This window comes from Salmo salar, chromosome ssa09, assembly GCF_905237065.1.
Source record: "Salmo salar chromosome ssa09, Ssal_v3.1, whole genome shotgun sequence".
Classification (NCBI taxonomy): domain Eukaryota; kingdom Metazoa; phylum Chordata; class Actinopteri; order Salmoniformes; family Salmonidae; genus Salmo; species Salmo salar.
The window spans coordinates 81,620,199-81,733,420 of NC_059450.1; the positions used below are offsets into that span (position 1 = coordinate 81,620,199).

At 42.7% G+C, this 113,222-nt stretch overlaps 8 protein-coding genes across 15 annotated transcripts; 3 read left to right on the forward strand and 5 right to left on the reverse strand.

Moving 5' to 3' along the window:
• The first annotated feature begins 8,105 nt into the window (after positions 1-8,105).
• On the forward strand, positions 8,106-16,657 carry atoh8 (atonal bHLH transcription factor 8). The gene is made up of 3 exons (XM_045724069.1): positions 8,106-9,155; positions 10,113-10,304; positions 15,878-16,657. Exons 1-3 carry the CDS (start codon positions 8,475-8,477, stop codon positions 15,881-15,883), a joined length of 879 nt encoding a protein of 292 aa, XP_045580025.1. The 5' UTR covers positions 8,106-8,474; the 3' UTR covers positions 15,884-16,657.
• A 4,126-nt stretch (positions 16,658-20,783) lies between these two features.
• Positions 20,784-31,850, reverse strand: st3gal5 (ST3 beta-galactoside alpha-2,3-sialyltransferase 5). Of its 3 annotated transcripts, none has more exons than XM_045724070.1 (7): positions 31,530-31,848; positions 25,110-25,214; positions 24,625-24,748; positions 23,622-23,953; positions 22,833-23,019; positions 22,482-22,640; positions 20,784-22,035 (listed from the first exon to the last, which is right to left on the reverse strand). In XM_045724070.1, exons 2-7 carry the CDS (start codon positions 25,202-25,204, stop codon positions 21,778-21,780), a joined length of 1,155 nt encoding a protein of 384 aa, XP_045580026.1. In that variant the 5' UTR covers positions 25,205-25,214; positions 31,530-31,848; the 3' UTR covers positions 20,784-21,777. The 3 variants fall into 3 exon arrangements, with proteins under 3 accessions (XP_045580026.1, XP_045580027.1, XP_045580028.1); XM_045724072.1 differs by having other exon boundaries at positions 21,691-22,035; positions 22,463-22,640; positions 31,530-31,850; XM_045724071.1 differs by lacking the exon at positions 25,110-25,214.
• A 1,801-nt stretch (positions 31,851-33,651) lies between these two features.
• On the reverse strand, positions 33,652-45,220 carry polr1a (RNA polymerase I subunit A). The gene is made up of 32 exons (XM_045724073.1): positions 44,822-45,220; positions 44,373-44,577; positions 44,055-44,204; positions 43,767-43,874; positions 43,596-43,681; positions 43,401-43,501; positions 43,067-43,256; positions 42,098-42,251; positions 41,580-41,753; positions 41,317-41,439; positions 40,994-41,221; positions 40,524-40,778; positions 40,165-40,356; positions 39,924-40,073; positions 39,558-39,741; positions 39,277-39,359; positions 39,007-39,165; positions 38,537-38,635; positions 38,273-38,425; positions 38,100-38,182; positions 37,768-37,933; positions 37,387-37,605; positions 36,979-37,193; positions 36,392-36,559; positions 36,152-36,287; positions 35,822-35,979; positions 35,539-35,668; positions 34,981-35,367; positions 34,582-34,782; positions 34,349-34,466; positions 34,074-34,238; positions 33,652-33,926 (listed from the first exon to the last, which is right to left on the reverse strand). Exons 1-32 carry the CDS (start codon positions 44,896-44,898, stop codon positions 33,826-33,828), a joined length of 5,118 nt encoding a protein of 1,705 aa, XP_045580029.1. The 5' UTR covers positions 44,899-45,220; the 3' UTR covers positions 33,652-33,825.
• On the forward strand, positions 45,221-51,836 carry ptcd3 (pentatricopeptide repeat domain 3). Of its 3 annotated transcripts, none has more exons than XM_045724077.1 (24): positions 45,221-45,345; positions 45,566-45,618; positions 45,742-45,781; positions 45,874-45,919; positions 46,008-46,076; positions 46,159-46,263; positions 46,353-46,476; positions 46,612-46,715; positions 47,250-47,329; positions 47,429-47,516; positions 47,607-47,667; positions 47,893-47,975; positions 48,099-48,243; positions 48,342-48,392; positions 49,116-49,205; positions 49,323-49,351; positions 49,441-49,547; positions 49,649-49,727; positions 49,821-49,911; positions 50,752-50,837; positions 50,957-51,105; positions 51,195-51,236; positions 51,322-51,466; positions 51,549-51,836. In XM_045724077.1, exons 1-24 carry the CDS (start codon positions 45,257-45,259, stop codon positions 51,549-51,551), a joined length of 1,959 nt encoding a protein of 652 aa, XP_045580033.1. In that variant the 5' UTR covers positions 45,221-45,256; the 3' UTR covers positions 51,552-51,836. The 3 variants fall into 3 exon arrangements, with proteins under 3 accessions (XP_045580033.1, XP_045580034.1, XP_045580035.1); XM_045724078.1 differs by having other exon boundaries at positions 51,322-51,436; positions 51,552-51,836; XM_045724079.1 differs by lacking the exon at positions 51,195-51,236.
• On the reverse strand, positions 51,834-69,220 carry immt (inner membrane protein, mitochondrial (mitofilin)). 3 transcript variants are annotated; one of them, XM_045724075.1, is made up of 14 exons: positions 68,920-69,220; positions 67,959-68,032; positions 67,501-67,687; positions 67,172-67,316; positions 66,012-66,134; positions 64,396-64,503; positions 63,987-64,120; positions 61,693-61,796; positions 56,607-56,742; positions 55,694-55,823; positions 55,175-55,395; positions 54,813-54,944; positions 53,133-53,262; positions 51,834-53,058 (listed from the first exon to the last, which is right to left on the reverse strand). In XM_045724075.1, the coding sequence occupies exons 1-14, from the start codon at positions 68,959-68,961 to the stop codon at positions 52,451-52,453; spliced, it is 2,274 nt and encodes a 757-aa protein (XP_045580031.1). In that variant the 5' UTR covers positions 68,962-69,220; the 3' UTR covers positions 51,834-52,450. The 3 variants fall into 3 exon arrangements, with proteins under 3 accessions (XP_045580031.1, XP_045580030.1, XP_045580032.1); XM_045724074.1 differs by having other exon boundaries at positions 55,175-55,398; XM_045724076.1 differs by lacking the exon at positions 66,012-66,134 and having other exon boundaries at positions 55,175-55,398; positions 68,920-69,192.
• A 6,085-nt stretch (positions 69,221-75,305) lies between these two features.
• On the reverse strand, positions 75,306-80,156 carry rnf103 (ring finger protein 103). The gene is made up of 4 exons (XM_014212768.2): positions 79,384-80,156; positions 78,761-78,909; positions 78,300-78,415; positions 75,306-77,709 (listed from the first exon to the last, which is right to left on the reverse strand). Exons 1-4 carry the CDS (start codon positions 79,607-79,609, stop codon positions 76,188-76,190), a joined length of 2,013 nt encoding a protein of 670 aa, XP_014068243.2. The 5' UTR covers positions 79,610-80,156; the 3' UTR covers positions 75,306-76,187.
• A 777-nt stretch (positions 80,157-80,933) lies between these two features.
• abhd18 (abhydrolase domain containing 18) lies at positions 80,934-86,773 on the reverse strand. Its single transcript, NM_001139887.1, has 13 exons — positions 86,681-86,773; positions 84,954-85,062; positions 84,753-84,837; positions 84,442-84,542; positions 83,779-83,854; positions 83,533-83,617; positions 83,399-83,426; positions 83,148-83,286; positions 82,949-83,038; positions 82,695-82,796; positions 82,170-82,509; positions 81,895-82,057; positions 80,934-81,804 (listed from the first exon to the last, which is right to left on the reverse strand). The coding sequence occupies exons 2-13, from the start codon at positions 85,043-85,045 to the stop codon at positions 81,750-81,752; spliced, it is 1,356 nt and encodes a 451-aa protein (NP_001133359.1). The 5' UTR covers positions 85,046-85,062; positions 86,681-86,773; the 3' UTR covers positions 80,934-81,749.
• On the forward strand, positions 85,747-102,997 carry trappc11 (trafficking protein particle complex subunit 11). Of its 2 annotated transcripts, none has more exons than XM_045724081.1 (30): positions 85,747-85,973; positions 87,892-88,116; positions 88,335-88,504; positions 88,609-88,679; positions 88,877-88,991; positions 90,687-90,786; positions 90,967-91,040; positions 91,158-91,254; positions 91,362-91,495; positions 91,583-91,730; positions 92,383-92,476; positions 92,743-92,822; positions 93,502-93,580; positions 93,699-93,753; positions 95,261-95,406; positions 95,619-95,680; positions 95,783-95,915; positions 96,191-96,321; positions 96,415-96,570; positions 96,764-96,951; positions 97,298-97,446; positions 98,726-98,847; positions 99,045-99,164; positions 99,276-99,341; positions 99,621-99,777; positions 100,072-100,183; positions 100,314-100,405; positions 100,538-100,671; positions 101,189-101,356; positions 101,676-102,997. In XM_045724081.1, exons 2-30 carry the CDS (start codon positions 87,910-87,912, stop codon positions 101,718-101,720), a joined length of 3,405 nt encoding a protein of 1,134 aa, XP_045580037.1. In that variant the 5' UTR covers positions 85,747-85,973; positions 87,892-87,909; the 3' UTR covers positions 101,721-102,997. The 2 variants fall into 2 exon arrangements, with proteins under 2 accessions (XP_045580037.1, XP_045580036.1); XM_045724080.1 differs by lacking the exon at positions 85,747-85,973 and adding an exon at positions 87,103-87,366.
• The last annotated feature ends 10,225 nt before the right edge of the window (positions 102,998-113,222 follow it).

Consider the following 113,222-nt stretch of genomic DNA (forward strand, 5'->3'; position numbering starts at 1 on the left):
ACTTCTTGAAGGGCCTCCCCCAGGTGGTGAAGGTAGGAAACAACACCCCCACTTCGCTGATCCTCAACACAGGGACCCCACAAGGGTGCGTGCTCAGCCCCTTCCTGTACTCCCTATTCACCCATGACAATAGTAGGCCTGATTACCAACAATGACGAGACAGCCTACAAGGAGGAGGTGAGGGCCCTGGGAGTATGGTGTCAGGAAAATAACCTCTCACTCAATGTCGACAAAACAAAGGAGCTGATCGTGGACTTCAGGAAACAGCAGAGGGAGCATGCGCCTATCCACATAGACGGGACCGCAGTGGAGCAGGTGGTAATCTTCAAGTTACTCGGCGTACACATCACTGACGATCTGAAATGGTCCACCCACACAGACAGTGTGGTGAAGAAGGCGCAACAGCGCCTCTTCAATATCAGGAGGCTCAAGAAATGTGGCTTGGCACCTTAAACCCTGACAAACTTTTACAGATGCATAATTGAGAGCATCCTGTCGGGCTGTATCACCGCCTGGTACGCCAACTGCACGCTCTCCAGAGAGTGATGCGGTCTGCCCAACTACAGCACCCGATGTCACAGGAAGGCCAAAAAGATAATCAAGGACAACAACCACCCGAGCCACTGCCTGTTCACCCCGCTATCATCCAGAAGGCGAGGTCAGTACAGGTGCATCAAAGCTGGAACCGAGAGACTGAAAAACAGCTTCTATCTCAAAGCCATGTTAAATAGCCATCACTAGGTTGCTTCCACTCAGTTACATAACCCTGCACCTTAGAGGCTGCTGCCCTATTTACATAGACTTGAAATCACTGGCCACTTTAATAATGGAATACTAGTCACTTTGATAATGTTTACATATTTTTGCTTTACTCATCTCATATCATCCTAATATTTATATATTCCTTAATTCCATTCTTTTACTTTTAGGTTTGTGTGTATTGTGTGTATTGTTGTGAATTGTTAGATATTACTGCACTGTTGTAGCTAGAAACACAAGCATTTTGCTACACCCGCAATAACATCTGCTAAACATGTGTATGTGACCAATAAAATTTGATTTGATTTGTTTGTGTTCTTCTGCAGTAGGTGGCAGCATTGTACTAACTTCTTCCATAGTACTTAAAGTAAAGGTTCACCCATTTTGAATGTTCCATTGTTTTTGTGCATCTCTGAGCGTTGTTCTACCTATTCCCTGGGTCATTTCATGTTTTCATGTGTATCTGAGCTATTGCCGTTCAAGCAGGCAAAAATTTGGTGGGTATAACATACACTACATGACCAAAAGTATGTGGACACATGTTCATCGAACATCTCATTACAAATCATGGGCATTAATATGGAGTTTTTATTTTATTTTATTTATTTCACCTGTATTTAACCAGGTGGGCCAGTTGAGAACAAGTTCTCATTTACAACTGCGACCTGGCCAAGATAAAGCAAAGCAGTGCGACAAAAACAACAACACAGTTACACAAACAAACGTACAGTTAATAACACAATAGAAAATTATATGTACAGTGTGTGCAAATGTAGAAGAGTAGGGAGGTAGGCAATAAATAGGCCATAGAGGCGAAATAATTACAATTTAGTATTAACACTGGAGTGATAGATGTGCAGATGATGATGTGCATGTAGAGATACTGGGGTGCAAAAGAGCAAGAGGATAAATAATATGGGGATGAGGTAGTTGGGTGTGCTATTTACAGAATGGCTGTGTACAGGTACAGTGAGCTGCTCTGACAGCTGATGCTTAAAGTTAGAGAGGGAGATATAAGACTCCAACTTCAGTGATTTTTGCAATTCATTCCAGTCATTGGCAGCAGAGAACTGGAAGGAAAGGCGGCCAAAGGAAGTGTTGGCTTTGGGGATGACCAGTGAAATACACCTGCTGGAGCACGTGCTACATGTGGGTGTTGCTATGGTGACCAGTGCGCTGAGATAAGGCGGGGATTTACCTAGCAAAGACTTATAGATGACCTGGAGCCAGTGGGTTTGGCGACGAATATGTAGTGAGGGCCAGCCAACGAGAGCATACAGGTCGCAGTGGTGGGTAGTATATGGGGCTTTGGTGACAAAACAGATGGCACTGTGATAGACTACATCCAGTTTGCAGAGTAGAGTGTTGGAGGCTATTTTGTAAATGACATCGCCGAAGTCAAGGATCGGTAGGATAGTCAGTTTTACGAGGATATGTTTGGCAGCATGAGTGAAGGATGCTTTGTTGCGAAATAGGAAGCTGATTCTAGATTTCATTTTGGATTGGAGATGCTTAATGTTAGTCTGGAAGGAGAGTTTACAGTCTAACCAAACACCTAGGTATTTGTAGTTGTCCACATATTCTAAGTCAGAACCGTCCAAAGTAGTGATGCTAGTCGGGCGGCCGGGTGCGGGCAACAATCAGTTGCAGAGCATGCATTTAGTTTTACTAGCATTTAAAACCAGTTGGAGGCCACAGAAGGAGTGTTGTATGGCATTGAAGCTTGTTTAGAGGTTTGTTAACACAGTGTCCAAAGAAGAGCCAAATGTATACAGAATGGTGTCTGCGTAGATGTGGATCAGAGAATCACCAGCAGCAAGAGCGACATCATTGACATATACAGAGAAAAGAGTCAGCCCGAGAATTGAACCCTGTGGCACCCCCATAGAGACTGCCAGATGTCCGGACAACAGGCCCTCCGATTTGACACACTGAACTCTATCTGAGAAGTAGTTGGTGAACCAGGCGAGGCAGTCATTTGAGAAACCAAGGCTATTGAGTCTGCCGATAAGAATGCGGTGATTGACAGAGTCGAAAGCCTTGGCCAGGTCGATGAAGACGGCTGCACAGTACTGTCTTTTATTGATGGCGGTTATGATATCGTTTAGGACCTTGAGCATGGCTGAGGTGCACCCATGACCAGCTTGGAAACCAGATTGCATAGCAGAGAAGGTACGGTGAGATTCAAAATGGTCGGTGATCTGTTTGTTAACTTGGCTTTCGAAGATTTTAGAAAGGTAGGGCAGGATGGATATAGGTCTATAACAGTTTGGGTGTAGAGTGTCTCCCGCTTCGAAGAGGGGGATGACCGCGGCTGCTTTCCAATCTTTGGGGATCTCAGACGATACAAAAGAGAGATTGAACAGGCTAGTAATAGGGGTTGCAACAATTTTGGCAGATAATTTAAGAAAGAAAGGGTCCAGATTGTCTAGGCCAGCTGATTTGTAGGGATCCAGATTTTGAAGCTCTTTCAGAACATCAGCTGTCTGGATTTGGGTGAAGGAGAAGTGGGAGGGGCTTGGGCAAGTTGCTGCAGGGGGTGCAGCTTTCCTAACTGACTGAGTATATTGGTTCCTGACTTCCCTGAAAAGTTGCATATCGCGGGGGCTATTTGATGCTAATGCAGAACACCACAGGATGTTTTTGTGCTGGTCAAGGGCAGTCAAGTCTGGAGTGAACCAAGGGCTATATCTGTTGTTAGTTCTACATTTTTTGAATGGGGCATGCTTATTTAAGATGTCGAGGAAAGCACTTTTAAAGAGCAACCAGGCATCCTCTACTGACGGGATGAGGCCAATATCCTTCCAGGATACCCGGGCCAGGTCGATTAGAAAGGCCTGCTCGCTGAAGTGTTTTAGGGAGCGTTTGACAGTGATGAGGGGTGGTCGTTTGACCGCGGACCCATCACGCACGCAGGCAATGAGGCAGTGATCGCTGAGATCCTGGTTGAAGACAACAGAGGTGTATTTAGAGGGCAAGTTGGTCAGGATGATATCTAAGAGGGTGCCCATGGTTACATATTTAGGGTTGTACCTGGTAGGTTCCTTAATAATTTGTGTGAGATTGAGGGCATCTAGCTTAGATTGTAGGATGGCCGGGGTGTTAAGCATATCCCAGTTTAGGTCACCTAACAGTACGAACTCTGAAGATAGATGGGGGGCAATTAATTCACATATGGTGTCCAGGGCACAGCTGGGGGCTAAAGGGGGTCTATAACAAGCAGCAACTGTGAGAGACTTGTTTCTGGAAAGGTGGATTTTTAAAAGTAGAAGCTTGACTTGTTTAGGCACAGACCTGGATAGTATGACAACACTCTGCAGGCTATCTCTACAGTAGATTGCAACTCCGCCCCCTTTGGCAGTTGTATCTTGTGGGAAGATGTTATAGATAGGGATGGAAATTTCAGGATTTTTGGTGGCCTTCCTAAGCCATGATTCAGACACGGCATTGACATCAGGGTTGACGGGGTGTGCTAAAGCAGTGAATAAAACAAACTTAGGGAGGAAGCTTCTAATGTTAACATGCATGAAACCAAGGCTTTTACGGTTACAGAAGTCAACAAATGAGAGTGCCTGGGGAACGGGAGTGGTGCTGGGGGCTGTAGGGCCTGGGTTAACCTCTACATCACCAGAGAAACAGAGGAGGAGTAAGATAATGGTACGGCTAAAGGCTATAAGAACTGGTTGTCTAGTGCGTTCGGAACAGAGAGTAAAAGGAGCAGATTTCTGGGCGCGGAAGAATAGATTCAAGGCATAATGTATAGACAAGGGTATGGTAGGATGTGAGTACAGTGGAGGTAAACCTAGGCATTGAGTGACGATGAGAGCAGTTTTGTCTCTAAAGGCACCAGTTAAGCCAGGTGAGGTCACCGCATGTGTGGGTGGTGGAACAAAAGGGCTATCTAAGGCATATTGGGCAGGGCTAGGGGCTCTACAGTGAAATAAGACAATAATCATTAACCAAAACAGCAATAGACAAGGCATATTGACATTAGGGAGAGGCATGTGTAGCCGAGTGATCATAGGGTTCAATGAGTAGCACTAGATGAGTCAGGGAGCCAATTCTGTAGTCGCTGCTACGCTAGGCGAGCTGGAGACATGGAGATTCAGACAGCTAGCGGGCCGGGGCTAACAGATGGGCATCCGGCGACGTCGCAACGGAAGAGCCTATTGAGACCACCTTGGCCGGTTACATCGGCAGACCAGTCGTGATGGATTGGCGGGGCTCTGTGTCGGCAGTAAAGGGTCCAGGCCAATTGGCAAAATAGGTATTGTAGCCCAAGAATTGGCTGGTTGACCTCTTTGGCTAGCCGGGAGATGGGCCTAGCACGAGGCTAGCTCCAGGCTAACTGGTGCTTGTTCGGGACAGAGACATTAGCCAGGAGTAGCCACTCGGATAGCAGCTAGCTAGCTGCGATGATCCGGTGTAAAGGTAAAGGACGGGACAAGACAAAGACACACGTCCGACTGCTACGCCATCTTGGAAGACTCATGAGTTGGTCTCTCCTTTGCTGCTATAACAGCCTCCACTCTTCTAGGAAGGTTTTCCACTAGATGTTGGAACATTGCTGCAGGGACTTGATTCCATTCAGCCACAAGAGCATTAGTGAAGTCGTGTACTGATGTTGGGTGACTAGGCCTGGCTCGCAGTCGACGTTCCAATTCATCCCAAAGGTGTTCGATGGGGTTGAGGTCAGGGCTCTGTGCAGGCCAGTCAAGTTCTTCCACACCGATCTCGACAAACCATTTTTGTATGGACCTCGCTTTGTGCACGGGGTCATTGTCATGCTGAAACAGGAAAGGGCCTTCCCCAAACTGTTGCCACAAAGTTGGAAGCACAGAATCGTCTATAATATCATTATGCTGTAGTGCTGAGATTTCCCTTCACTGGAACTAAAGGGCCTAGCCCGAACCATGAAAAACAGCCCCAGACCATTATTCCTCCTCCACCAAACTTTACAGTTGGTACTATGCATTTGGGCAGGTAGCGTTCTCCTGGCATCTGCCAAACCCAGATTTGTCCGTCAGACTGCCAGATGGTGAAGCATGATTCATCACTCCAGAGAACGCATTTCCACTGCTCCAGAGTCCAATGGCGGTAAGCTTGGCACCACTCCAGCCTACACTTGGCATTGCGCATGGTGATCTTAGGCTTGTGTGTGGCTGTTTGGCCATGGAAACCCATTTCATGAAGCTCCCGACAAAGCTCCCGACGTTGCATCCAGAGGTAGTTTGGAACTTGGTCGTAAGTGTTGTAACCGGGGACAGGTGATTTTACGCACTACAAGCTTCAGCACTCGGTGGTCCCGTTCTGTGAGCTTGTGTGACCTACCACTTTGCGGCTGAGCCGTTGTTGCTCCTAGATATTTCCACTTCACAATAACAGCACTTACAGTTGACCGGGACAGCTCTAGCAGGGCAGAAATTTTAGGAACTGACTTGTTAGTGTTTGATTCAAATCTGGTATTAGAACAAACTATTTGGCAAAGAGTAACTCAAGTTTTCTTTGTTCTTTAATTAATGCAAACACGTGTAGGGTAAATATGTGGTTCGTATATGGTCTCGCTGTGACACCACGCAGGGCAGACAGAGAAGAGAGAGTCTCATCCTATTGTTTTTCCTTTTATACTCTGACAGAGATAGTTCCCGCTCAATGCTGGCCTGTCAGAGGGAGGAGGAGCGTGGTTTAAACTTGCTCCTCCTATCGTCGGCGTGCAGGCTGGTCCCAGCCTCGTGACGCACTTCCTATCGCCGGGTGTAGTTCTTGTCTTCAGCAGTTGACTTATCCGTAGTTTATGTACTTATCATTGTAGCATAGCTTCCCCTGTATATTATATAGGTTATGCATACAAAAAGCCAGTTCAACCCTAACATTGGAAAGAAAAGCATTGCATGGCTCTGTCCTCGATTTTATACACCTGTCAGCAACGGGTGTGGCTGAAATAGCCAAATCCACTAATTTGAAGGGGTGTCCACATACTTTTGTATATATGGTGTTACAATGGAGGCTGCTGAGGGGAGGACAGCTCATAAAAATGTCTGGAACGGAGCGAATGGAATGTCATCAAACCATGTGTGTATATTATATAGGTTATGCATACAAAAAGCCAGTTCAACCCTAACATTGGAAAGAAAAGCATTGCATGGCTCTGTCCTCGATTTTATACACCTGTCAGCAACGGGTGTGGCTGAAATAGCTAAATCCACTAATTTGAAGGGGTGTCCACATACTTTTGTATATATGGTGTTACAATGGAGGCTGCTGAGGGGAGGACAGCTCATAAAAATGTCTGGAACGGAGCGAATGGAATGTCATCAAACCATGTGTTTGATAGTTTATGATTGCGATAAAGCCGCTCTCACTACACTTGAAGTTAATAAGAATACGACTTTCAAATCGCGAAAACGTCTATCATACATGTCAGGTGTCAATACTGGCCGATGTCATAACGCGGGAGGTTGTCTTCTCTCGAATGAGCCATTGACCATATTTTTAGCGTTATTCCTACCAAGACAAATTTGTAATTTAACAGAGGGTCTAACACATTTCTCCTCCCTGTGTGCCTCATCAGTCCAGGGTGCATTGCATTACCTTTGCGAATGTCAGACTACATTCTGCGAGGAACATATATCTGCAGGTTGAACATGGTGAGATTGTAGTCCCCTAAATTGAAAGTGCAGTTTGTTTAGGCGATTTTAGAGCTAACTAGCTACTTCACATGCTGATGTTGACTTTGGTATTATTTTGTAGCTACGTTTGCTAGCTAGCTTGTCAGCCCATAGAGAGAGCATTGCATTGTGGGCTTTGTAGTCGATTTAGCTACAACAGATTTCCACAACGATTTTTTGCTACCAAACTTATTATAACGACAAAATTAAAAATGTGTTCACAAAAAATATTGTTATCACATGTTAGTGTTATGTAACACTGTAAATTATAGGAATGAGTGGTTTTGGGTGGATTTTTCCTGGACTGTCCCCCGTTGTCTGCCCTGTTACAAAAACTTTCTTTGCTATCTAGACACGTCAAAAAGTCTAGGTTACACTGTTAGTGGTTACCATGTGCACCATAGGGCACTTAGCTAAAAGTTTTGCTTGCTAAATGAAGACCAAAAATAATATGATGGGTATGCACCCCAGCTCTAGGAGGCCTATAGCCTAGGCCTAAGTTGTAAGGCATACAGATTGTGATATAATAATAATTAAAAAACGTGTTATTATACTGAATTTATGACGATAATTATTGACATGCTATTATAATTGTCCTTCTGTTGGCCTGTCCATAAAAGTCACCAAGTAGCCATGCGCGTAATCAGTGGTTTAATATGTTATTACGCACGGCGAGAGATATTTTGGGCGGTCTCTCGCTGTAGGCGGCGTGGCGACTTATCTCACCGACAAGGGCTTCTATGTAAACTGAGGCAAAACTAAAACAGATGAAACTCACGAGCACATTCACAAAAAATTTTGCCAATTTGGATGGCTCCAGAAGACGCGGAATCCACGGGAGAAACACGCGCCTGCACATGCGGTCTATTCTTTATTTGTGTTATTTAAAGTAAGCTTGTCGATGCTTGTAATCAGAGTGCTGCATTGCATAGTGATTTGTCCGGCTATATTTTATTGATTAAGTTACAATATAATATTATTATACTTTTGCGCGATATTGTTTAAGGCAGTGCCGTCGGTTTTCAATAGTGCCTTTTTTGTGTAGAAATGAGGAATCCACATCTTCTCAGCGATGGCTGGAAGACAATCAATGCAAAGGATTCAACTGGGAATAAAAAGTTTAAACGGAAAGGTCGGGACCCCAAACGTGTCACCACTGACGAAGTCAAACATTTCCAATATGATTCAATAATGGACGACGATTCTATGGGGGAACTGATGGAAGAGACATGTAGAAACATTGTCCAAAAAAGACTACAGGACCCTGGTTCAGTTCTATCTGTGGAGAAATCCAATATTTCATCTGGAAACCCGAATACTGCTCTTGACATGAGGATAAATGCTTTACCATCAACAGTTACTGGGAAGCTCCCATCACCACAGTCACGGCCTTTATCCGAGTCAACACCGACAAGCAGAGACACTTTTCTCAGCACATTCCCGCATGTTACAAGTTATGGCCATCAACAGTCATTTGGGACTGATCACACATTACAGTCCCGGATCGTCCTATGCCAGCGCTCCGAGAAGACCCTCTCCTCAGCCTCTCAGACAGCCTACATCAATAGCAGCGACCCGGTTGAATCGCCAAAGAAACGGCTAGGAGAAACGTCTGGCGTCGTCACTGAGATCAAAGCCGTTCAGCAGACACGGAGGCTACTGGCGAATGCCAGAGAGAGGACCCGGGTGCATACCATCAGTGCAGCCTTTGAGGCGCTGAGAAAGCAGGTATTAACACTGAATTCACTAAACAAACAATCCGTACAATGACGCCTCTTGTTCAAAATGTGATGTTCATGCTGAACTCAGAGTAACTTGTTGCACTTAAATGCCCATTTCAGTATGCCACTGTATGGAGATATGGAAATTATGAAAATAACTGTGAATTTCATCATAATATATCCTACTTGAGTATGAATGTAGGCTAATATATCCCACTTGAGTATAAATTGTATGGACCCTTCTATAGATAGTTTATAAAATTAATTTTACTGTCAACAATTTACAATTTGGTATTATTGACATTATGTTCAAAATATGTGCTCAGTTTGCTACATTAAAGATATGAGAAAGAACAGTCTGTAAGACATGTCAGTCCAAACAGTTGAATTGTCGCTCTGATTCTTATTCTGTTCTACATACACAATTACTTGTCTGCCCCCCCAAAAAACATGTTCCCCTTCTGTAGGCCTATGTAATAGTCTATTCATGTCATTTATATGTAATCAAAATATCAGTGCAAATCATATCCACATGACACCTCTCACAATGACAGAAAAATGTGTCAAATGCATATGAAACAGGGAACAGGCTTCTTAATGACAAAGCTCTTCACACTCCAGGTACTCCAGTAGGTCTGATACTAGTAGGAGTACTATGAAATATCAATGTCAACTACAACTAAGTCTTAGTTGACCAAAACCAACATGGAATATCTATCCTTTGAAAAAAAAATCAGGGAAGTTGTTGTGAACCATTTTTACTGGGTCATGTCATCACCAGCTGTTTTGGCACTTAGAAAGATATGGTGGAAAACTGTCACATGACACCAACTGACACCAGCAATAGTATCTAAAGAGCATGTATACCATAGTTTAACTGAAAACTTCCTCAACTTGATTCTACCATCCTCTCATATCAGTATGATGGGCCTCTTTAACCTAACCAAACTTTAACCCTATACAGGTGCCCTGCTACTCCTATGGACAGAAGTTGTCAAAGCTGGCTATATTAAGAATCGCCTGTAACTACATCCTGTCACTGGCTCAGCTGGCAGACCTGGACTACACCCCAGATCGCGGCAACATGAGCTTCAGAGAGTGCGTGGAGCAGTGCACCCGCACCCTGCAGGCCGAGGGACGCTCCAAGAAGAGAAAGGTAAATTGGATCTAGGGAAGAGGAGGAGGGAGGGGGATGCAGTATTTAGGCTACTGTCTGACGACGGTCTGGCCTGAGATTTTATCCTGTGCATGTCTTCTTTGGCTGAAGGCCTCATGTTGCAATGACTAGGTGAGGTGAGACATTGACATGGAAATAGACTCCTGCAAGTGAAAAGTATTCAAGCACACGTTTGGAGACATTGCTGAGGCATTGCAATAAGTTTGCTTTAAAGTTAAAGGCTATCAAAAGAAGAGCATGGCCTCTGAGGCATCAGTAGTTACAGAGAGGGAATGGAAAGCCAAGTCAAAGCCAGCTTCTCCTTCAAACGTGTTTATTGCAATATAGCATATCAATAACATGAAACATATTTCAGTGGATTCAACTATGCTTATAAACAAGGCCGTTGATAAAGAGCAACAGGTGACCATACAAGGCCAATTAAATAATTGGTAATGGATATTTGACTTTAAAATAAAGCTAAATGAATGGAGGTTTTCTTTCTGCTCGTTTAACATCCTTCCTCCTACACTGTCATGTCACATACTAACAAATCTATCAGACATTTCAGAAGGACTGGTAAATTGATGACATCATAGCATTGAAAACTTAGCACAATCGCATTATTGATTTATTTTAGTTGACATTTTGCAGGATGAAATCTCTTGACATGCATTCTCGTTTTCAAATGTCCAAATGAAAAAATAACTAAACAAACTAACAACACTTAGTCACAAGAATAATATGACAACTATTGTCTAATAATAATAACAATGAAATAATAATAATTAAAATAAAACAACTTACATTAACAGTATAAAAGTTGTTGTACAACTACTAATAGGCCTACAACTAATACAATCTACTGCTACACCTACTAATATAACTAATAAAACTACTGCTACAACTACTACTACAACTAATAAAACTACTGCTACAACTACTACTACAACTAATAAAACTACTAATACAACTACTACAAATACAACGAATAAAACTACTGCTACAACTACTAATAAAACTACTAATACAACTACTGCTACAACTGCTACTACAACTAAAAAAACTACTGCTACAACTACTAATACAACTAATAAAACCTACTGCTTCAACTACTAACACAACTAATAAAACTACAGCTACAACTAATAAAACTACTGCTACAACTACTAGTACAACTAATAAAACTACTGCTACAACTACTAATACAACTAATAAAACTACTAATATAACTAATAAAACTACTGCTACAACTAATAAAACTACTGCTACAACTACTAGTACAACTAATAAAACTACTGCTACAACTACTAATACAACTAATAAAACTACTAATACAACTACTGCTACAACTGCTACTACAACTAATAAAACTACTGCTACAACTACTAATACAACTAATAAAACTACTAATACAACTACTGCTACAACTGCTACTACAACTAATAAAACTACTGCTACAACTACTAATACAACTAATAAAACCTACTGCTTCAACTATTAATACAACTAATAAAACTACTAATATAACTAATAAAACTACTGCTACAACTAATAAAACTACTGCTACAACTACTAGTCCAACTAATAAAACTACTGCTACAACTACTAAAACTACAAATATAACTAATAAAACTACTGCTACAACTAATAAAACTACTGCTACAACTACTAATAAAACTACTAATACAACTAATAAAAATACTAATACAACTAATACAACTACTGCTACAACTGCTACTACAACTAATAAAACTACTGCTACAACTACTAATAAAACTACGAATACAACTAATAAAACTACGAATACAACTAATAAAACTACAAATACAACTAATAAAACTACGAATACAACTACGAATACAACTAATAAAACTACGAATAGAACTACGAATACAACTAATAAAACTACGAATAGAACTACTAAAACAAGTAATAAAACTACTATTACAACTAATACAACTACGAATAGAACTACTAAAACAAGTAATAAAACTACTATTACAACTAATAAAACTACTGCTACAACTACTAGTCCAACTAATAAAACTACTGCTACAACTACTAAAACTACAAATATAACTAATAAAACTACTGCTACAACTAATAAAACTACTGCTACAACTACTAATAAAACTACTAATACAACTAATAAAACTACTAATACAACTACTGCTACAACTGCTACTACAACTAATAAAACTACTGCTACAACTACTAATAAAACTACGAATACAACTAATAAAACTACGAATACAACTAATAAAACTACAAATACAACTAATAAAACTACGAATACAACTACGAATACAACTAATAAAACTACGAATACAACTACGAATACAACTAATAAAACTACGAATAGAACTACTAAAACAAGTAATAAAACTACTATTACAACTAATACAACTACGAATAGAACTACTAAAACAAGTAATAAAACTACTATTACAACTAATAAAACTACTGCTACAACTACTATTACAACTAATAAAACTACTGCTACAACTAATAAAACTACTAATACAACTTATAAAACTACTGCTACAACTAATAAAACTACTATTACAATGAATAAAACTACTGCTACAACTACTGCTACAACTAATAAAACTACTATTACAATGAATAAAACTACTGCTACAACTACTAATACAACTAATAAAACTAATAATACAACTTATAAAACTACTGCTACAACTACTAATACAACTAATAAAACTAAGTACCTATAATATATGCATTCATATTAACAAATATCTTCACATGGTGATGTTTCTATTAGTTAAAACACAAACAGTTTGATTTTAATGCCCTGATTTCTATAGGTCAATTATTCCAGTCAGTTGGGCATTTGTATCCGAAAGATAACCTGCTAGTCAAAACCAGCAGATCTGCCCTATCTACTAATGCGATACAGCGAAAACTTCCCTTTGACTGATCAGGAAGCTGCATATAGAAAAACATGGGGCAGTGTGACAGACAGAGGGATGGTATTTCTAACAATAACGACAACAAAAGAGGGAAGAGTACACTCTCTCCAATTAAGACAGGCATTCCTTTGCCTACTAAGATCCCATTAAATTAAATCATCATCAACTCGTGTTTGAAAGGGAACTGGGTGTTTTGCCAGTTTTTTGTCCAGAACAGAATAAAAAGTGCCCCTGATGAATAAAAGGGGTGATTGATGCCTTTGTGTTTTATGACACTGGGAGTCATGTAAACTGAGGCTGAACTTCCTCCAGCTCTCTTCTGGATCCACACGTCTCCATGGCCTCTCTATAAATCAACAAGGTTTTTAATGCATGGATGAGACCCAAGTATGGAGAACGTTCATTTACACATTAACTTCTTCACACTGATCTATCAATTACTGTCCTTCCAGTTCTTCATCTGTCCCCTGTCAGTCCTCTCTTCCAGTTGTTCATCTGTCCCCTGTCAGTCCTCTCTTCCTCCCAGTTCTTCATCTGTCCCCTGTCAGTCCTCTCCTCCTCCCAGTTCTTCATCTGTCCCCTGTCAGTCCTCTCTTCCTCCCAGTTCTTCATCTGTCCCCTGTCAGTCCTCTCCTCCAGTTGTTCATCTGTCCCCTGTCAGTCCTCTCTTCCTCCCAGTTCTTCATCTGTCCCGTCAGTCCTCTCTTCCTCCCAGTTCTTCATCTGTCCCCTGTCAGTCCTCTCTTCCTCCCAGTTGTTCATCTGTCCCCTGTCAGTCCTCTCCTCCAGTTGTTCGTCTGTCCCCTGTCAGTCCTCTCTTCCTCCCAGTTCTTCATCTGTCCCCTGTCAGTCCTCTCTTCCTCCCAGTTCTTCATCTGTCCCCTGTCAGTCCTCTCCTCCAGTTCTTCATCTGTCCCGTCAGTCCTCTCTTCCTCCCAGTTCTTCATCTGTCCCCTGTCAGTCCTCTCCTCTGTCACTTAATCTCTCTCATTTATTCTCCAGATTCTTCTGTCACCCTCTCATCCATTCCCCCCTTTTCCTCCCATCTTTCATGGTGAAACAACATTATAAATGTATCTAATTTAATCTATAATTGTGTAGTTAAATAAAGGTTAAATAAAACAATTGAATCTACATTTTAAACACACATTTAGTCATATCTGTAATTTAATGTTTTAAATGTCCTTTAGCAACTCTTCACCTACTGCCAAAACTCATAACATAACATAGTAACATCACACAATAGGTTGATCACCCTGAACTTAAAACTGTAAACAAGTTGTATTTCACTTAAACGAACTATTGTAATCTATACATTTTGTAAATTGCAAATTACATCAAAGTTGATGCAAACATTTAAACACTTTTCTTAAAGATTAAAAAAAACTTGTCTAAAATAACAATGATGAATTAGGTGTTTGTTCATAGATTACATATCCAACATAATTACATGCATACAACTTTTCCCTGCACTCCCAGTTCTCTGCTCCCTCTAGCTCTCTCTCCCTCACTGGGAGCTAATGTGTTTCCCTAGCATAAAGCACATTCAATAGCTGAGCGGTTGTTTTCCTGGCAGTCCCAGACACCAGATGTTCGTAACGCTAGTTGGGAAGTCCTGCTGGCGCCACTCAGGGCAGAGGGCAGGGTGAAGGCACGCGAGCTGGAGCCCAGAGAACTCACTCGCTACAGGAATTGGCACATTCCCCAGTGCGGTACTGGCACATTCCCCAGTTCTCCCCTGGCCATCTGTTCCAAAAAAACACTTTGAAAAAAAAATACACTGATCATCACTCTCTCAGGATACAGCACTGAGCAGCAGCTGTTACAGAGGCCGGGGAAAGAGAGAGAGGGAGAGAGAGGGAGGGTGGGGGAGAGAGGGGTGGGCTCTGTGAAAGAAAGAAATCCCTTTGTCAGAGAGAGCCAGTGAGTCTAAGGGGAAACTTTCAAGGGGATAAAAAAACTTTTTCCCAATGCATACTTATTAAAGACATTTAGAACTTGTTCCTGCGCTTGCTTAAAGCCCTGCACTCTGCTATAAATTCACTTACTGTCTACTTGTTGGAACTCTTTTTCAATAACATTTCAAATCTAGCACTTAATTAATACTTTATATTTCAATTTTTATCAACATGTTATTTAAATCACCATTTTGTGGATGTTCACATGCAAACTGGAAGACCTATTTTCAAAAGTATTTGGAAAACAAATGAATGGAAATGAAATCAGAGAGTTTTAAAAGTTAAGTCTTCAACAAACAAACTGACAGCATGAAGTCAAACAAATGTTACAATTCCCTACCATGTGTTAAAGATGGGGAATTAGGATCTGTCTCTTTTGTAGACACATTAAGGAAAATGTTTTGGTTGGTTTGCATCCAACGCTAAAGTGAGGGAGAAAGAATGTTGTTGTGTCCCACTCAGTTGTACACTGCATCTGATCTGACCAAGCAGTTCCTTTACTGGTATAGGTCATATTCTTCTACCCCTTGTATTTACATAGACAACTCTGCACCTATGAAGTCATCGGATATGCATGCTTTATTTTTACAGTCCTATTTGTACGCATCTCACCACCTCTTGATATGCACCCACAGGAGATTGTGTTTTCAATGCCTGATACATTGTTTTATGTCTTTTATAGGAGTAAAATTCTCACAGCATCGGTGGCGTGAGCCAGACTTTATAACAAGGCCCTTGAACAAAATAAACTCTTTACAGCTCTGTTATTGAGGTTATTCAAGGTCACTCCTGGAGGAGACTACAACCAGTCACTTGGACATACAGTATGATGGACCTAATTTCATAGGCCTACTTGAAACCTGTTGAGTTAGCAGAAATATCAAGAATCTCCAGTTATGGATATGTTTCTGCCTGTCGTGAGTTGGAATGAATCTCATTCGGTTGATGTTTGAACAGTTAAAAGTGTGAGACAGCATTGATGTTCTTTAAACAAACACGCCTGGTGGATGAAATCAGATTGTTCAATCATATGACAATTGGATGCAGAGACAGCAGTGATTATAACCGTTCATAACAGTGATTATAACAGTTTTATTAAACTATGAACCCGATGCCTTTTCAATGACATACAAGTTGTTGTTTTTCTTTATAGTATGATTGGTAATTTCTGCTTAATGGAAGCTAACTAGTGAAAGCGATAGTAACATATATTTGATTACAAGATAACTTGAAATGACATAGTAATGGTATTTTATTCAGCAACTGTTTTTATGTGTTGAAATATGAATGAAGTTACATGGGTTATTGTCTGCTACCTGAGCTCAGTATTTTAAAATATCCCAGATTGACACATTTAAAAGTGACTTCCCTTTTAGCTGGCCTTTTCTAATGACAAGTCTCTGACTGTTGTGTGCTAATCAAGCACTTTTTAACCAAAAATAAAGGAATTGTTGTTCATTTATTTGAATGGATATGCATGATCATTAAACACCTCTAACATATTTAAATCATTATCTCAAGTACTGCCAACCTAAATCTCACACAACAATCACACACTACACCTTTAAACAGCTTATAGCAGCTGTCAAGCTTCCCTCAAAACAAAGTTGTAATTATGACGATGATCATGAAAGAAAGTCATTTCATTTTCTATCTGAATCTACCTCGTGTATGTGTGTCTAAATCTTGATGTGTTCATGTGTTGTGTTCTCTTAATCCTAGACTACAATAAGTATTTTTGAGGCACGTCATAGAAAGTACTTGTCAAGATCACCACTGTTGGTTGCCTACAAGATAATCGATCAGTATTTTCCCGTCCATTTAATAGAATTTGGCGACGGCTCAAAAATGTGTAATGGTAATTTGTATAGTCTATTTGCATAGGATACTGGATCCAAATGTCAACAGAGAGGATTGAATGATGTTGTTCTGCATTACATTACCTTGTGCCTTTTCAACAAAGTACTTTCTTTACATTAACAAGTTACAAATATTAAAATAACTTACTTTTCTAAAAGGGAACAAAAGTCACGATGTAATTGCAAATATATTCTAATAGATGAACTTAACTATCCTGTAATAAAGGGCCCATGTGTTGTATTATCAAGAAAATAAGTACTTTACTTTCACTTCTCATACAGAGGAGAATTGTAATTAATAGTAGATATTTTATATAAATGAATAATATATCTAACAACATTAGAAACAGGAAAACCTGGTTTTCAAGGTATTTACCCGAGCACATTGTCAGTGAAAGCAATCTGTTTTCTTCTAGCGTTGCTTTGGAAGCTGGAAACCGTTCAGGCTTTTACAGTCCTTCAAATTGGGTCTGGAGCCGGAGAGGAAACACCAGTATCCTGTATATACAACTTCTGTCTGTCTGGAAAAAAGAGGCAGAGCAAATGGAAAGCAAGCTGAATCAATCTCATCTGAAAACAGTGAAAATATACAAAACCAACACATTGTTGAATGTGTAGATTTAACTTATTAATGTTCCATTTTAAAGATAGTTTAACAATGTGCTCTCTTAAAAAATACATTACACTGAATATTCCCATCGTGATGAAGAGAACATTATGTATGAAATTAAAGGGGACATGTTTACTAGTTTGGGACCCTAGGGAAAACTTGACCTGAGCGAACATCCTAAACACACATCAATTCTAATGTTAATCATTATGGACGGTAGAAGTAATCCTGTGCTGGAACAGGAGCTTGGGATGATGAAAACAAGTTTTTGAAGCCCTAATATATTTAGATATTTTTTATTTAACCTTTATTTAACTAGGCAAGTCAGTTAAGAACAAATTCTCATCTACAATGAAGGTCTTTACCGGCCAAACCCGGACGACGCTGGGCCAATTGTGCACCGCCCTATGGGACTCCCAATCATGGCCAGTTGTGATACAGCCTGGAATCAAATCAGGGTGTCTGTAGTGACGCCTCTAGCACTGAGATGCAGTGTCTTAGACCGCTGAGCCACAAACACACTACCATAGAACCAGGGTGTCTGTAGTGACGCCTCTAGCACTGAGATGCAGTGTCTTAGACCGATGCACCACTCGGGAGCCCATGTATGATACATGCAGCAGACTACAGTACTTCCTACTCCATCTAATGGAAGAATAGAATTACTGCAGGGGGAATTGAACCACTTTGGTCTACTACAAAGGCAAACGAAAAGGGTTTTGATATGTTCCATGACAAATATATATTGTTTAAGCCTATAGTTTGATAAAGACAGGGTTGATGGGAAATGTTATCTCGCAATCCCGTCTCTCTACCAAGCACTAACTGCCTGCGTGTTAATCAACATGGTACAGATTGGTTTCCCACATCCTTGGGAGTAAAACAAGGAGATGCCTTATCACAGACTCTGTTTGCTATGTTCATGAATGATTTGGCAAAATAAATTAAACAGTAAAATATTGGAGTAAGATATGATGACATTTTAAGTATCCTCTCATATGCTGATATTATTTTAATGGCAGAAACTGAACAAGATCTGCAGAAAATGTTATTATGTACAGTCAATTGGTGCAAAAGATGGCGACGCATGATCAATCAGAAAAACAAACAGATATTGCATTTTAGAAAACCGGGTACCAAGAGAAGTGTTTTTCGGGTGTGTTTTGGTGAAGAAATGCCAGGTTACTAGCAATTATAAATATTTGGGTCTTTATTTTGATGAACATATGACCTTTCTATATGGCACATCTGCCCGGGCCGACTCAGCAAGTAGAACTCTTGGGGGAGTTACAGGAAAAACAAAAACACTCAATGTTGGTTATGCTCCGTATTCCAAACTGTATCAGACATGCGTGTGTCCTGTTCTGGGCTATTCAGCAGGAGTGTGGGGTGCTAAGAGGTATCTCAAAAACAAACATGTCCATAACAGAGCAGTACTTATTTGTTTTAGGTATCCACAAGTTTGCACCTATACTGGAAATAACTGGGACATGGGCTGTGAGGTGAGATGGAAGGCGTGTATGGTGAGACTTTGGAATAGACTATTGGACATGCCAATTGCCAGAATAGCCAGCAGCGTTTTTCAATGGGATCTCTCCATAGGGGGAGCCTGGGCAACTGAAATGTCTGACATTTTCCAACAGTCTGACTGTGAACAGTTGTACGAAAACCAAATGAAGTGAGACATAGACGCTATTAAAAAACAAATGATGCAATATGAAAAGAAATAAGTGGAGGAGATTAATCATAAACCCTTTCATTAAGGGGGAATTTGTGTGTGAGAAATATAATGTACAACCTCCTGAAAAGCAAGAGATCGCTATGTAAGATCAGGGATATTGCCTCTGCGTATTGAAACAGGTAAGATCAGGGATATTGCCTCTGCGTATTGAAACAGGTAAGATCAGGGATATTGCCTCTGCATATTGAAACAGGTAAGATCAGGGATATTGCCTCTGCGTATTGAAACAGGTAAGATCAGGGATATTGCCTCTGCGTATTGAAACAGGTAAGATCAGGGATATTGCCTCTGCGTTTTGAAACAGGTAAGATCAGGGATATTGCCTCTGCGTTTTGAAACAGGTAAGATCAGGGATATTGCCTCTGCATATTGAAACAGGTAAGATCAGGGATATTGCCTCTGCGTTTTGAAACAGGTAAGATCAGGGATATTGCCTCTGCATATTGAAACAGGTAAGATCAGGGATATTGCCTCTGCGTTTTGAAACAGGTAAGATCAGGGATATTGTCTCTGCGTATGAGGAGAAAGCCCACCAGATATACCCTGGCATTATGTGGCTCAGCCATGAGGAGAAAGCCCACCAGATATACCCTGGCATTATGTGGCTCAGCCATGAGGAGAAAGCCCACCAGATATACCCTGGCATTATGTGGCTCAGCCATGAGGAGAAAGCCCACCAGATATACCCTGGCATTATGTGGCTCAGCCATGAGGAGAAACTGTCCATTGTGTATTTCCGTTTGTGGAATTTTTTGATAAAGCCTGGAATAAAAGAAAAACAGTAACCGATAATTAAATGATATAAATATTTAGCAAATGGCACATACAGGTTGTGTGTAGGCCTGCCTCCCATTTCAATCTTCTCTTTGTGCCAGACTGGGTTCAAAGGACTTTCTTTACATTTTTCTGGATTTATCATTATTTATTTGTATTATTTTCCCTGCTTTAGGGATATAATTCTGTTTTATTTAACTAGGCAAGTCAGTTAAGAACACATTATTATTTACGATGACAGCCTACCCCTGCCCAACCCTAACCTGGACGACACTTGGCCAATTGTGTGCCACCCTATGGGACTCCCAATCACGGCCGGTTGTGATACAGCCTGGAATTGAACCAGGATCTGTAGTGACGCCTCTAGCACTGAGATGCAATGCCTTAGACTGCTGCGCCACTTGGGAGCCCTGTTTGTTTATTGCTTGGAAAACCTTATTTACTATCGATTTATTTTTCAGTCTTTATGCAGTGCGCACTGCACGGAACACCAGAATAATTATTACTGAATTATCGTAATGTTTGTTTGTGTCTCAATTAATCCTGTAAGGGATGGGTTGCCAACTGGCAATTTGACACAAAAATAAAAAGTCAGTCATTCATACTAAGTCCAAATCTTTTTTCTTTACTGACAACCAGGCCAATTATGGCGACATTAAAAAACTAAAAACATTCAATAATTTTAAATCAAAATTATCAAGCAAAGTCATGTTGTAACGACAGAACAAACAGTGCTTGATTTGGGCACGAGCTAACCGGAGCCAAGTGCCAGCGCCTCAAATTTTCTACTGCTTGAGCTCCCGTTCCTCTTATAGAATATTATCTTGAAAAGTATTGTAGAGCTCCTGTTCCTCTTATAGAATATTATCTTGAAAAGTATTGTAGAGCTCCTGTTCCTCTTATAGAATATTATCTTGAAAATTATTGTAGAGCTCCTGTACCTAAATATAATTAGTACTGGCTCCCATCTCAGTCCAAGTCAAGCACTGAGAACATACTTTATTATAATAAAAACAGTCTAATAATTACATTAGAAAAATTTAAAAACACAAACATGTTCAGACATCTCGTGGACAAACTGAACACTCAACTTAAAATCGAAAGCATAAAGGTAATGTTAATGATCTGTTAGTCAATCTGTTCATTCTTCACAATATTTATGGTAATGTTTGTACACATTTTAGCATCAACTTTATGCTAAGATTTAATTAAGTAATTATCCATTAGCTCTTAATAAATACAAAAAACATTTAAGTTTAGCAGTGATAATACTTCACTTATAGAGGGATTTGTAAAAGCTGTACTAGTACATCTTTAGGTTTGTCGTTTTCAACTGCGCAGGGGAGAAGTGTACAGCTTCACTGTTCCCCATCATGTCGGCACATCTAGTCCATGCAGATTCAATATGCTGGCATGCACTAGGACATAGAAGAGTTTGCAGTCAAGTCCCCAGATCCATAGACTCAATCAACTTTTTGAATTCCATGGAATTAAATCAGAATGCTGTTCTCAGGGTGAAAAGTCTTGGAATGATAAGTCAGTGGAAGGTAGATCGTTGGTGTGTCGCTAGCTGCGCTGCAGGCCCAGATCAGTCTCTTTCAGCTGGGGCAGAAGGTGCAGTGCAGGCCCCCTGTGAGGTCTGATACAGTGCCTTCCCTCACCAGGCTCTGGAGGAGAGCCCTCTCACGATCCACGTTGTGCATGTTCTGCTCCAGCATAGCTGTCATGGGTATATTGTCATAGTAATGCAGGGGCATCTCCTTCTGGCTGAGATTGTAACCAAAGCCTGCTAGGCTGACCTCGTCACACAGGTAGGTGGCCAGGTTGAGGGCTGAGATGCCCATGGTGGGCACGTTCTGCACAAAGAGGAGAGCAAACAATGTCAACAAGGTATAGAGGACAGTGAATACAAAATGTATTTGAAAACAGGCACGGCCCTCTCTTGGGCCAAAGAAACATGTGCTCCATGTAAAGACTGCTGCTGGTTGCTAGCAGAACAATCCGTTTACAGAAAAGGCATTGACACATTTTTTACACACACAATTTCAACAGTCAATATTGAGTCTCCTTTATCTTTCCAGGGGATGGCAAAGATGATCATCCCAGTTGGTAGAATGTTTATGTGCATAGAATGTCCGACTAGTAGAGAACTCTTCCAAAACGGCCCATTATGTCTATACATCAAAGCTTTTTTTATTATTGTTCCCTTTAATTTCAGTTTAATTAGGGTATGAAAATGTGTTGTAAGTCTTCAGTGTAATGGTGTAATGTGTGCTGCTTAACTGGTGAAAGGTTGTCTGACCTGGTCCCAGCCCCAGAGGCGTTGCTGTGGGGAGGGGTAGGCTAACAGGTCCATCGCCATCTGCCTGATGATCTCCAGATTCAACAAACGGAACTTTGATAAGTCTACTGGAATCTTCTCTGGCACCTTCTGCCAGAAAAACAGCCAGTCCCATAGGGACTGAAACAAAAACAAGTCTAATGTCAGGTAAAGTAGTAGGCAGTGTCTGAATTTGCATTTCAAATCGCTCAGCCATGTCTGTGCTCCTTATTAAAATTTCAACAACTAGGCCGACACATTATCTGATTTCATTCTCTCTTTTTTTAAATTCATATTTTGTTCATGTTTCTGGTGGTGGGCTTTGCAACTCACAACTCTCTGTCTGTTGATCATTGCTCTGATCCACTTGAAGTCTACAGCCTTGTAGACCACCGCCACAAACTGCAGCTCAGGGTCCACATCTTCCCAGACCTTGGGGCTTCCCTCTGGGTAGCTCATCCGGACAGAGGTCCGGTTCCCCACGTCTTTACTGTAGTTCCTCAAAGGACCACTATTTAGCCTGTGGCGCAGTGAACAGAATGTCAACGTGACACAGGTCTACTCATGTAACCATTCACTCTTTGGATGAATCAACAATGATATACTATAACAGTTCTACCCTTCTTACTTAGAAATGTTATCATTATAGTGATGACTTCTGTTCCACAGAAAGTCTCATCCTGTTGATAAGCGGCAGGGGGCGGCAGGTAACCTGACGGTTAGAGAGGCGAGCCAGCAACCAGAGGGTTGCCAGTTCGAATTCTGGGTCCAAAGCGGAAAATCTACCGGGAAGTGAGCTGGCAACCTGAGGGTTACTGGTATCAAATGCGAGATGCCATTTCCCACCATTGTGCCCTTGAGCAAAGCACTTAACCCCCCACAACAACTGCTCCCCGGGTGCCTAGTGTGGCAGCCCTCCACACCTCTCCAAAGCCTGTATATGTACGTGCATTTGTGTCTTACGGAGGGGTTGGGTTAAAAGCGGAAGTCATATTTCGGTTGGACCTTGTATGCATTTGACCAATAAAGTGACAATAAATTGCTGGTCAAAGGTGAATTCACTGCCTGGTCTAGACATGAGCCATTTGAAAATCCAGGTACACAAAGCAGGTGTAGTCTCACCTAATGACAACATCAAACTGGTCAAGCAGGGCGCCCAGCTCAAGACCACGGAGGAGTCCTCCATTTCCCATGACCACACAGCGTCTGCACTCTTTCTTCAGCTGCTCTGGTTGAGCAGGGAGGAGGTTGAGGACATCCTTTAGTTTGCCATGCATGTCACGGAACCCGAATGGTGGGGGGTACTTGAACATCTCTGGAGTCAGCAGTGTGTCCCGCCACAGGAAAGGATCAGTCACATGACCAGAAATCTGGAGCCTTGCTTCTACTCCCTTTCTGGCAAAGGCTGGTCTGCACTTGTTCGAAAGAACACCCCGTACAAAAGAGTGCACAAGCTGGAAAGATCATATAATTGTATCAAATGCACCATTATAAATAAACACATTAAAAGAAGCTATCTACAGTTGGTAAATCCATTTTTGGACATTTCAATTCATGATAACAACGCATTGATTCTTGAAGAATATAACTTAGAAATGCCTCATGAGCTTAGCTCAACTGTACTATACACCCCATCAGAACTCAAAATATAAGCTTGTTTTACTCCATTCTTTATAAACAATGTAATTGTAAACAAATACAGTATAGCCTCAAAACATGGTTAAAACTATAATTTTAACAACATGAATGGTTAGTCCTTGCACCCATAGCCTGTCTATGAATTTGAGGGTGGTTACATTTCTCCAGCCCCATCCCTGTGTTGTTATTGTTTGAACAGCAGATTGCCCCTTTAATTTGGGGCTCCTGAAGTGGCGCAGTGGTCTAGGGCACTGCATCTCAGTGCAAGAGGCATCATTACAGTCCTTGGTTCATATCCAGCCTGTATCACATCCGGACGTGATTGGGAGTCCCATTGGGCGGCGCACAATTGGCCCAGCGTCGTCCGGGTTTGGCCGAGGTAGGCGTCGTTGTAAATAAGAATTTGTTCTTAACTGCCTTGCCTAGTTAAATAAAAAAAATCTAAAGTCAACGCTGAACGGTTACAAACATAGATGAAGAGCCTTACCTTTCGGTGGCTGGGATCCACATGCCATGCCAAAAGCTTCTGTGAGTCAGTATCAAACCAATTAAGGGTTACAACTGCCAGTAAGATCATCAACCCAAGGACCATCAAGGGCAACAACAAACGTCTGCAAGAATAATATGTTCACTGTTACACTATCCATCAAGAACAATGCTTCTTTATATATAATATCATACATGATCATGACGTAATGCCTCCAGGACAAGTTATGTACAGTGTGCTTCTGAGCCAGGTAAGGAAATTAAGCTAGCATTTCTAAACAAATTTGTGGCCGCATGATGAAATGCCCATGAGCTCCTTCCTGACACAGGGACATGCAAGCACCTGGAGTAACCTAATAATAACTGAGTAAAAACTGAATGCGTAATCAAGCAGGCAGTTGGAACTCTGTAAAACAGGGTTTCAATCGTGTCTTCATTTAGCTACTGATTATTAATAAATAGGGTGAACTAGCTAATAATATGTACCTGTTGGAGCCACAGCGCTTTGAAATCCTCATCTTGTTGTCGAGGAAGTTAATGTCCTTCCCTCTTTCCTTAGCGCTTATTAGCCTGTTCCTCATGGGACAGTTCCTACACCCAGTGGCAGGTCAAAGGTAATTCAGCACAGCCAAGCCAAAACAGTATGTGTATGGGGTAAATCCATTTGAATTCAATCACTTTTTGAAAGCATCCCTTTGAATTTGAACGAAAGCTTCCATACACATTTGCCCATTGTACAAATGCTCAGAAAGTGACTCTGGACCTCAATGCAAAAACATTCAAGAGATAAAGGTGTTCAAAGTTGACCTATTTTGCATACCCCACCATACCATCTGACATGTCTTCATCAATGGAAAAAATAAACGGTTCAGATTTATATCATTTAAAAGTTTACAAACAGGCTTATCCAACTATTTTATAATATATATTTTTGAATAAAAAAGGGTTTTTTTTAATATAAAAAAAAAAATGCATAAACATCGATTTTTTTTTCATATTCGCATATGCTGTAGCTTAAACCCTATTTTAAATCAGCTGAGGTTTTTGTGTTGTGCCTGCCGTCGGTTGAGACACAACATCCTTGTAATGTAATGTAATGTAATGTAACATCCTCTTGAATACAGGGTGGGTGTCATGTTTTGGCTGATAAAATGTACTAAAATGGGAATACAATTGAAAAAAAATGTCTCCTTTCAAATGGTACCACAAAGATGGTTGGAGGTCCACACATAAGAGAATGTTGACTTGAATGGGAACATCTGTTTTAAATTATACTGTCAATACTCCATAGGAAAAACATTGAAATATAGATAATAGAATATAGAATAGACCATTTAAGTTTACATTCGACAGTGGGTGGACCAGCGGCCATCTTTATGCTAGCGATTACAAGTAAAACTGTCCATTCAATGTCAATGGTGTACCAGCTAAATTGCAGTGGTCTGAAGGGATAAGTCCATTCTATGAATTATATTTATATGATTGAAATGACACTATATTGGATCACTCCAACATGGTATCCTTCCATTCGGCAGGATACATTCCGAGTAAGAATTTCAGATTAGTCCTGTGTACCGGGTAGTGCTGCAGCTAAGTGCCGCCGCACTCCTTCCACCTCTGCCTTTTCACAGCTCATTACAGAGAGGATTCACTTGGTAAGAGCTCTATGTTAGAGTGTACAGTGCATTCGGAAAGTATTCAGACTCCTTGACTTTTTCTACATTTTGTTATATTACAGCCTTATTCTAAAATTGAGGATGGGAAAAAAACTATTTAATCAATCTATCTACACACAATACCGGACAATGTCAAAGCAAAAACAGGTTTTTAGAAATTTTTGCAAATGTATTAAAAAAAAAACGGAAATATATTTACATAACTATTCTGACCCTTTACTCAGTACTTTGTTGAAGCACCTTTGGCAGTGATTAGAACCTCTAGTCTTCTTGGGTATGACACTACAAGATCGGCACACCTGTATTTGGGGGGTTTCTCCCATTCTTCTCCGCAGATCCTCTAAGCTCTGTCAGGTTGGATGGGGAGCGTCGCTGCACAGCTATTTTCAGGTCTCTCCAGAGATGTTCGATCGGGTTTAAGTCCGGGCTCTGGCTCGGCCACTCAGGACATTCAGAGACTTGTCCCTAAGCCACTCCTGCGTTGTCTTGGCTGTGTGCTTAGGGTCGTTGTCCTGTTGGAAGGTGAACCTTTGCCCCAGTCTGAAGTCCTGAGCTCTCTGGAGCAGGCTTTCATCAAATCACAGTTTATTTGTCACTTGCGCCGAATTGGGTGGTGGGACACAATGCAAATAGTCCGGGTAGCCATTTGATTACCTGTTCAGGAGTCTTATGGCTTGGGGAAGCCTTTTGGTCCTAGACTTGGCTCTCCGGGTAGAGGTCGACCGATTAATCGGAATGGCCGATTAATTAGGGCCGATTTCAAGTTTTCATAACAATTGTAAATCGGTATTTTTGGATGCCGTTTTTTTTTTTTTACACCTTTATTTAACTAGGCAAGTCGGTTAAGAACACATTCTTATTTTCAATGACGGCCTAGGAACGGTGGGTTAACTGCCTTGTTCAGGGGCAGAACGACAGATTTTTACCTTGTCAGCTCAGGGATTCAATCTTGCAACTTTATGGTTAACTAGTCCAACGCTCTAACCACCTGCTTTACATTGCACTCCACGAGGAGCCTGCCTGTTACGCGAATGCAGTAAGAAGCCAAGGTAAGTTGCTAGCTAGCATTAAACTTACCTTATAAAAAACAATCAATCATAATCACTAGTTAAACTAGTAATATCATCAACCATGTGTAGTTATCTAGCCTGTCCTGCGTTGCATATAATCGCTTAGGTACACGTTGCTCCAACGTGTACCTAACCATATACATCAATGCCTTTCTTAAAATCAATACACAAGTATATATTTTTAAACCTGCATATTTAGTTAATATTGCCTGCTAACATGAATTTCTTTTAACTAGGGAAAATGTGTCACTTCTCTTGCAACAGAGTCAGGGTATATGCAGCAGTTTGGGCCGCCTGGCTCGTTGCGAACTGTGAAGACTATTTCTTCCTAACAAAGACAGCGGACTTCGCCAAACGGGGGATGAGGCAATATTAACCAGATGAAATGGTGTTACTTCTCTTGCGTTCATTGCACACCGAGTCAGGGTATATGCAACAGTTTGGGCCGCCTGGCTCGTTGCGAACTAATTTTGCCAGAATTTTACGTAATTATGACATAACATTGAAGGTTGTGCAATGTAACAGGAATATTTAGACTTAGGGATGCCACCCGTTAGATAAAATACGTAACGGTTCCGTATTTCACTGAAAGGAAAAACGTTTTGTTTTCGGATTCGAGCATGTTAATGACCTAAAGCTCGTATTTCTATTTGTTTATTATATTATAATTAAATCTATGATTTGATAGAGCAGTCTGACTGAGCGGTGGTAGGCAGCAGGCTCGTAAGCATTAATTCAAACAGCACTTTCGTGCGTTTTGCCAGCAGCTCTTCGCTGTGCTTCAAGCATTGTGCTGTTTATGACTTCAAGCCTATCAACTCCCAAGATTAGGCTGGTGTAACCGATGTGAAATGGCTAGCTAGTTAGCGGGGTGCACGCTAATAGCGTTTCAAACGTCACTCGCTCTGAGACTTGGAGTAGTTGTTCCCCTTGCTCTGAATGGGTAACGCTGCTTTGAGGGTGGCTGTTGTCGATGTGTTCCTGGTTCGAGCCCAGGTAGGAGCGAGGAGAGGGACGGAAGCTATACTGTTACACTGGCAATACTAAAGTGCCTATAAGAACATCCAATAGTCAAAGGTATATGAAATACAAATCGTATAGAGAGAAATAGTCCTATAATAACTCCAACCTAAAACTTCTTTCCTGGGAATATTGAAGACTCATGTTAAAAGGAACCACCAGCTTTCATATGTTCTTATGTTCTGAGCAAGTAACTTAAACGTTAGCTTTCTTACATGGCACATATTGCACTTTTACTTCTCCAACACTTTGTTTTTGCATTATTGACAATTTTTAGGGCCTTCCTCTGACACCGCCCGGTGTAGAGGTTCTGGGTGGCACGCACTACCCTCTGTAGTGCCTTACGGTCGGAGGCAGTAATGCAACCAGTCAGGATGCACTCGATGTTGCAGCTGTAGAAACTTTTGAGGATCTGAGGACCCATGCCAAATCTTTTCAGTCTCCTGAGGGGGAATAGGTTTAGTCATGCCCTCTTCACGACTGTCTTGGTGTGCTTGGACCATGTTAGTTTGTTGGTGATGTGGACACCAAGGAACTTAAAGCTCTCAACCTGCTCCACTGCAGCCCCGTCGATGAGAATGGGGGCGTGCTCGGTCCTCCTTTTCCTGTAGTCCACAATCTCCTTTGTCTTGATCACGTTGAGGGATAGGTTGTTATTCTGGCACCACCCGGCCAGGTCTCTGACCTCCCTATTGTCAGTGATCCGGCCTACCACTGTTGTGTCCTCTGCAAACTTAATGATGGTGTTGGAGTTGTGCTTGGCCATGCAGTCGTGGTTGAACAGGGAGTACAGGAGGGGACTGAGCACGCACCCCTGAGGGGCTCCAGTGTTGAGGATCAGCGTGGCAGATGTGTTGCTACCTACCCTCACCACCTGGGGGTGGCCCGTCAGGAAGTCCAGGATCCAGTTGCAGAGGGAGGTGTTTAGTCCCAGGATCCTTAGCTTAGTGATGAACTTTGAGGGCACTATGGTGTTGAACGCTGAGCTGTAGTCAATGAATAGCATTCTCACGTAGGTGTTCCTTTTGTCCAGGTGGGAATGGGCAGTGTGGAGTGCAATAGAGATTGCATCATCTGTGGATCTGTTTGAGCGGTATGCAAATTGTTGTGGGTTTATGGGATAATGGTGTTAATGTGAGCCATTACCAGCCTTTCAAAGCATTTCATGGCTACGGACGCGAGTGCTACGGGTCTGTAGTCATTTAGGCAGGTTACCTTAGTGTTCTTGATCTACATATTGGAGTGATCCAATAGCTCACATACGTAACCTTCGCACTCCTGTATTCAGTAGCATGTTGTCTCAACTGATGGTGGGAACGACACAAAAACCTCAGATGCAGTCCAAACACGTTCATTTTACTTCCTTTACACACTTTTCCTCGGGGGAATCCCCATCGAAAATGGATGCAGTTGGATTGCCATCATAAGTGGAGGTCCAATTCACAAACGTTGCCCCCTCTGCCCTCGATTTAATTTGAGGAAGCGAGTGAAGAACTTTCATCAATTGTGGGGTTGATATGACCCAAACTTCAATGCAAACATGTCCAATTTAAATAAACATAGCTGCATTTTCGGCATGTGAGAACAAAATGACTCAAGCTTGCTAAAACATGTATATAAACCCCTTTCCGTGTTTACAAACATTGCAGCACGAGGGCTATGCGCAAGTTGATGGGAGAACAATAGTTCTTATAGAACACCAGCAACAACAAAAAAGCCTCTATTTACATGTTGCTTATGCCTGCATTTCACACCACTTTTGGATTATAATTGGATTTTAAGGCTCGTATGAATGTCCTGCTTAATATAATGTTTGTGTCATCATCGCAAATCAACTGCATTATACTTTTAAAAACACTTCAACCTCAACCAGCAAAATGGCTCTTGGTATAGCTTTTACTACAGCCTATATCAATGAGTGTTAGCGTCTAGCTAACACTCATTGAAATGTATTGGAATAAATCACCAAGCTATAAAACAAGCTAGCCAGCTATGGGTAACTGTAGCTAGCCACCTGACAAGGGTGCAAGGCTGCTATGTATATTTATAGCTTTAGGTTGGTTGTTTTTAAACTCAACTTCAAGACTTCCACCAAGGGCGTTGCCTCTCTGATCATCACTCTCCCTCGCTTGGGTATGCGACATTTGAGGTACACTCGGTTGTGACGATATAAAACGTTATTCTGGGGATGAGGGTTCAGGGCTCTTCGTGTTTGGACTGTAGCGATGTAAAGTAGGGTCAAATGCTTTCAATAACTGTGAACTTGGGAAAAAAACATGACGTCAGTGATCGTCAGGTCGGAAAATCGGAGATCTAGAAAGATGCCTCAGGTTCCGAGTTGGATTTTCAAGTCGGATGACCATTCAAAACGATTTTCCCCCAGTCTGAGCTTGTTTTTTCCGAGTTCCCAGCTTAAACATACGATTATATAAACAAATAATAGTTTGTGTTTTTAGACGTTAAAGGTTTAAATTTGTATTTAAATGTTTTTCTAAATCGTTAGACAACCCAGTTGTAAGCTTTTTAGTGATAGCAAACCCAACCGTTTAGCTATATTTTCCAGTGATGAAGTAGACATGGATGTCTCATGGTATAGAGGTGTATGCAAAATAAGTCAACAGAGCACCTTTAACCAGTCCTGAATGTTTTGGCACGATGTCGTCAGGACAGCGGAGTCAATTACCACCTTCCGGAGACACCTGAAACCCCAACTCTTTAACGAATACCTGGGATAGGATTAAGTAATCCTTCTAAAAATATAGATAGATGTACTATTGTAAAGTGGTTGTTCCACTGGATATCATAAGGTGAATGCACCAATTTGTAAGTCGCTCTGGATAAGAGCGTCTGCTAAATGACGTAAATGTAATGTCAAAAAACAATTGAATTCCAATGGATTTACCCTATGGCTTGACAGTTGACTAGCTACTAAAGCCCATAACTACATAGCTAACGTTAAGGCCCTAAAGATATGTCTGGGAAGATCACGTATTTAACGTTACATAGGAATCGAAAAAGTCCAAAATCCAAGGCAACGTGTTATTTTGACACAAACGGTTACGCGCTAGCAAGCTTTTATCATACTATCATCAGCAAGCGAACGTTGGATGCTTATTTAGCCAGCTACTGTAACTACTTACCCATCGGCGGACGTTTATAAGCAGTCATCTTGACAGTATAATGAATGTTCACGTTATCTGACGATATTTTATTTGATGTAGCCAGCTACAGTAACGTTGATAATCATGTAAGGGACGTGGTTGTCACTAGTAGCCACAAAGTCATAATTATGACTAAACCCCGTCTATTTCTACAATGTATCTTCTTATAACCTGGTTTTAAAGATAAGCCAAATCACACTGCTAGCATTATGCCTAACCGTAAATTTACCCCAAAAAGCAGGGTTTTCATACATTTTTACGACAGCCAATATAGCGACTTTGTAGCTGTGGTAACTAGTGACAGCCAAGGGAAGTCGTACTAATCAGAATAACCAATGAGCGGCGAACAGAGTCATAATTGCTTCCGGTATGTGACCTATCCTTCAAATTAAAAGACCACCCATAGCTTCTTATTATACCTCAGTGACCCAGAGTGGATGGTCAGTGGATGTACTCACTTTCATAGAATTACATATAATAGCCACAGCCATATTAATAACCTAATAATTATAATAACAACCTCAACCACGCTCAAGGTCCTAAATGATATCATAACCGCCATCGATAAGAGACATTACTGTGCAGCCGTATTCATTGACCTGGCCAAGGCTTTCGACTCTGTTAATCACCACATTCTTATTGGCAGACTCAACAGCCTTGGTTTCTCAAATGATTGCATCGCCTGGTTCACCAACTACTTCTCTGATAGAGTTTAGTGTGTCAAATCAGAGGGCCTGTTGTCCGGACCTCTGGCAGTCTCTATGGGGTGCCACAGGGTTAAATCTTCAGGCCGACTCTCTTCTCTGTATACATCAATGATGTCGCTCTTGCTGCTGGTGATTCTCTGATCCACCTCTACGCAGACGACACCATTCTGTATACTTCTGGCCCCTCTTTGGACACTGTGTTAACTAACCTCCAGACGAGCTTCAATGCCATTCAACTCTCCTTCCGTGGCCTCCAACTGCTCTTAAATGCAAGTAAAACTAAATGCATGCTCTTCAACCGATCACTGCCCGCACCTGCCCGCCCGTCCAGCATCACTACTCTGGACGGCTCCGACTTAGAATATGTGGACAAATACCTAGGTGTCTGGTTAGACTGTAAACTCTCCTTCCAGACTCACATTAAGCATCTCCAATCCAAAATTAACTCTACAATCGGCTTCCTATTTCGCAACAAAGCATCCTTCACTCATGCTGCCAAACATACCCTCGTAAAACTGACCATCCTACCGATCCTCGACTTCGGCGATGTCATTTATAAAATAGCCTCCAACACTCCACTCAATAAATTGGATGCAGTCTATCACAGTGCCATCTGTTTTGTCACCAAAGCCCCATTTACTACCCACCACTGCAACCTGTACACTCTTGTTGGCTGGTCCTCGCTTTCATACTTGTTGCCAAACCCACTGGCTCCAGGTCATCTACAAGTCTCTGCTAAGTAAAGTCCCGCCTTATCTCAGCTCACTGGTCACAATAGCAGCACCCACTCGTAGCACGCGCTCCAGCAGGTATATCTCACTGGTCACCCCCAAAGCCAATTCCTCATTTGGCCGCCTTTCCTTCCAGTTCTCTGCTGCCAATGACTGGAACGAACTGCAAAAATCACTGAAGCTGGAGACTCATATCTCCCTCAATAGCTTTAAGCATCAGCTGTCTGAGCAGCTCACAGATCACTGCACCTGTACATAGCCAATCTGTAAACAGCCCATCCAACTACCTCATCCCCATACTGTAGTATTTAGACTTTTCTACTGTATGTTGTTTATTCCATGTGTAACTCTGTTGTTGTATGTGTCAAACTGCTATGCTTTATCTTGGCCAGGTCGCAGTTGCAAATGAGAACTTGTTCTCAACTTGCCTACCTGGTTAAATAAAGGTGAAATAAAAAATAAAATCTCTCTGCTCTATTTGGCCCACCAGTCATAAATACAATTCATACAAATAGGTCCCACTATCAACAGCTGCTTCTGGTATCAATACTACATGGCATGCATTGGTCTTCCTTTAGCCCTGGAAACCAAAGCTATTTTGACTCCACACCCAAACAGACCGTGTGATTCAAATGTATTCAAATAAAGAGGCCATACAATAACCACTTCAATACATATTTAATAGTCAAATATAAGAAAACATGCAACAAATAAAAAAAAACAGTCCCTTTCCTCATTGTCATAACAATGGCACTTGCAGTGAACTGGTGCGTTCACTTCCTTCCTTTGAAATATCTAGATATGGAGGCTATGGGTACCTGATGCATTTAACAACATTTATTGCAATGGCTGCTTGAGATCAAAGATCCCGGTCCCTCCTTTTACAACCTTACCCACCACTAAGCAAGCTGAGGGAGAGACCAACTTATCATGGGAGCCTGTTGAGAGAGCAAAGACCAGACACCTGGTTAAACCAACAACTGGTGAGGGGCAGACCATGCATTGCTCCATTTGTTTTATGATGTATTACGTCTCCTGTTGCATTATGTGTACAGCCTACAGATGTGTTGTGTAATAATGCCTACCCAGCATAGTGGCCTGCTTCAGGAACTTGTAGCTGGTCTCGAAGGTCATCTGTTGCAGTGGAGAGGAGTTGGACTGGATGGCGAAGCGGTTTAGAGGTTTGTACATGCCCTCAAAACACATGTAGTCGGCCACCAAGGATAAATGCCTGGGGTCCACCTCAATACCTGCACAGGAAAGGAGAGCAGAGAGACTCAGAGAGGAGATCACACAGCTCTCCAGAGCCTGTTGTTGGGAAATGAGTAGATAGCTAAAGAAGTTGTGAGCCTGTTTGTACCGTAGACAGCGAAGACATCTTTAATTTCCTTCTCAATGACTCTCAGGGCCACCTCAATGCCATACGTGTTTGCCATGGCGTGGACCTCATTGGAGTACAGCCGATTCACATCAAGAATCTGAGATTAAAACAGTATACCATAGAATGTATAAACAAAGATACCCACATGAAGAAATTATGTTTTTACTGTACAAGTACTCTATACATGTGAAAGTTTGTGGATTATCACTCACTTCACTGTGGTTAAACAGCTCGTGCATGTTGATGCCCTCAGTTTTGAGCTCCAGCTCCTTGGAGCCATCTTTCTTAGTGACCTCACTGAGCAGACATCTGGTGATGCCCTTAGTCTCCATCACCACTGCATTTTGGGCCACGGCCACCACCAGCGACGTCAGGTCAAAGTGCACCTTGCTGACAGGCAGGACGAGCGTAACCTGACAAACAGAGAAATGCAAAACTCCACTCAATCCACATTCAAAACATTTATATCCAAGTCAAATACTTGGTTTCGTGAGAAACAATTTGGACCATCAATGAGGCAACCATTGGCTGAAATAAGTATTTTAGTATCTTAAACCCAGAAAGTAATATTCCAAAAATCAGACAGAAGGGCACAGACTGGGGGTACATACCTCACACCAGAGACCCTGCTGGCTGTCATAGGAATAGTCCTCGATGCTGGAACTAGTTTCCAGCACAGTGTTGACCCTCATGCTGTCCTGTGTGTGTGTGCTTTTCTGCTTCGACCTCTTCCTTGTCCCAGCACCAACAGGCCCTGCAGTGGCCAGGTCACCGGGCACCTCATCAGGCACCTCTTCAGAGTTCTCCTCTGCCTGCTCGTCTTTTTCATCCACCAGGTCCTCTCCCTCCTCAGCATCCTCTCCCTCCTCACTCTCATAATCCACTTCCTCCTCCTGATTCTCTCTCCTTTTCGCATCCGAGGCGTCAGCGTCTCCCTCATTCCCCACGTCGTCCACAATCCTGCTCTCCTCCCCATCCCCATCCCCTTCTCCACTCTCCTACAAAGAAATGACTTACACAAATGAAAATAGGTACAAAAGTAGCATAATTCTACATTTAAGAACAATGGTCACTTTGGTAATGATTAAGTCCAGGTTGTAAAGCCAAATGTAAAGCTATGGCTGAAAGGAACAGATGAATAGGGAAAAGTCCATGCTTGTTTAACACACCTGTCCAGCTGAGGAGTCCCCTACATCCTGGTCATTATCTCGTACTGTAGCCTTGCGTGTTTCCACTGCGTTGATTGAGGCCAGCTTGGTATTGCGCTTCTTAATGGCCTCCAGTAGTAGGCGGAAGAATCTGGAAAAGACAAGGTAGCAAAGAATGCCTTACATTGGTTCAGACCGACAACACGGAAGTACGTTTGTGGGACTAGTAACCGTGATCTGATTGTCACACACACACGGGTTGGCAGGAGAATGTGTGGGCCCAGCGCTGGTTCTAATAGCTCACCTGTTCTCCATGTAGTGGAGGATCTGATGGGGAGTCAGCATCTTGTCTTCCTGGTAGCGCTCTGGGGAAAGAAAGCGGAAGGTGATCTTGAAGACGCGGTCCTTCTGTCGTTTGTTCTTCACCCGGAGTGTCTCCAGGACGTCCACTTTGTGCAACACCTTTGAACAACAATGGACAGAATAATGACTCTCGACTCACAATTCATTGAAACACAAGGATGGAGTGATAACCATAGAAAAATGTATTATATATTTCTGTGGTAGTAACGATTGAATTACTTTGGGATGTAATGGTTCATAAACAGTAAGTAAATAGAGCCAATGTAATAACCTCAGCTAGACACACACGAGTCAGCTTCTTCCTTAGTGTCTTCACCCGCTTGATGGCTTTTTTACTGTTTAACACAGGAATACTCATCATCGGAGTCTTGATGCTGGAACTGGCAATCATCAATATTTCTCTAAGCCTGTGGGTGCAGACAATATTCAGCCACTAATGTCCAGAGTTTGTACATTTTATTCTGGCAAAGAGTCATTGCACCGTTATATTCCAGGGGAGACCATACTGTACCTTGGGATACCGAGGGTAACGTTCATCTCCCCCCTGCCGGCAAAGTGGAAGGTGTTGAGGGTCATCTGGGTGGAAGGCTCTCCGATGCTCTGAGCAGCCAGCAGACCCACCGCCTCCCCTGGGTCACACAGGGCTCGCTGCCACTTCAGCTGCAGCAGATGCTTCAGTCTGCATAGACAGAGTGGAGACCATGACATAACCTAAGCACTCAGTAAAAAAATTCAGTAGCTACAATGGCTTCTAAAAGTATGTACAACAGCCCAATCTTAGTTTCAACATCTAAATTTTGTCATTTTTAAAAGACGTATTATTCTTTATTTTACCTTTATTTAACTTCGCAAGTCAGTTAAGAACAAATTCTTATTTACAGTGATGGCCACCGAACAGTGGGTTAACTGCCTTGTTCAGGAGCAGAATGACACATTTTTACCTTGTCAGCTCAGGGATCCCATCTAGCAACCTTTCGGTTACTGGCCCAACTCTCTAACCACTAGGCTACCTGCCGCCGCTCTAAAATGTCAATTTAGGTAAATGTTCATTTAGGTAAATACTATATGCAATATAGACGATCTGGATTGAAATCTCACCTTTGTGCATCAAGGTTCTTCGAGCTTCCCTCAGCTAACTGCTTGACTTGGATGTCCTTTAGATAGGACTCCACAATGCTGTCAAATGTCTCTGACACTGACCCAAATGAGATGTCAGGCCGGAACAGGCTCAGGCAGGGCTCAGGACAATGTGAAGTCTTCTTCAGGTACTTAGATTTGCTGTCCTGGTCTAGAGAACTCCATCTATCCACCAGCTAAGAAACATGGGAAGGTAACATATTAGAACGTTAAACAAAACAGCAAACTACCACAGAGTTTGATATGTCACATTGAAAAAGTAGAACGACAAATAATACATCCCAAATCCCCCAAAAATTGGTAAATAGTTGTGGAGGGATATTTAATCTGATAACATTGCGGTGTTGCAGCAGTGGGACAATACATTACCTTCAGAGTGGCAGTATCCCTGCCATTGGCCAGGTTCTCTAGAGTCTGGCACTCTGTCTTCTTCAGTTTCTTCTGGGAGAAGAGCAGGAAGGCCCCCTCTCTGGGAGAAAGATGCTCCCTCTTGGCTTTCCACTTCCTGATGGCTTTGAAATGGTTGGTGGCAGCCTGAGGGTCCAGTTTGGCCAGGACCTCATCCAAGCACTTTAACTTTCTGATGACCTGTGAGTAACGGGAAATTCTAAATGAGTGCTGCAAAAAGTCATCTTTAAAAAAATTATGGATGCAATGTTTGCCATGCACGGTCTTGAAATAAAGACGTGCTTTCAGTCTCAAACACTTTAGAAAACAGGATCAGTTGACTGGAGCAGCGCCAATTCCTACCTCATAGTTGTCCTGTATGAAGGGAAACTGCCTTGGCTGGAGGAACTGTGTCTTGGGGACGTCCAGGCCATCCTCTCCATAGAGAAACTGGACCACGCTGCCGTCACTGTCCCTCACAGTCAGGTCATACTGAACCACCAGGCCCTCCAGATGTTTGATCACACATCTGGAACCACAATGAGTCAGTTCAGAAAGGGGGAAATTTAAATATCGTGTGAATCCCACAGGACTCTGGTCAAAAGCTGTGTACTATATATGGAATAGGGTGCCATTTGGGACGTAGACATTCACACTTCTGTAAAAACGTTCAGATTTCTGTAATGCCAGCTCACCTCTGAAGGTACCCTGATCGACTGGTCTTAACAGCTGTATCTACCAGACCCTCCCGGCCAGCCATGCAATGGAAGAAAAACTCCTGCAACAATGAATCATGAACATTCAGAGACCTTCAATTATGAAGTGGAACAATCAAACACACAACTTGGGGCAGAGAGAAGTCACGTACCGGGGGCTTGATTCCTGTCAGGAACCTGCCAGACACAAAACCTCCAGAGCGGGGCGAACTTTCGTACGGCTGAAAGCAGGGCAGAGATTTCCCAGAAGGCATCAGGGGAGGACGTCGGCCCTCCAGCTCAATCTGACCCAGCAGACATGAGATCTAACAAAAGAAACGTACTCATCAAGTTATGATTGGTACACATGGAGACAAAATGCATATCTGTTGTGTCTCTTTATGGTTTGATGTCTGCTGTGTTCCTTAAAGGAGTACCTGCATGGTATTGACAGTGGAGCCTTTAGCCCCAGACTGCACCATCAGCTGGAGGTTGTTCTCAGGGAAGCTGCAGTGGAGACCCAGGGGCATGACCACCTGGCAGGAGAAAATAACATCAGTCAAAACCGTACAGCAGTGTTTTCTGCTACCAGGAACTCCTTTCAACTTTCCTATCAAAGTCCCTTAGAAATATATGCAGAAACTTTCATCCAAAGCGACTTATAGTGATGTGTGCATACATTCTTTTTAACGTATGGGTGGCCCCGGGAATCGAACCCAGTATCCTGGCATTGGAAGAACCATGCTCTACCAACTGTGCTACAGAGGACCACTAAGGAATATATTCTTCTTTACAATGATGGCCTGACAGTCACATGCAAACAGATGATGACAACCATCTGATGGTAACCTCTTCACAAAACTGAAGGATGAGCAAACCAAACAACGCAAACTCCCACGTAGCTCACCTTGTTGATGTCGTTGTTGACCTGATTGGCCACCTCCTTAAACTTGAGGTCCACCATGTTGAAGTCTCTCTGGTCTGGGTTGAGGTGGGCGTCCTGCCAGCGGCCCCTAGCCTCACTCTCGTCCACGGTGTCAGGAAGGTTAAAGGCTGCCTGCAGGGCCTGGGTTACACCAGAGCAAACAACTGTTACTGCCACACTAATGCATGTCATTCAATTTGTTTATTTGTTCCTGGAACATGTGGATCAACTGATTGATACTGGCATCTTTACCTTAGTCCCACAAGTGACAGACTCTTTTATGATCTGCTTTCTCTGTCTGTTGGCTCCTAGTTTCACCAAGATATCCTCCACACCTGAAATTAATTCAATAAATAACCCTTCGATTTTGAGAGAGCCTTGTGATGGATCCCCGAGTCTGTTCAGATAGATCTAGAACACCTGTTAGTATGTCCCAAATAGCACCCTATTGCCTATATTGGGCACTACATTTGTCAAAGGTAGTGGGCTATATAGGGAATAAGGTTGAAGTTGGGATGAAGCCCATGCCTTACCCATAGTGAAGCCCCGGTACAGCTGGAGGTAGGCAGTGAAGAGACGAGCCAGGCAGCTGAGGAGTTTACCACTGGTCTCTCCTCCATACAGCTCGTAGCAGCAGTGGACCAGGCCGTATGCAGAGCTGCCATAGTGGGCCTTGTCCAACACCCCCACCAGCAACTCTCCCTGACGGAAGATCACCTGTAGGATCAGACACAGTTAATGGCAAAGTCTAGGACTAGGTGTGCATTGCACAAAGTCAAAAGAATTGTTTAACATACAGCTAATACAAACTATGACACTAATAATAAAATAAATCAAATCAAGGTGGGTACATGTGCAACATTGGTAAGTTGAGTAGTACTGTTAGTGAACAGTCTGACCTGGGAGTCACACATGGTTTCAGGCTTGTAGCCAGGAACACAGCGTGGAGACTCCTTGATCCAGGCCTTACTGGGGATCTTGGCCTTCCCTGTCAGGTTCAGAGGGATGTGGTTTCCTGGGATGACGTTCATCAGTAGTGTAGACACCACCTGAATGACAAAGGACACCTGTGTTATTACCTGTACAATTATGAATTATGACCTACTAAACCTCTCAACCCATGGGTAGGTCCTTCTGCACCTGTTTCCCAGTCCAGAGAGGGAATGGTTTGAGTATGGCGGGCGGCAGCAGCTTGACTCTGCCGACCTTGTCGGTTAGACCTCGGTAGACCAGCTCAGTGTACTGGTCACGGGAGAAGAAGCAGCCGCGGATGGTCATCCTAGTGCCTGACACCATGTGATCCTGGATCAGACCCGCCAGAGGCTTCCCATCCTGGGGGACAGAGACAAGGCAGTGAGGCTGTACAGCAACAGTAGGTGTTGAGGGTGAGCAAACAATAGCTTATCTATCAAACATACAACATCATTAAATTCCTCTCAAGAATTAGGAATTTGTATGTTTGCAAAAAATATATACATTTAGTAAGGCTGAGCAATCACCTTGGGCACAAGGTACTGCTGGTCAGTGCTGACGAGTGTGTAGGCCTCAGCCCTGCCCAGTTCACTCTGAGGGAAATGGGCATTCATCTCATCCCCATCAAAGTCAGCGTTGTAGGCCTTACAGTTAGCGTAGTGAAGCCTTAACACTTTCTCCCCTGGCAGGATGCGGGCGCAGTGAGCCTGGATGGACGGCCGATGCAGTGTTGGCTGCCGGTTGAGGAGCAGGACGTCGCCATTCTTGATGTGACGATTCACCTATGAGAATATGAACATTGCTCAATAGATGGCAAATATAATAGAAAGATGAAATGCAAGGAGACTAGTTATACCATCTTTAATGAAGTGACATTTTAGTGGGAAAGTATATGAGATTACAATAAAAATGAATTAAGGTTAATCAGGAATCAAGGAACCATTATATAGGGAGAGGAAACGGCTGGTGTAAGTGGTGTTAGAAAGATAGGCCTTACTATCTTCATGGGCATCATGTGCTGCCCGGTGCAGGGTGTGAGGAGCTGCTTGGCGATGGCCTCTCTCTGGGTGAGGTTAGTACTGCTCAGGATGGTGCGGGAGCCGTCCTCGTTAATGACCATGGAGGCCCCAGGGTGGACATTGGGCCCGTTCAGAACTGCCTGCCTCAGCTCCTTAACATTCCAAGGCGTCACAGGTTGAGGGTAAGTCAGCTTGGTGGCAAACACCTGTAGGAAACCAGATGGAGTTTATCATGCGAGCTCACACAACGCTCCAACTATCAATGGACATGCAGAATGCAGGCAAAGGCAATGACTCTTACCATGGGTACTCCAATCTCATTGGTCCCAATGTACATGTCAGGACAAATAACAGAGCGTGCTGCATAGTCCACACGTTTACCCATCATGTGCTTCCTGAACAAACCATCCTTCTTCTCTAAGATCTGAAAGAGAAAACAGGGTCAGCATGAACAAATAAATGTATGGGTTGGAAGATGAAGGTATACTGACATTTTTCACTCCCTTTGGCTAAAATGCTGGATATATGGAGCAGGTGGCAATAGATTCCCATGGGAAAACATACCTGACGAATGCCAGGGTACTTCTCCGTCATCAGTTTGTCCATGTCACTGTCAAAGACTATGTTGACGTGACTCTGGAGCCGAATCCAGGTGTTGTAGAGTTTATCTGTGAGTGTGACACCGGGGATCCCTGCCAGGAAGGCCTGGTCTGTCTGAGAGGGGTCGGCTTCCTGTACCTTTAAATTTAGAGTACAGAGGAATGGCAACACTTAACACACAATTGGTTAACTTTATTTCATGCAAAAGGCCCAGATATATATTTCTAGGAATGTGGAGCCGTGTTTGTGTGTCTTGACTTTGCTTTCGTTGTTTTTTTAAATGTTCTGTATGTTTTTAACATTTCTTAAGACTTAGTGAGGTAAAACAGAATCAAATCAAAAATACCGTACGAGATGACGAACTAATAAAAGGTTAATTTATATACATACATGGAAAATCAAGTGTGTCACCTTTGACCTTTTCATTCCCTCAAAATAATGTTTAAAGAGCAAATGCGACCCCACTCCATCGGTTCACATACCTCCTCCAGCTCCAACTCCTTTTCTTTCAGCTTCTCTCCAGCTAGAAGTGCTAGGAGCTTCTGGATAACGCCACTGTCCTTCATCACTGCCTGCATGTTAACCGTCTGGCCGTTAGTGAACATCTGGTCTCCCAGACGGTTAATGGGCCGATACCTGGGGAAAACAAGAGGGTTACTCTCATAAGTTACTGGAAAGCTTCACAACTAGGAGTTTTTTTGTGATGCAATTCCAGACACTATCTTATCAATAACTAACAGAAGCAAATAACTACCGTAAATTCCGGACTATAAGCCGCAACTTTTTTCCCACGCTTTGGACCTCGCGGCTTAAACAATGACGCGGCTAATATATGGATTTGTCCCGCCTTTTAAAGAAAATTCTCAACAACAAAAAAAATACACATTCTGTGACGTGCTCAGTTTTTTGGCGGCATGAAGCTTTCATTAGACCAATGAAATTGCCGAACGGGTTAAGGTCAAACAACTTTTTTGTTTACTGTTTAGATTAAATCAAGCGCTCTCAAACTTCCCATCATTCTGATTACGGTAGTCATTTTGTCACCCTCATCATGGCAAAGACACGGAGAAATGCATATGATGCAGCTTTCAAATTGAAGGCGATAGATCTGGCTGTTGGAAAAGGAAATAGAGCTGCTGCACCGGAGCTTGGTCTTAATGAGTCGATGATAAGACGTTGGAAACAGCAGCGTGAGGAATTGACTTGTTACAAGCCGTGTTTCGTTAAAGCCTATTTATTTTTGTTACAAGCCGTGTTTCGTTCAAGCCTGTGTAAAGTTCATTTGTTTCAATGTACCGGTAGGCACCTGCGGCTTATTTATGTTCAAAATATATATTTTTTTAAATTCAGTGGGTGCGGCTTATATTCAGGTGCGCTCAATAGTCCGGAAATTACGGTACATTCAAAACAAACCCACAAATTGTAAGGCTGTTCTCTGAGAGATTCCTCACCTGCATGGAGGGACCACCATAAGCTCCAGGAAGAAAAGGCCAGGGTAAATGCCATTGGGTGAGCTCTCCAACTCCTCCAGTCCAGAGAACAAGCACTTCAGGAAGAAACCTTCTTTATCCCACAGTTTGGCGATGTGATCCCGTGCCGTGCTAGGGGTCAAGTATCCACGTTTTCCAGCCATCCCATCTTCTGAAAAAGGAGAAGAGACCAAGGGCACTTATTCAACTTTCCAATTCAGGACAACAGAGTTGCAGAAATGTCAACTATTCAACATCTTTTAGTCCTCTACTATATTACCAATCTTGAAGCAGAAGATTGAATGGTATGCATTACCTTCATCGGGTCCCTTGATGGCACCATCTTTATACATAGCCGCAGGCAAGGTGACAATCAGTTTGCTGTTGTGCTCCCTGCGCACTTGTGATCGGCCACTCCTATTTGGGAACAGTAAAAATCAGTGTGAAGCTTCACACGGGACAGAATTGGTAATTAAATAAATGGTAATTGACCAGAATGGTCCATACTTACTTGCAGTGAGGGCATTTCCTGGAGTTCATTTGGACCCTCCAGAAGAGTGTTATAAGCTTGTTCTTCTTCTCACAGAGATGCTTGATCTGAGAACACAAAACATTCAATTTTATCACATTGGCCTGAGTTGTGATGTTCAGTTTCTATGACACATTCACAATCAGCTCTTACTGGTGAGCTGTGATCGCCGCCTGTCTTCCCTTTGTTGACATGAGCACAGTAGTCCTCTAACACCACCTGGATCTCAACCCCAGAAGCTTGGGCATTGCCTTCCAGGAACTGCAACAGAGAAAGGGTCAAAACCAGTTGTGTGAGTGATTAAAACTCAGAACTTGGATGAATTTTATGAATCAAACACTATCAAAACAAAAGACTTACATACATTACCAAAAACAGCAGTGTGATTTCAGAGACATCATTATTTTTTAATATTACCACTCCTGTCTGTGTGATGCTCACCTGGTTCAGCACATGCTCCAGCTCATAGACCTCCTGTAGAGCTCCCACATCCAGCAGCTTCAGCTGGTTCAGCAGGAGATGGATCGCTGCTCTGGGGCAGGACAGCATGTGGCAGTTCAGACATGACCCTCGGATCAGCAGGTACAGTTTCTAGTGCCAGAGTAGAAGTGAGAGAGCATATTACCTTAAAAGAAGACGTACCCCATTGTAACTTGTAGCCTATCGACTGTGTTTTCGATCATGTAATGGTTTATCTGGAAACAGGCCATGTACTTCTAATGACTACTGGGATAAGTGTGTTCAATGTTGTTCACCTACATCAAAGAAGAGTGGGTTGTATACGGGTAAGGGTAGCTCGATGTGCCCAAGGTGCCCAGGGCAGTTGTTGAAGTCTTGCATACAGGTGGAGCACACCTCTTTGGAATCAGCTGGGCCCAATGACAGGTCATAGAGGCCATTGGGGGCAACATTACCAACATTATCCAGGAATCTGAAGTTGGTAATGTTCTTGACACTCAACTTTCTGTGGAGAAATGGGAACAGGACATGATAATGTTGCAATGATTGAATGCAATACTTTAGCAGTTAACTAGTTGTATAATATCCATAGTAGCAGTACCACAAACGGACAGTCCAAGAACAGTGAACACTAACCAGTTAACTATAGTTAGCTAGTCCAACACACACAAATCCAAACGCAAAAGTCATGCAGGGGCATGTTATTATGGCTTCAGTGCATATGCACTCATAACAACTTGTATTGTTACCTTATTTCTTCGGCAGAGTACATGCCAAATGTCATTCCTTCCAGCCGCCTCCATGGTACTTCTTTCCCAAAAAGCATACTTTAGAAAATCCAAGTAAATTGTTTCTATTGTATGCGTTCCTTACATGAACTGTGTAAAATCCACATGCGCTACGAAGCTAGAATTCTCCAACACGTGGGACCTTCCTCTTCATGGACGGTACCATTAGGAGTTAGGAGCGAAAAGAAAGCACGTATTCTCATTCAACTGAAAATGTGAATACGTCACCGGTTAATTGATATGAGTAATTACGAAATAAGTATTGTGTCATACACCATAACCAAAGCTACCTAATCAATCACATAATACTATCCGTTGGTGGGTGTTACTGCAGCTCCCCCCTATGAACAAGTAAATCGTAATTCCTTACCATGAGCCCCCGGGGTTGTTTCCAAAATGGCGGCCCCCGGTAAACACGTAGGGCATTTAATTTACAAGAATGGTCGCTTTCTTCTAAGTAATTTTGAACAATTCTGTCTTCGGAGGTAAATTTTACTTTACGCTGGCATTGCAGTGACAGCTGTTAATGTATTGGTTGTATGTTTGTTCAGGTGACTGACAAGGCAGATCATCATAATTTGCTTTTTCACTGACATGAGGTCACATAAGTAACTGCTAGCTTGCTGTCAATGCACAACCGAACTATTTGCATGAACCTCATTCTAAATATGTTTATATTATTGATTAATGCATCATTAATTTCAGGAACTTTGGATGGAGTGCAGTCGTTTGTCAACAAAATGCATCAACTGAAAGAGGTACATTTAAATCAATGAATGGCACCCAGTAGAAGAATCTCAAGCACAAAGAGCCAGACCAGGATAATGTACTTCATAGATGGTGTTAATTGTAGAATCCTTCTTTTTCTAACTCTATTACAGAGTCTGCAGAGGCAATTGTCATTCCCAAAAAGAAAACATGGTATGTTGTATTCAATCTATTTGAAATCACTCAAGACCAAGTTACCAATTGTTTGATATTGTGACGAATAATAACCATTCTTGCTCTGACAGGAGCAAATGGGCTGTGCTGCAAGCTCTTGCATCCACCGTCAACAGGGTAAGAAGTCTGCATTGCATTTCCATGTATATTTTGACAGAAGTAGTAGGCCATGATGGCCTAAACAATGCACAATCATCATTTTCAGGACCCCACTGCACCACATTACATGTTCCAGGATGATCCTTATCTTACTCCAAGGACGTCTCCAGAGTTTGTAAGTAATGGACAGGAGTTTTTTGGAAATGTGCTGCTTCTTTTTAGCCAGTTTGCACTGATGTTTTTTTTGTCCTCTACAGAAATTGTACTCCCTCTCCCAGGAGTCTGGCAGAATGGCAGCTAACCACATTGTCAACAAAAACCCCAAGTTCTTCCAGAAAGACTTTGCTGAACCACATATTCCAGTAAGTTTGATTCTAGTGTGTTATTTTGAATGAGGAAAGCTGCACGATGATAGATAGGTAATTGAGACTGCTGTGTGTCTGTCCTACAGTGCTTAATGCCAGAGACCATGGAGCTGCGTATTGAGGAAGTGAGTGAGGCAGCGCTGCTGGAGCGCATCATGCTGAGGAAGGTGAAGGCTGCAGTAGACATGTACGATCAGCTGCTACAGGCAGGTAAGTCACCCACATTTCTATTAATTGTCATGTATTATTTATAGAGTACAATTGACATTGTATTATGGGGGGGTTCAATAAGACTGCGATTAGAAATGTTTGTTTGGTAAGTGTTTGCCCGCTCTCTCTATGCAGGCACCACCGTGTCTACTGATGCCGCTAATGACCTGCTGGACCTTATTTGTCTCTATGGAGACCGTGACCCTGTGCAAGATGACAAGCCAGAGGCAGAAGATGTGGTAGGATATTATTTATGTGGCCTCTACTTGTTTATACTTAATTTTTTTTTCTCCACAATTTCGTGGTATCCAATTGGTAATTAGTCTTGTCTCATCGCTGCAACTCCCGTACGGACTCAGGAGAGGCGAAGGTCGAGGGCCGTGCGTTCTTCGAAACAAAACCCAACCAAGCCGCACTGCTTCTTGAAACAATGCCCACTTAACCCGGAAGCCAGCCGCACCAATGTGTCGGAGGAAAAACCTGGCGACCGTGTCAGCATGCACTGCGCCCGGCCCGCCACAGGAATCGCTAGTGCTGGATGGGACAAAGACATCCCTGCCGGCCTAACCCGGACGACGCTGGGCCAATCGTGGCCGCCCCATGGGTCTCCCGGTCGCAGCCGGCCTGGACTCGAACCCAGAATCTCTAGTGGCATAGCCAGCACTGCCTTAGACCACTGCGCCACTCGGGAGGCACTGTTGTTTATACTTTATAGCTAGTTCTGTCACAGCTCAGTGTTGTTTACCTCTGGACCTCTGTTGGTTTTCCCTCAGGCTCAGGAGGTGCAGGAGGAGGGCCGGAGGAGGAAAGGGAGGCTGCGGAGAGCCTCCGACTTAGTGAGGATAGTTTGGAGGTGAGTTGTTTGAGTGGCGTTACGTTTAGAGAGAAAACGTTGCAAGTAATGCCTTTATTGACATGCACTATCCTACAAACGTATCACCTCGTCATGCAGGGAGAACAACAATGCAGAGAGGATCTTTAACCTGCTTCCAGAACGTGACACACGAGCATACTCTGCTTTGATCAGAGGCATGGTCAAGGTACGTCAGATGTTGAATTGGACAATGTTTTCTGTACAGTCGGTTTGTTTCTAAGGTGTTTCTGATTAAATGTGTGCATTAAATCCCCAGTATGGAGCTCATGTGAAGGCATTCAACGCATACACAGACATGCTGAACAACAGACTGACTGGTGAATATATTTACAAAGATAACATGCCATACAATACAACTTTATTGTCCATGTGAACAACTGAATTTGTTTTCTACTCTCATTATTCAACGAGAGAGAGAGAGAGAGAGAGAGAAAAACACTCTCTTGCTCTGTCTGCCATGATGGATGGCATTTACAGTTCTGATTACTGATGATAATACTTGGTGTGTGAATTGAAACATTTCTTGTCGTTACCTCCTCCAGCGGATGTTCACACCTTCAATGCTCTGATCTCTGCGGCACCAGAAGTCCGTGAGAGGTACACTGAGAAATGGGACCTGATTGTTGTAAGTGTATAGGAAGCAACTTATACTGTAGAACCTTTTCCTGTTGTCTAAGGACTGCCCTGTTTTTGTTTTTATGTCATGCCCATTTCTCTTCTTTTTTTCTCCTCCTTCCTGGGTTCTTAGGACTTACTAAAGCAGATGAATGAGCAGAAGGTGAAGCCCGATCTGCTGACGTTTAATGCTTTGCTGAAGGCCCTTCGTCGCTGTGGCTCCTTAGCCAGGGCTCAGTCTCTGCACACGCTCAGTGAGATGAAGGCTATGGGCATTGGTGAGTAAGAGAATGCATCAGTAACACTCCTGAAGGAAATTAATGTCAGTATATGTGAATTATAGCAGTGTCCTAACATATTATTTATTTTCTTTTAGCACCCAGTTTGGCTTCTTTTGACCATGTTCTGGGCATTTTCTACAAAGCAGGTGAATACCTACAGTACCAGTCAAAGGTTTGGACACACCTACTCATTCAAGGGTTTTTCTTTATTTTTACTATTTTCTACATTGTAGAATAATAGTGAAGACATCACAACTATGAAATAACACATATGGAATCATGTAGTAACCACAAAAGTATTAAACAAATCAAAATCTATTTTAGATTCATCAAAGTAGCCACCCTTTGCCTTGATGACAGCTTTGCACACTCTTGGCATTCTCTCAACCAGCTTCATGAGGTAGTCACCGGGAATGCATTTCAATTAACAGGTGTGCCTTGTTAAAAGTTAATTTGTGGAATTTCTTTCCTTCTTAATGCAAGAAATTCCACAAATTAACTTTTAACAAGGCACACCTGTTAATTGAAATGCATTCCCGGTGACTACCTCATGAAGCTGGTTGAGAGAATGCCAAGATGCAAAGGGTGGCTACTTTGAAGAATCTCATATAAAATATATTTTGATTTGTTTAACACTTTTTTTTTTTTTTGGTTGCTACATGATTCCATATGTGTTATTTCATAGTTTTGATGTCTTCACTATTATTCAAGAATGTAGAAATAGTATAAAAAACCCTTGAATGAGTAGGTACTGTAGATATTTTGTCTTGATTTCTATTGAACAGTTTCTTGATTGGTTTGTGGTGGTAGGTTAGGGGGAGAGTGGTTCCATGTTTCTGTTACTATCTTTCTCTCTCTGTCCTGTCTAGCGTCTCCTTCCCAAGGGCAGACTGATATCCTACAGGAAGTGATGACTGAGGTGGCAGGAAGGACATTTGTTGCTCAGGATCCAGATGATGGTATGCCTGCAGCATTTCAATCTTAAAGACCGATAGTAGAGGTCCATATCAGTAATTTCATTGACCAAGTGATTCATGCCATTTTGAATGTAGCTTTGACTTTATTTTCCCTCCCAGTAAACTTTTTCTCCAGTGCCATGAGAATTGTAAGTAGTCTTGAATACAACTATGTATGTATTTGAATATTTCAGTATGTTTGTGGTGACTGTTTAAGACCTGTTGTCTCTGTTCCCAGTGTCTGGATACCAAGGACATTGAGGCAGCGTACAGGGTGCATGACCTGCTCAGTGTGGGAGAGAACTGGAGGCTACTGGGAGATTCCTTCCAACAGAGTATCTATTTGTGAGTAAACCTTCTAAAAAGGTTTGCAAATCAACATTGGAGAGTAGCATTTCTCCACCTTATTCCAATACACTGTCACCTCTGACCTCTTGTTTGTTCAGTGGCAGAATGTTCAACCTGCTCTGCATGATGGAACACATAGATGTGGTGCTGAAGTGGTACAAAGAACTGATTCCTTCTGTAAGCACTCAGACATGGCAACATTGACATTTACATTGTATTCATACTCACATGCATTCTAAGACTAATGTTCTCAACTTTTTTGGTCCATAGCTCTATTACCCCAATCCACAAGGAATGAGAGATCTGCTCCAGGCACTGGACACTGATAACAGATTGGACATGATCCCACAGATATGGAAAGGTGGGTTGGAAGTAAATGTACTGCTAGATTCATTAATTAGGTTTCCATCTAATTGGCGACAGACTTTCATGCAAATATTCTAGAATCCGCATAAAGAACATTTTCCCACCAGTGGCATGTTTCCATCAAATGGACTAAAAATCAGTTTGTGATGACGTAGTGCAAACAAAATATACATTTTCACATACCGAATAAAAGTTTGTTTCAATCGCATTATCAACTCTACCGATACTTTTGTCACCACTGTTGCATTACATAGCAAATGTTCTTACTCTGATCTTGGCAACTGCACTCTACCCAACAGCTCGCGGGTAGGCTGGTCTACATGAGATTATTATGGATGAGCGAGAATATTTTCATTTGTGAAGCATCGATCATCATGTCACCAGAATAGGACCCTCTATTTTTTGGAAAGGAGCATCAAGATCACACTGCACTTTCACCACCCTGTGAAGTTCATCATTTATTTAATCTGTAGTCCAATAAACTGCATGATTTCCCCGAGTCGTAGTGGGAGGACCACACACCATGTCATCGTGTGCCTCCAAATTTACTTAGATATGTTATTCTATCAATATTTGCGCAAAGCCGTTTCCACCGGCATATCTTGCATAATTAATTTTTACTGACAAATCAATTGTCTGCATTCATTAAATTACGCCGAAACTTCCTGTTGCTGTGGTGATATGACTTTACTCACATAACTGGATGGAAACATGGTTATAGTAGTGTAATGAAAAATACAAAACAATAACTAACATGTGGATTGTCTGACTATATAAGCCCTTTGGAGATTGTAAAGGCCTGTAATCGACCTCTGCTTTGGTTTACCCCCCCCAGACATCCGACGGATGGGGCATGACAACAAGTCAGATTTAGTGGAGGAGCTGCTGTCACTCATGGCCAGGGACAAGCACAGTCCTGAGGTGAGGCAGAGATGGACACCTAGCTAGAAAATACATTTCCATCATTACTTTTTTTTACTGTGAATTGTCATCTACTTTGTATTCTACATTCTGACTGAGATCTATTGGGATTCATGCAGATCCAGGAGTCTTTTGCAGTGTGTGCGCTGGATGTGAGGAGCCTGTATGAGCAGGTGCAAGGAGCCAGGATGGCTCTGGAGTGGACAGCCACTGCCATGACCAACATTACCTCTGTCCTACTGGCAGCCCAGAAGAAGCAGCAGGCATGGTGAGTAGACCTGGACACAAAGCCATGGGGTACTTAAGTTGAGCCAATTGACATAATTCACTATTTTAATCCTTATCTTTTAAATCTAGGGATATGTTGAAGCTCTTCAAGACCAAAAACAGAGTTCCATCGTAAGTCTTTACGTGAATACTATGTAAATGTAAACACCATCTAGGCACCCTAGTTCTGACCCATCTATTAACTGTACTCTTGTAGTGAGGAGCTGATGGAGGAGTTCCTGGCCAGCATCAACGACCCTCAGCACGCTATGGAGCTGGTACAGATCTCAGCTAGCTTCTGTCTCCCCAGCACCCCCAAACTGGCTGAGAGGGTACTGCAGGAGTTTGAGCTCTCTGAAGAATGACTACGTGGTCTATATTTTTCATGTGCGATCAACTCTTTTGGGCACCAGATATCTAATTATGTCCTTGTTCCCTTCCATGTAGGACTATTCTGTCTGAGCTGGAGGTCTCAACTGAAGTCACCGAGTGATGAAGTCTAATACAGATTACAGGTCTTAATCTACCGGTTGAGCCAAACCTCTGACGTCCATACGATTCTGAATGGCCAGAGGTTGAAATGCAAAATATGAATTGAACAGTAACATGTTTGTAGCCAACTCCAGTACTACAATTCATTCATTGTAAATGCAGAGGCATTAGCTACAGCATACTGAATGTGAAAGTCATGTGATTTAGTGTACCACAGATTAATAAATATGTACCAACTAACTGGACAGCCACAATTTATTGATATCCAATATTAACAGGGAGGAAATAGCATGACAATTGATTCTGCACGAAACATGATCAAAGCGAATAACACATTGTGAGCCGAAACGGTGAACAAGGCTAGTGAGAGACAAGTTACAGGGTGGTATTGGATCAAGGGTCCAGCTATCTAAACCAGTGGTTCCCAACGCAAATACCCTCACCAGCCCTCCAGTGCCCTCAACAGTACACATTTTGTTGTAGCCCCAGACAAACTCACCTGATTCAACTTGACTAATTGTCAAGCTTTCAGGTGAGTGTCTGGGGTTACTGGAGTTTGGAACCACTGATGTAAACAGCACACCCAGTGAGGGATCTCATACATTACACCTGCTGAGATCACTGACTGAGGACACCATAGGTACATCAAACGCATTAGTACTACTCATTTTCTTGTAGATGCTTGGGAAGGTTCTAAAGAGAGCATGTTTTAATACATTTCTGGGATACGCCCATCAGTGGTATAGTAGTGCTTCAAACAGATTTCCTTTATTCATAAATTAATTCCTCATGGCGAGGGCAGAGCTTGCTGTTGATGCAGATAGGACACTCCCATGTCATGGACCTGGACTGATCTAAGGCACCATGGTGGTGCCCAACCCCACTGCGTTGGCGTATGCAGACAGGAGGCTGACCACCTGTTTCGTTTCTAGTGTGAGCCGGGCCTCTTTGAGCCAGTCCTGAGCCACCCTGCGCGACTCGCCCTTCAGCTGGTTGACAAGCTTGGCGGCCAACTCCAGGTCTCCATGCTCCAGGCTGTAGGCAGCGTAGGAGAGCAGCTTGAACGTGTCGAGATCTTCGGCCGACAGCTTGGCAGGGGGTGCCTCCTGTGCCTTCTCAAAGAGCAGCGTGGCCTGCAGGTAGGATAGGAAGTACTGGTAGAGGCTGTTGCGGGTCTCGTCTATCAAGGCCACGCGGCGGGCCAGCTGGCGGATGGCGTAGAAGCGAGCGCGGAGAGAGGCCTCGCTGTAGACGCCGCGGCTGAGTGACTCGGAGGGCAAGGCAGTGGCCAGGGCCTGGGCAAACTCATCCTCGGCACAGCTCTCCTTGATGGCCTGCACGGCGCCCTCTAGGGGCTCGGTGGGGTCATTTAGGGCAGCAGTCTTCAGAGTGTAGTTCAGAGCCTCCACTGAGAGCCACAGCTGATGGGCCTTACGGGCCTCCTCCTCTGCTATAACATGACCTGTAGGGTAACATGACTACACTTTAGTATCTCATACAGAACCCACCACAACAGCGTGTGTCTGTCTCACTCACTGTCAATGGCCTCCTCCATGCCCTTGAGCCTGGCGTAAGCTGCATTCATGTCCAGGGTGAAGCTGTCCAGTTGGTCCTGTGTCAGACGACGGTACTCTGTCTCCTTCTCCATCAACGAGCTGTTCAGGATCTGGAGACAATTAAAATCATGTTCATTCAGTTTGCATTAAATATGATTTTAGGGGTTCTTAAAACCTGTTGGGGCTAGGGGGCAGTATTTTCATGACCGGATGAAAAACGTACCCAATTTGAACAGGTTACTACTCTGGCCCAGAAACTAGAATATGCATATTAGTAGATTTGGATAGAAAACACTGAAGTTTCTAAAACTGTTTGAATGGTGTCTAAGTATAACAGAACTCATATGGCAGGCAAAAACCTGCAGGAAATGAAAATCTTGTGCCTGTAGTTTTTTCAAGTCATTGCCAATGGAACACAGTGACTAAGGATTCATTTTGCACTTCCTAAGGTTTCCACTAGATGTCAACAGTCTTTAGAAAGTTGTTTGAGGCGTCTATGATGAACAGAGACCGAATGAGAAGGCTGGGAAGTTGGTCACCCAGGGAAGGACATCACTTCATTGGCGCGCATTCACGAGAGAGGAAGCTCTGTTCCAAAACGTTTTTCAAGTCACAGGAATGGTCCGGTTGAAATATTACTGAAGTTTCACGTTAAAATGGCCCTAAAGATTGATGCTATACAACGCGCGTCCTACATTTTGAGTAGCTTACTGAACGCGCTAACATGGAGTTACTTGGACATAAATTATGAACTTTATCGAACAAAACAACATTTATTGTGGACCTGGGATTTCTGGAAGTGCCTTCTGATGAAGATTATTAAAGGTAAGTGAATATTTCTAAATGTTATTTATGCATTTAGATGACTCCAAAATGGCAGCTATCTGTATTGCCTAGTGTATTTTTCTGAGCGCAGTACTCAGATTATTGCAAAGTGTGCTTTCCCAGTAGAGTTATTTTGAAATCTGTCAATGCGGTTGCATTCAGGAGATGTTAATCTATAATTCTTTGAATAACAGTTTAATATTTTATCAACGTTTATAATAAGTATTTTTGTAAATTCACCGGCAGTTTTGGGGAGATACATTTTACGCGCCGATGTAAAATGCTGTTTTTGGATATAAATATGAACTCGATAGAACAAAAAATGCATGCATTGTCTAACATAATGTCCTAGGAGTGTCATCTGATGAAGATTGTCAAAGGTTAGTGCATAATTTTAGCTGGTTTTCTGCTATTGGTGACAGCTGTGTGTAATTTTTTGTCTATGTACTCTCCTAACATAATCTAACTTTATGCTTTCACCATAAAGCCTCTTTGAAATCGGACAATGTGGTTGGATTAAGGAGATGTTTATCTTTCAAATGGTGTGAAATTAGATTTTTGCTGTTTTGAATTTTGTGCCATGCATCTTGTCAAGCAATCCCGTTTCCGGGATAAGAACGGGAAGGGGTGGCCCCAAGAGGTTAATGTTTGCATTGCTAAATATTAACAGGAAGTAGGTCAGCTGTAGCAGTGACAAGCACTCAAAACACTGAATAAACAATTGGCTTGTTGGCTGGCTAAACTTATCTCCTGGATTTCAATATGAAGGATGTTTGATAGGCTGTGATTATGTATGTGTCACAGTAGATGGGATGTTCAATATGGATATACTTGCCTCCTCTGCCTCGGCGCGCAATTCCTGCTCCTGCACCTTGAGGACGTCACGCAGGTGGTCTGTGTGTGCTGCAGCCTGCCTACGCAGCTGGGTCCGCATCTCTGCCTCCATCACCTCCCGAGTCTCCTCTACCTGGTGATGGACACAGATGCAGTCATCAATCGAAACCGCCAACCCAGTTGGGTCTCATTCTACTCATGTGTCCAACAGAGCAAACATTTAGCAAGATTGCTACAACCTACTGTGCGAGGAAAGGAAAAGTCCATCCATCAAAACGGATGAATGCTGCCCTATAACGAGGTATAGACCTTAGGATCATTTGGTTAATAGTTAGACGAATAAAGAAAGGCCCTTTAGCTCACCTTCTTCTCCTGCTCCAGACGCATCTGTTCTCGGTTGTGTTCCAGGGCGGTGGAGACGGCCACCTCCAGGGCCTTCTTGTCCTCCAGCTTCTGCTGCTCTAGGGCAGAGTCGATGTGGATCTGCTCCCTCACCCTCTGCTCAGCCAGCTCTCGGTTTAGCTGGTCGATGCGTCGGTGGGCATGGGCAATCAGGGAGTTGAGGTCATCTTGAGTCAGCTTCCCTGCTGGGAGATGGCCGAGGGCCAGTCCGTGAATTTAAGAGCCGATTTATCCTGCCCCCCATGGTTCTATAGCCTAAACCAGTTACCTTTCCTTGCATCCTCTCTTCTCAAAACGCATTAGAGGGGCTTGGACCTGCTCCAATGCGGTTGACAAGGAGGCGAAGAATCGCAGAAAGACTAACTGAACCTAAGCATGTCATTGATGCCGTGCACAGTTTTTCAAAGGCTTACTGCAAAGCCGAACTGTTAAAATGTGGGTGGGTTATGGGAGTAAGATGTAGGGGTGAATCTGACTTACTGAGTCCCTTCCAGTTGGCCTGGATCTCTGGAGTGATGCTGTTCAGCTCCTTCTGGAACTGGGCCTTGGCCTCGTTCACCAGCTCGCTGTACTGGGACACAATCTTAGCCTCGGACTGGGCTGTCTGGACCTGCAGTAACGACGCATCAGGATAGGTTAAACAGACATCTAACCAGAAAAACAAGTATGCAGAGTATGACATAAGAGAGAATGATCAATACTGTCTACGTATGTGTCTAAAATAACACCCTATTCTCCATGTAGTGCACTACATTTGACCCAGTGGTGCACTAATATTAATATGTATGTATACATATACACACACAGAGAAAAAATATATATAAAACACAACAATTTCAAAGACTTTACTGAGTTACAGCTCATAGAAGGCCCAGCCAATCAGAATGAGTTTTTCCCCAAAAAAGGGCTTTACTGCCAAATTCTATAAAAACGACGTTGGGTGGTGGCATATGGTAGAGAAAGTAACATTCAATTCACTGGCAACAGCTCTGGTGGACATTCCTGCAGTCAGCATGTAAATTGCACGCTCCCTCAAAACGTCTGCGGCATTGTGTTGTGTGATAAAACTGCACATAGAGTGGCCTTGTCTCCAGCACAAGGTGCACCTGTGTAATGATCATGCTGTTTAATCAGCTTCTTGATATGCCACACCTGTCAGGTGGATGGATTATCTTGGCAAAGGAGAGATGCTCACTAACAGGGATGTAAATTAATTTGTACACAAAATATGAGAAATAAGCTTTTTGTGGTTATGGAACATTTCGGGGATCTTTGATTTAATCTCATAAAAAAATGGGACCAACACTTTCATGTTGCGTTTTTCTTTTTTCAGTATATGAAATAACACATGGGTTGCATCCCAACCTAACAGTGTAAAACAGGGCCAGTTTACCCTGGTCACCACGCTGTCCAGATCTACCACCATGCTGTGAAGGTTCTCTTCTGCAGCCAGGATAGATGGCCGGGCTGCAGCAATCTTTAAGTGCTTGGCTCCATCGATCACTCCTCTCAGCTTGTCCAGCTCAGCCCTAAACACCAGAGAGAGAGAATTAATCCCTGCTGCACATAGCCAAACATAGCAAGCACAGAGTCATTGATCCCTTAAAAGTTAGTTTTCTGTGGTATAATTTTATAATACACTGCTAAAAAAAAATAAAGGGAACACTTAAACAACACAATGTAACTCCAAGTCAATCACACTTCTGTGAAATCAAACTGTCCACTTAGGAAGCAACACTGATTGACAATAAATTTCACATGCTGTTGTGCAAATGGAATAGACAACAGGTGGAAATTATAGGCAATTAGCAAGATACCCCCAATAAAGGAGTGGTTCTGCAGGTGGTGACCACAGACGACTTCTCAGTTCCTATGCTTCCTGGCTGATGTTTTGGTCACTTTTGAATGCTGGCGGTGCTTTCACTCTAGTGGTAGCATGAGACGGAGTCTACAACCCACACAAGTCGCTCAGGTAGTGCAGCTCATCCAGGATGGCACATCAATGTGAGCTGTGGCAAGAAGGTTTGCTGTGTCTGTCAGCGTAGTGTCGAGAGCATGGAGGCACTACCAGGAGACAGGCCAGTACATCAGGAGACGTGGAGGAGGCCAACAACCCAGCAGCAGGACCGCTACCTCCGCCTTTGTGCAAGGAGGAGCAGGAGGAGCACTGCCAGAGCCCTGCAAAATGACCTCCAGCAGGCCACAAATGTGCACGTGTCTGCTCAAACGGTCAGAAACAGACTCCATGAGGGTCCGACGTCCACAGGTGGGGGTTGTGCTTACAGCCCAACACCGTGCAGGACGTTTGGCATTTGCCAGAGAACACCAAGATTGGCAAATTCGCCACTGGCGCCCTGTGCTCTTCACAGATGAAAGCAGGTTCAGACTGAGCACGTGACAGAGTCTGGAGACGCCGTGGAGAACGTTCTGCTGCCTGCAACATCCTCCAGCATGACCGGTTTGGGCGGTGGGTCAGTCATGGTGTGGGGTGGCATTTCTTTGGGGGGGCCGCACAGCCCTCCATGTGCTCGCCAGAGGTAGCCTGACTGCCATTAGGTACCGATATGAGCTCCTCAGACCCCTTGTGAGACCATATGCTGGTGCGGTTGGCCCTGGGTTCCTCCTAATGCAAGACAATGCTAGACCTCATGCGGCTGGAGTGTGTCAGCAGTTCCTGCAAGAGGAAGGCATTGATGCTATGGACTGGCCCGCCCGTTCCCCAGACCTGAATCCAATTGAGCACATCTGGGACATCATGTCTCGCTCCATCCACCAACGCCACGTTGCACCACAGACTGTCCAGGAGTTGGCGGATGCTTTAGTCCAGGTCTGGGAGGAGATCCCTCAGGAGACCATCCGCCACCTCATCAGGAGCATGCCCAGGCGTTGTAGGGAGATCATACAGGCACGTGGATGCCACACACACTACTGAGCCTCATTTTGACTTGTTTTAAGAACATTACGTCAAAGTTGGATCAGCCTGTAGTGTGGTTTTCCACTTTAATTTTGAGTGTGACTCCAAATCCAGACCTCCATGGGTTGATAAATTGGATTTCCATTGATTATTTTTGTGTGATTTTGTTGTCAGCACATTCAACTATGTAAAGAAAAAAGTATTTAATAAGATTATTTCATTCAGATCTAGGATGTGTTATTTTAGTGTTCCCTTTATTTTTTTTGAGCAGTGTATATACAGTACTGTGAAAAAAATGCTGTAAAGTAAGAATGCTTTCAAAAATAAACATGTTAATAGATTATATTTATCAATTAACAAAATGCAAAGTTAGTTAACAGAAGAAAAATAAACATCAAATCAATATTTGGTGTGACTACCTTTCGCCTTAAAACAGCATAAATTCTTCTAGGAACACTTGCACAGTTTCTGAAGGAACTCAGCAGGTAGGTTGGCCCAAACATCTTGGAGAACTAATCGCAGTTCTTCTGTGGATTTAGACAGCCTCAGGTGCTTCTCTCTCTTCATGTAATCCCAGACAGACATGATGATGTTGAGATCAGGGCTCTGTGGGGGCCATACCATCACTTCCAGGACTCCTTGTTCTTCTTTATGCTGAAGATAGTTCTTAATGACATTCGCTGTATGTTTGGGGTCGTTGTCATGCTGCAGAATAAATTTGGGGCCAATCAGATGCCTCCCTGATGGTATTGCATGATAGATAAGTATCTGCCTGTACTTCTCAGCATTGAGGAGACCATTAATTCTGACCAAATCTTCAACTCCATTTTCAGAAATGCAGCCCCAAACTTGCAAGGAACCTCCATGCTTCACCGTTGACGGCAGACACTCATTCGTGTACCGCTCTCCAGCCCTTCGGCAAACAAACTGCCTTCTGCTACAGCCAAATATTTGACTCATCAGTCCAGAGCACCTGCTGCCATTTTTCTGCACCCCAGTTCCTGTGTTTTCGTGCATAGTTGAGTTGCTTGGCCTGGTTTCCATGTAGGAGGTATGGCTTTTTGTCCGCAAGTCTTCCATGGAGGCCACTTCTGACCAGACTTCTCCATACAGTAGATGGGTGTACCAGTGTCCCACTGTTTTCTGCCAACATCTCTGAGCTGATGGCACTGCTGGACATCTTCCGTTTGTGAAGGGAAGTAAGCATGATGTGTCTTTCATCTGCTGTAGTAAGTTTCCTTGGCCGACCACTGCGTGCGTGTACGGTCCTCAACATTGCCTGTTTCTTTGTGCTTCTTCAAAAGAGCTTAGACAGCACATCTGGAGAAACCTTGCTGATGCAGTATAACTACCTTGTGTCTTGTTGCTGTGCTCAGTCTTGCCATGGTGTATGACTTTTGATAGTAAACTGTCTTCAGCAACCTCACCTTGTTAGCTGAGTTTGGCTGTTCCTCGCCCAGTTTTATTCCTCCTACACAGCAGTTTCTGTTTCAGTTAATGATTGTGTTTCAATCTACATATTGCATTGATGATCATTAGCACGTTTGGTATAATTGTTTAATCATACACCTGACTATATGCCTACAAAATCCCTGACTTTGTGCAAGTGTGCCGACAAGAATTGATGCTGTTTTGAAGGCAAAGGGTGGTCACACCAAATATGGATTTGATTTAGATTTCTGTTCACTCGCTTTGCATTTCAAATATTTTATTTATTGGTCACATACACATGGTTAGCAGATGTTAATGCAAGTGTAGCGAAATGCTAGTGCGTCTAGTTCCGACAGTGCAGTAATATCCAACAACTCCAACAACTACCTAATACACACAAATCTAAAGGGGGTGAATGAGAGTATCTACATATAAATATATGGATGAGCGATGGCCGAGCGGCAAGATGCACTAGATGGTATAAAATACATAACTCATATCACGTGTATATACTGTAAGATATGTAAAATATTAAAGTTGAATTATTTAAAGTGGCATTGTTTAAAGTGACCAGTGATATGAGTCTCAATGTAGGCAGCAGCCTCTGAGTTAGTGATTCCTGTTCAGCAGTCTGATGGCCTTGAGATTGAAAAACAGCTTCTGTCGCTTGGTCCCAGCTTTGATGCACCTGTACTGACCTCGCCTGCTGGACGATATCAGTGTGAACAGGCAGTGGCTCAGGTGGTTGTTGTCCTTGATCTTTTTGGCCTTCCTGTGACATCGGGTGCTGTAGGTGTCATGGAGGGCAGGTAGTTTGCCCCCGGTGATGCGTTGTGCAGACCGCACCACCCTCTGAAATAGCCCCCGCCTCTCCTTTGCCACATCCTTTTTAGTTTTACATTTTTTCCAGCACGCTTTCATCCGATTTGTGTCCTCTTTAAAATCGGTGTCGATCCATTACATTTGTTGCATAAAATGGACCAGGTGTCTTCCTTCTTCTTGACAGTCGTGTGGTCTGTCTTTTTATCCTCCAGTACGTTACTGAATTACTCCATCAGCTCCGACAATGCCATGATCATGTGGCTAGCGGACAAATAATTAATTGCTAAATATTGTTAAGTGAATTACAAATATTATTGTACGCTAGCTAGCTTGATTTATAAACTAGCTAGCTACAATAGCTAACATTTGTTTTGTCTAGTACTGGCAAATCAGATTTTATTTCAAATCAGCCAACTCATGAGAACCTTTCAGATGGAGTTGCAGGAGTTCTAACGTTACATTGTTATTATTTTAATCAAGAAACAGCAACTTTGTGGCCTCATTTGTCAAGTAGGCTAGTTACTTTGTTTCAACTCACGAAATACCTCATTTTGGTGTAACATGTCACTAATCAGTCTAAAACCGTTAATCATAATGTTTAATCTGAATCAGTATATCTAAGTGGTGCAACATCTGATTAATAAACCTAGATTCATTTAAACCATGCTGGTGCAACCCACCATTAGTATCTTAGATGTTTTTGTGGTCCACTGTAGATCATGAGTTATTCTTTTTCTTATTGCCATCATTTCATTTTTTCTACGTGCATGTTATATCCTGAGATTTTAGGTTATCCTGAAAATATTTTTAGGGGGCATTGAGTTTTCAATATTGGTCAGGTACAGCAGGAGATCCGCAAATACATTTAGTTTATATTCATGTTCACCAATACCTGTTACGTTTGATCCTGTCTAATTATTTCTGCAAGCGGTTCAATTGCCAGTACAAACAAGGGGGAGAGGGGACATTCTTTCTTGTGCCCATTCCTAAAGCAATTTCATCAGAAAATGCATTGTGTGTATATTTTTGCTTTAGGACAGTTATATATTTTTTTATACAATTTATTTCAGCTGGAAAGTTGAAAGCTTCTCAAGTTTTGAATAGGAAATGCCATTAAAGCCGGTTGAAAGCCTTTTCGGCATCAACAACTATTATTGAGATATATATTTTTTAAACTAAGTTCATTTTAGTGAGCATAAAATAGTAAATACACCACTTCAAACTTTAATATCACCAAATCGTCTGAAACAAAAAAAGTAGTGTATACTGGTGACCCCAACATAACGTTAATAAATTATCAAGCGGCTCTTACTTGGCCTTGAGGACGGCTGCTCCAGCCTCGTCTACTGATCGGCTGCGTTCACTCAGTGCATCTTCTAAGACTCTCCACTGGGTAGACTTCTTATCAGGGGGTGCCTAAAGAACAAAAAATTCACATCATGAATGATTCACAATACAAATTAGTTTGGATTAGGGCTGGGCAATATATTTAATTATTAAAATCACATTTATGCACATTATCCATATCGGCAATATTATATGGAAATAGCCATATTGCAAGAGGCTGCAATATTCACTCTGCATGCACACACACTACATATCTTTCCAACCATGATGCAGAGTGTAAAAAAAAATTCTGCTGCTTTCCAATAAACATACGTGTTCTGTATGATAACATTTGTTCTTAGGGATATCCCCCTTTTTTTCCAATATTCACCTAAAATGACATACCCAAATCTAACAGCCTGTAACTCAGTCCCTTGATGCGAGGATATGCATATTCTTGGTACCATTTGAAAGTAAACATTGAAGTTTGTGGAAATGTGAATGTGGAAATGTGAATATAACACAATAGATCTGGTAGAAGAAAAACGTTTTTTTTCTTCCTTTTTCTACCACCATCTTTGAAATGCAACAAAGGTCCCAAATCTAGCCATCACTCTGCTTGTAATTCTGATGGTGTCCACAAGATGGCAGCAGAATATGTGCAACGTTTCAGACGGATAACTTGAAGTATGAGCAAACTACATGAGTTTTAGTGTGAAGTCAGTTACATTTGGGCAAATCGTGAAGGAGACATTTAAATTACATTTTTCTGCAAGAATATCATCAAATCTGTATACTTGGACTTTGATTTAGCTTCTCCAGTATTAGTAGCCATATTGTAAGTTCAATATTTGCAAAACACCCAGTTTTCATAACTATCCATATTCTTATCATTTTTGTCCAAAAGGAAAAGGCATACTGTCGCACAAGGTTAGCAACTACATTTTGCCACAGATACAGGGTCTCCGGATACTCCCGTAAAGCCCAACTCATTGGCTATCTAGCTAGCTTAGTTTGACCCCGATTGGTGCTTATTTGACAAAGTTACAGTCAATCAAGTGAAGACCGCCCGCGTCATCGGCGTGCCATGACAGCGTCGCTCTCTGAGCAAATGTGGTGTCCTATAGGATATACTACACCCCTAATGATATAATGAAGTCTGGTTACGTTCTAGGATCTCTGAGGAATCCATACGAATGTGATTTGAACAGTTGAAACAATTAGGGTAAGATTTTCATAGATTCCTTTCTTAGAAAATTGAACGAGTGGAAATACAAAAACGATCGTGCATGCTATATGGACCTTTTTAGGATATGAAAAAGGATTTTAACAAAATGACACTTAATGTTATCTCTGGGACCCTTTGGATGATAAATTAGAGCAAGATTTCAGAAGTACATATTTCACCTTCAGAGGTGAATTTAGCAAACCTATTACGGTGAAAAAAAGTGTTTTGTTGTTAGCGCACCTCAAACAATAGCATTGCATTTTTTTATAGCCATAATAGATACTGTAAATTGGTCAGTGCAGTTATATTAACAAGAATGTAAGCTTTCAGCCGATATAAAACACTTTAGTGTACCGACATTTGTTGTTTCTCTAAAATGTGTGATCGTGACAAGGCGCTGCATGATTTACAACTGTCCCGTTGACGGGACGATGATCCCTAAGAAGATTTATTATCTGAAAATAGGAGGTGCGAGTTGTGGTGGTCCAGATCTACTGCAGCATCTCGTTTGTGCAATGTCCCATTTTAATCCCCATGTGGGGATGGAAAATAACTCATCCTTGCTGAGTTCTTTCTTTGTCATGCCCAACAGCACTATATTCCAAGAGTTCACCCAAGCGTTTTGCAACATAGCAACTCATATCGCTATTGCAAAATGTGAAAAAATATAATCGCAATATGATATTTTGGCTATATCGTGCACTATTTTAATGTAATGAAAAACTGCTGGACTTGAATAGCTAGCAGAACTCCCTTTTTCACACTTGAGAATATGTCCACCCCCCTCACCTCAGCCCCCTCCCTGGCCTCCGATGACTAAAAAAACAAACATCTACAAAAGGATTTGGATTGAATTAGGAAATCACAACATGTTGGGTTACACTTTCTCAGAATGTGTACCCGTGTCCCTTCCTCTCCTCAGACGCTGAGGCCTTCAGTTTCAGGGTCACAAAACAAACATTCACAACAGAACTTGGATGTAACATGAAGCTAAAAACAATTGAAAAATCTCTCCAGTTTGGGTTGTTTTTGAAGATATGTCCCTTCCTCACCTCAGCCTCCATGGCCTCCCTCAGTTGGCGGGTGTGCTGGGCAATGGCCTGCAGAGCTGCCTCCTGAGCACCAATGGCCTGCAGGGTCACCTTGGCTGTGCTGCCCAGAGCATCTTCCAGATTGGATGACAGAGCTGCAACAGCACACACACAGCCTGGTTACCTTGTTTGTCAATCATGATGCCATCTAAGCAATCCCCATGTCAAACCTGCATTCCATAATGTAATAAGACCATGCATCAATGGCAATCTGCTGAAAATAATAATGCGTCCATTGTACTCATTGACTCATGTATTGCATTTGTCTTCATTGTATATAATGCTTTAAGCCAGAGTAAATACATGTTGTTACAGTGTAACAGGCACCATAACTAATAGCAAAAAGTGACAGGAAAGATGAGACACCTACATGTCAGGAGGTCCTGCTCAGCCTTATCCTGCTCAGCAAGACGGGCAGCCACTTCACCCTCAGGACGCTCCTTCACTGCAGGCTCATGTTCACACTCAGTACATTTTGCTGCAGCAAAGGGGGATACAGAACACACTAAGTACATTTTGCTCTGCAGACAAAATCATGGCCACAAAAACACATGCCCTACATTCCATTCACATACATGTAGCACTTACCTGCAGCACTTACCTGCTACTACAGATTACACTGTACAGTCGTGGCCAAAAGTTGAGAATGACAAATATTAATTTTGAAAGTCTGCTGCCTCAGTTTATATGATGGTAATTTGCATGTACTCCAGAATGTTATGAAGAGTGATCAGATGAATTGCAAAGTCCCTCTTTGCCATGCAAATGAACTGAATCCCCAAAAACATTTCCACAGCATTTCTGCCCTGCCACAAAAGGACCAGCTGACATCATGTCAGTAAATCTCTCGTTAACACAGGTGTGAGTGTCGACGAGGACAAGGCTGGAGATCACTCTGTCATGCTGATTGAGTTCAAATAACAGACTGGAAGCTTCAAAAGGAGTGTGGTGCTTGTAATCAGAGACCATTCATGTGTGGGGTTGCTTCTCAGCCAAGGGAGTGGGCTCACTCACAATTTTGCCTAAGAACACAGCTATGAATAAAGAATGGTACCAAAACAGAGCAACTTCTCCCAACCATCAGTTTGGTGACAAACAATGCCTTTTCCAGCATGATGGAGCACCTTGCCATAAGGCAAAAGTGATAATTAAGTGGCTCGGGGAACAAAGCATCGATATTTTGGGTCCATGGCCAGGAAACTCCCCAGATCTTAATCCCGTTGAGAACTGGCGGTCAATCCTCAAGAGGCGGGTGGACAAACAAAAACCCACAAATTCTGACAAACTCCAAGCATTGATTATGCAAGAATGGGCTGCCATCAGTCAGGATGTGGCCCAGAAGTTAATTGACAGCATGCCAGGGAGGATTGCAGAGGTCTTGAAAAAGAAGGGTCATCAATGCAAATATTGACTCTTTGCATCAACTTCATGTAATTGTCAATAAAAGCCTTTGACACTTATGAAATGCTTGTAATTATACTTCAGTATTCCATAGTAACATCTGAGAAAAATATCTAAAGACACTGAGGCAGCAGACTTTGTGAAAATTAATATTTGTGTAATTCAAAACTTTTGGCCACGACTGTAGTATGGCATGAACAGGTATAGTAAAATACCCACTAACATGAACAACTCACTCATCCACAACATATAACCTCTAAATACCAAAAAAGTAACACAGATACATATCATATGCATTACAAGCTAGTGCAATCTAGGATTAAGGGTTTTGTGAGGTGTAGTGATTAGTTTAGGGGCTCGAAGGGGACAGCATGAAGAGTCTTTATGCAGAGGTGTACAGTAAACAGAGGTGAAAGGGTGAGGTGGCAAATAAAATCACCAGGAGAATAATGAACAGGAAAGAAAAACAAGTATTAGAGAAGAGCAGGCATAGAGCATGGAGCCATGCACCCTAGGACCCCCTATATTAGTGAAAGAGAGCGCCATGCACCCATGCAGGGGAGGCTGTATCCACCAGGTTCTGACCTGCCGGGACCCCCTCGAGGGCGGCTGGGAGAGGCACGACCTCTGCCTCGTGGGTTCCAGGGGCTGGCACAGAGGGCACCTCGCCAATGGCTGAAAGGATTTGTGCCACTTGAGCAGAAGCTTCTGCAACAACACAGTGGAGCTCAACATCAGAGGACTGACTGGTCTTCTTGGCAAGGCTGTGTTATGGTAACCAACAGGACATGTGGAACTGGCACACTCAACAACACAGCAGCAATACTGACTCATAGCATAGCTGTAGATAAGAAGGCAAACCTCTAAGTAACACAGGCAGATACCCATTCTCTCACTCTAGTGATTTACATTGACGGACTAGATCTATCACCTGATCGTCAACTGGTCTTCTCAAAACCCACAGCAGACATGTGACCTGCATCACATTCCTCTACTTCAGTACTGAAGACTCATTTAGTTGAGATGAAATACTCAGTTCCTATCAACAGTCACGTCCTTCATGTCCTTCACTGGATTGATCAATACCACAGAGAGACTCAAGGCCCTTAAACTAAAAATGGTTAACCTAGCTAAATAACAATGTAAGTTCTGCAGAGGGCTAATGACCACCTTCGTAAAGCCATCAGCTAATTAGGAAACTTGCCACATGTCAAGATACTGAACAATTAGCTAAGAAAGAAAATCAAGAGTAAATGAATGACTTACTCTCCAAGGAGCTACCAATTTAAGGGGAAAACTAAGATTATATATCACATAAATAGATCTAAAGGCATAAAGTATCATGCGATTATGCAATGTTCAGTGATTTAGAGGATAACTCTTTGCTAACCTGAAAAGTGTCTAATCATGCATCGACAAAAGCAAGAAAACTTAACAGTTCAAGTCAATTTGTATTTGTAAGAACAATAAAGTAAACCATCCCAAGTAAACAACACAATTTCAGCAGATCATTTCAGTTCGACAAAGGAGAGAAGACATGGGTTTGTTGTGAAAAATTGGATTCCAGAAGCATGCTACTTCTAAATGGATGATATTCACATTAAGCACCTGATCCCTCTTAATTAAATAGTCTTAAAAACAATGGCGTGCCAACGTTCTTAGTACTTGACTCACAAGATAATATTTTTTCAACACCTCAGAGAGCATGAAGTACATCAGCTCTTTCAGGCACAGCTGTAACTCACCCTCTAGGGTCTCCTGAGGGGCTGGAGCAGGGGGTCCCTCAGCATCTGGCTGCTCTGCTTTCTTCTCAACCTCTTTGGCCTTTGGCTGCTTCGAGTCTTTCCACACTTCAGACATGGAGGAAATCTGAACAGGTTCAACCTTTCTCTTCAGGACAGTAATAGAAGAATAGTGTCAGGGAAGATTGAATTGAATGTGAACATCTGTATGTGGTTATTTTTGTTAGATGAGCTAGCTTGTGTTTGACAACAGACTAAGTAAAATGTAATGACACAAATGACAAACTATGACTCCTCAAAATGTGCTCTAGAACACGGGTTATTTAACTTACTGGTTTATTTATAACAGGTGGAGGTGCTGCTGGGCCGAGAGCCAGTCCAAACACTTGATCTGAGTATGGTATGGATTTCTCAACATTGGCCCTGAATTTGGGATCCCAATTGGCATATAGAATTGTGCCACCAACTCCTCCACCCACAGTGAGGACACTGGCAGCTACAATCTTTCCTGCAGAAGACCTGCAAGTACAAGTCAGAGGTAAGATATTCAAACACACGAGAAAGCAAACAAAGCAGTGGCCATTCAGAATGATAAAAAAAAAAATATCACATTGATAATGGCTTTTGTGCTTGTGTGCAGCTTTAGGGTAACTTACTCCTTCCTCTCTTACATTGATTTACTTACATGCACGGGTCAAGGACAGTAAGGTAGCTGCTCTATCAATTAACATAAACAGCTCAATGTAGCATTTAGTCACTTAAGTAACTCAGCAGGAGACTAGTCACCTACCCTGAGCCTCCTGAAGTGTAGCTACGACATTGCTGGAGGGGGTGAAGGGGGACACTATTCCCACACAGGCATTTCTATGGAAAGGAGAAGAAGATCAGTATACACACGCGCTATCCACAGGAGCACCACATGTCTATTATGGGACCTATACAAAATACACCAGGTCTTGTTCTATTCAAATTCATTGGAATAGGATAGTTGACAAGAAAAGCTCATTAATCCGTTATTACATGTGTGCATTTCTTCAATGGAAACGTTTCCACAAACAAAAATCACTTTCTTCAGGTCATTCTATGAACTAAGAATTTGCCAAGGTCATGTCCCCATGATATGAATGTGCATTTGTCCTTTCTTTTTCACGTAGCTAGTTGAAATGAAACTGATTGTGCTATGAAACAGTAGCAGAGACCACATTTCCCCTACACATTAGATACATGAACGTGTGTAGCAAAACAAGTTCACGACTACAACATTTGCGTTATCGCACATGTACACAATATTAATACAAAAATGTATCATACAACCACCGAGCCCCGCTTCCAATTCGACGGTGTGCATTGGTACACACTCGTGTCACTCTCGAGTCTTTGTTTTATTCGGAAGGCAGTGCAGTCAATCAATAGAAATACGCCTCTTTCCACTACGTAATTACGTGATTTGCATGAAATGTCAAGATTTGCGTCAAGTTACGTTCAGTAGCCAAAATTCAGCACAGCTTTCTTTCAATGAAGACATTTAACATAGAACGTCATGTTAAGGCATTGGATTCTCACCTTTCCGTACACTATATGTTGTGAGGAGAGGTTGTAAAACATGTCTGAAGACGTAAACTGTTTATTTCTCCCAACAACAAACACAGTGGTGTAGGCCCTGTCTCTGGGTCACTGAATGACCGCTCGGCTAGCATAGCTAGCAGGCTAGATAACTAGCTAGATATTTCATTTAGAACAGTGATACTTACCCGCGCTGCAGAATTTGCCCCTTTCAAGCAGACACGCAGCATTGTTGTCGGTACTCCCTTTCTTCGTTATTTATGACAGACTGTTTAAATTCAGCAAAGCATGATAACAAAAACTGTCAATCTCAAGCACTAAAACACACGAGATACTTCCAAACACCTTTTCGCCGAGGGTGACACACAGCCGAAAGGGTGCGCATGAGCAATAGGTACGCCCATAGAGATAGATAGAGAACACATTTTATATCTGTGTCATTATGGCGTACGTGACAGCATGGGCAGCACCATTCAAGTTTTACAACCCATAGGAATCCCCACCCAGTTCACTACTTTGACTCCTGTAAAATGGCGGAAGCTTGTTTGGGAGCCCTCAATGGCGTAACTCATGCTAAAACAGCCTTTTAGCCACTAGAGGCCTCTATTATTCTCTACGGGTACGCCCAACTGCGAAATTAAGCATTACGTCACGGGTTCATAGCTCTTTCGTTTATCGCTGAAGAAACACATCAATATTTGTGCATCATATTTTTGGTTACCATTGGAACAAATATTTCACATTTTAATTTTTCTATTTTTTATTTTATTGCAAACGCATAGAAACAATGTATGACGCGTACATAATGAGCCCTTTCTCACATAACTCTATGGTGTTGCAGAAGCTATCAACATTTCGGGCTCACGAGTGGTGCAGCGGTTTAAGGCACTTAGAGCTAGAGGTGTCACGACAGACCCGGGTTCGATCCCGGGCTATATAACAACCGGTCGTGATCGGGAGTCCCATAGGGCGGCGCACCATTGACCCAACGCGGTCAGGGTGAAGAGGGGTTTGGCCGGGGTAGGCCATCATTGTAAATTAATAAGAATTCGCAAGTCGCCTAGTTAAATAAAGCTTAATTCAAATAAATAAAAACATCCCAATCATGCCTGAAAACAAAACTAGTGACATTGCAACAAATTACTTTGGCAAAGGAATGTCGCATTCAAAAAGACTGGGAACTCGGAAATCTCTAACTTCCAACTTCAGTGCATTCAAGAAAACTGGGAACTCAGAAAACACGAGCTCCGACTGGGAAAAATCGTTTGAACGGTCATCCAACCGGAATTGCAAGTCGGAAACTCGGACATCTTTCTAGACTTCCCGACCTGAAGATCACTGACGTCATGAGTTTCTTTTTTTTTTCTACGAATTCGAAGTTGTCATGAATGCAGCATTACTCCGCCCAAAATGTCCTGGTGAGATAAGCAACTTCGTTGTATGGAGGCCTATGAGTGTCGAATGACACTTATTTGATCGAATAGAATTATCGTACTGTTTAGGCTGTTACAAATGTACTGATATAACTGAATGCATGTCGCATTCAGGTGTTGTGCCGAAAATCTCCCGCTGCCAGAATTCTCCCCCCCTTCGCGTGAACGCGCACACACGCAATTCTTAATTGCTGTGACTTGCTTGCTAGTTGATTTCTGCACTTCACTCCGTTTAGCCTACATTTCACTGATCTTAGTAGCACAAAGCATTCTTTTTTTTCCCCTTCAAGGCAGCTGTCAACGATCACGTTAGGCTGCGTTTCATTTTATTTTTTATGTCGGTTTGATCGCGGGGGAGGCACAAGTAATGTCTGCAGTTTTCGGTTTGGCTATTTGTTTCAAGTGTATTGGTCTATAAATACTTATCTTTGCCAAAATTCGTAATCTCTCCCATGTCTTATTCGACAAGTAGTTGTTCTGAAATGTTTATTGCTTGCCTAAATTTTACTCCCTCCTATAGGTTTAATATAACACACATACATTAATTATTAATTTCGGTTGCCTATCCTGATGTGAAGGTTGTTCGATAGAAAGTATTTGACTCGTGACAAAATTAAGGAAATTAGAAGGGGGGGATTCCGGCAAGGCCATTTTCTTGCCAGCTGAAATCCTCCCCTACCCCCTTCTATCTTGGGACTGCAAGGCCTGGCACACTTCATATAATCATTTTGGTAGCTCTTGTTGACCAATAGTGTGTGCTACAGAAAGTACACTGCTCAAAAAAATAAAGGGAACACTAAAATAACACATCCTAGATCTGAATGAATGAAATAATCTTATTAAATACTTTTATCTTTACATAGTTGAATGTGCTGACAACAAAATCACACAAAAATAATCAATGGAAATCCAATTTATCAACCCACACTACAGGCTGATCCAACTTTGATGTAATGTCCTTAAAACAAGTCAAAATGAGGCTCAGTAGTGTGTGTGGCCTCCACGTGCCTGTATGACCTCCCTACAACACCTGGGCATGCTCCTGATGAGGTGGCGGATGCTCTCCTGAGGGATCTCCTCCCAGACCTGGACTAAAGCATCCTCCAACTCCTGGACAGTCTGTGGTGCAACGTGGCGTTGGTGGATGGAGCGAGACATGATGTCCCAGATGTGCTCAATTGGATTCAGGTCTGGGGAACGGGCGGGCCAGTCCATAGCATCAATGCCTTCCTCTTGCAGGAACTGCTGACACACTCCAGCCACATGAGGTCTAGCATTGTCTTGCATTAGGAGGAACCCAGGGCCAACCGCACCAGCATATGGTCTCACAGGGGGTCTGAGGATCTCATCTCGGTACCAAATGGCAGTCAGGCTACCTCTGGCGAGCACATGGAGGGCTGTACGGCCCCCCAAAGAAATGCCACCCCACACCATGACTGACCCACCGCCAAACCGGCCATGCTGGAGGATGTTGCAGGCAGCAGAACGTTCTCCACCACGTCTCCAGACTCTGTCACGTCTGTCACGTGCTCAGTGTGAACCTGCTTTCATCTGTGAAGAGCACAGGGCACCAGTGGCGAATTTGCTAATCTTGGTGTTCCCTGGCAAATGCCAAACATCCTGCATGGTGTTGGGCTGTAAGCACAACCCCCACCTGTGGACGTCAGGCCCTCATACCACCCTCATGGAGTCTGTTTCTGACCATTTGAGCAGACACATGCACATTTGTGGCCTGCTGGAGGTCATTTTGCAGGGCTCTGGCAGTGCTCCTCCTGCTCCTCCTTGCACAAAGGCAGAGGTAGCGGTCCTACGGCCTCCTCCACGTCTCCTGATGTACTGGCCTGTCTCCTGGTAGCGCCTCCATGCTCTGGACACTACGCTGACAGACACAGCAAACCTTCTTGCCACAGCTCGCATTGATGTGCCATCCTGGATGAGCTGCACTACCTGAGCCACTTGTGTGGGTTGTAGACTCCGTCTCATGCTACCACTAGAGTGAAAGCACCGCCAGCATTCAAAAGTGACCAAAACATCAGCCAGGAAGCATAGGAACTGAGAAGTGGTCTGTGGTCACCACATGCAGAACCACTCCTTTATTGGGGGTGTCTTGCTAATTGCCCATAATATCCACTTGTTGTCTATTCCATTTGCACAACAGCATGTGAAATTTATTGTCAATCAGTGTTGCTTCCTAAGTGGACTGTTTGATTTCACAGAAGTGTGATTGACTTGGAGTTACATTGTATTGTTTAAGAGTTCCCAAAAAAATTTTCAGCAGTATATTTGACTAGACACAAAATTAAGGAAATTAGAAGGGGAGGTATTTTTGCAAGGCCATTTTCTTGCCTGCCGAACACGCTCCCCCCCCCCTCTAATTTCCTTAATTTTCTCACTAGAGTCAAATATTTTATGGCACACATCTGAGTCAAATTCTTTCTATAGAACAAACTTCACATCAGGATCAGCAACCGAAATGAATCATTAATGTATGTGTGTTATATTAAACAGAGGGAGTAAAATGTAGGCAAGCAATAAACATCTCAGCTAGTAGTCGAATAACACATGGGAGAGATGATGAATTTTGGCAAAGAAATTTATTAATTAATACACTTGAAACAAATAGCCTAACCGAAAACTGTGATCAAACCGCGATCAAACTGACATAAAAAATGAAACGCAGCCTAAAGTGATCATTGACAGCTGCCTTGAAGGAAAAAAAATAAAAAATGCTTTCTGCTACTAAGATCAGTGAAATGTAGGCTAAACTGACAACGGTTTGAAGTGCAGAAATTTCAACTAGCAAGCAAGTCACAGCAATGAAGAATTGAGTGTGTGCGTGTTCACGAGAAGGGAGAGGGGGGGATTCTGGCAAGGGGGAGATTTTCGGCACAACACCGGCAGCTTTGGGAAAAACGACTTAGTCGTAGCTGTTGTTCACACTCATATCTGCCCACTCATTAATCTCTCATGTACAGAAACTTTCGCGAGAGAATTTTACTGCAGCGTAACGTTTGCCCACTCATAGATTTTTTTATGTTTTAATTAACCTTTATTTAACTAGGCAAGTCAGTTAAGAAAAAATTCTTATTTACATTGACAGCATACACCGGCCAAACCCGAACCAGGACGACGCTGGGCCAGTTGTGCGCCGCCCTATGGTACTCCCAATCACGGCCGGATTGTGATACAGCCCGGGATCGAACCAGGGTCTGTAGTGACGCCTCTAGCACTGTGATGCAGTGCCTTAGACCGCTGAAACACTCGTGTCCAACCTGATCTCGCCTGCATTCAATAATCAAGGACATGCATTTCCGTTGTTAGAGCGGTCACTTAGCTATCTTGTCAAAAAAAACAGTTGTGGCCAAAAGTTTTGAGAATGACACAAATATTAATTTTCAAAGTCTGCTGCCTCAGTTTGTATGATGGCAATTTGCATATACTGCAGAATGTTATGAAGAGTGATCAGATGAATTGCAATTAATTGCAAAGTCCCTCTTTGCAATGCAAATGAACTGAATCCCCCAAAAAACATTTCCACTGCATTTCAGCCCTGCCACAAAAGGACCAGCTGACATCATGTCAGTAATTCTCTCGTTAACACAGGTGTGAGTGTTGACGAGGACAAGGCCTAGAGATCACTCTGTCATGCTGATTGAGTTCAAATAACAGACTGGAAGCTTCAAAAGAAGTGTGGTGCTTGGAATCATTGTTCTTCCTCTGTCAACCATGGTTACCTGGAAGGAAACACATGCCATCATCATTGATTTACACAAAAAGGGCTTCACAGGCAAGGATATTGCTGCCAGTAAGATTGCACCTAAATCAACCATTTATTGGATCATCAAGACCTTCAAGGAGAGTGGTTCAATTGTTGTGAAGAAGGCTTCAGGGCGCCCAAGAAAGTCCAGCAAGCGCCAGGACCGTCTCCTAAAGTTGATTCAGCTGCGGGATCGGGGCACCACCAGTACAGAGCTTGCTCAGGAATGGCAGCAGGCAGGTGTGAGTGCATCTGCACGCACAGTGAGGCGAAGACTTTTGGAGGCTGGCCTGGTGTCAAGGGCAGCAAGGAAGTCACTTCTCTCCAGGAAAAACATCAGGGACAGACTGATATTCTGCAAAAGGTACAGGGATTGGACTGCCGAGGACTGGGGTAAAGTAATTTTCTCTGATGAATCCCCTTTCCGATTGTTTGGGGCATCCGGAAAAAGCTTGTCTGGAGAAGACAAGGTGAGTGCTACCATCAGTCCTGTGTCATGCCAACAGTAAAGCATCCTGAGACCATTCATGTGTGGGGTTGCTTCTCAGCCAAGGGAGTGGGCTCACTCACAATTTTCCCTAAGAACACAGCCATGAATAAAGAATGGTACCAAAACAGAGCAACTTATCCTAACCATCCAGGAACAGTTTGGTGACGAACAATGCCTTTTCCAGCATGATGGAGCACCTTTCCATAAGGCAAAAGTGATAACTAAGTGGCTCGGGGAACAAAGCATCGATATTTTGGGTCCATGGCCAGGAAACTCCCCAGACCTTAATCCCGTTGAGAACTGGCGGTCAATCCTCAAGAGGCGGGTGGACAAACAAAAACCCACAAATTCTGACAAACTCCAAGCATTGATTATGCAAGAATGGGCTGCCATCAGTCAGGATGTGGCCCAGAAGTTAATTGACAGCATGCCAGGGCGGATTGCAGAGGTCTTGAAAAAGAAGGGTCAACAGTGCAAATATTGACTCTTTGCATCAACTTCATGTAATTGTCAATAAAAGCCTTTGACACTTATGAAATGCTTGTAATTATACTTCAGTATTCCATAGTAAGATCTGACAAACTTTGTGGAAATTGATGTGTCATTCTCAAAACTTTTGGCCACGACTGTAGATAATCTTCATTTATTTCGTCATGGTTAGTGCTGTCCGGTATCCTAAGGACATCCCTACCATTTTACTTCAATGGGGCGACGTCAGAGTTGGACGTCCATATACCAAGGAACATTTTGTCATAGGCTGAGCCGTAATGGCAAATGTATGGTCTTAACAATGTTTGCAGGGAGATAACTGTAGTTACTTAGAAACCTGTACAACCGGTACCTGGTTTCTGGGTTCAGGAATGGGAAATCCAGCAAATACCAACCGACAAGAAATTCCACATGAACATTTTTAGTTTATTTTAATGAGTAACATGTTACATGTCAACACTTCCAATTCTCTTTTCAAACTCCAACAACACAGATGACAAGAACAAGTGAATTGACTTGTTGGGATCCCCTACCTACATGATGTTAATCCGTTAAAAAACACAGACAAGAGGCATTGACATGCTCCAACGATACATGAAAACTGAGTCAGCAGAGCTGCATATCACATCGCTTCAACGGTCATTCCATTATGAACAAACAACTTTTTCGTGCTGCAGGGTAAGAGAATGCACTGATACAATTAACCTTAGCCAAATCACATGCCTGAAATATAACTTTCTAAATACATCTGGGAATGATTGGCTTCAAGGCCCATATATAGAATTCTTAGGTAGTGGAGCAACTCCACATCAGATTGATACTAATCATGAATAAAGTAGACCATGTTGATAGACAAGATTGTGCAAAGAGAGGACAAAATGTATCCTACTTGGTTTCCTATACATTTCCTAGGTCATTTCCTTGTTCATAACAGTTCCGAAACTTTTGTTTCTCCAAATGTCTTTTTGGGGTGGGGCAAAACATCAAGATAGGGCATTAAGGACTCTTCATGACATAGTAGATGATCAAAAATGCATTTAAACTATCTGAACAAAAGCCAGATTTAATCTATTATTTAAGCTATTAATTTTTGAGTGAGACTAGTAGTATTAGAAATACATTTCCCCTCGCAACAGATATACCCTATTGTGTGTAGATTTGGTTTACACTACCAAAATGTTTAATGAAAACCAACTACAAGGATCCAAGGACTGACGATGGACACATCAAGTATTTCTATAAGTTAAGTGCAGGACAGGAGGCAGGTTGGCAGACAGAAACATTCTGCTATTCCTGCTGCTCCAGTAGGTCCAGACCAGATGATCTAACTGGCTTCCTCTTGTAGGATGGCCCCCTGCACACCGGGCAACAGTGCTGTCCACCTGCCAGCCAGACCACAATGCACTGCTGGTGGAACACGTGGGCACAGGGCAGTCCCATGACGATGCAATCAGTCTCAAAGTTCTCCAGACACACAACACACTCTGTGCAGTGTATCATGTCACTGGGCCATTGGGACCAATCCGCTTGTTGCTCTTGCGCTTCCCTTTTCATGCATGGTACATCCCCTCCATTTCCAGAATGACAACATGAATCAGCGGCACAATCTCTCTCTTTACCACAGCCATGTTCTTCATGCTCACTGTTTAAGCCTTGGGTCTGTCCTCCTGTAGTGTTTTGTATGTTTCTGTCCAGATCTCTGCCGCTGTTCTCTTCAGAGATTGGCCCACAGACCTGTGTGCACTTGAACCTCCAGGTGGGCAGGTTGTTGATGTAGTCAATGGGGATAAGCGGGTGAAGCCAGAGATCGGGAAAGGCCAACCTCTCCAGAAGGAAATTGGGGTCATCGTCCCAGTCAGACTCGTTGGGGAAGTTATGAAAGGAGGTTATGGGATGGACCAAGTAGCTGGTGTACCAATCCCAGAGGCTGGACAGCCACTCCAAGTTATTGGGGTTCTCTTCTTCATTGTTGCATCTCCTCTTCTTCTCAAAGTAGTCGATGAGAAGCCCGTGTGCCAGGTAGGTGCTGAGAAACAGGGCGGGGTGGGAGGAGTAGAATGTCCAGTCGGTCCTCACCCAGGAGGCGATGGTGGTGGTGTCTGCGTAACGCAACAGCTTGAGGCTGTAGTCGTAGAAGCCCTCCAGATATGGCAACTGTAGGAACCCCAGGATAGGCAGCCAGGAGATGATGAGCAGGGAGTTGTAGGTTCCCAGCGTACTGATGAGAACCACGAAGCGCTTGATGGTGGCGCCCTGTGTTATGAACAGGTCCAACCAGGCCATGAGGTTGACCATCACTAGACTCAAAACAAACAGGTCATTGACCTCTGGCTGAACCGAACGGAGGAAAGTGTCCATGGCCTGTAAGGAGATGAACTCTCCAATGCTGTTCCCATATCTGTAGATGCCCTCCGGCATTTTCAGGATGTACGATGGCAACTGTTGCACACCTATCTCTTCCAAGGAGGTTATATTGTCCCAGCTCTGCACATCTACAAAGATGAACTCGATACGACCTGTGAACTTGACACTGAGTGCTGAAAAAAAGGCTGGAGGTTGTGCCAGCTTGGCAAATAGGAACATCTTTACTGGGTGCTTCTCACTGGGGTGCCACTCTTCAACAAGCTGCTGAGACATGCGGATGGTTTTTATACGGGACGCTACGTGTGCCGTCATCCACTTGAAGATGTGCTCTGTCTCAATGCGTCTGCCATTGTACTCTTTCAGCATAACCTTTCCTTTTGAAGCATAAGTCTGAGGCACAGACATTATAAGTGTGGATTTCATCCAACCCCGTTTACGACAATACCTGCAAGAGATAACAGGATCATCATCTAGGCTACTAATATGCAAATACTGATGTGGCCTATACCAGAATGCAACTTGAAGAATTACCATACACCTTATGGAACAGCGGGGACTGTGAAGCAACACAAACATAGGCACAGACATGCATACACACACATGATAACATACACACACGTACACATGGATTTTGTGTTGTGGTGTGGAGTAGGGGCCTGAGGGCACACACCTAGTGTGTTGTGAAATCTGTTATGAATATATTGCAATGTTTTTAAAATTGTATAACTGCCTTAATTTCGAAAGACCCCAGGAAGAGTAAGCAGCTAATGGGGATCCATTTATTTTTATTTTATTTTACTAGGCAAGTAGGTTAAGAACAGATTCTTATTTTCAATGACAGCCTAGGAACAGTGGGTTAACTGCCTTGTTCAGGGGCAGAACAACAGATTTTTGTTAACTTGTCAGCTCGGGGATTCGATCTTGCAACCTTTCGGTTACTAGTCCAACGCTCCTACCACTAGGCTACCTAAATACAAATAACATGCACTTAAATATCATTAAGTATTATGCAGTTCAAGTATGCATCCAACTTACCTTGAATCACTGGAGCAGTTAAAAGTACCAGTGCGAATGCCAAACTGAGAAACCTTTTGGACCATTTTACCCCAGTTGGCTTTGCTCAAAAGAGCATCTCGATCTTGGGCAATTACCTACAGAAACAGGTAAAGGATGATATGTTAACATTGGCGTTTAATGTAGGAATTGTATCATTTATTTCACTGCTTGATGTTTTGTGTTAATGTATCTTCATCCTCAATATATGTGAAAAGTAGAAGACATTGAGGAACAAAGTACAGTGCTAGAGTCAATACCACAATTACTTATGTATTCTGAAAACTTCAACAACATTTTGAACATTCAAAAATGTTCCTTCTGGAAGAGCTCCTACATTTTATGTTAAAAATTGTAGCTATGTGAGGTAATATATAAGATGCTGTATTACTTTTGGAAGAGGTCTAAAGGGGGCATGCAATAAAGCAATCATATCCACCTACCTGGACCAACCAAATGCCATCTTTGGTGTCTTCCACCAGCTCATAAAAGTGCATCTCCCCACTGAAGGTAGTGCTGGACTCAGACTGTGACTCAGCTTGCTCCTTTTCATTCTTGATGGCAGAGTACAACTCCCCTTGCATCAGGTCACCTAGAAGAATAAAACACAGTTATGTGAGGAGTACTGTTGCAGATCATGATACGTGAGGAGTACTGTTGCAGATCATGATACGTGAAGAGTACTGTTGCAGATCATGATACGTGAAGAGTACTAGCAGATCATGATATTGAGTACTAGCAGATCATGATCCTGAGTACTAGCAGATCATGATACCTGAGTACTAGCAGATCATGATACCTGAGTACTAGCAGATCATGATACGTGAGTACTAGCAGATCATGATAAGTAAGGAGTACTAGTGAATCATGAAACCTTTGAGTGAGACAACTTTGACCCACTTTCTAGCAGCTTTCAGAATGACAAGTGCACTGATACTGTCATAGACAGTTTTACCACCACCAATATTGATTTATTTGTACGTAATTTAAAACAAGCCTGCGAGTAGATCAGATCACTGTATTTGCATGTGTTTTGATAACATTGGTTTGTCATGAAAAGCTTTACCTGACTTTTCGACTAGTTCTCTGACATCCCTCTTCTCTGCAAGCCCAGAGTATCCCAGTCCTCGACATTCTAGAATGGTCTTTAACTTATTGAAACTCAGGGTTACAGGATCAACCAACTGGGTGGCAAAAAGACCAGTTTCATACCAGACAACTGCTTCAAAAAATCTGGCCAAAACGAATAACACCAAAAAATACAGTAGGAGAAAAAATAGTTTTAACCACATCTTACACTGTAAGAGGGTTACTGTTGTTACCGGTGTAAATAGCAGGGTCAGAACCCGTATCTTTTCATTGGTGTCTCCAGGTTTTGTTAAGCCTACTCGATGTAGCAGTTGTCACTCACTGCAACTTATGTTACAGTAAACAGTTAGCTAGGACAACTTCAAGGCTTATCTAGTTAGTTAGATGTATCAGGGTACAGACGCTAAAAACAAGGCCGATTTTAAGCAAATACACTACCCGATGCCCTTAGGGCAAACTATTCGTTCTCGGTGTCCACCATTTTCACAAATAGTTTCGGTAGCTAGTTACATGCATCTTGAACGCTAGCAAACTAGACGTGAGAATTTCCTTAGCTAGCCAGGTATTTTCGGCCCTGACAGCACAGCAAAATAATCAAAGAAAAGCAATGTCACCGGAAGGATAAATAAAGTCCCCCACTCGTTAGCTCATTTCGCAAAATGATCTGATAGATTATGATGCAGTCTGGTGATCGCTGTAGTCCTGATGATCGTCGTCTTTAAGGCCAGATCAGCTGGTGTACATAACAAAGTGACGCTGTCACTATACACGTCATAACAGTTTCCGGTTCCACCCCCACGTGCCGATTATATAACAATATCCTTGGTTCTAACTTAAAGTCCCTGTCGATAATTTCATAAGACCATGGTGTCCTATTGTACCATTCCTTAAGACTATGAATGACAGGAAAGTAGAGGAATTTAATATTTTGATGCTGTGGAACAAAAATAGTGTTGCTATAAATTATAAGGTTGTACTCTTATTGCTACAGATTGTGCCTAGCCCCAGAACAGAACCACTACACCAGATTCCATCTGGCCTTATTCTGTTGCCATTAGATTCTGTATGTGGTCCTATTGTGAAGTCATCACATCAGAAATTCTACCCCCAGAAATGGTATGTCCCTGCTGTGATGTCATCTGATTCCTTCTGGCCCAAATGTCTGAGTTCTGTATGGCTCTTGATACTGTTCAATACAGTATCAGAACCATCATTACAGAACTGTACAGATACCTATCATTTTCCTCATCTGGCCCAAACGGGATGGTTTTTATTTGCATCTGTTCACTTTGCCTTTGGATTTTGTATACGTACAACGTCATACACCCAATGGTGTCACAAACTCTTTCATATTATTCGTAATAAGGTCAACTGCGCCGTTATAATGTTCATTGTGTACTGCGTATGAATGAGCATGTAAACACTTGAGTTGCATTCCTGATATGAGTAATGTTACTTAGATTTCTGCAAATGAACAAAATGTTTTTGTAGATGTAACACACCTGAATGAAAAAACAGACAGGTCAATCTCAGTATCAATTCCTTTTTATTTCAGAGTTTAAAAACAAAGATCCACTGGAGTAGTAAAACATTGTTTAGGAACATTTGTGACAATTATAAAACACATTTGGTTTATGAGGGAGTAGACCATTTACTATTAACTCTGGGTTTACTCCAATACTGGAGAGCTACTGTCCTGTAGGTTAACTCCAACCCTAATCTTGCACACCTGATTCTAATAATTAGCTGGTCGATATGCTGAATAAGGTTAGTTACAACTTGGGTTGGAGCAAAAACCCACAGAAGGGTAGCTCTCCAGGAACGGTATTGGAGAGCCTGCTCTGACACAATATCCCCCACCTAAACTTTTGTAAGAAGTAACAGGTGTATAACATGTTAGAGCAGGGTAGGATCAGAACTATTGAGGATAATTCAATGTGGGGCAGGAGAGGTTTGGGGGAAAGATATGAAAATGTTAAGATAAAAGTGAGGCACAGCTTGATCAAAGCCTTTAGCCCTAGAATAATGGGTGAAGGCAACAACATGGATAAAGATGGGTTAAGGAGCACAAAGTGTGGAATTGGAAAATGTGGGATCATGCGTGAGCTTTAAAATACATCTATACCCATTTATCCATATAAACAATAGATTACATTTTTTACATAAAACTTTTGTCATTTCAGTAGCACCACATTGTAAGTGTATGGATAACATGTTACAAATGTATCCTTCATGATTTGTTTGACTATTTGAGGTCCTCAAATTCTAATGAATACTTTGAAATGATTTACAAATTAGAAAATGGTATCCTTTTCCTGTGAGGATGAGTTTCTGTTTTAGTGGCTAGGTATTGGAATACTTTTCAAGGTATCGGTCGTAGGCATCATAGATGGCTTGCCTGTAAGACAAACATACCAAATAAGTATTTCAGAATACTACAGAAAGACAATGGGCATCTGTCTCTGAAATTGTGGAACCATTTACTCACCGAAAAAGTCCCTGTTTGAAGAGGTAGGCGCTGACGTGGCCACCGTTGAGATACCGCACCTCACAGCCTGGCCAGATCTCTTGTAGACTGCGCACACCGGTGCGTGGAATATAAGCATCTTCCTTTGCCTGTATCACAATGATCAGACTGGGATCCAACGGCACTGGAAAACCAAGATAGCCAGGCTTGAGTGTTACTCAATTGAGCTAAACAAGTTATACTGCACAGCTGCAGCATTTTTGGGGTCCCAGCTCTGTAAGAATCTCAATTCTCACCTGAGAAGTTAGCGATGTGTGTGCACTCATCCATGACACCCTTCATAAAGTCCAGAGACTCAGTGTGGAGGGACTGGCGCTGCCGCCCGCTGCCCTTGTTGATGTTGGTGTGCTGCATGCTCACAGAGGAAAGCATCTGGTCCAGCCCATGATCCTGTCCAATCAGTTGGTCCTGTCCATTAGCTCCTTCCCTGGCCCGGGAGTGCAGGGCAGAGGTGCGCAGCCCCATGCGGTCCCTCTCGGGGGCATGCAGACCCAAGATGTCCGTGGAGAGATCCAGACCAGAAAGGGTGTCAAGTGAGCTCTTTAGAAACTCCTGACCCATCTTGAAGGAATCAACCTGAAATGAAAGGTTGTCTTCTCAATTATGAACCAATTGACTGCACTAATAATGTACCAATTATTAAATATGACAACTGCTGTAAAAAGGATTGATTGAATTGACAACATCTCAAGCTATAAAACAGATGGTACGATATAGTACAATATGTAGACCTAACATAATGTTATGGAATTAAGGTTTACCCCACAGTACTCCAATAGTCTGATGATCTCCTGTTCGTACACGGAGTGCATTGCATACTGCTTCTCCAGTTCCCTCCAGTTCACAGCTTTGCTCAAAACACCCTGTAAAACACAAAATATGTATTTCATCAGAGCACAGCACTTACATTTGAGCAGTTTACTGATTTGCTTTTAGTTTTTCAAAACATAAATTAAAGACTTGCCAGCCTGAGAAATGGGCTTTGTAAATTTGAGATGGATAAAGGAATACTTACTGTGGTAAATACATTGGAAGCTGTGGTCCAGGAGAGACAGGGAATCAGCGGTATGGGCTTTGGCCAGTTGGTTACAGCTAAGGATGCCATCTGTGAGAAGATGAGAGCTTCCATTGATTGTTCTCTCCCCTTTAGGAATTAACTTAAACTGATGTCTACTTTTGGTAATAGAATGAATGATTGTGTGGTGTGTACTTACATGCCCTCCCATTGAGATACCAGTCATGCCGAGGGGCCAGTAGTCCTCCCTCTCCAGCCAGTGTAGCAGCACTGCAGACTCCAGGATGAGTGCTGCTCCCATCACAAAGAGGTCAGACACATTCCTCAGGCTGGAACGACTAGACAAACACCAAGCATAAAGCACAATTCATAACGACAATGTCATGACACTCAAATAACAGTAGAGGTTTTGGGGGAAAAAACGATGAAAAAGTTACGGGGATGACTTACACTTGTTCTTTTGGTTTCCGGTATCCATGTACAAGTCGTAGTTAAGGAATTGGAATACGAATATTTAAAAACAATTTACAATGTAAATAGTATATTAATACTTATTTGACTATTTCTCTAATTAAAAAGGATATAATAAGGGTTTTCCAGGAGAAGTGAAGCCATTCCTGCCTCCTTTATCATGGGTCTGGCCATGAGGGTCCGCCTCTTCCAGAAGAACTGAAAATAAAGCTATTTTCTATGAGAGGTTGTACATCAAAGAAGGTTGATACCTGGTTTGTGCAGTTGATCAGGGGAAGCTATTAAATTTGACTGACAAATGTAGCTACCCTGTTAGTGCAAAGAATATTATGAAGAGTGTAGTAGCTAATGTAACTTACATGATCTCCAGTCCCAGCCAAGTGAATACATACTGGCTTGTGGTTTTTCCACTTCTTTGGAACTATAAACTGGAACCTTAAAACACAAAAAAACAGGCATTGTGATTAGTGTCTGCTTTGATACCAAAGACTAAAAATGGGACCCAATGCCTCTCTGCTTGGCAGTTAACATTAAGGAGATGGGTTTGGGGTGAGGCCCTGCGATAGCATCCTGTTTGGAGGGAGAAACTACCCTATGGGCTGTTCTGGCTCAGAGATGGCTTCTTACTTTACTTAAAGCTGAGATCCGCATAAGGTGAAACAGCACCACTGGTCAACATTTTGTTGTTGTATTTTTAGATATTTTACAGAATTTTATTTTTTACTGGTCAGGAGGATCCAGCATCATGGTAAAAAAAAATTAACAGAGTAGAATACTCTTTTCTATTGCACGTGCAATGATGTCGGGGGGGGGGGGAAAATGGTGTTCGTTATTTGAAGTAACATCTTTGTTGTAATATCACAAAAGAACGTGTCAGTTTTAAAAAAAAACGGCATAAAATAAACTCAGAAGATCAAATCATCATAGATTTTTCCCAAATAATAGGAGACATGGTCTAATATTACTATATGGCAATCTGCAAAAATTTACTAATCATTTAGTGACAGTATTATTTCCATTACCTGGCTTTGATGGACTCTGATGGCAAGATACCAGGAACAATGTGTTCCAGGGGAGATATGAAATACCCATTGTGTATTTTGCAGTCAGACTGGTCTTCTACCTAAGACAACAGCAAAGAAATATATACAACTGGATGATGTTTCACCATAAAACAGGTTGAGTCAATGGCAATGTGCATATTATTCAAATGTGAAATGGCTCACTAGGCTACAGACCAATGAAAACATTTGGAAAGGCACTGTAAGTGTTCAGACCAAAATGCATTTGTTAAGACTTTAAACTCTATCAGATTGAAGTGAGGGAGGGGTACCTTGTCAATAAACACAGGATAGTCCTTAGGTACCAGTTCCTTACACTTCTCTCTATTGCCAACGATTTTCCGTAACTCAAATATTCTGTGGAAATATGAAAAGGTGGTTATATATACACACTGCCACAAAAATAAGAATTAGGTGAACATGTACCTAGTGATTTCCATGCCCTATACGACAGTGGGGATATTTTAGGCTACCTTTTCAGATCATCCGGCTTTCCCCAACCTTGGATGAAAAGCTTGGTGAGGAGAAGCTTTCTGTAAAGAACATCCAGCCGGCTCACACCCATTGACAAGGATCTCTCATCTGAATGATAAGCCAGAAAATAAGCCCATTAGATTTCACTTCGAAGTCTACCAGAAACATTTATCCCTGAAAACCGGAAACACGCTTTCTCAAACCCCGTGGAGGTCACACAACAGGCGCATTTCAGAGTGTCTGAGATCCTTTGTACGTGTAAATTCAGATTGCCATCCTAGCGTCACCTTCATGTTGGTGCTAACAAGCAGCCTAGATAGTGCTTGGAATCAATAGTCAATCCAGTAGGGGCTGGAAACTATAGTGAGCTTCGAATGGTCAATAGCAACGTGATGTCCCGGAATGCAAGACAAAAGTTCAGATTTCCCCAACTTGGGTCCAGCCCTGTTCATGCTCCTTTGGCCATACTTGCAGCGCCCAACGTCCCCCGGCCCATTTAATTGAAAATGTATGGGGCTCCGTTATTTCATAACCTCCAAAGTTTTCAACCAGGGGTGGGCCAACTTTTTAGGGATTTAGAAATTCAATGGGGGCTGCATTTTGGGGGACCAATTGTCTGTTAAAAATCAATTTGCGGGGTTGGCGCAGCAGTCTAAGGCACTGCATCGCAGTGCTTGAGGCATCACTACAGACAGGTTCGATCCCAGGCTGTGTCACAGCTGGCAGTGACTGGGAGACCCATGAGGCGGAGCACAATCGGCCCAGCAACATCCGGGTTAGGAGAGGGTTTAGCAGGCCGAGATTTCCTTGTCCCATCGCATGCACGCTGACACGGGTCGCCAGGTGGACGGGGTTTCCTCCAACACATTGGTGCTGTTGGCGTCCGGGTTAAGCTGGCAGTGCGGCTTGGCAGGGTCGTGTTTCGGGGGATGCAAGGCTCTCGACCTTCGCCTCTCTAGAGTCCGTACGGGAGTTGCAGCGATGGACAAGACTAACTACCAATTGGAAAGCACGAAATTGTGGGTAATTAAAAAATATATATTATGTCCCGCTGGCCGTACTTTGCACCCTTGTTTTAGACGAACGTCTAGGAGTGAGCTCTGCTACAGCCGAAAGTCGTACACAAGGGGGTTTTTACAACAAGGCTCAGACCAACATGGTCGTGTTGGCATTGTCTATACATTTAATCTTTATAAAATGTCGAAATAAACATAGCTTCAACTCCAATGTCACAAACTCGGTCCCAGAAAATAAAATGTGTATAGTAGCCTCAAATGTAACATATCCACTCTATAAATTAATCGCGCCAAAGTTGGTTCCTGTTCCAGTCATGTCTTTGGTCACGTTCGCGTAGTCAAACAAAAACACCCTAATGATTGGTTGACCAGAGCCTCCCACAATGCAGGCGACGGCTGCAGGATGAAGTTGGTAAAGCTCATTTAGAGAAACTTGCAGTCGACTGCAGTCTAAACTTCATGACCTTAGATCACATGGTTTGTCAAATTCATGCAGCCGCAAGTCGGACAATGATTAAATAACACAACACGTTGAAAGGCTATGACCAACGATGGTCACTGACTTGACAAAAGTGATCCATTCGAACACGCCCAACGTTAGCTATCGTGAATTAACAGGTCTTACCATTAAATTAATTGTTGTATGCCGACGTAACGCCTAAGGTAATCACGAGAGACAAAAAAAGGGCATTAGAAAGGGGATATTATACCTCAAATTGAAACGGAGTGTGGTGGCCTTTCGCTGATAACTCAGTCTTGGAATTGTATGGTGATCATAGAGGGCGAATTCCACTACCGCTGGGCTCCCCACGTCCCAGCGTGCCATGCGAATTGTGAAACGGATGTAGCTATTTCTTTTTCTGTGGTGTTTGTGAAAGTCACTTGGAGATTGCTGCCACCTTTTGACAAGGAATAGTGACAAAAAATACATGTATACGCTACTCATACAGAGTTTACTGGTGCAAAATAAACTTTTCTTAACTGTTGGATAATAAAACAAATGATGTATTTTGATGTCCAAAAATGTTATGGTCTGACCAATGATATAACTATAATTCGGTGTGATTTGACCTATTGGATACATTGAGGAGTGGCATGAACTCTTGTTGATTGTCCAGCAGGTGGCGGTAGTACTCAATATTCTTCCTGGGTTTGTGTTCACTTGCTAGCTAACGTTACATGTCAACAGAAGGCATCAGGAGACAGGAAGCTGTTTGTCACTAGCTAACTAGTTGGCTTTGCTAACGTTACTGTTTGCTGACTCGTGTACATTCTGAATTCGACATATAGTGGGAAATGTTACTTATGTAGCTAAGCACTTTTTTATTTTTCAGTCGGTCTGCAACACTCAGCCAGTTAGCTTACCCGAGTTGCTTAGCTAGCATTAGCTGGCTTGGTAAGTAGCTAGTTTGCTAATCGCCTTTACTACAAGATACCATTTCTGTCACTGTGTGCACGTCGACAATTGATCATAACATGAATGTGTCAACGTGAATGTAGCCAGCTATTTCCACGAGCCAATTCAATCCAATGTTATTGCCTCTTTCTTTCTGAATTGACTCTGGTGATTGTGGTTGTGCCTAGCTAGCTAATAGTACGGCCATTGTAAGCTGAATCATAACTGTGATTGTATTTGTAGGGCAGTCATCAGCTGTAACTGTCAATACTTGTGACTTGTTGTTTGACTCACATGTTGTTTGTTTATTGTGTTTTTACTGTTTTAGTATTATTTTCAGAATGTACTCGCAATTCTGCTTGTTCCTGCCAGTTGTACAATGTATTGTTGAAGTAAAAAAAAAAATATAATATATATATATATATATATTTTTCATCATACGAACATATGTTGTGCACTTGTCATTGCAGACGTACATAGCTATCTATAGTTGTAAGCAGTCTGTGTTGTCTGCTCCATGTTCAGATTGCAGCGTCATCAATCATGATGAGTCCGACCCAATGGGATCTGCCCCCGGAGCTGTGCTGCCGACCCATGGCCTTTGTGGCCCTGACTGGGCTGGATGTAACTTATAACGCCATCCATAGGGCAATCTGGGATGCCTTCTGTGCCAACAGGAGGGCCGACAGGGTCCCCATCTCATTCAAGGTCCTTCCAGGAGACCATGAATACCCAAAGTGTAGGACCAAAGTAAGTGCTGCTTGATGAGGTTACCCACTTACGTCATTTCTTCCCAAACGCAAACATTTGGGGCGTCGTATACACTAAAGCACAACGGTAGCAAAACGGTGTGCAATGGAAAACCTAAAGAAGCGATCAGATAGTAGACGAGGCTACCTTCCCATTTCAACCTGTATTCTTCAGTTTCATGCCTACAAGTGAATACGACCCTGTTGTTTTTTTCTCAGAGAACCTCCTATGAGTGGTACATCCCCAAAGGGATCTTGAAGACAGGCTGGATGAACAAGCACCTGAACCTGGTGCCTGCCTTGCTAGTGCTGTTCTATGAGCTGGACTGGGATGATGCAGTTTGGAAGGAGAAGCAGTCCGAGTGTGCCACTAAAGTAGAGATAGTCAGGTACTGTAGTACTACTCCTCTTCACCTGTTGTAGATGAAGATCTATAGTGGTGGTTTGTTGAGTTGAAGCAATGTATATCATGAATATGTCATGTCATTCACAGAACAAGCCTTCAAGGAAGGAACACCAAGGTTGCAGTTGTTTTAATTCAGAAGAAAACCCCTCTTCCTCCAGGTAATTGCATCTACATTTATACAGATCATAGATGTTGATTGTAGTGTTAGGTTTTATGATCAACATAGCCACAATATTACATCTGTAGGACTGACAACCATGTCAGTACTGTAGAGATTGTATTGTGTCATGCAATGAATGTTTAGGCTGCATACTTGGACTCTGACTGAATTTGTGCTGCTGCTGTCTGTGTCTAGGTGAGGACCTGGTGGCTTCAGAGAGGGCTGCTTCCCTGTGCAATGCCTGTGACCTGTCTGGGAAGTCTCTATTCGTCCTCCCTCACACTGATCACCTGGTTGGCTACATCATCAGGTAAGTAATTCCTCTTGGTGGGACCCGGGATCAGATCAAAGGCCCTGAGCCAAATTACCGATAGCCGTGTTGACACCATCATCTCTTAATATATTTCCATGACTTGTACAGTACCAGTTTGGAAACTACTCGTTCAAGGGTTTTTCTTTATTTTTACTATTTTCTACATTGTAGAATAATAGTGAAGACATAAAAACTATGAAATGAACACATATGGAATCAAGTAGTAACCAAAAAAAGTGTTAAACAAATAAAATAAAAGTAGCCACCCTTTGCCTTGATGACAGCTTTGCATTCTATTGGCATTCTCTCAACCAGCTTCACCTGGAATGCTTTTCCAACAGTCTTGAAGGAGTTCCCACATATGCTGAGCACTTGTTGGCCGCTTTTCCTTCACTCTGCGGTCCAACTCATCCCAAACCATCTCAATTGGGTGATTGTTGAGGCAAGGTCATCTGATGCAGCAATCCATCGCTCTCCTTCTTGGTCAAATAGCTCTTACACAGCCCGGAGGTGTGTTGGGACATTGTCCTGTTGAAAGACAAATGATAGTCCCACTAAGCGCAAACCAGATGGGATGGCGTATCGCTGCAGAACACTGTGGTAGCCATGCTGGTTAAGTGTGCCTTGAATTCTAAATAAATTACAGACAGTGTCACCAGAAAAGCACCATCACACCTCCTCCTCCATGCTTCACAGTGGGAACCACACATGCGGAGATCATCCATTGACCTACTCTGCGTCTCACAAAGACACTGCGGTTATAACCAGAAATCTCAAATTTGGACTCATCAGACCAAAGGACAGATTTCCACCAGTCTAATGTCCATTGTTTGTGTTTCTTGGCCCAAGCGAGTCGCTTCTTATTATTGGTGTCCTTTAGTAGTGGTTTCTTTGCAGAAATTCGACCATAAAGGCCTGATTCACAGTCTCCTCTGAATAGTTGATGTTGAGATGTGTCTCTTACTTGAACTCTGTGAAGCATTTATTTGGGCTGCAATCTGAGGCTAGTAACTCTAATGAACTTATCATCTGCAGCAGAGGTAACTCTGGGTCTTTCTTTTCTGTGGCGGTCCTCATGAGAGCCGGTTTCACCATAGTGCTTGATGGTTTTTGTGACTGCACTTGAAGAAACTTTAAAAGTTCTTGAAATTGTCCGCATTGACTGACCTTCATGTCTTAAAGTAATGATGGACTGTCATTTCTCTTTGCTTATTTGAGCTGTTCTTGCCATAATATGGACTTGGTCTTTTACCAAATAGGACTGTATACCAACCCTACCTTGTCACAACACAACTGATTGGCTCAAACGCATTAAGAAGGAAAGAAATTCCAGAAATGTACTTTTAGCAAGGCACACCTGTTAATTGAAATGGATTCTAGGTGACAACCTCATGAAGCTGGTTGCGAGAATGCCAAGAGTGTGCAAAGCTGTCATCAAGGCAAAGGGTGGCTACTTCGAAGAATCTCAAATATAAAATATATTTTGATTTGTTTAAAAGAATGTTGGTTACTACATGATTCCATATGTGTTATTTCATAGTTTTGATGTCTTCACTATTATTCTACAATGTAGAAAATAGTCAAAATAAAGAAAAACCCTTGAATGAGTAGGTGTGTCGAAACATTTGACTGGTACTGTATGTTACCCTTATCACGAAGCCTCCCTAGTATGTGTTATGTACTTATTTTCAGGCTGGAAAATGCGTTCTATGAGCATGCACAGACCTACTATTACACAGAGATTAGGAGGGTCAAATCCCACAAAGAGTTCCTCAACAAAACAACGCATCAGGTGAGACAGAAATAATGTGTATGTTTTCCTGGTTCCCTATGACCTCCACCACCACCATGTTAATCAATGACTCCTCCAAGTCTCTCTGTGTAATTTTTATTTGAATGACTTAATTTGCAGCTAAGCTAATGCTGGTTATATCACTGCAACGTCATCAACCGGTGCATGTTGTTGTTGCAGTTGCTGTTTGTGAGACACCAGTTTAAGATTGCATTCTTCAGTGAGCTCAAGCAAGACACACAGAATTCCCTAAAGTAAGTTCAACCCAGCTCTACTGGCTTGTGTCGTGTGTGTATATGATCGGTCTTCTAATGCATCTCTCTAGTGCTGTCTATCTGTCTGACACATCATTAGTACTGTTTCTGATGCAGGTACTACAGGACTGCCTACAGCCTTGTACATGAGCTGAGAACCCACGAGACCAACATGCTGGAGATAAAGACCATGGCTGGATTCATAAACTACAAGGTGCTTTTGGATCATAATGAACTGGAATGCAGCCATTGCGCTCCCAACATATAGACTGTGCTGTATACCCTGTTGAGTTACATGTGTAACAGAAAACCTCTTTTCAGATCTGTCGACTATGCTTCCAACACAACACACCTTTGGATGCCATTGCTCAGTTCAGGAAGCATATTGATCTGTGCAAGAAGAAGATTGGTAGCGCAGAGCTGGCGTTTGAGCACACAGCATGGATGTCCAAACAGTAAGAAGTCAATACCCACTTCCCTACCATTCTTCCCTGATGCCATCCTTGATAATAACCCATCTCCACCCATTTCCTCTCTCCCAGGTTCCAGTCTTTTGGGGACCTGTTTGATGAGGCGATCAAGCTGGGTCTGACGGCCATCCAGACTCAGAACCCTGGCTTCTACTACCAGCAGGCTGCCTACTATGCCCAGGAACGCAAGCAGCAAGCAACTCACCTGTGTGCCCATGAGGTACAGCAACGCATGTGTGACTCAGACAGCTGTCTTTCACAAGACTGCAGAAGCTTGAGAGGGGAAAAATGTATATAGAGCCACTATTGCTGCACTTCCAACTGAGACTTACTTCACACCGGTGTGCCTCAAGGGTTATATGTTAATGTCAGCTTTAATGTAATTGTGCGTCCATCAGGAGTGTGACATGAAAGACTTAGGGTGAGCAGAACCTCTGCATCATCAAGACAGTAGTTTTGTGAGAAGGTGTTAGAGTTCAGTTAGCCATTGTTATGTAAATGACAGAGGAAAGTACCAGTGGCGTGGCTTTGTCCCCAAGTGAGAGCAGGTCCTCTGCAGCCATATGGCCCAGTGAGACACGGGTGCTGGCCCATGTAGATAGAAACAGAAAAGTCTGAGCCTTTTGGGTTAAACACTGCGGGAGATCTCAGATGGAATCTCAACATATGAGTATATAATGTGTAATGTATGGCAGTGATATGGGCTAATATTTTTGTTGATGTCTGCATCGTAGATTCTTCATGCAATGCAATCATTCTAGTTTACACAAGCACAACAGTTCTGTCAGAAGGCCTCTATGCCCCCTCATGGCATCCCCACCCATGACAGTTATCACATGTTGACAGACCGTCATCGTATTTCCCTTTCGCAGGCCAGTGTGAGCTACCCCACCCCAGACCACCTGGAGACGCCCAGCGGAGCTCTGGACTTCTATGGGCAGAGAGCCTGGAGACAGGGCCACCAGAGTGAGTATGCCCATCTCAACACTGCTCTTTCAGCATTAAAAGTAGCTTTTATGTGTTTAGACTTGTGTGTACAGATCAAATCAAATGTTATTTGTCACATGCGCCAAATACAACAGGTGTACCTTACAGTGAAATGCTTACTTACAAGCCCTTAACCAACAATGCAGTTTTAAGAAAAATACAGGTGTTGAAACCAAGAATGCTTTCCTGATCAGTCTCTCGGTTTCTAAATATTGATTGAAATATGTCTTATTTTGTATTTGCAGGTATCGATCCCCCACACATGGAGAAGGAGAAAGGAGGGATCCTGGCACTGCAAATGAAGGAGAAGGATGTTCCCCACTCCGTTAGTCCACATTCACTCACTCATTCAGCACGACACAGCCATTCTCATGTTCTGCTAACTCTGTAGCCTCTTTCAGTGCATGAAGGCTACATTGCTACACAGGGTTGGGCTTGCGCAGTCCATGAGTGTATACCTATAGTAGGTTAATGGATAGCAAGCTCTCACCCTCATGGTAAATACACTGATGTTTGTGGAAGAAGGCCATGCCAGGTTCTCAGGTCAAAGGAGGTTCAGTTTTATGGTGTATGACAGTGAATAAAACCACTAAGCAGATAAAGTGAATTCTGGATTTGGATGATACTGCAACATTACGAACTGAAATGAAGGATTTGCTCCATGAACAGTGAGGATTGAATATTTATTAACAGCGTTACCATATTGCCAGGTCTGTTGTTCAGTGGACGTTCATTTGAACGGCCAAAGTTTCTACTCAGCAAACAGAAGGTTCAGTCTTGTGGCATCCTTCACTAGTGATGTAGAGCAGGATCTGGTAATATATGATTTACTTTTAGTAAGAATACCATGAGAACCGCACCAGAGTTTTCTTCAACTCGTATGGCATGGTTGAAAAAGGAGACAATTCTAATAGGATTATTAAGCCAAGCAAAACACTTAACTTGGTTTATTATGCCAAAAGTGTGTGAGAGAGTCTCCGATTGTTCTGTTTGCTGTATTACAGGAGCTAATCATTGCTCTGCTCAGCAACGCTGTGGCTCAGTTCAAGAAATACAAGTGTCCTCGGATGAAGAGCCATCTGAGTGAGTTTTGCCCTGGGCTGAAGGGGAACAGTGCATTTGGAGCATATTGTTACCATAAGCATCACTTTTGTGTGCGTCTACATGTACTTGTCAAAGTTGATTGTCTGTCTGTCTCCAGTGGTGCAGATGGGAGAGGAGTACAACCATGCCAAGGACTACACCAAAGCACTGAAGTAAGCCTGACTCAGCAGACACAGTGGGACAAAAGTAAAATGTGTTACTAAGTCAATTAGAGTATAATAACAAATCCCCACTGTCATTGGGCGCAAGACTGACTTCCAGAAAATTACTGGACCAATTGCAACCATTGATGGCGACTAAATTATCAGCAACGGATCTCCTGTTATACCATAAATAGGCGCTAAAATCACTTGCACAGCTGATCTCAATTGCAACCAAATCGGCCACCGATGTACCTCTCCCTAAGTGGATGTCGAGGTTTACTCTTAGTCCTGTTTGCATCCAACAGTTGTCAAGAATATTTCTCCCTCTTTTGGGTATTATCATCGGAACTATTGAATGCTGCAGTTTGAGGAGACTAAGGGCAATTTGTCTATTTGACAATCATTCTGTACAACTGATATAAAGTATTTAATTTCCTTGTTTACTATGGCAAATCTACTATGGCAAGGTAGCTTACCCTACACATTTTATGAATGGAAAAAATCATGGTGTATGATACATTTTTCGCTTCAAATTTATGTATCCATTAATGTTTTTACTTGTCTTAAAAATATAGCCTATGGCCATTTCTTATCAAGAGGGGGAAGGATGTATTCCTGAACTGTAGGCTACACATTTGAAACTAAATTATAATTGTGTTTTTTTTTATCAAATTATATTTTATTCTAATAAAGCTATTTTAAAGTTGCACAAATTATATTATAATTGTTAAAATAAGATATTTTAATAGCTTTAAAAAACAAAACAACAGACAAATAGCATACAGTTTTGTCTCTACGTCATTGTGATGAGCTTGTTCATGGTTAAGCTGGTAGTGAAGAGTAACATTTCCTATGTTGTGTGGATGGCAGAGATTATTTCTTTATTTGTAGAACAGTGTGATGACACTGAATAGTGAACCTTTATATGTTCCTACAGGACTACAGTAATGAGGCCAGTAAAGCTACTGTGGCGTATTGTACTGTCTGAATTGAAAATAAATGTGGTAGGGAGAGTAGACTTACTTCGTAATGTTTGCAAGTAGTTATTTTTACCGAAAAAACAGATGCATGGTTCTTTGTTTTATAATGATATTTAAATTGTCTTTCACATGTTGTTGCCATCCAAATCACTTTCATTTGCAGTGTGGTTATTCATTAAAAGTTTATTTTGGCAGATTAGTAGCCTCTATGTAGACAGACAGACATGGTTTTGAATTGAACATGTTAACTTAAATCAGCGTAATTGACATGGGCTACATTTCTAGTCAAGTCATTTTATTTCCGTTGTAATATGTCATAGTCCTGAAAGAAAATAATTTGCCTTGTCATGGTTGCTGACAATTTATTTTAGCCAGTGTTTGCCATGCATTCCAGTAATTACGCCGTAACTCGCTATTATTTTGGCAGTCAAAGCTGAAATATTATAAATGTGATTAGATTGAATAATTAAAAGTTTTGGATAAGAGAATCATTGTGAAACTTACCTACCTATGTTGGTCTGTGTGTCTATATGCAGACTGCTGGACTATGTGATGTGTGACTACCGTACAGAGCGCTGGTGGAGCCTGCTCACCTCCATCCTCAGCACAGCGCTACGGTGCTCCTACCTGATGGCCCACGTCAAGGACTACATCACCTACTCCATGGAGCTGGTCGGACGAGGTACAGGGTGGTATAGTACAGGACACTCTTCAGCTGCACCCAGCTCTCCCCAGATTACATTTTCTGCTTCTCTGGGCTACTTAGTCAGGTTAATATGTTGCCTATTTTCAACGTTCAGTTTGTTTAGAGCCTGGCCATCACCTTATCAAGAGCAGCAGAAGTCCATCGTCATTTACATTTTTCCTTAAGTTCCCTTTTGTCTATTTCTCCAGCTTCTACTCTACGGGAGGAGCAGAAATCCAGGATTGAGAAGAATCTCATCAAGGTCCTGATGGTGAGTTGAAGAAATGGCACCCGTCACATCACCCCATGTTCATGTGACTGTGTAGCCCCTGTTCTGTGGATGTTAACGCTGAGCCTGTGTCTGTGTTCATAGAACGAGGTCCCCGAGGCAGAGCCAGATTGCGACCAGGCCTCAGCCAAGGCTGCCCAGGCCCTGTGGAGCGACCGCATGTCTCTGGCTGGCAGCAACGAGTTCACCATCGAGGTGCAGGACTACGTGCCCTTTGGTTTGTACACTTCTACAGTATACCTACCGAGATCATACAATTATGCATCAAGATCTTAAACATTTTTACATTTTACATCTTATCCAGAGCGACTTACAGTAGTGAATGCATACATTTCATACATGTTTTTCCCTTTTTTTCCCCGTACTGGTTCCCCGTGGGAATCGAACCCACAACCCTGCCGTTGCAAACACCATGCTCTACCAACTGAGCCACGATACAAGATAGATTCTGTGAACAGCTACCTAACATATACCACACATTTGTCTTTCCAGTCCAGTGCAAGGCCAAGTTCCTGTCCCCTAGTTTCCACGTGGATGACCCGGTCCAGCTGCATGTCTACCTGAGGGCTGACTGCCCTCACCCTGTCCGCTTCTCTAAACTGTGTGTCAGCCTCAGCAACCAGGTACTGACCCACTACACAACTCTACTACCCCACCACAATCCATACAGGTACAACCACTCTCTGACTCTCTGGTGGCTCTCTGTCCTCCTTCAGGAGTATAACCAGTTGTGTGTGGTAGAGGAGCCGTGTAAGTCTCAGGAAATCCTAGAGGCCTCCAGTCAAGAGAACATGTGCCTGGTCCCTGGCAAGACACGCATATACAGCTTCAAGTTTGTGGCTAAAACTGAGGATGTGGGGAAGAAGATAGAGGTAAGGGAAAAAGTGTGTCACTCAGGGTGTCCTAAACTGTGCTGTACTGGCATGGCAGACACACAGATTTAACATAACCAAGAGAGATGAGGAGCATCACCTTTTTACCTGTGATCTATCTTATGGATGTTTGTACACTGTGTTGTTTAGCTTTGTGTGTTTAACTTTGTGTGTGTGTGTGTGTGTGTGTTAGATCACAGCGGTGGACCTGATGCTGGGCAGTGATAACGGCCGCTGCGTCTTCCTCAACTGGCGAGGCGGGGGAGGAGACGCTGCCTCGTCCCACGAAGCTCTGCTGGCGGCCAGGTCCTTTAAGAGCAGGGGGCGTGTCCCAGAGCAGCATGTGGAATGGGACACCGTGTCTATCCAGGCCAGCACCATGTGAGTCTCCATAGTGTTCAGTTTAATCACACTATGTCACGTCACTGATTTACAAGATCCAAGAATGAAATGCTTCACTGTCTGCACACCAAGGTAGAGAGACGTTTTCCATAATGCACTGCAACATTCTAAGTAACGGGAGCTGTGATACTGTACCTTGCCATTGTGTGTATCGCATTGTTTACTAAATCTCTGGTTAAACTAACCAGTTAAAACTAAGGTAATTAGCTCACAGCATAGAGGAAAATGTCACCCTCAGTTTTTTCATACAAACAAGTTCAAAACATAGTTGAGTTGGTAACAGACGGTGCGTCATCCTAATCTGACAATGTGTTTTGTTCTTCAGGATAATCTCCCGCATTCCCAAGATCTCCGTTCAGCTGAGTCACGAGCCCCCTGCTCTGAACAACGAGCTGTACCGCATCACTGTCTCCATCCAGTCCAACGAGGAGACAGTGACCAAAGACGTCAAACTCACTGCCGGACTCAAACCAGGTAGGCGGCATTATACCAAAACTGCTTGACACAGCACAGGAAAGAACCAGCGCCAGAAACTGCTTGACACAGCACAGGAAAGAACCAGCGCCAGAAACTGCTTGACACAGCACAGGAAAAAACCAGCACCAGAAACTGCTTGACACAGCACAGGAAAGAACCAGCACCAGAAACTGCTTGACACAGCACAGGAAAGAACCAGCACCAGAAACTGCGTGACACAGCACAGGATCAAATCAAATTTTATTAGTCACATGCACCGAATAGTGAAATGCTTACTTACGAGCCCCTAACCAACAATGCAGTTTAAAAAAAATACAGATAAGAATAAGAGATAAAAGTAACAAGTAATTAAAGAGCAGCAGTGAAATAACAATAGCGAGACTATATACAGGGGGGGTACTGATACAATGTGCGGGGGCACCGGTTAGTTGAGGTAGTATGTAGACGTAGGTAGAGTTATAAAGTGACTATGCATAGATGACAACTGGGAGTAGCAGTGGTGTAAAGAGGGGGTGGGGGGCAATGCAAATAGTATGGGTAGTCATTTGACTAGATGTTCAGGAGTCTTATGGCTTGGGGGTAGAAGCTGTTTAGAAGCCTTTTGGACCTAGACTTGGCGCTCCGGTACTGCTTGCCGTGCAGTAGTAGAGAGAACAGTCTATGACTAGGGTGGCTGGAGTCTTTGACAATTTTTAAGGCCTTCCTCTGACACCACCTGGTATAGAGGTCCTGGATGGCAGGAAGCTTGGCCCCAGGGATGTAATGGGCCGTTTGCACTACCCTCTGTGGTGCCTTGCGGTCGGAGGCCGAGCAGTTGCCATACCAGGAAGTGATGCAACCAGTCAGGATGCTCTCAATGGTGCAGCTGTAGAATCTTTTGAGGATCTGAGGACCCATGCCAAATTTTTTTCAGTCTCCTGAGGGGGAATAGGTTTGTCGTGCCCTCTTCATGACTGTCTTGGTGTGCTTAGACCATGTTAGTTTGTTGGTGATGTGGACACCAAGGAACTTGAAGCTCTCAACCTGCTCCACTGCAGCCCCGTCGATGAGAATGGTGGTGTGCTCGGTCCTCTTTTTCCTGTAGTCCACAACTACAGAACCAGAAACTGCTTGACACAGGATAGAACCATGGAAACAGAATTCTCAGAATGGGACTTAAATGGGAAATCTCAGTTGAAGGAATTCTATTTCTATGGATCTTACAGCATTGGGATAACACTGACATACATTGGTTAGGTATCACAAGCATTGATATTTGTCCCACCACCTTGTTAAGGTCAGGATGCAAACCTCACACAGTCCACCCATGTGACCCTGAACGGTTTGGAGATGTGTGACGAATCCCATCCTGCACTGCTTCCAGACATTGCCATTGGAGACCTCCAGCCGGGAGAAAAGGTACATCCCCCACCCACCCTCAGGCCTGCACAACCTCACTGTCCATCATGAAAAATGGAGAATCTCCATTAAAATATATTTTTAGACCAGGACTAGGCTTCATCTGTGTCTGGGAAACCAGCCCCTCTTGTTTTACTGAGATCTCTTGAGGGACATCAGCAGTGTGTTGTTTGTACTAATCGTTCTCTATTGAACAGGTTGAGAAGTGTCTGTATGTTCGCTGTGTCACCACTGGAGCCAGAATCTTCCTGTTCCATGTTGCCTATGCCTTGAGCACCAAGGTGGAGGGCAAAGACATCACCTGCAGGTGTCACAAAGTGAGTTTGTGCACTGAAACCTCACTCATTGGTAGTTTCAGTATTTGTGACTTGTGTCCATAAGTATGTATGAAATTAACTGTTTGTTGACCATAGCTTTCTTTTTTGTAGGATGAAACCGTTACCATAGAAACCGTTGTTCCATTTGAAGTTGCTGTGAAGTTTGTGTCCACAAAGGTTTTTCTTTTCCCTCTATTGATGTTGTTGGCATTGTTGTGCAAATGTGGTTTTGAGTGCAGTTTTAACGTGGTTTTGAGTGCAGTTTTGAGTGCTGTTTTAATGGGGTTTTGAGTGCTGTTTTAATGGGGTTTTGAGTGCTGTTTTAATGGTGTTTTGGGCGCAGTTTTAATGTGGTGTTGAATGCGGTTTTGAGTGCAGTTTTTTTGTTCAATGTTGGTAAGTCAAAGCTTGTCAGTGCAGCGACTTCAGTGATAATGGATCATGTTGTGTTTTCAGTTTGAGCACCTGGATAGAGTGTATGTGGACATCCCCTTTCTGCTGATGACGGACATCCTGAGTGCGTCCCCCTGGCCTCTCCACCTGGTGACCAGCCAGCTGCAGCTGGCCCCCACCATGGCTGCCATGGACCAGCCCCAGTCCCAGGTGGAGCAGGGTATGACACCACCGCCTCTATGGTCGCGGCCCAGTTGGCACTCTATTCCCTCTAAAGTGTCCTATGGGCCCCGGTCAAAAGTAGTGCACTATATAGGGAATTTGGGATGCACACTAAAGCTCCCTCTGACATAGCTCTGTAGGGGAAGCCTCAACATCTCCCATCTAAGACCATATATTCTAATGACCCCAGTCGTTGTAGTTTCACAGTGTGTATTAGTAGTTTGTAGCATAGAAACACACCTCTGAGTTCCTTGTAGCCTAACCTTCAGGTTTGGTTGTTGTTTTCCACCAGTGGTGCTGCAGACAGGGGAATGTGCCAGCGAGTGTTTCAGCCTTCAGTGTCCCCCTGTGCTCAACGGGACGAGCAGCGTGGCGTCTGGACAGTACCTCATCTCCTGGAAGAGGTGTGCCTGCTTGACTCCAGCCGGCCATTCTCCTCTTTTCTCCTCCTGTGAAGCACAATGGGAAATTTACAAGTCAAGACATTTTCTTTTCCTGAAGCTTTAACTCATTGCATTTGTATTGCTTTTTCAGGAAATCTTGGTGTGCAGATGCACCTGTTGTGACGACTGTTGTCACCCTTCCCCATGTTATGGTGGAGACCATTCCTCTATATGTTCATGCAGGTACAGCATGCCTTGATCTGAGTGATGTATTATTTTCACAGTTGAGTCTAAAGATAATGAATATGTCTCTTTTCCAGTTTTTCTGTCCCATTCAGATGTAGATAACAATGGTTCCGTGTTTGGTGGTTACAGAGCTGCCGTCGTTTGGAAGGGTGCGGGAGTCTATGCCAGTGAGGTACCACATCCAGAACCGGACGGGGCTGGTCCAGGACGTGGAGATGTCTGTGGAACCCAGTGATGCCTTCATGTTCTCTGGCCTCAAGCAGGTAGGTCTCTGCTCCATGCCCCCCCCCCACCTCCCCCTTGGTAAACACATCAAACCAACTGTAAAGTAGCACAAACATATTACTCACTGGCTTTAACTGCAACTGTGATTTGGTGTTTCTATTTCTGTGCAACTCAGCGACGAGTCCACTATGAGTCTGATACAATCTTGTGTATTATTGTGAGATTCCATACAGCTTCAGACAAATTGAGTACAGGACAGTGCAATAGTTACAAGCAGACAAATCTCTCTACTACACTCCTTGATGTCAGTTCAACATGCAAGCCCAGGGAACAACTTAACTGAGTGACAGAGTTCGACTTGACACTGGTCAGTTTTGAGGCTGGAGTTTCCACCATTATTTGTATTCCAATTTAAACTGCTGCCTAACAACACATATAGTAGAGAACTGATGGTTTTCATTCAGAATTAGACTAGAATAGACCATACCATTTGAGGACCCATACGGTCTCCAGTCTCTTGCTCTACATGCCCTTAATGTCACGGTGTTTCCCCAGGTGCGTCTGAGGATCCTGCCTGGAGCGGAGCAGGAGATGTTGTATAACTTCTACCCTCTGATGGCAGGGTACCAGAACCTTCCCCAGCTCAACATCGGCCTGCTGCGCTTCCCTGCCGTGTCCGGACAGCTGCTTCGACGCTTCCTCCCCTCACGCATCTTTGTCAAGGTACACTTAGCTTAGAACCCAAAGAAAAGAATGAGGGGACTTCTTCTCTATTCATTCTAATTCTATGTTAGCAGCCACTTAGCTCTTCCTAACCACATGGCATATTCTGTAGATCCATCTCAGTGTTAGCTGCAGCGCTGTTAACTGACAGTAATAATGAAACATATTTACATAGAATACAGTTGCAAAATTAACCAACTTAAACTCGAAATTCACCTTCCATCAACCAGTGAAGTGTTCATATAATTCTGTTTGAGCAGACTGTGTAGTGCAAAATCAGTAAACTATCCTAATACTTATTTTTTAAAATATATTTCAGCCCCAGGGTCGACAAGCAGACGATGCCTCCATTGCAGCGGCTTGAGATCCATAACAAGACCCCACCCCTGAGTGAATACTAGTTTACCTGAAACACATCTCTCACCTATTGGGCTCAACTGGAAAATGTTGTACCACAGTACCACAGATGCATTCACCTTTTGACCTCCTGTAAATCACGCTTTTAAAAGGATGCTTTGTGCGTTAACTACAATAGTTTACTTTATAATCTTGATTGATCCATAACTGATTAATATTGTTGCTTGTCGATCTAAAACCATAGGCTTTTGTTATCATGTCCTGTAGCTGTTACACAGGGTGCGTTTGTAAATTCACTCTGGCTATCTAGTCCGATTTCAGAGCACTCTCGTCTGAGTGTGCCAGAGCGCAGAATAACTGATGGATTTCTGAACGCGCAACACACTGAATATGACCGGTGTCAGTAAACGTAGACAAAAAGCGTAATTAAATTGTTGCCAGCAGTACCGTTAAAGTCACCAACACTCTGGATAACACGAAAGCCTAACCAGCTTTTTTAGGGTGAGTAAAATAGTCAGAGTTAGGTGTTCTCTCATTTGTGTCTGGATGTAGCTAGCCAACTTCAGCCCATTAGCTTGTATGCTTGCCATTGTGAGGTCAGAACGCTCGGCTCATCCCTACTCCTCAGCCAGAGCAGAGCGTCCAGTGTGCACTCTGAACGTGCCGAGAGAGAAACGCTCTGAATTTACGAACAGAGCGCACTCTGGCACTCCAGAGTGAATTTACTAACACACCCACAGTAACTGCCCTCACATTTTACTTGATCGATGATGCAGTTCCTCATTAATCTTCAAACTAAAGCATTTGGGTGAGTTGTGAGTGTGTATGTCACTAACTCAAATGTAATGAATACAATATAACTAAGACGGCATAGTATTAAAGGTTTTTGTGAAGATTGTACAGCCTCTCAAATCCCTTGTTTTAACTTGAACCAACTGTAATGATGTGATGTCATCAGGCCTGCCCTTGATTTCAAAGTTCAGTGATGTTTCAGCATTTAGACAGGTTAAATCCAACTCTGCTGTGGGTGATCCTTTCTACTTTTCCTGGGAACAGTCAGGTAGCAGATGATGGCTAGTGGTTCAAGTAGTATTTAACAGAGTTGGAGTCAATTCAGGAAATATACTGAAATTCCAATTCTCTTAAATGCTTTTAATGAGGAATTGGAATTAGGTTTAGTTTCTAAATTGACTGGAATTGAAATGGAATTCACCCCAAACCTGGTATCTGATTTATGGGGAATGAGACTCATCATGGGATAAATAAAAGATTTTCTTCAATCTCCCAATTTATTGGTGTGCCATTGGAAGTTCCCACTTTAAACAATGTTTGGAGTATTTGCTCAGTGGTAATGTAGAAGCAGGTATCATATCTTGAGATGAAGGGTTGCTCTATTGCAGGGATCGACAACAGGTGGACAATGTAATTTGACCCCCAAAGTTTTCTGGGCAAAATAAAATTATACAGTACCAGTCAAATGTTTGGACACCTCATTCCAGGATTTTTCTTTATTTTTACTAATTTCTACACTGTAGAAAAGTAGTGAACACATCAAAACTATGAAATAACACACGGAATCATGTAAAAAAAAAAAAGTAGCCACCCTTGACAGCTTTGCATATTTCCCTCATCTCTGGAAATGTCTGCATTATCATTCTCACGTTGTGCCTTTCCACAGTGGAATCTGGTGTGTGACGATGCATGGATTGCTCCTTTCACCGTAACAATATTATTTTTCTGAGTGCTATCCGGATTTCTTATGTCTGGAATTATTTATTTTTTAACCTTTATTGAACTAGGCAAGTCAGTTAAGAACAAATTCTTATGTACAATGGCGGCCCACCCCAGACGACGCTGTGCCAATTGTGTACAGCCTATGGGACTCCCAATCACGGCCAGATGTGATGCAGCCTGGATTCGAAACAGGGACTGCAGTGATGCCTCTTGCACTGAGATGCAGTGCCTTAGACCACTGTGCCACTCAGGAGCCCAAACCCAGGACCTCATACAGGCGAAGGTGTGGGTTCTCAGTCTGATCTTTTAGGGTATCATTAGAAGTGTCTACATGATGTGACTTGTCGAACTGGATCTACTGAGCAAACATAATGCCACAATATGCAGCATAAATGAGGAACCATTTAGACATGTTGAGACATATTCAATTATACGGTTTGATGTTAGTGAATGTTTACTACATTAGTTCAAAGTACAGATTTAGGATCTTAATTTGAGCCAATTTGCTACAGCAGGAAAATAATCCTGCAGCAACAGGAAATGTGAATTATAATTCATGGACATTTTTTGGGTTGATACATTTTTTGTTACAACAAATCAAGGTGGAAATAACTAACTTTAGAAGCCTTTTTAAACCTTGAATACACTACAAGTTTGCATTTCCTGCTGTAAAGGAAAATTCTAAGCAACAAAAGAGTGATCAAATTAAAGTGAAAACTATATAAAGGATTTATTTTTTTATTGCAGCCCCAATATCTCTAGAGCTGTAAATCAAGTGTACAGCAAGTCTCAATATTCTATAATGATGCTTACACAGCAAGCAAGTGCAACTTTTCTCTTCTCATCAGGTATGGTCGGAGGTTCATTTTCTTTGCTACTATGGCACTCCAGACCATTTTCAGTATACTGCAGGCTGCCTCCAACAGCTGGAAGATGGTCTGTGCCTTGTAGTTTATCGTAGGGATGGGACAGATTGCCAATTACTGTGCTTCTTTTACCCTTGGTGAGTCAAGCCATATCCAACCTGCTGTAATACAAGACAAAACAGAAGCAAATAATGCAGTAACTTATTTTCTTCCTCGTAGGGAATGGAGTACGATGCAACTTCAAACTATTCAAGGTTGCTGCATTCAAGTCATGGGAACATAGCGCGTTATACTGAGTACATGATGCATTAAGAACGCCATCCTAATATTGAGCTGCACCCCACCCCTTTGCCCTCAGAACAGCCTAAATTCGTTGGGGCATGGACTTCACAATGTGTCGAATGCGTTCCACAGGGATGCTGACCAATGTTGACTACAGTGCTTCCCACAGTTGTGTCAAGTTGGCTGGATGTCCTTTGGGTGGTGGGCCATTCTTGATACATACGTAAAACTGTTGTGTGAAAAACTCAGCAGCGTTGCAGAAATTGACACACTGAAACCGGTGCACCTGGCACATACTACCATACCCCGTTCAAAGGCACTTAAATCTTTTGTCTTGCCCATTCACCATCTGAATGGCACATGTCACAGGCCGGCTCAAAGCCTGTGGCAAAAATGAGAGGACATCAACAACCGGTATAGGCCAATTCAAAAAGTTCTTTATTATTAAACAAAGAAAAAGGAATGAGGTGTGGAAATGTCATAATGTAGGGTGCATGAATATGTGTGTGTAAACATGACTGAATGGAAGCTAAATAAATCAACAAAGGAACAAACAAAACAGGATCATACCTGGAGGAGCAGGGAGAAAGAGAGCAAGCAAAGCTAGGAGAAGAGAGAAAGATTAGTGGAGCAGTTGGTTAAATACCCTGAGCCCAGGTGGCTCCAATCACCCCAGCTCCAATCACTAACGAACATCCTCTGCCTGCAGGAGGAACCGCCCCTGCACTGCAGAGGAGGAGCCGTGACACACACATACACAATCCGTGTCTCAATTGTCTCAAGGCTTACAAATCCTTCTTTAACCAGTCTCCTCACCTTCATCTACACTGATTGAAGTGGATATAAGAAGTGAGGGATCATAGCTTTCATCTGGATTCACCTGGTCAGTCTATGTCATGGAAAAACCAGGTATTCCTACTGTTTTGTACACTGTTTCTATGAAAGTGTGTATTCTTATTTTTAATATACACTACCATTCAAAGGTTTGGGGTCATTTAGAAATGTCCTTGTTTTTTTAAAGAAAAGTGCAATTTTTGTCCATTTTTAAAATGACATCAAATTGAAAAGAAATACAGTGTAGACATTGTTAATGTTGTAAATGAGTATGTAGCTGGAAAAGGCAGACATTTTTTTTATGGAATATCTACATAGGCGTACAGAGGCCCATTATCAGCAACCATCACTCCGGTGTTCCAATGGCACGTTGTGTTAGCTAATCCAAGTTTATCATTTTAAAAGGCTAATTGATTATTAGAAAACCCTTTTGCAATTATGTTAGCAAAGCTGAAAACTGTTGTGCTGATTATAGAAGCAATAAAACTGGCCTTCTTTACACTGGATGAGCATCTGGAGCATCAGCATTTGTGGGTTCGATTACAGGCTCAAAATGGCCAGAAACAAATAACTTTCTTCTGAAACTCGTCAGTCTATTCTTGTATGACAAATGAAGGCTATTCCATGTGAGAAATTCCCAAGAAACTGAAGATCTCGTACAACGCTGTGTACTACTCCCTTCACAGAACAGCTCAAACTGGCTCCCACCGCTCCATCCACAGCCCTGAAGGTATGACCCCTCCCACCGCACCACCCACAGGGATGGGCTACAGGGCACACAGTGAGGAGATGGATAGAATACCTCGATATAGACACTTTAACTGTTGTGGGACCTTTATTGGAAGTCTTTTATTAGGGGTTCTACTAGCATCCTATTGTTGTTGTTGCAGGTCTTCTGTATTTATATTATGCTCGTTTCCAATTGGTCAATTTATACAACTTTGCAAGATTGTTGACCACAAGAAGAGTAACTGGTGTACCAACATTGGTACTGATTGAGTAGTACTTGTCCAAAGAAACATGAAAGGTTTGTCAAACTGGCTAAACCCAGGAAATAATTGTTTTTAGTTTCAGACAGAAACACTGTTGTTCTGCTGGGATTGACATTAAAATCTCAAAGGCACGTACCCTTTGGGCAAGTCAAGAGCACATTGTTAGAACTGTCAGGTAAGTGCAGTTGAGTGTCAGACAGTAGGTGTCACACAAGATTTTTGCCTTCAGTGAAAATGGCCATCTTGCGTTAAGCATACTGAGATGTCAGATAGGATTTTTGCCTTTGAAGGCAAGTGACCAAAGGGCAAGTGCCTTTGAGATTTTAATGTCCATCCTGTCAGAAACTAAAAACAATCTACTGCCTGTATTTAGCCAGTTTCACAAACTTTTTAGGTTTCTTTGGATGAGTAAATTATTTGGTATGTTTGCTCAGGGGATTGATCAAAAGCAGGCAAAGCAGCAATGGGTATCTCTTAAGATGGCAGAAAAATTTGCCCATCATAAAGAAATTGATGTCTCAAAAGACAAAGATGGCCCGCATCACTTAGAACATTAACTTATGGTACGGTTGAGCTAGCTAGTGATTTTGAAGTACCTTTTGTTTCTGTCCTTGTCAGACCTACACGCCCTGTCTCTGACCCTGGTGATGATTGGGAAAATGGTTGTCACTGGAGCGTTTGGATTCCTCTATCTGTATGGCACAGAGCGCTTCCCCACAGTGCGCAATATGGCTTTGGGTGCCACCTCGATGGCTTCCAGAATAGGTAACACTGTCTCCATACATCACCTACATGGGTGAGTCGCGTGTGTGTGTACATATTCAATTGTCTAAACATTTTGCTAACATTTATACGTGATTTCTGGATTCAAATAAATTGTCTCACTTTCTTCTGATTGAAGTCACGTACAACAAGATACTACCCTACATGCTGATGGGAGCCCCCACAGTCATCACTGGTGTGTTGAGCTTTTTGCTACCAGAAACAAAAGGAGAGGAACTACCAGAAATGATCAACCAGGTCAAACCCTAACAGGGCTTGTTCGACAGTGCAGGCGACTGATTGATCTACAAAGAACCTTGCATCCTAAATAACTACTCATTATTATTATTATTATTATTTGTAGATCAGTTAGTCACAATTTACCCATGATGCATTACGGTTTTGATCCTCTGAACACTAGACTTGCGTTGCCAGTCACAGAGCGGCAGACAGGTGTGTCAAGAGATACTACTGTAAGACATTTTACCTTTTTAGTCTATTGACCCATCTTTATAAACAGTCCTATCTGCCCCTCTAGCATGGGCATGAACCAGGATTCTCGGGATGGCCTGAAGCAGAAAGGAAATGCACAGGTGAAGAATGAGGCAAGCTGTCCTGGTGAGGCAAGCTGTCCTGGTGAGGCAAACTGTCCTTAAGAGTTAGGTCCAGAATTCATCCTCTCAGTTTTTTTGGTTTGTTTTTGTATTTTTTCATTTACTATTAAGTTGGTAATGTTTTAATGATTGATTGATATCCAGGATTAATGTCAGTTTGGTGAAACATTTAAAGGCTTCTTCACCACACAATGATTAATAGTCTTTAGTGCAGTGTCTGAAAAGAGTTGGATAAATAAATTCAAACAATAATGTGTTTTGTTTATTTTGGTAACACTTGTGGTATATAAGCAAGATACACTACAAAAGTATGTGGACACCTGCTCATCGAACATCTCATTCCAAAATCATGGGCATTAATATGGAGTTGGTCCCCCCTTTGCTGCTATAACAGCCTGCACTCTTCTGGGAAGGCTTTCCACTAGATGTTGGAACATTGCTGCGGGGATGTGTAATTCAGCATTCATCATTGTGTCCTTGACACACTTGAGTTGGTTAAAAAAAGCAATATCCCAAAATTGTGTGTTTAGCTGACTTCTGCTGCTCCTGCCTGAGCAGCAGGAGACTGACCTGATGATTAATCTACTGATGCCTGAGACACAGGGGACTGACCTGATGATTAATCTACTGATGCCTGAGACACAGGGGACTGACCTGATGATTAATCTACTGATGCCTGAGCAGCAGGAGACTGACCTGATGATTAATCTACTGATGCCTGAGACACAGGAGACTGACCTGATGATTAATCTACTGATGCCTGAGACACAGGGGACTGACCTGATGATTAATCTACTGATGCCTGAGACACAGTGGACTGACCTGATGATTAATCTACTGATACCTGAGACACAGTGGACTGACCTGATGATTAATCTACTGATACCTGAGACACAGGGGACTGACCTGATGATTAATCTACTGATGCCTGAGACACAGGGAACTGACCTGATGATTAATCTACTGATGCCTGAGCAGCAGGAGACTGACCTGATGATTAATCTACTGATGCCTGAGACACAGGGAACTGACCTGATGATTAATCTACTGATGCCTGAGCAGCAGGAGACTGACCTGATGATTAATCTACTGATGCCTGAGACACAGGGAACTGACCTGATGATTAATCTACTGATGCCTGAGCAGCAGGAGACTGACCTGATGATTAATCTACTGATGCCTGAGCAGCAGGAGACTGACCTGATGATTAATCTACTGATGCCTGAGCAGCAGGAGACTGACCTGATGATTAATCTACTGATGCCTGAGACACAGGGAACTGACCTGATGATTAATCTACTGATGCCTGAGCAGCAGGAGACTGACCTGATGATTAATCTACTGATGCCTGAGACACAGGGAACTGACCTGATGATTAATCTACTGATGCCTGAGCAGCAGGAGACTGACCTGATGATTAATCTACTGATGCCTGAGCAGCAGGAGACTGACCTGATGATTAATCTACTGATGCCTGAGACACAGGGTACTGACCTGATGATTAATCTACTGATGCCTGAGCAGCAGGAGACTGACCTGATGATTAATCTACTGATGCCTGAGACACAGGGGACTGACCTGATGATTAATCTACTGATGCCTGAGCAGCAGGAGACTGACCTGATGACTAATCTACTGATGCCTGAGACACAGGGGACTGACCTGATGATTAATCTACTGATGCCTGAGCAGCAGGAGACTGACCTGATGACTAATCTACTGATGCCTGAGCAGCAGGAGACTGACCTGATGATTAATCTACTGATGCCTGAGCAGCAGGAGACTGACCTGATGATTAATCTACTGATGCCTGAGCAGCAGGAGACTGACCTGATGATTAATCTACTGATGCCTGAGCAGCAGGAGACTGACCTGATGATTAATCTACTGATGCCTGAGCAGCAGGAGACTGACCTGATGATTAATCTACTGATGCCTGAGCAGCAGGAGACTGACCTGATGATTAATCTACTGATGCCTGAGCAGCAGGAGACTGACCTGATGATTAATCTACTGATGCCTGAGCAGCAGGAGACTGACCTGATGACTAATCTACTGATGCCTGATGCCTGAGTCTGACACACACACACACACACACACACACACACACACAGTGACACACACTGACACACACAACCTAATACTAATAACGTTATCTCTTTATTTAATCACTTATGTGCACTGTAGGTGCTGGCCCAGATGTAAGCACAAGGAAAGGACACGTCAAAAATAACCAAAATATTGATGTGGTAAAGGAACATCAGCTTTCAGAGGAGAACGGTGTATAAACCTAGATTACTGTATTCTATCCTATTCTACTGTATCTTAGTCTGTGCCGCTCTGACATTGCTCGTCCAAATATTTATGTATATTCTTAATTCCTTTACTTTAGATTTGTGCGTATTGTTAGATATTACTGCACTGTTGGAGCTAGAAACACAAGCATTTCGCTACACCCGCAATAACATCTGCCAAACACGTGTATGTGACATAAACAATTTAATTGTTAGAGAACAAACAATTAAGAGTACAGATTATTGTATGGGAAATATGCAAACTTTTTTGAGAAACATAATTTATATGATTTTAGTTGAGTCAATGTATTTATTGGTTCTTTTCATTTTGATTAGAGAAATGAAAATGTAAGGAATTGAAAGTTATTTGTTCATGTAAAAATCTAAATTTTACAAAGTTGAAGGTTCTGTCAATAGATTTGGGCGGGGGGGGGAGGTCGCCAGAAGTTCCTGCCAAAAAAATTGTCTCCTCGTTGAAAAGGTTTGTATACCACTGGTCTAAATCTACAATGCACCCCCTCTGCTGGTGAGATGAAGACTAACTATGTGCATCGTTACAGGCCTGTTATTCCTTCATGTGAATTTCAAACATTCCACAGAGGTTGTCAGATGGAGGAAAAATGAATTGCCCTTTGTCAGTATGATGGACAAAACAGGATCCAGGTGAAGAAACCAAATGGTGTTACTGGGAAATCAAGAGGTGGGGGTTCCCTAGAGTTAGAGTTGAACTGGGACGTGGACATGAAGCTGGGGTTAAGGTTAAGACTAGAGTTAGAGTTGAACTGGGACGTGGACATGAAGCTGGGGTTAAGGTTAAGACTAGAGTTAGAGTTGAACTGGGACGTGGACATGAAGCTGGGGTTAAGGTTGTGGTTAAGACTAGGGTTAGAGTTGAACTGGGACGTGGACATGAAGCTGGGGTTAAGGTTGTGGTTAAGACTAGGGTTAGAGTTGAACTGGGACGTGGACATGAAGCTGGGGTTAAGGTTGTGGTTAAGACTAGGGTTAGAGTTGAACTGGGACGTGGACATGAAGCTGGGGTTAAGGTTATGGTTAAGACTAGGGTTAGAGTTGAACTGGGACGTGGACATGAAGTTAGGGTTATACTGGAATATGGACATGAAGTTAGGGTTATACTGGAATATGGACATGAAGTTAGGGTTATACTGGAATATGGACATGAAGCTAGAGTTAGGGTTATACTGGGATATGGACATGAAGCCAGGGTTAGGGTTATACTGGGATATGGACATGAAGTTAGGGTTATACTGGGATATGGACATGAAGTTAGGGTTATACTGGGATATGGACATGAAGCTAGAGTTAGGGTTATACTGGGATATGGACATGAAGCTAGAGTTAGGGTTATACTGGGATATGGACATGAAGCTAGAGTTAGGGTTATACTGGGATATGGACATGAAGCTAGAGTTAGGGTTATACTGGGATATGGACATGAAGCTAGAGTTAGGGTTATACTGGGATATGGACATGAAGTTAGGGTTATACTGGGATATGGACATGAAGCTAGAGTTAGGGTTATACTGGGATATGGACATGAAGCTAGAGTTAGGGTTATACTGGGATATGGACATGAAGCCAGAGTTAGGGTTATACTGGGATACGGACATGAAGTTAGGGTTATACTGGGATATGGACATGAAGCTAGAGTTAGGGTTATACTGGGATATGGACATGAAGCTAGAGTTAGGGTTATACTGGGATATGGACATGAAGCTAGGGTTATACTGGGATATGGACATGAAGTTAGGGTTATACTGGGATATGGACATGAAGTTAGGGTTATACTGGGATATGGACATGAAGTTAGGGTTATACTGGGATATGGACATGAAGTTAGGGTTATACTGGGATATGGACATGAAGCTAGAGTTAGGGTTATACTGGGATATGGACATGAAGCTAGAGTTAGGGTTATACTGGGATATGGACATGAAGCTAGGGTTATACTGGGATATGGACATGAAGTTAGGGTTATACTGGGATATGGACATGAAGCTAGAGTTAGGGTTATACTGGGATATGGACATGAAGTTAGGGTTATACTGGGATATGGACATGAAGTTAGGGTTATACTGGGATATGGACATGAAGTTAGGGTTATACTGGGATATGGACATGAAGTTAGGGTTATACTGGGATATGGACATGAAGTTAGGGTTATACTGGGATATGGACATGAAGTTAGGGTTATACTGGGATATGGACATGAAGTTAGGGTTATACTGGGATATGGACATGAAGTTAGGGTTATACTGGGATATGGACATGAAGCTAGAGTTATACTGGGATATGGACATGAAGCTAGAGTTAGGGTTATACTGGGATATGGACATGAAGTTAGGGTTATACTGGGATATGGACATGAAGCTAGAGTTAGGGTTATACTGGGATATGGACATGAAGCTAGGGTTATACTGGGATATGGACATGAAGCTAGAGTTAAGGTTATACTGGGATATGGACATGAAGCTAGGGTTATACTGGGATATGGACATGAAGCTAGAGTTAGGGTTATACTGGGATATGGACATGAAGTTAGGGTTATACTGGGATATGGACATGAAGTTAGGGTTATACTGGGATATGGACATGAAGCTAGAGTTAGGGTTATACTGGGATATGGACATGAAGTTAGGGTTATACTGGGATATGGACATGAAGCTAGAGTTAGGGTTATACTGGGATATGGACATGAAGTTAGGCTTATACTGGGATATGGACATGAAGCTAGAGTTAGGGTTATACTGGGATATGGACATGAAGCTAGAGTTAGGGTTATACTGGGATATGGACATGAAGTTAGGGTTATACTGGGATATGGACATGAAGCTAGAGTTAGGGTTATACTGGGATATGGACATGAAGCTAGAGTTAGGGTTATACTGGGATATGGACATGAAGCTAGGGTTATACTGGGATATGGACATGAAGCTAGAGTTAGGGTTATACTGGGATATGGACATGAAGCTAGAGTTAGGGTTATACTGGGATATGGACATGAAGTTAGGGTTATACTGGGATATGGACATGAAGTTAGGGTTAGGGTTATACTGGGATATGGACAGGAAGTTAGGGTTATACTGGGATATGGACATGAAGTTAGGGTT

Coding starts and splice junctions, on each gene's coding strand:
- atoh8 (XM_045724069.1), top strand. CDS start 8,475: ATGAGGAATCCACATCTTCTCAGCGATGGCTGGAAGACAATCAATGCA. Junction 9,156..10,112: donor TTGAGGCGCTGAGAAAGCAG/GTATTAACACTG, acceptor AACCCTATACAG/GTGCCCTGCTACTCCTATGG.
- st3gal5 (XM_045724070.1), bottom strand. CDS start 25,204: ATGAGGAACAGGCTAATAAGCGCTAAGGAAAGAGGGAAGGACATTAAC. Junction 24,749..25,109: donor AAGCGCTGTGGCTCCAACAG/GTACATATTATT, acceptor TTATTCTTGCAG/ACGTTTGTTGTTGCCCTTGA. Junction 23,954..24,624: donor TGGATCCCAGCCACCGAAAG/GTAAGGCTCTTC, acceptor TGATCTTTCCAG/CTTGTGCACTCTTTTGTACG.
- polr1a (XM_045724073.1), bottom strand. CDS start 44,898: ATGCTTTTTGGGAAAGAAGTACCATGGAGGCGGCTGGAAGGAATGACA. Junction 41,222..41,316: donor ATGAGATTGGAGTACCCATG/GTAAGAGTCATT, acceptor GGTTTCCTACAG/GTGTTTGCCACCAAGCTGAC. Junction 37,934..38,099: donor CGATCAGGGTACCTTCAGAG/GTGAGCTGGCAT, acceptor TTGTGGTTCCAG/ATGTGTGATCAAACATCTGG.
- ptcd3 (XM_045724077.1), top strand. CDS start 45,257: ATGGCGGCCCCCGGTAAACACGTAGGGCATTTAATTTACAAGAATGGT. Junction 49,912..50,751: donor GATCCCACAGATATGGAAAG/GTGGGTTGGAAG, acceptor TACCCCCCCCAG/ACATCCGACGGATGGGGCAT. Junction 50,838..50,956: donor GGGACAAGCACAGTCCTGAG/GTGAGGCAGAGA, acceptor GGATTCATGCAG/ATCCAGGAGTCTTTTGCAGT.
- immt (XM_045724074.1), bottom strand. CDS start 68,961: ATGCTGCGTGTCTGCTTGAAAGGGGCAAATTCTGCAGCGCGG. Junction 67,688..67,958: donor TACACTTCAGGAGGCTCAGG/GTAGGTGACTAG, acceptor TTGTACTTGCAG/GTCTTCTGCAGGAAAGATTG. Junction 53,059..53,132: donor CATGGAGGAGGCCATTGACA/GTGAGTGAGACA, acceptor GTTACCCTACAG/GTCATGTTATAGCAGAGGAG.
- rnf103 (XM_014212768.2), bottom strand. CDS start 79,609: ATGTGGTTAAAACTATTTTTTCTCCTACTGTATTTTTTGGTGTTATTC. Junction 78,416..78,760: donor ATGGCATTTGGTTGGTCCAG/GTAGGTGGATAT, acceptor CTGTTTCTGTAG/GTAATTGCCCAAGATCGAGA. Junction 77,710..78,299: donor AACTGCTCCAGTGATTCAAG/GTAAGTTGGATG, acceptor TATCTCTTGCAG/GTATTGTCGTAAACGGGGTT.
- abhd18 (NM_001139887.1), bottom strand. CDS start 85,045: ATGGGTGTGAGCCGGCTGGATGTTCTTTACAGAAAGCTTCTCCTCACC. Junction 84,838..84,953: donor AAGCCGGATGATCTGAAAAG/GTAGCCTAAAAT, acceptor ATATTTCCACAG/AATATTTGAGTTACGGAAAA. Junction 81,805..81,894: donor TTCAAACAGGGACTTTTTCG/GTGAGTAAATGG, acceptor TTTGTCTTACAG/GCAAGCCATCTATGATGCCT.
- trappc11 (XM_045724081.1), top strand. CDS start 87,910: ATGATGAGTCCGACCCAATGGGATCTGCCCCCGGAGCTGTGCTGCCGA. Junction 88,680..88,876: donor GAAAACCCCTCTTCCTCCAG/GTAATTGCATCT, acceptor GTCTGTGTCTAG/GTGAGGACCTGGTGGCTTCA. Junction 95,916..96,190: donor GCAGGACTACGTGCCCTTTG/GTTTGTACACTT, acceptor TTGTCTTTCCAG/TCCAGTGCAAGGCCAAGTTC.